Raw genomic sequence first — 143,071 nt, forward strand, 5'->3', positions numbered from 1 at the left:
TTGTTAACACTGTACATTGAATATTTTCATTAACCTAACTCTTATCAAGTATTTTGAAACCGACATACTCAGGGTAAGCAGGTTCTGGGTTAATCAACCCATAGTTCAGGGTTTAGCAGAAGGTTAATCAACCCTGCTTTCTGGAACACACCCCTGGTGCCTTTCTGTGTGGAGTTTGCACGTTCTCTCCGACCTTCTCCCACAGTCCAAAGACGTGCATTAGGTTGATTGGCCTCTCTCCATTGCCCGTACTGTAGGTGTGAGTGTGAGTGTGTGTGTGTGAATGGTTGTCTGTCTCTGTGTTGCCCTGCGATGGACTGGCGACCCTGGTGACTGGACCCTGGACCCTAGACTGGTGTACCCTGCCTCTCGCCCATAGCCAGTTGGGTTAGGCTCCAGCACCCCCGCATATGGGAATAAGCGGCTTGGAAAATGGATGGATGGATGTTTGCATCAATATAAGAAGTTAAATATTTCTGACAGAGTTCACACAGAAGATGAGATGAAGATGACAAAGATGTGGGAGCAACAGGACAGGTCTATGAAAAACCATGGTCTCTTGCTGTGCTCTGCATATCTAATGACAACAACTGCAGCATGTGAAGCACAGGCACAGAGTTTAAGATGGTGAAATTTTTCTTCACAAACTCTGTTTAGGTTACTGTGAATATCTGCTCTGTAGCATAAACAAGAAGTGCACCATTGTGTGGATTGTTGTCAAACTCAGCGGCAACGTGTAACAAATTGGTTGAAGGCTGAAATGCCAAATGAAGCCGCTAATATTTACTTGCATTCAATTATTATAAATTATAATAATAATAATTATAAATATTCAATAATTTTTTGTCCCTTCAGCTATTGCTTAACAAGCTGGTCTCAAGCTGGTGTGACTGCAAAGAAAAACACTGGACGTTTTGTTTTTGACAGAATGTGTTAGTCAAAGAAAAAGCTCTTGAGTGTGCTACTCAAGACTCTGTCACAGGTGTATTCCTGTTATGACTATCAGAATACCAACTGTGAATAAACAAGGCCAGAGACCAGAGTCGGAAGAGTACGAACACATGGGACGATGACAAAGACACACTGACGACTTGGATAGGCTCCAGCTGCCATTTAAAAGGCCATTTAAGAACTTCCTGGCAGTTGCAGAAACAGGAAGCAGAGTGCTCAGAGCACCCCCCCCCCCCCCCCCCCCCACCCCCCTTCGTGGTTGGGAGGAGACTCACAACAATTCCTTTGTATAGGAGCACATTTACTAAGTCGGCCTGGTCAGTGAGGAGCGCTAGTGATTGGAATTCAATACCTGATCCATTATATCCTGAACCATAGGTAATTTGGGTTCTGTGTTCCTGTTAAGTCTGTTATGTGTTACATGTGTGATCAGTTGTTCAATTATGTCTTTCTTTTTGTATTTATAGCCTTTGCACATCATGGCCAGAGGACCACAGATGTAAAATTTCTTTTTGGCTAACTCTGTCTTTTTTTACCATGTGTAATTATGTGTTTTATGAAAATGCACTGTCCCTTGTCATTAGTCTCATTATTTAGTCTCCAGTACTCACCTTGCTCCCTTGCCATATTGTTGCGCATGTCACTACTACTAGCCTGCGTAAACTGGTTGGTACCTCTGCCTGTGTTTTTAGATCATCTGGGGTTTTTTTGCCTAACGTACTGGACCAGTCAAAATTAAAGACTCATTTACTCATTTACTGAAGTCCTGTCTCTAGAGCTGTGCATTTGAATCCTTCACTTCTGCTCACTGTAGCTGGTCGTGACAACTAGGTAGGTGTGTGAGTTACCTAAAAATGTACATGTGTGAGAGGAAGAAGGCTGTAAGTGATTAAGATCCACTTGTGCATGAGAAAACTAAGATGGCGACGGCAAGCGATTACATGTAGTTACACTAAGCTCAGCGTCTGCATGCATGTCTGTGTATGCATGTGCTTTAAATAAAGTGTGCTTTTTAATGCTAAAAAAGTTCATATATTAAAAGCCTCACATCTGACTTCGTCCCAACTTAAGCCATGACACTGAAAGTCTGGATGTGTTAAATTAATCTGAACATTTGAACTGAGACCATCTGAAACAGCTGATTTAATTAATGTCTCATTTACTTTGATAAAGCTGATTTCACAAGTGAAGAAGGAACAAACAGTTGTGTTGGTTATAAACACGGGTAAACTAAAAGCCTGTTTTATCATCATTGATAAAACCTGCCATCAGCTCATGAGTTTTTACACTTTTCATTGTTTACATGATTTTAATGTAAGTCAGAGTTTCGTGCTATCTGATGTGGAACAAAATATGTTGTGGATTCAAAATTAATAGTACGTGTCAGTTTGCTAACAAACATTCAATTCTATTTGATTTTGTTATATTTATATAGTGCCAAATCACATAACAAAGTTATCTCAAGGCACTTTACAAGGTATTGTTTGAGACCTTACACAACTAAACCCAACAAATCCCACATACAGCAAGCCTTTAATTGTAATTAATCACAATTTGACAGCAACAGTGGAGATAAAAAAAACTCCCTCTCTAACGAGGAAGAAACCTCCAGCAGAACCAAGCTGGATGTCGGCGGCCATCTGCCTTGTCCAGTTGGGGTGAGGGGATAGAGAGGGAAATAAGCACAGCAACAACAGAGCACAGGCATGATGGCTGAACCAGAGACTGGACACAGGCAGAATGGTTAAATTCGCGACTGCCCATCACAGTCCAATGATACCTGTAGGTGAGGACAGGGGGGCACAACTACTGGAGAAGAAGAGATAAGGTTAGTTAAACAAGTTTGAATTTTGACTAGTTGATTTGTTCCATTTGATTCCAAAAACAGATATAGCTGAGTATCATCTGTGTCACGATCTGGTTTCTTGTCTCTTGTTTCTGATGCCTGTTCCGCTTTTATGTTGAAAGGACTTCCTGCTAACGTCACATGATCAGCTGTTCCCTGTCTGTACCGGTTAGCATTATCCACACCTGCACCTCATCTGCTATCAGTCCGCCTCATATTTAAGCTCCACCTCTCACCCTTGTAATTCGCCAGATTGTTGAGTCATAGCACCACTATCCAACGTTCTAGTCTTGTTGTTTCATGTTGTTGATCTTGCCTGCTCTTGACCGTCGATTCCTGCCTGATCCTCCTCTGTACTTTCGCCTGGATTGTGACATATGCCCGACCGTCTGACCAGTGAGTTTGTCTAGTCCTTATCTGTACCGTTGCTGAGTCTGTCCGTGTACCAAACCACTGCTGCCTCCTGGACCTGATTTCGCCTACTCCTCATCTGTACCTTACACTGAGATATCCTGTGTATGACCCGGACTGTTTGACTACGTTGACGCAATAAACCCTGCTCAAATTCACCCAGTCCGAGAGTGCGCTGTGCATTTGGGTCCTCAGCCGTGTGTTCCTGACAATCTGCACAGCAAAGAAAATTTATAGAATGCTTCCTAATAATTACCTAGAGGAGACATGTTTAGACTGAATAGTTTTGGACCAAGCACAGAACCCTGCGGTATTCCAAATCTAATCCTTGTGCAAATGACGGATTTGTCATTAACATGAACAAATAGAATGTAAACCATCCCAGTACCTTCAATTCCGATGCTATGTTCTAGTGCAGGCGTGGGCAAACTTGGTCCTTCCAACAAGGTTGAAAAACCAGCAGGACCTCGACAGCCCTCGACTTGGTTGACTTAGTCGACTTGGTCCTCGAGGGCTGCTGTCCTGCTGGTTTTCCAACAAAGTTGAAAAACAAAGCAGGACCAAGTCTGGTTTTTCAACTTTGTTATGACTCATTACCAGATGAAAAGGCCGCAGCTCCTCCACATAGTGTTAGTCTTAGGCTTAGGTTTTCTGACCTGTGGGAAGAGGCCCTGGTAAAGACTCAGGACAGGACAAACTATGTCTGGACTGCTCCTTGGAACGCCCTGGGATTTCAGTGTCTACCGTGGATTCAGGTTTCTAGCATCCATAATCTCACAGGACCCAAGTGGTCCCCTCACATAGACACTGTCCCCAAAACAGCCCAGCAGAAGTTGTACTTCCTGAGACAGCTCAGGAAGTTCAACCTGCCCCAACCTGCACCTCCACCACTGTGTGGTTTGGGTTTTAGGTTTGGGTTAGCCTTCAAGCAGGACAGACACCAGTGACGTGTGGTCAGGGTAGGCAGGGGAGGCGGGGCCTCACCTCACCTGACAAAATAACATAATATATATGCATAATAACATAAAATAGAAATCAACGTCTGTCCACTGATCTGTGTTTAAAAAAAAATTCTTTTTCCACAAGTAAAATCGCGGAATATGCGCATTTACGGCCCTAATATGGGGAGAAACGCGACAAGAGGCATCACTGAGCCGAGCATCAGCCCAGGGCTCCAGCTCCCATTCTCGAGCTGTCATTACATGGGTTTATATGTGGAGCGATTGCATCCTGTTTCACAACTTGTCACCAACAAAATACAGACTTTTCTTTACCGTCACTTTCTACAAGCTCATTAATGCGTTTATCGATGTGTGTTTGACATAATTACTTCCTCGGTCGCGCAAAAACGGGGAAAGAAAACTCGAAATGATGCAAGACAGGAAACAGCCTCTACGGAAACCGACAGGTGCTTGGCTGCTACTGTCAGGCAATTCTCTTTTGTTTGTTTTTTGTTTTTTTTTAATTACAAGCTTTATTCGTAGCAGGAAGTATACAATTTGTATAGAAATATACAAGAGACATTTGTGCCAGGGGGTACATCAATAAATAAGAAAGAATTACATACATTCAAATAATTTTTTTTTTCTTTTTTATTATTGATCCCATTGAAATGAAGTTTTTTCTTTACTATATCTACATTTGTTTAGATAGAATTTTGTCAATATAAGTAGTAGATTAATAATTTAAAAAATTATTTTGTCTTCTAAAAAATCAAAAAAGAACATTTTCCCATTTCAAAGCAAATTCCTTGTAAAGACCTTTAACAATAAAGAGGTGCTGGATGGTTTCTGGGTGATTTCCACAGAACGAACAGTTCATGTCAATGTCTCGTTTAAACTTTATGTAGTGATTTGCAGGATAATATTTATGGATAAGTTTAAATGATACTTCATTTACTTTGTTAGTTATAAAGAACTTATTTGGAATTGTCCATACTTTTTTCCAGTTGATAACAAGAGTTCCAATAATAGGTCACACGTGGGATGGATATTGATTCTTTCTGAAATAAAGCTTGAAATTTCCTATTACTATTTTTAGACTGTGTTAAACAGATCTTTCCTATTTCTGCATTTATAGGGTTGGGAAGAGAAACAGATGGTAAATGCTGTGCAACTCTAAAAAAACATTATTGATCCTGTAGGTATAGCATCTAATAAAATGGCGTATTCTTTAGGTGAAACTAGAAAATTATATGTGTCTAAAAACTCTGGATAAGACATCAGCTCCCCGTGTGTCTGTCGGGGGTGGGGGGGTATTGGAGTTACTGGGAGCTGTGGTCCACCACATGTTACCAATGTGTACAGACATATGAACAGCTCTTCTAGTTCTAAAACTGGCAGACCTTGTTCATACAGTACACATAGTTCTGCACATTACACTATACATTTATGTTTATATATGCACAGCTGTATCCATCTGATTAAGCTGGAAGACACAGAACAGGTGTAAACAGACTGTCACCAGGTCAGACCACAGGAGTCAAATGAAGAAGTACGGCCTCCTTGTGTGTAACCTGCACCCGACAAGAATCCTGCAGCAGGCTGCATACATGGGGCCTCCATGATGCCTAAATGAAAGTAAGAAAAGAAGTAGAAAAGTAAATACTGTACTAATCTGTACACAATATGATTGATTTCACTGAGGTCAATCTGCTTGGCTATTAACTGTAGAGAATCCCCCCATGAATAGATATTCAATATGTACACTACCGTTCAAAAGTTTGGGGTCACTTAGAAATGTCCTTATTTTTGACAAAAAGGCACTTTATTTGCAATAAACAATTCAGAAATACACCGTTTACATCAATAATGTGGTAAATGACTATTCTAGCTGCAAATGTCTGATTTTGGCTGCAATATTTACTTAGGTGTATAGAGGCCCATTTCCAGCAACTGTCACGGCAGTGTAGTAATGGTACAATGTGTCAGATTACCAGATTACCTCAACAAATTAACTTTCAGAATGCCAAAGGTCTGTAATGGTGTGATTGCTGTGAGTGGATAATTCTTCGACGAGAGCAAAGTTTGAGGATTAAAAAAATATTATTTTAAATACAAATCATTACTTTTAACTTATAAGACTATATTTCCCATTCATTTTACAACTCATGCTAGTAAATTAAAGTGTGACTTTTAATGGAAAACACCAAATTGTCTGGGTGACCCCAAACCTTTGAACTGTATGTTTTGGGGAAACAGTCTTAATTGCTACAGTATTGGTTTAATTATTTTTTCTTGTCAAAGCAGTGACATTTCTAATCAGGGAATCAAGGATCACATTGATAATTTGCTTGACGTCTTCCAAGGCTTGGAGGATTAAATAGGACACATTCAGAACTTTTTCAGATGCTTTCCAGGTCACGAGGGAAGCAAAGTCTGGGGAACTCAAAATGTTCACATGTTTAGTTTGTAAAGATATAATTAGTTTTTTTGCTGTTGTTTTACCATGAAAACTGATGCTTTGTGTTGTATGCATATAAATTTACAACTAATACAGTTAGTAACAAAAATTATTATTACCCACGAGTTTGAGCATATTGACCTCAGTGAGATCAGTCATATTGTTTTAAACCATCAAATGATATGGACCAGTTCCACCACACAGGTTAGTACAGTATTTATCTATTTCTTTTCTTACTTTCACTTAGGCTTCATTGACGGCTCCATGTGTGCTGTGCAGAAGCTGTGGCAGAATGGGTCAACGCTGTGCCTGAAATGGGTGGAGGAGCCTGTGTACACTGAGGTTTTGGGGTTGTGATTATGAAAAGATTGCCACTTTATTTATTGTGTAATTGCTCCTGTTTATTCAATTTGTAAGTTAGTGTTTTATTGTCATACAGTACCATCACCTGTTTTTCTTTTAATAAATGTTTTTGTATTCAGAAAAAAAAACAAAAAGGACGTTGTTTGGAACTGTGTATTTCATAACAGTGCTGGACAGCTAACACACTCACAGGACCCGTACTACCATCAGCCTCTCTCACAGTGCTCTACCCCAAGGTGTTGTTTTACTTGGACCAGGCCTCTACCAGACCACAGCAGCCACAGGACAACATTCCTATGAATGATTAATTAAGTACTTTATTTAACTGTTAAATGTTAAATGCTCTGCCTTTGCCCTGTTGACCTGATGAAGACTCCAGAGGCCAAGCCAAAGGTGGTATTGTTGGCCCTGCGGATCACTTCCTCCTCCGTGTCAAAAGACAGGATCAACATGACTGGGCCAAAAATCTCCTCCTTCACACAGGTCATTTCATCTGTGCAGTTATCTGTGAGGGGAAGAAGTGGTAATGTGAAGCATAGTGCAAATGGAGAACAAGGAGGAAAAAAAGTGCATCGCATGTACTGTTCTTTATCACATCAATCTATGACACAACTTAGCTCAGGAGTACAGAACATACCAAGTATACAAGGTGACATAAAGTAGCCTCCTTTTAATGTGGGCTCACTGGGGACATAGGCACACAAAGCACTCTGGAACCCTGGGAAAGCAAATATCAGCCAGATCATTACAACAATTAAAAAAACCTTCATAACTGCTCTGTGATAAAGTAAATCCTTAACGCAATATGACATTAATTATTAACAGTTGAGATAACATCACATAACCTGTTTACAACCCTTGATGAGCTAGAATTTAGTGAAGAAGAAGAAGAAAAAAGTATTCATCACAGGAGACCAACAGAATCTGAACTTCTAGTGTAATGGAAGTTCATATATATAATATATATATATATATATATATATATATATATATATATATATATATATATATAAAATTGAGCCACTCTTTAATTACAAGGTAATAAAAAAAACACTAAAGCTTTTACATGATAGAAAAGAATCTTTCATGCCACTATGCTGTGCAGCTCTATCTAACTGACTGATTGTGAAAACACGGACGTCTCTAGTTCTACCACACCTGCTTTTTGGCTTCTTTGACGTATCCCAGCACTTTCTCCAGCTGTGGCTTGCTGATCAGTGCTCCCATCCCTATCTATTTCTGTTCTTACTTTCACTTAGGCTTCATTGACGGCTCCATGTGTGCAGCAGGCTGCAGGAGTATTGTTGGGTGCAAAATGTGCACTGAGCTGTGGCAGAATGGGTCAACGCTGTGCCTGTTTGGAACTGTGTATTTCATAACAGCGCTGGACAGCTAACACACTCACAGGACCCGTACTACCATCAGCCTCTCTCACAGTGCTCTACCCCACTAAGGTGTTGTTTTACTTGGACCAGGCCTCTAACAGACCACAGCAGCCACAGGACAACATTCCTATGAATGATTAATTAAGTACTTTATTTAACTGTTAAATGTTAAATCTAAATGTTAAATGATCGAACTGAATATTTAAGTAGACTCCACCCCCTATAATCCTAGATCAGTGACGCCGACTCAAACACAGTACGCATAGCTCCGCCCACATCTGACTCTGGATGGCCGTCAGCTCCAACTCCCTCCCATTAGCGTAGATTGAACGGGCTGTAACGGCAGCTGAGGCTCCTCTTCAAACTGCTATTCTGTTGTAAACTTGATGTTTACAACAAGGGAGAAGGGAGTTAAATAGGGTTGAATAGAATATTTCTGTCGCGCCGGTGTAGAATTAGTTAGCTAACTTTACTAGGTAAACAAAAGTTTCCAAGTCAGATGTGGGCGGGGTTTGCGCGCACTGTTTGAGGTGTTTGAGTTCGCGTCTCTGATCTGAGACAAGCGCTGTTTGAGGGTAGGGGTGGAGTCTACTTGCACATTCATGAATATTCAGTCTTGTACTCAGCGATCATTTAACATTTACATTAAACATTTACATTTAGACTTTTGCACATTTAACTAATGTGAGAAAACATGTATAATTTAGTTAAATGTGAGAAACCTAGTTAGAGGTGCTCCTTTTACATTCGGCACCCCATAGACAAGCGGCCTAAGAAAGTGAGACTCTTATTTTGAAACAGAGTACAACGACGTTAGGAAGCCGGTGCTCAAGCACAAATTAAGTAACGGATTTATAGTTTCCTTTCCAGATGATATCGACTGAAATCAAGCTGTTTTCTGGCTAATTTTTTCCATTAGATGAAATACAAAACACATCCGTTTTCTCGTTTCTCTGGATATGAGAAAAAAACGGAATTTGATCACAGCACCGTGTTAGAAACGAATAAACGAGCTGAAAACTGTTTTAAAAACTAGACAAGGAATTGGATTTAAAGCAGTCGTTAAAGCAACGACTCATTTTCTTTTTTTCCCCAGCTTTTAGTCTGGATGGAGAAATCAAACTTTTAGAACGTTACACGGACCGCATAAACACAAGTTGCTCGATGTTCATTTTACATGAATAATGAATTCCACTTCATGCACAGACTGATTACAAAAGTATAAGTGAAAGTTATAATGTGTGCATTGTTAACTTTTTGAACAAAACCAATAAAAACCAGGAAATTTGTATCTAATGCGTTTTATTTTGATACAAAAAGAAACGTTTCAGAAAAGCAAATGGTACAAAAGTATGTTAATTCAGATTCTCAAACGCTTTCAAATGCAGTCTCAACTTAAGGCACTTAACTAAAGCACTTTGTCCCACATACACAACACATGTTCTTTTAATAAAATCTCAAATTTCAAAATGCAACCAAGAACTGCAAGATAGTAACAAGTGCAGCTGGTCCACTCTCTTTGAAACAGTTTGATAGAGATCCACCAACTTTTTTTAAGCATGCACGAAAAAATACAACAATAGTAAGTGCAAGCAAGATAATATTACATGTGACCGTTCAGATCTGCTGCATAGCACACAAGTGAAAGGAGTAGTTTCGCGTTCTAGTGAAGCGGTGTTAACCAGAGGGGAGTTTAGAAGACACTTTCAACATCTCCCATCTCCACAATCACAGTCTTGAGCTGGGAGAAGTACTCAAGTGTTACCTGGCCGTTCTCTCTGCCAAAGCCTGGTAAAGATTAGAATATGTGATCACACCTTAAATGATTAATTTACTGAATAACTATAGTGAAAGTTATTCCATTCAGCACTATGAATGTGACAATATATTAATTTTGACATACCTGACATCTTGTATCCTCCAAAAGGCACTTCTACAGGGCTAATGTTGTAGTTGTTAATAAAGCAGGTTCCTGCCTCCAGGTTCTCAGCCACCCGGTGGGCTCGAGTAATGTCTCTGCAGGCAGAAACAGGCCAGATAAATAAATAACAATGCGTAAAATAAACCCGGTTCAGCCTGACCAAGCAGTTAAAATACTGCTTCAACCAGACATTAATTTTGCAATAAACCCCTCCTAGTAGCTCAGTAACTTTTATAGGGTGCTTTGGAAGAACCTTGAACCTCAGCCAGTTAAATGCAATAAACTTCATTAAGCTAACCGTCAGGACCGTATCAGAAGTTCAAATGCTGAGTAATGAAGAACGTTGTGTGCTCTGCCTTTGCCCTGCTGACCTGGTAAAGACTCCAGAGGCCAAGCCAAAGGTGGTATTGTTGGCCCTGCGGATCACTTCCTCCTCTGTGTCAAAAGGCAGGATCGACATGACTGGGCCAAAAATCTCCTCCTTCACACAGGTCATGTCATCTGTGCAGTTATCTGTGAGGGGAAGAAGTGGTAATGTGAAGCATAGTGCAAATGGAGAACAAGGGGGGGAAAAAAAAGTGCATCGCATGTACTGTTCTTTATCACATTAATCTATGACACAACTTAGCTCAGGAGTACAGAACATACCAAGTATACAAGGTGACATAAAGTAGCCTCCTTTTAATGTGGGATCACTGGGGACATAGGGTTCACCACCACAAAGCACTCTGGCACCCTGGGAAAGCAAATATCAGCCAGATCATTACAACAATTAAAAAAACCTTCATAACTGCTCTGTGATAAAGTAAATCCTTAACGCAATATGACATTAATTATTAACAGTTGAGATAACATCACATAACCTGTTTACAACCCTTGATGAGCTAGAATTTAGTGAAGAAGTATATATATATATATATATATATATATATATATATATATATATATATATATATAAATTATATAAAATTGAGCCACTCTTTAATTACAAGGTAATAAAAAAACACTAAAGAAACACTAAAGCTTTTACATGATAGAAAAGAATCTTTCATGCCACTATGCTGTGCAGCTCTATCTAACTGACTGATTGTGAAAACACGGACGTCTCTAGTTCTACCACACCTGCTTTTTGGCTTCTTTGACGTATCCCAGCACTTTCTCCAGCTGTGGCTTGCTGATCAGTGCTCCCATCCGGGTGGTCTCCAGCAGGGGGTCACCGATCGGGATGGCCTTGGTCCTCCTCACCACCTCTTCAATGAACTGAGGCATGATGTCCCTTTGTACGAACACTCTGGTCCCATTGCAGCAAACCTGTTTTTAAGTGTATTGCATTAGATTGAAACGGTCTTCACACAAAACACAGCCCATATATAACCCAAAAGTCTCACCTGCCCTTGTGTGAGGAAGTTTGCCATAAGCGCTCCTTTCACAGCATTCTCAAATTCACAGTCTTTGAAAATGATTAGGGGAGATTTCCCTCCAAGCTCCAGAGTCACCTGCTTCACAGTCTTTGCAGACATCTCCATAACCTAAATGCGAGAAGGATAGTAATTATTGAAATCAATGACTTCTAGGAGCAAAGCATTTATCTGGTTCAGTGTAGCAGTGAAAATAAGAGGATGTCTCCTCTACCTTCTTTCCTGTTGGCACGCTGCCAGTGAAGGTTACTTTGGCCACCATTGGATGGTGGCAGAGCAAGCTGCCAGTTTCTGCTCCACCTTGCACCACATTGAAGAGCCCGTCGGGGACACCTGCTTCTTTGTAGATCTCAGCAAGTATCACAGCAGTCACAGGGGTCATTGGAGAAGGCTTAAAGACCAAGGCGTTACCTAACAGCATAACTCCAATTTAAAAGCTGCTTGATTGAGCTCATCATTGTGAAAAAATGTAAGACACATGATTGCTGACAACTTACCACAGGCCAGAGCAGGAGCTGACTTCCATGTTGCGATCTGGAAGGGGTAGTTCCAAGCACCAATCCCTGCACACACACCGAGGGGCTCTCTCCTGGTATAAGCAAATGCTCCACCAGGAAGCTGGATGTGCTGACCTGTACATAGGACATACATGCCATTCATGCTACTTGTAAAACATTTTCATGAAAGTTACTAAATGACAAAATGTGCACCTACCTGCAAGTGCACCCGCCAGGCCTGCATAGTATTCAATGGTCTGCCACGACACATCGATATCCACAAGTGCTTCAGAGATGGACTTGCCATTGTTTATGACTTCCAGTTTTGCAATATTCTCTCTTCTTTCCTGTTTTATTGAAAAAAGACAACATTTATAAAAAAAATTACTGCATTTACACCGTAATTTGGGAGATCTTCTCTTATGCAACTGTGGGTCCGCAGTGGAGGGAGGAAGGGAGGCTAGTCAGTGCTTTCAATGACTAACTTGAATGCTTGCATGCTTCAATTGTCCATTACTTAACACTGCACAAATTGCAAATGGAGATGCAGCAGCTCAACCGTCTCACCCTGATAATGCGGGCGGCCTCCAGCATCACTCGAGCCCTCTCCATGCCAGCCAGCTTGCTCCACTTCAGATAGGCAGAGTGGGCGCTCTTTATGGCCTCGTCCACTTCCTCGGCACCGCAGGGATACATCTGACACAAGACACGGCCTGAAAATAGAAGAAAACCAAAGCATGATCATCGACTGATCACATACTGCCTCAGATCCTACAATGGAGGCACTGTGCTGATTTATCAATCATTGCCATTCTTTTCCAATAATAATAATAATAATAATAATAATATTAATAATAATGCAGTAACATTCATGATTAGCTAAACCTGTTTTATTGATTACATTACTTTAAATCAGTGTAGAATTGAAAACTATCTACTAGATATTTAGTCTAGTCTATAAACAGCTAAAGTTGATATATCACCACAGTAGAGCTAGTGGGCGGTGCTCCAGTTGCATAACAGCGTGTGCACCGTGTGACCACGAACAGTAGACGTTATCAGCACCGACCCCAAAAATCCAGGGTTACGTCAGTTTAGCACATACGCCATTGTTCAGGCGGCGCCATATTATACAACGGTCTCACATTCAACGTGTCATTATCATCGAGTTACCAGTTGCAGGTTCAAACACAGGTTCCGCGTTCGCCTCTTGTCTGGGTTTGACCCGTTTTCCTCCCCAGAAATTCAGGTGATTTTTGACGACCAGGGTTCCGGTCGAGGCTTCGCGCATGCTGTTAAGAGTAGACTGGGCCATTTTCAGATGGAGAAAAGCTGCAAAAATGTCATTTTCCGTTTAGGCCGTTTCTCGCAATAAACAAATTTACCAACATGCAGGGAGACGTAACATGCAATCGACACATGCGGCAGAAACGCTCGAGCATCGGTCCCGAACCACAGATTTGAATGAGATCTTTTAGTAAATCAAATTTACAGATGGATCTTTGTCAAAGTGCCTGTTAAGGTTACCTCTCTTCGTGCTGCTGCCTCTATGTGTGCGCCCGTCTAGCGTGTGTGTGCCTATATATGACGCACCCGCTCCCGGTGGAGAGCGTCCAATCACATGCTTACTTCTAGCGACGCAGCGCCTAAAGAAAACTTTACCACAAGACAGAAACATGTCAGAAAGGAGCAAGGCGGTGCACAGACCTTACCGTGGGATCGGCGGAGGATGGCGGACTGGACGCGGTTACTTTACCGCAGATCACTTATAAAGACCTCTCGGAAAGGGCACGCCTCCTGCATGCTGTCTTTCGCCTTTTTGGAATTTGATATAAATTATTACAAAAACACTTCGCAACTGGTATCATGTACGACCAGTTTGAACTTGATCGTACATGACTTGTTTAAGTGTGTTTTATAGTATTTTCTAATGAAGCAAGAGGTATATGAACAGCTTGACATCAAGCTGATTTGGAACCAGTCTGATTAATCATAGGGCGCAAGAGTATCAAGGAAAACGGACTTTGGAACAGCCAAGAATGAACCAATTACACGCTGTATCCTTGACACAGCCTCCGTCTCCTCTCATGACTCATCTCATGACTCGTGAATTCACAACTTGTGATTTGTAATCGGCGACTGTTTAGTTGTCTCAGGTTTTGACATTTCATACTGAACAAACTGCTTTACTTTGCTGTGTGCATTGCACATGATGTTCAGTTCACCTCTAAACACAAGTAAATTTTATACTCTATAGTTTGTTCATAGTTTTCTTAATTTTTTTGACGTTGATCCTTGTCTGATCTGTCAGTATTTCCTAATTTGTAGTATTTTTTGATGGAATCTTGATAGCTAAATTCATCTGCCGTCTAAATTTTATTGTGTCCATTGTTTGCTCCCACCAGCTAGTCAAATGCACAATTTTCCAAAAGTGTTCATCAAAATAGGATGGACAAAGTGGATGTATGAGAGGTGATAACCATGTTTCCCTTTGGACACTAAACTCAAAAATTTCAAAAAAACACATGAGAGAGAGTACAAGCCTGTGGTGAGAGTGAAGGATTATCTCACTCCTGACCTCCAAGGCTAGTACTCAAGCTTTGAAAATTACTTCAACGAGGTGTAAAATTGCTAACACAAATCTTCCATGCTTCTGTAAGTCAAATGAATCCCAAAGGATTGTGGACATGTCATAGATATATCACATTTTCACAGTAGAGATAAGACTGAGAAATATGCAAGATAAGATCCTTAAAGATTAACACAACTACAGTACAAAGTAATCATAAAACTTCATTAATGTTAGAAATGAGGATAGAGACACTGACAATAATATTAACAAGTGTCTACAGATATCACTGTCTCAATTATTACTTAAAAAACAAACAAAGCAACAGTGCATGTGTTATATACTAGGTATAATAATAATATAATAAACAAATGAATAGACTATTCTAACAGAACAGAATACAACTGCAGTGCAGGAACAGCTCTCTGTGAAACAGCTGGAAGGTTAGGAGAATTTAGCTGCCTGAGGAGGAGGCCCTAGGAAGCCTCCGGCCTGTTTAGTTGCAGCTCTGGAGGGTGCGAGGCCAAGCATCTTCTGAATGTTCTGGGAAAAGAAAACAGCCTTTCAGAAAGATGGAAACCCGATCTGCTCTCTGGTCAAAGGTCATATCAAGACGATTAACAGGGCTCCAGTAGCTGAGACAGTGGGTTAAAACACTCAAATATATACTGTAGCATCTCTTTTGAAAACCAGACAGAACGTTCTCAGCAGTTTATATATCAATAATTAGAGCCTAATGGTAATATTTTAACACACAGTACTGTATGTTTAGCATGCTTGCAGTTTTTTGCAACCACACAGCCCTTTTTGCTCAGAAACTGTGAAAGTGTTTCTTCTCAATCACAGTATGACACCTGGAATCTACAATGGCCCAGAGCCAAACAGGAAAGACATGCTTTGACATTAGATCATCCCCGCTCAGGGCTTTAAATGAATTACAGAAGTTACCTGTCTTATGGACATAGTGCAGAGAATGTAGAGGAAGATGAACGAGCAGTCTGTGTAATCCTCTCCCAGAAGGTTGCGATGGGAAAGTCCCTGGATGTAGGACAGCGGCACAAAGGGGAGTTTGGCCACTACTCGCCCATCAAAGCTGAACACAAAAAATTTGATTTGGTGCTAAAACAGTAAAATAGAGAACTTACAGGAGACAGTATCTGTTATAAACATATATAAAATAAATATTTTTCAAGCCCTAATAAACATTCCTCAGCTCTCCCTGGCCAGTAAAGCGTGTGCTCAATCCATCCATCAACTTACCAGCTCGTCTGTTTGAGGAACTTTCAAAACTGTCTCTACACGTCTTTACCATCTGCTACATTATACATCATACGTTAATGTCCTATGTAATGGCCTAAGTACCTTATCTTGTCACACAGCCATTATAGGCACAAGTTAAAAAATGTATTTACTTAAAATTCTATAATAACAAATTAAATCTCCCAAAATTAACAGTGTATGAAAAATCACCAGAATGAGTGCACACACACTTACATGGAGTTGAACATGCCCATCAAAGCCGTAAAGCAGAAGCCAATTGCAAACATGGACTTCATGCGCACCTGCCAAGAAGTCACAAATGGAAATGTAAAATTGCATATTACATTATTATATTATCGATATTGTAATAGTGATGTGGGGGAAAGCCTGTAAATACTCCTAAATATTTATTTTTGCGCACACACATGATGATGATGAACAAGCTGATCAGATCTGATCATATGTGACAATATGCCATGGCTTAAAGTAGTGTTCTTATGGCCTGAACAGCTGCAATACTGGAGTGTCTTTACTTAAATTTAACCTCTGTATGTTTACTGTAAAGTTAAGAGTCTCACCATAGAAAGGTCTCTGTTGTTGTTCTTCAGCTTTTCTTCTTGTCTTTCTGTAAAACATTACAATATTGACACTTGATTGTCACAGAACATGTTATTATTTAATTTATCCATTTTCTTATCACAACAGATTAAACCTTCTTACCAATCTTCTTCTTCTGTTGACGTCCTGCCGATTCTGTGATTGTTTCCTTTTTCTTCTCAACTGCCATTAAACAAACACCAACACGAAAAACTTAAATCAAATATTTAATGCAATATTGGCTGAACTATCAGGCCTATGAAAAAGTTCCTCACGTTTTTTGCTTTGTTTTTCTACTTCAGCCTTTAGTCTTTTATATTTTTCAGTACGATACACTAAAACCCAAGTGATCCCTGAAAAAAAGGAAAAAAGTAATAACAACAATACTATTACACTATCATGCATTACATGCTCGGGAAATATATATATACACACAGTATATACACTTGCTATAGAATTAGTTATAAAAGGTAGGTATAAAAGGTTTTTACTGACAAGAGACGAACCGCACAGCAAGATAGAAGTCTATTATTATGAAACGTGCAACTGAAGTCTTATTCCTAGCTCTGTCTACATCGGAATGTCAACCATTATCTTGCCAACAAGATTTACTAGCTAGCTATAAAACGCTCACCCCTTGAAAAGATAACGATTAAACATAAAACAATATGCGTAATGTCGACGTTTCTCTACGTTAGTAAGTAAAGCTGGTGCGTCAATGTGTTTCTCGTTTAAACAGCTTGTCGACTGAAGTCCACTCACCTTCGGCTAACAGCGCTGTACAAACAGAAATAAACACGATCAGAATAGTGTCTGCAAACATGGTAGTCATGACGGATGTATATCTTTTATCCGATCGTAAAGAGAACTGTACTTATGTCTACTATAAATTGAAACCTGAGCACATTCCACTGATCCGAGGGACAGCTACATGGATAGAGCTACATCAGCACTGTAACTGAGGTCACACGTCTTAAAAATACTTCCGGTTCACGGATCTGATCTGGAAAAAAACAGTTCTAGAATAACTACATTTTAAACATACCAATGTTTTTCTTTAACTTTTAAAACCACGTTTTGCGTTAAAATGAATATATATTTAGATATGTAAGATAATGTGAGAAAATATCAATATCTTTTCAGACGCATGACATAAGCAATACTTTGCAAAATAAAAACAATAAAAAGCTTTAAAGTATTTTATAGCAACAGCACAAATCCGTTGAATAAGCTACAGAGTAATTTGAAATAATAAAGGATAATGAAACAGTAGGTTACAATTAACGATAAATTTAATGTATAACTTTTTAATAAAGCAATAACTAACGTTACAATAAGCACAAAATCGTCATCATCATCAGAGCATCCGGCGCCCAATCACGTCGTCATCATTCTCATCATCAAATGGGGAGGAGCTAAGATAGATGTGTTTCAGGGACGCGCATCTCGCTGCAGATGAGGCATGGCAGGCGACAACGAGACAAAGCCAGGTGACCAAGCCGAACATGAGAGCAATAATCAGCAACCTCCATTGTAAATGCATTCCGTTAATGTTTACCTTTATGTATACAAGTTTCATATGATTCAGGTGTTGTGTGTGCTTAAGTTAAAAAATGTATATATAAAAAAACCACATCTTGTTTAAATCTCGTGTTTTTCTTACGTGTGCTGTTTAAATAACATTTGTCTTTAAAAATAAAAAAGATAACAACACTCAGGGGCATTAATACCATTTAGGACCATATCATTTTCAGAAAAAATGACAGTTTACACATAGTGACAATTTTATTAGCTTTTTACACTGTAGACATTTGTGACTTTTCATCAGTTGGATAAGTAAAAGAAACTGTTGACACATAGTGTTTCATTGCTTACATGCGCTAAATACTAATTTGAGTGTTGTTACTCAAGATGCACTATACTACAGGCCTGATCTCAGCCCTTTTTATCGGTACAGCTTGTAAGTACCAAATGTTTACAAATAATGCAGCCCAATTTTCAGCAGATTTCAGTCTGTAAGTTGTTGTGGTATGCTAAAATGAACAAATAGAAATCTTTTTTCAACGACTTTCAGTGATGCACAATTTTGTCACATACTTGCATAAAGATAAATGGAGCTAGCCTCAGCTGAATATGTTATAGATAAAACTGCAACAAAAAAATACAACCTACATTATAAAAGATACAACATACATCCCATAACAGCATAGTGAAAATAGTTAAGTTGTTTGGAATTGGAATGCAACATTTTCAATACGTATTATGTATATATCTAATTTTAAGCCACAAATTGGCATCCTAAGGAAGGCATTGCTTTGTTTTTTTCCTGATGATGTTGTTTATTGTCACTCTCTGAGTGCAGAGGTATGACCAAAGAGGCCACGGTACAGTTCATTGCGAGCCTCGTCACTCATAGAGCTGTGGTCCATGGGGGCCATAAAGTTGACCAGCTTGCTGTGGATGTGGTATCTGGTTTTGCGTCCCTTGCTGGCTTTGGTATCTACCTTCTTCTTAATCTTTCTGCGCAGTTTCTGGATGGCCAGCCACTGTCTGCCCATGGCCACCTGACTGTTGGGATCAACTGCGTTTGTTTTGCGCTCAATTAACTCTCTTAGTAGCTGGTGGTAGAAATCATCGTCATCAAAAATATCCTCATCCAGGTCTTTGAGATGTGAGTTTGCTTTCATCTGCTGCTCTGCCACCTCTCCCTCAGGGGTGATGAGGTCGGATGTTAGATCAAAGGACTCCTTTTTCCCCAGAACTCTGTATTCTGAGCGACGAGTCTGGGTGCGCCTCAACAGCCTCTCTTTGTCCATCATCACCTGCTCCACTTGTGTCAGTATATTCCTGTCAAATGCCCCAAACCCCTTGGTGTTCTTGCTGATACACAGCCTGGTTTTGTCATGCCACTTCTGCAGTGTGGTGTTGCAGTATGGCTGGAAAGCTGCAAAACGTTTGGCCATAAAGGTGGGGTACTCCGCCATCTCCAGTTTATGCTTGGGCACTCTGTTCTCCTGCACTGAAGACTCTTCCACGCTCTTTATCTGCTCATCTTGACTCTGAGCTCCTAAGCTTCCCAGTGCGATCGGCCTTGTGTCTGTGTTTTGGCAGAGCAGATGATCGTGCAGCTCCAGCACGGACCTTTGAAGAGCTTTTAAAGCTTTGTGACTGTTTTTCAATGCACCTACAAACTCAACCCCCCCATTTCTCTTAAACTCTGGGAATGTCAGTGGTTGTGGAAGCTGGTTAGCTGTCACAAGAGCTTTTTGGATTTTGATTCTGCCCTCGAGCAGCAGGTCCCATAGGGCCAGCTGATTCTTTACTGCCTTCCCTTTCTCAACCTCTTCGTCTAATTCTGCTTGAGAAAATGTGTGCAAAGTCTTCTCATCTCCATCCCCCTCCTCCTCACCATCTGAGCTTTCATCTTCTTCCATGCCTTCATTCTCCTCACCATCATCTTCTTCACCTTCACCTGTTACCAGGTTGTCCATTCCCTCCGTTAACTTGTGGAAGTCCACTCCCTGAGGGAAGGTGACATCAGTTCCTCTTGTCTTAGATGACAGTATAGCCTGTAGTTGTAAATCACTTCCCACAACCCCCCCCTCTTCATCATCATCATCATCATCTAAATTATTATTATCACCATAATCATCATTCTGTTCATTCTCAATAAAATCCTCCTCATCATCATCTTCTTCTATGCCGTACTGATCTTCATCCTCTTCCTCATCCGATTCCTCAATATCCATTATCAGTTGTTTACGAGAGACTGTCTTCCCCACATACCGTCCATCTGTGTCTGACAGTAAGGATCTGTTACTTTTCCGCAAGACACTCAGTCCGACCCCATCATCCTCGTCGTCCTCATTGAACTCTTCAATGACCTTGGCTTTGGTCGCATCGTCATCATCATCCTCTGGGTCCGCGAATTTAGGCAAAGGATTCAACAAATCCTCAAGCTCCTGAGAAAACGAGCCAGCCATAGCTAGCAATTTTTCACAACCGCACGTGTACTGTAGTACAACTCGTTAGTCGGTGGCGACAAGTGATGACGTTACTGACATGCGACAACAATATAACGGAGGAGCATTATTTCTCGTGTAGCGTCTGATAAAATATAATGAGTAGCCTTTTAAAATTTACATTTGGAACACTTAAACCAGATAATAAAACATATTAAACTCTATAAGAAAGATTTATCTATAAAATATGCAGTGGTTAATTGTGTATTATTTTACAGTACTATGGAGAACTTCCTGAAAGACAAAAAAGAGGGTTAATCCCGTCACAGATTTACAACCCTACACGCATGCGCCTAGGTAGCGAGGCTTGAACTGTTCTTGTTAGAGTAGTGTTGTCTCGGAAAGCGTACGGAAAGTATTACTTTCTAGAGAGTAAATATGTCAACAAGTGACTTCTATTTGAGATATTATGTTGGACACAAGGGAAAGTTTGGACACGAGTTCCTCGAGTTTGAATTCAGACCTGACGGTAAGTTGAAGAGGCGGTAAAAGCTGCCTGCGTCTAAGCTAACGTTGTTAGCTGCTAAGTGTTGAGTAGGCCGCAGCGGAGTCAAATGAGTCCCAGCGCCAAATTGTCTTGTCGGTTTCGGTCGAATTATTATTAATGTTCATATTTACTTTGAATAAATTACTTTTAAATGTAATTTATATGACCCTAGTAACGCATTAAGCAACATTGAATGCTCATGAGGTCGATGTGGCCTATAGGACTTTTAAGTGACGCATTGTTTCTACTTTTTGTTTCTCTACTGTCTTAAATTAAATATATTTGCAGGTAAACTGAGGTATGCAAACAACAGCAACTACAAGAATGACGTCATGATCAGAAAAGAGGTACAAATAATTTTGATTTTTACAACGCTCTTCCTGTCTTGTTACTTTAACTAAAGGCTTAAGCGCTCCACGTTTTTTAGGGGTTGGGGGCGATTATTTGTCTACACGCACATGTAGTAGTGTGATAAAAGAACACTGCGTGGAATTGCACGTTTAATGTCAGGTTAATTTTTCTGTTCCTATTTAGGCGTACGTTCACAAAAGTGTGATGGAGGAGCTAAAGAGGATCATTGATGACAGTGAAATCACTAAAGAAGATGATGCGCTGTGGCCGCCTCCTGACAGAGTTGGCAGACAGGTTTGCGAATTCACACAGTAATGGTGACCTTCAACAGGCTTACTCAACTATATTGTTCTTGTTCTTTGAAAATATTTATCACCAGAACTGCTACTCCCATTCTAACCTAAATAGATTTTGAATCTTTTTTTTATTTTTTTTATTAAACAACTTTTTTCCTGTTTTTTCACAGGAACTGGAAATCGTCATTGGAGATGAGCACATATCATTCACAACTTCCAAAATTGGCTCCTTGATTGATGTCAACCAGTCAAAGTAGGTACTAGATCCTGAGTTAGGAGAACAGACCATGTTATTTGAAATAAGACATGACATTAAAATCTGTGTTTCAGGGATCCTGAAGGTCTTCGTGTGTTCTACTACTTGGTGCAGGATCTGAAATGTCTTGTATTCAGTCTCATTGGTCTACACTTCAAGATCAAGCCCATCTAAACTGGGAGTTATGCTAATTTTAAACGCTTTAGCTAATGTGTCTGTTTTGAGCTACCACATTTGTACATTTGCTTTTGATGGATTTTTTTGTATTTTAAATAAAGGGTAGGATACCAGTACCATACTGCATCTTCTGGGTCTTTCGAGTTTATAAATCTGTTGTTGGTGTCAACTCTAAAATTCTGATTTTCTGAAGAATTTTATTGGCATCTTGTTACAAAAAACAGCAGAATAATCAAATACATATGGGGTTATTTAACCTGTAGTCCGCTTTACTTAAAAAAGGCGCAATTGACTGAACTATCAGCAAAAATAGTAAAGTTATGCAGTAGTTCAACCCTTGTAATCTTAAATGCAGATGTGATGAACACAAAATATATGGTATATGATCTGACCTACAGTCCTGAGATTCTGATTTTACTTTGCTTTAAACAGCTTTTCAAATAAATAAGCAAATAATAAATTACATTTTATTTTAAGACACATTTAAGCACATTAATAAGGTTGTAAATGACAAACAGTAATTAAAATCCCATGTATACTACAGAGACAGTAGGGTCTATACAGTGTATTTATGAAGGAGTTCTACAGTATTTCCACAAAATCTAAACTGCATGTATTTTATGGTATTCTCAATTATAGCTCTTATGGTTTTATTTTTATTTTGCAAAGAGAAACAGCCAATGTTTCATGTTGGGCTATTCAATTCAATTCAATTCAATTTTATTTATATAGCGCCAAATCACAACAAAGTTATTTCAAGGCACTTTACAAAGTAAGGTTTAAAACCTCACACAACTAAACCCAACAAATCCCACATACAGCAAGCATTTAATTTGACAGCAACAGTGGAGAGAAAAAACTCCCTCTCTAACGATGAAGAAACCTCCAGCAGAACCAGACTGGATGTGGGCGGCCATCTGCCTCGACCGGTTGGGGTGAGAGGATAGAGAGATAGAAAAGCACAGCAACAAGCAACAACAAGCTACCACTCACTGTTTAATCTAAATATATAGCAGCTAAAATCTAAACCTGACTGATGACGATGAGGTCATAACTTTGGAAATAATAATTACCAGTAGTTTACAGCAACCATTTGTGTGAGGTTTGATGTGGTTTTCATTATGGTACGTGTATGCCGCATTATGAGGTCAAGATTGAAGTTTCTGCTTCATTTCACATTTACGATTTAAAGGAAAGATGACTAAATATATTTAAATATTCAAACCCCTTTAAACCCCCTCAATCTCCTTGTGTTCCTTTATTTATTTCCTGAAGGATATAGATACCAAGCTCTGTGACTTTTATTCTCATTGCATGAAATATATTATTAACCTTATTCTCCTCCTTCAAAGATATTAACCAACTAACCAAAGCTGAGTGATGACTTTTTTTTCTTTAATCATGGTAATGCCTATTTTACTATCTGAGTGGCTTCCCCTCTACAACAGTAAAAATGTCCTCTAGAGACTTATGGACACACTGCAGGAATTCGTGGACGTTGCGAGAAGGGTAGCTTGATACATTGCAGCCAATCCAGTCATCATGGACGCCATACCCAACACCAAATCCGTCAGGCACCACGGGAGCGAAGCCACCAAGGCTGACAGCTGGACTGGTGAGGGTACTCGTGGAGAGAATGTTGTGGTTAATGGCGGTGTAAGCTGGGTCCGTGTACAGACTGTGCAGAGGCTGGCCCTTTATGTTGGCCAGGAATCGCATGGCAAACAGGTGACGGTCAAAGCCCTGGCCTGGTAAGATAAGTAAGGTTAGTGATTAGTGCAGCAAAAACCCACAAACCTTTCAATGTGTACTCAGTTTGAGTGGGCTGGCCTAGTCCACATAATGTGTGTAATTTTGGCAAATGTACAGCTAAAATGAATATACTGATTTTTTTGATGAGATTTTTTTTGAGGTTCCGACTGTTATTTTGGCATGTACAATATACAGGTTGTAGCTTGGACTCTAAACCACAAGTTTACCCTTAAACCTGAACTTGCCAATGAATAAAAACTCATTGATTTGCAGAAAAACATACAATGAATATGATTATGATACATTTAATGTAAAAAGAAAAAATAGTTTTCAGTACATTTTGATAACTAGGCCACTAATAACCTATAGAACAAACATATTTTAGATAATTGTAAGTACAATAAAAAAAAACAAATACAATTATCTTGCACTGTACTTACCCATAGCTGCATCTTTTGTCAGCTGCCCGTGATATTTAGAGCATTCGTTGAGCATGGCCCTTAACTGCTCTATGCTCTGTTTACCACGCTGGAAAACAAAGGCATAGGAACATTGCTTGGTGTGTATGGAAGCTGGTCGGATGGTCTCTGTGCGGCCATGTTTGAATGCTGCGGTGCTACAGGACTCATATGTGGCTACCGTTTGTCCATACTGCCTCAGGAAGCCCATCTGAAAAGCCAGCTGGGCGATAGCATCTGGACTCAGCTTACTCTTCTTTAACTGTTCCTTCCCACCCTTCTTAAACTCCATTGCATCAATGGTAAGTTTTGACACAGCTTCATCAAAGTTCACCTTGGCTTGTTTGATGCCATTCTCCAGCTCACTGTCAAGCTTGAACTGCAGTCTGCGAACAGCAGAGCCAGAATCCACAGCAAGAGTGGGTGTAGAGCCTGGGTGTACAAGTGGCTTTTCTGTTGTGTCTTTAAAGATTTCATTTTGAAAGCGGAGGACAGCCACCCCATCTCCCCATGAGTGCTCAAAATTGATGGCTGCCTGTCCATCTTTGGCGATAATGATGGTAAAAGACTTGTCATACCATCTGTTGCAACCGTTGCCATGCAGCATGTTGTGGGAGACCTGAATATGATCCTTCATATTCTCATCATCAAGGGAGAGACAGAAAAGGGCACTGTCCACAACTGCTAAATTCTCTGCATTTCCAGCTGCTATCAGTTTGTCTCTCAGCCCAGCCCACACATCTCTGTTCTCACTGGTCAGCACCCCAAGGGGGAAGGAAGGAGCTTGTGTCAGGTCAGATAAAATGTACTTCAAGTGGGACTGGATCTCTGCAGGTTTAACCATATTCCCATCCCTGTCTACAATGTCAAAGACGTACATGTTGCCTTTTCTCATTACTAGGACATGTCTACCTTTCTCGTCAGTGAATAGCTCGTCTCGTCGGCCAAGTTTGGGAATCCTAGTGGAGTTGAAAAGGCGAAAATACTGAGACATGTCCAAGGGGTAAGCATTCACCATGTAAGCTCCATACCACGACAGTGAGGATGGGACCCAACGGATGAAATTTTTGAAGCCATCAGTGTCGCTCTTTGCTGGGTTTAGGTGGAAAACCTCTGGTTCTAGTAAGCCTGCTCTCAAGGTTTTCATGAAGCGGACAGCTGAACACACCATGTTGGATGCGCGTACAAGCTGGTCATTGTACTCTGCCTTTGGGTCCGGATTGAAGGACATGAAAGGGTTGAAGTTCAGCACCACAGAGTCGCGTGCAGAGAGGTACATGTCAAACCATGGTCCTGAAAGAAACCTAGCTCATTAGTTTTGGTTTGCATTTGAGATGCTAATTTATATCCTATTAAATCAGCAGAAGGGTACATTCACCTGAGATATAACTTGTGTGCTTATTTCTTTTATCGTGAGCTACCAGTTCCTCGTGCAGCTGCTTTCCCACACCACTCTGAAAATCCTGGGCAATTTTCTCTGTTGCTCTGAAGGACACAACATTTTTAGTAAGATTTTAAATCATATAATGGTCACTACACCTCACATAATAACAGAAATGATTGCTTGGCCTGTTGAGACAAACCTGAACTGGTCATCGTCCAACAGAGGCCTCTGAGCTGCTAAATATCTCCTGATACTGTCTTCCAGTTTTGGTACCGGCAATCTGGAAAATGTATTTTAAAAATGCAGTTAAAGAATAATTTCAATGTGTTTCCAAATAATCAGATGTTCTCTAAACATCCAAACAGTTTTCTGTAATCCTTCCTTATGCTGTGGCACATTCAATGCAAGTAATGATGTGAATAAAGCGTTTACATAAAAATAAGCATCAGTTACAGATGCTGCTACTGTTGAACAGGAGTGTCTCCTACATGTTAGATATGATATATCATATGCGTCATCCTACTATGGTTATCTGCTGGTGGCTCAAACGTTCCGTACTCATGGCCTTTTTTGTTTTGGGGTGGCTGCAGGATCGAATCCTATTAAAGATTTAGTTTGTTTATTTCACGTGTTCAAGTGTTAGATAATATATTTATAAATGATGCTTATTAAATCCAATCACGGCTCCAAAGACAAAACGCAGTGGTTTGACATTGCATACTTTGTTTAAAGCAGAGCATACCAATTCATGAGCAGAGTCACTCAGTCCTCATTCTCTTTTAACTACTCATGTTATTACAACACGAGCAACGTTCAAACTGCGTCAGTACTGCACCTGTACCGGGAGGCAGCAAGCATCACTGCTGACCCCACACACCCTGCACGTAAACTGTTCAAACTCCTACCCTCTAGTAGGCGTCACAGAACTATAGCCACCAGAACCACCAGACAGAGCTAGCCTCTTCCACCCAAGATGAACTCCATCACATAGATAAAGGTCTCAGTAAAAACATGTGGGGTGCAATTTTAATTTATTTAATTCTATTTTTCCTTCCTTTATGCAAACAATGTTTGTATATAAGTGTAATTGATATGTACATAATTACAGTTCGGTATGACCGTGTGAAAGGAGTCAGACCGGATGCAATTCCTTGTTTGTCTGATATTGTTTGTTGTACAACTAAATTTACTTAGATCGTCTACAGATGACAGGATATTAACAAAACATTGACAAGGGATCGGCAAGGACTGCCCATTTCTTCATTTCGTTTCTGCTTTCTTCCTGCTTCAAACAGCTGCCGTAACTAAGAGCAATCAGTGCGGCATTCTGAAGTCGGTCGCTAGTTATCGTGGACGCAGGTTAATACTGACACCGGTCATATCGCTGCCCCCTAGTGATCATTGAGCTAAGTGCATAGTCAACTTTTACCTACATACTGTACATGTGTAGCTTTATGGGTCATCTTTACAACACATGGAATCATTAGTTCACTTGTTTAGTTATCATTTAAAGTTTCACATACGTAGGTAGGTACAGAGAAATTTGAATGAAATGGAGCTTGACAACCCCTCAATTCCTCCTACCTGGGTAAACTCTTCTGATAGTGCATAGTAGGGACTACACTTTGATGCAAGTATTCGCTTGAAGACGCAGTTTTGCTCCTGTACCTTCGTCTGTCGACCCCCAAATGAATTACACCTCCACATTTCCTCATAGAGGCGACGCACTGCACTGAAAGCAGACTGGCCATGGTGCTACCGGGGATCAGAGAAAACAATGTTATCTGACAGACTGTAATATCGACGTGAAGCAAGGGACGAATGTAGCTAGCAGACAAAAGGAAATACTCGGTACGGGCGCAGGTCGCAGCTGGCAACCTACTGCCCTGTTGTTACTAGGCTGCGGTACGTACGGTAGCAAGCGTTAGCCACTAGCATTAGCGTGTACGTAGTCCGTACAAACAACGTCGAGTTGAAATCTCGAGGTCGTTTAATCAAAGTGGTTTTGTGTGTCGTATAAAATGTATTCAACCTGATGCAAAAGAGTCCAACGGCACGTCAGAGCAAATAAAAATAACTAAATGAACTGATTTACCTGAACTGAGAACAGGAAGTTCAAGCGGCAGTTCGGCACGTGACAACGTCTTTGGTAGTGACGTCGGAGCGCACTGAGAGAGCGCGGCACTGAGGAGCGATGTTCTATGATGAAACAATGTTCTAAATTTAAAAGCGTTATTAATTGAACCGGGGGAAGGAGACGGGGTGGGGAGGGAAAGGGGGAAGGGGAAAGCACGGGGGAAAGGAGGGAGGGAGGGTAACGGGCGAGGGAGGGGGGGAGAGAGAGAGAGATGAGAGAGAGAGAGAGAGAGAGGAGAGAGAGAGAGAGGAGAGAGATAGAGGAGAGAGAGAGGAACAGACAGACAGACAGAACAGACAGACAGACAAGAGAGATAGAGAGAGGAGAGAGAGAGAATCGAGAGAGAGTGATGAGAGTAGAGAGAGAGAGAGAGAGAGAGAGAGAGGAGAGAGAGGATAGAGAGACAGACAGACAGAACAGATAGACAGAGACACAGAGACACAGAGACAGAAGAGAGACAGAGACACAGAGACACAGGAGACAGAGACAGGACAGAGACAGAAAGAGACAGAGACAGAGACACAGAGACAGATAGAAGAGAGAGAGAGATAGAGAGAGATAGAAGAGAGAGAGATGAGAGAGATATAGAGAGAGAGAGAATATATCTATACTCATCTCTCTATATATCTATTATATCTATATATATATATATATATATTTGAGGAGTTTTGAATATGAATGATTGGATGAATTGTTTTATGTTTTATCAACAGCAATAAAGGCATTGGTCAGGCTAATATTGTCAAAGAATATTAGATATTTATGACCTATGTTAGTAGCAAAAGTTAGCACTGTTTTATAGCATCTACTCTGAGAAGATGTGTAAGTTAAATAAATTAATTACACATATATGTACACATACACACTCAAGTTCCTTTTTAATAAACATATGTATATGCTATATTACATCTTCTATTCATGATTATATGACATCTGTGGTCATGAAGATGTTTGAGAGACTGGTGCTGAGACATCTGAAGGACACCACAGACCCCCTGCAGTTCGCTGACAGGCAAAACAGCTCAGCGGATGATGCAATAAACCTGGGACTCCACTATATCCCTTAGCACCTGAATGGAAGAAAGAAGCATCCCCCCCCTCACCATCCACAACAACACAGCATCTACTGTGGACTTATCCTAGGGTCCACAATCTCACAATCACAAGACCTGAAGTGGGCCCCCCACATAGACACTGTCCGCAAAAAGACCCAGCATAGGTTGTACTTTCTGAGACAGCTTAGCTAAGTTCAACCTGCCCCAGGAGCTGCTGACCATCTTCGATACTGCCATCATCCAGTGTGTCCTGTGCACCTCCATCACTGTGTGGTTTCGTTCAGCCACCAAATAGGACAGACACAGACTGCAGCAGGTGGTCTGGTCAATGGAGAAAATCATTGGAACTGAGCGTCCATCCATTGAGCTTCTGTACCGGGCCAGACTCAAAAAGCGGGCAGCAGGCATCACTGCTGACCCCACAAGCCCTGCACATAAACTGTTCAGACTCGTCACAGACCTATAGCCACCAGAACCACCAGACACAGAGTCAGCTTCTTCCCCCAGACTGTTTGTGAGCTGAACGTTACTGGTCACACAATACAATGACTCAATGATTCTTCACAGAAACAAACATAAATGTGCAGTAACCACTGTTGAATATGACACAGCAAGCTGCAGTTTAAATTCTTAATTTGTTCATTTTTGCAAATAACTATGGTTAAAATTGTAAATATTTTTTTGGCACAAGAGGGAACAAAGAGTCAGAGAGTCAGACCACATATAATTCCTTGGTTGTCATGTGCAAACTTGGCCATTAAATCTGATTCTGATATTACACTAATACATGCAGATGCATTGTATTGTGTTATTCAGATGTATAGTTAAGTTATATTATGCAGGTGTATAGTCCAAGGTGGGATGACCACTGATTTATTCCAATGGATGACCCTTACAGAGGGGGGAGGAATTGAACAGTTTAATGTCCACCGGTAGGAAGAATCTCTGGGGTGTTCTGTGGAGCATTTGATACAGATCAGTGTGTAAGGGGTGGGAGGTGTTGTCTAGGATATGGAGGAGTTTGACCAGCATCCTCCTTCCGGCAACACCATGTAGGAGGTCCAGTTCCACTCCAGAACAGAGCCAGCCCTGCTCTGCTGTGACTTAACTTAAATTTTTTTTGCATAGAGTACAACTGTCATTAGTAATTAATACATAATAATAATAATAGTTATAATAATAATAGAGAGGAATTTATGACAACTCTCAAAGTCACAAAGTCACATGTGTAATAACAGAAACCTAAAACACATGCCAAATCTATGTGCAGCAGGTGCAGAACTAACCTGTTATTGAAACAGATAGTGAGTGGACCCAGGACCACTGTTGTTGGCTGCTGCCACCAGTGCTGTCCGTGTCATTCAGATCTAAAACCTTATATAAGCCAGTCCAACAGCTGTCTGTGAAGGGAGACACAATAAGGAAAAGAAGATGAGAAGATAGAGGCACAGCTGGTTAGCTAGATTGGACCCGGGAAGAGGGAAGAGAGGGGTAAGGGAGAAGGGAAAGACTAATACACAGCCACTTCTAATAGCATTTTAACGTCCATGAATAATTTGTCCAGATCAATAGTCCAAAGGGTCAGAACTCAGGGCTTCATCGCCTCTTGTGGGTCCATGGGTTATCCGTAACATCTCCTCAAGCCTGTCAGACAAGGCTGTCACCATAGTGTTCAGTCTGTCTGCAGATGTTATTCGTCTATGTTTTCTCTTCCTCCGAATGGGCTGAGATCTTACTAGTCCAGCAGGACTGTTTCAGTCCTGAATGTCGCTGTGAATGTAGAAAATGCAAACCAATGTGAATATTTTAACATAAAATCATGCATCGATTATTTTTCTACTGTATAAGCAAAAGGACATAGTTGAAGAGAATTCTGTAATTAAAAAACAATTTAAATAAAATTTTAATAATATTGACATACTTTAAATATTGTAATTAAACATAAAGATTAGCCTCTTATGACAACGTGAAGAGTCTAATGCACTAACCTCCACTGATCAGCACAAAGAGCTGGAGTGAGGCTGATTTCCACCCCAGGTTAACAGGCTTGTAAAACCAAGACCATAAAGGTTATCACAAAAATAACTTAAATATATATAGTTTTAAGCTTGAGGAGTGAAAATTGTTGCCGCAGTTGCGATTTAAAAATGCCTGTCCCTCTGTGGACAGTAAAAAGTTAAAAAGAAGTTTGTGGGACTAGTTAGATGCCGTAAAACGTATGGAATAATAACAATAAAGATTACAACAACTAAAGAAATCTGAAGATAACAATAGTTATATAGCTGTTGTTTGTGAAACATACTGTTTATTTTGTTAAACAAAGACTTGAATATTGCAAGTGAGTTTAAGATATTAATTTTATTAAATGAAAACTTCAATGTTGCAACAATCCCAAAGGTGTTAAAGCTAAAACAAATGTGAATATTTTGATAGACAGAACCATGCATCAATCATTGCAATGGTCATTCCTTCTCACACCCACTTCTGTTACGGAATGCATTCGTTGTGATAAAGACTGAAGATAAGAATAGTGTGAGAGCTGTTGCCAGCTCTCACACTAATTAAGATTACAACAACTAAATAGTGAATGCCGGAAGCATTAACTGTGATAATAAAGACTGAATATACAGCTCTTCTACTAATATTAAAGAGCAAAAATCTCAATAGTGTGAGAGGGGTGTAAGGAGGTAAGATAGATTATAAACACAGAAACTTCTGTCCACACACGAACAAGCATTTAGGCAGTACAGGGGGTCCAGGTTTGTCTGGGCGAGGTCAAAGCCGATTTCGTGAGTGGGTGAGAGGTTAAAAGATTGCAGACGTACACAGTCTGGGAAATTTAAAACCAAGGGTTGGATAAACTCGCAAAATCTGACATAAGTAGGAAATGTACTTAACCTGAAAGAGGGAGTCATATACTGTAAATGTACCAGAATGTCCTAAAAGTGAATTTTGCATGTGCAGGGACCCTTAAACTTCCCTTGACAATTCTCCCCCTCAAAGCAGGAGCTGACCTGACCTACTGTTTGGACCACAGATGATTAGAAAGTTGATGAAAACGTCATTAACGATGCTTCTGATGCTTCTGCTAGGGTGGAATTGCTGACTGTGGAAGATTCAGTGGAACATCAACTTCTAACTGCTTGAATTTCCTAAGATTGGGAAACAAATCAACATTAAACAAAAAAATGACAACAGAGATGGAATCAACAGAAGAGCAACATCGGAAAATCCTCAAACAGAACAGGTTTAAGGAATCTTCTGTGAGTAGGGGAACCATGTTTCCCTCTATGAATGTGGATGAGCACCAACAGAACATGAAGGACTTAAAGGGGACTGAAAGAGAGACTGACACTAAATGGACAATAACTTAAAATGTTGACAATAATTTCCCTTGTTTGTATGTTTGACACTTAGTGTCAAAAAGGGAGGAATGTGGGAAATTTTGTGTTTGTCATGACATGCTGTGCCTCTGCCTGAGGGTTGTTCCTGGGAGGAAATGCTTCACGCTGCAAGAGTATAGAAATTGAAAGGGTCGTTCAAACTTGATTGGCCGGGGTTAAACTGTCCTAACCAATCAGAGCCCACTACTGCAACTTCAGCAAACAGACAGAATGGTGGAGGCAGCGTTGTAGCTTCCAAGTGCCGCTGAGGCTTTTCTGACGGACAGAATAGAAATAGTATTATTCCTCCACTCTCAGACAGGCCTGTATGCTGATAGGTCACCAGTACTGTGTCTGTCTGCCAGAAGTTTACTGCAGTTGTCTTGCCAAAAAGTGACTGTCTGCCAGAAATCGTTTGCCGTACAAGGGAGTGATTAATTCTATGACAGGACGCTAGTTCTAGGTAGCATTTGTACCATGGACCCTATTATAAAGAGTTAACTACATATGTCTGACTAAAAGCTTATTCATGGTTAAACGCACAGCTAACGCTAGGCTGATGTTCTTCTTCTTTGTGCTTAGCTTACTAAAGCAGTTTAACATACTGAGCATTGCGTGTGAAAACTATTTAGCTAACGTTACGTTTAATGTTAACTGGCTAATGTAATGTAGAGAATATAGCCCTGTAGCCTATGGGGTGCCAAATGTAAAAGGAGCACCAACATTTAACATTTAACATTTACATTTAACATTTACATTTAGACTTTTGCAAATTTAACTAAATGTGAGAAAACATGTTGTGTCATTTAGTTAAATGTGAGAAAACTAATTATAGTTGCTTCGTTTACATTCGGCACCCCATAGTAGCCTGTAGGTAATGGTAATGTCACTTTATTAAATGTTCACAACCCTGTCTGCACCAGTGAAAGAATAATTTGATCAGTAAAGCAAAATAAAGTGTAGTTGACAGCCTTGTTATCAATCTGGTCAAGTATAGTGGGCAGGTTAACCCAATATAACGTGTTTATGTATTAGGGTTTACTGAACATTGTACTTCGACATTGAGTAAACATATACGGCACCATGACTATTGCACACGTGGCTTTTTAGTTTTTCCTAGGTGCCAAGATGTTGTTTGTTGGAAACATACTGCATTTAATCATTAAACATTGTTGGAATTTATTTTGCTAATCTGCTGAAACCTCGTTAGCTGTGCAATGGCTTTGAAGTTTTCTCCCTTCTGCTCTGTAAGAAATAGAGAGTACCGGTGTGTAGCATCTTTATCTGATGTGCCAAACGCTTGCTTTGCGCAGAAAATATTTCCCACGTATTGTGTGACTATGCACCTCCAAGAATGCAAACATATTATAAGCTGAATCGTTGTCTTCACTTCAGTGAGAGGAAGTTGCCTTTGCTGTAAACTGCTCAGTCCTTGCAAGTATAATCCTAAAGAAGGTCTCAACCGAATGTGTCTGTTTTATTTAAAATTTACAAAGGGAACTAACGATTTCTCTAACATAATTGGGGGCTCGTCCGGGATCCCAAGATCCTCGCTTTGTCGGGACATCGAGTCGGCGACCTGTGCACAGCCAGTTTTGGAACCTGCAGAAAATCCTGGGAGGTGAATTTCTGCCCAGGTCAGACGTCGGCTGGTGGTCCGTCAAGGCAAGGTGACGGGATCCTGAACCAGAGCCAGGACACAAATCAGGCGAGGATGAAAATAGTAAATCCTAAAGTATCTTAAATTCCATGAGTGGCTCATGAGGTAAAAGAAGACTGGGTCTTCAGAAAAGTTTCGTGACAAGGTCACGAGGTAAAAGAAGACTGGGTCTTCAGAAAAGTTCTGTGAGTGGCTCACAAGGTAAAAGAAGACCGGGTCTTCAGAAAAGTTCTGTGACGAGGTCACGAGGTAAAAGAGAACCGGATCCTCGTAAAATAGATTAATGATAGTTTGTCTGATTGAAGCAGCAGGAGTGGAAACCTGACGGTGTTAACGTAAACTCTGTGATCAGTTGAAGTAAATCAGACTATATAAATATGTCAGGGACTCGGGCTGGCGGCGGACCCACATGCACAGCACGGAGGCGAGGTTATAATCAACAAAAGGTTTATTCCTCAAGGCACGGTCAGACGGTCCAGGTCAACACAAAAAGGCTCGGCAAAAGTACAGGCAGGGAACAGGCAAAAACTCACGGTAAGTAGATAATCCAGGGTCGGGCAGGATACACGATGCGAACAGGAACAAAACACGAGAAACACGAACACTCAGGGAACACAGGAAACTAGGGACGCTCAACTCCTTCTCAACTCAACAATCTGGCAAGTGACTACGGGAACAGGAGGTGACTAAATACACAGATGAGTAATTAACTGATACAGTGCAGGTGAGGATAACGATCAGGTGGAGCAGGGACAGCTGTGACAAGACAAAAACCGGAAGTAAAGCTAAAGCAGGAACAGAAACCAGGAGACTACCAAAATAAAACAGGAAGTAGTGTTACACAGGACATGGCTTGAAACATGATACAACTAGAAACAAAAACACAGATCATGACAGTACCCCCCCCCTATGGCGCCTTCCACGGCGCCCACGGAAGCCCCCCCCCCAAACCAGGGCGGGCGGAGGGTGGTCCCAGGCGGAGGGACCGAATCCCTACCCCTCAAGGTACATGAGCAGGGTGGGTGGAGGGAGGACCGGGGGAGGGCCAAAACAAGAGTCCACATACACTACAAAGGTCCATGACCAGGAAAACATGAAGTTCAGGGATTCCCTCACGGAGGGTGATGGCGTGGCGAGACCCTGCCCAGCAGCCGCTGAGCCAGGGTGGCACTCTTAGTGCCCTTGGGCTGGACCGATGTCCCCGGGGGCCACCCCGAATGGCAACGTCCTCCAGGCGGACGCTGATCCGATGGGCTGAGGAGTCGAGGCGGACGTCGCCGCAGGAGGCAGCGCCATCCGGGCAGCAGGAGGCGCCGAGGGCGAGGCCACCAGTCCGGCGGCCGAGACAAGGACGAGGCAGGAACCAGCGGCGTCCTCCTTGGACCACCGACGAGAGCCAGGAACCAGCGGCGTCCTCCTTGGACCACCGCGACGAGAGACAGGAACCAGCGGCGTCCTCCTTGGACCACCGCGACGAGAGACAGGAACCAGCGGCGTCCTCCTTGGACCACCGCGACGAGAGACAGGAACCAGCGGCGTCCTCCTTGGACCACCGCGACGAGAGACAGGAACCAGCGGCGTCCTCCTTGGACCACCGCGACGAGAGACAGGAACCAGCGGCGTCCTCCTTGGACCACCGCGACGAGAGACAGGACCCAGCGGCGTCCTCCTTGGACCACCGCGACGAGAGACAGGACCCAGCGGCGTCCTCCTTGGACCACCGCGACGAGAGACAGGAACCAGCGGCGTCCTCCTTGGACCACCGCGACGAGAGACAGGACCCGATGCAGGTGCGGCCGGAGCCGGACCGCCAGGACCCGATGCAGGTGCGGCCGGAGCCGGGCCGCCAGGAACCGATGCAGGTGCGGCCTGAGCCGGGCCGCCAGGAACCGATGCAGGTGCGGCCTGAGCCGGGCCGCCAGGAACCGATGCAGGTGCGGCCTGAGCCGGGACGGGAGCGACCCCCTCCTGGAGGTCGGCAGGAACTACGACGGGAGCGACCCCCTCCTGGAGGTCGACAGGAACTACGACGGGAGCGACCCCCTCCTGGAGGTCGGCAGGAACTACGACGGGAGCGACCCCCTCCTGGAGGTCGGCAGGAACTACGACGGGCGCGACCCCCTCCTGGAGGTCCGCCGGGACTGCGACGGGCGCGACCCCCTCCTGGAGGTCCGCCGGGACTGCGACGGGCGCGACCCCCTCCTGGAGGTCCGCCGGGACTGCGACGGGCGCGACCCCCTCCTGGAGGTCCGCCGGGACTGCGACGGGCGCGACCTCCTCCTGGAGGTCCGCCGGGACTGCGACGGGCGCGACCCCCTCCTGGAGGTCCGCCGGGACTGCGGCTGGCGCGACCCCCACCTGGAGGTGCGCAGGAACTGCGGCTGGCGCGACCTCCTCCTGGAGGTGCGCAGGAACTGCGGCTGGCGCGACCTCCTCCTGGAGGTGCGCAGAAACTGCAACTGGCGCGACCTCCTCCTGGAGGTGCGCAGGAACTGCGGCTGGCGCGACCTCCTCCTGGAGGTGCGCAGGAACTGCGGCTGGCGCGACCTCCTCCTGGAGGTGCGCAGGAACTGCGGCTGGCGCGACCTCCTCCTGGAGGTGCGCAGGAACTGCGGCTGGCGCGACCTCCTCCTGGAGGTGCGCAGGAACTGCAACTGGCGCGACCTCCTCCTGGAGGTGCGCAGGAACTGCAACTGGCGCGACCTCCTCCTGGAGGTGCGCAGGAACTGCAACTGGCGCGACCTCCTCCTGGAGGTGCGCAGGAACTGCAACTGGCGCGACCTCCTCCTGGAGGTGCGCAGGAACTGCAACTGGCGCGACCTCCTCCTGGAGGTGCGCAGGAACTGCGGCTAGCGCGACCTCCTCCTGGAGGTGCGCAGGAACTGCGGCTGGCGCGACCTCCTCCTGGAGGTGCGCAGGAACTGCGGCTAGCGCGACCTCCTCCTGGAGGTGCGCAGGAACTGCGGCTAGCGCGACCTCCTCCTGGAGGTGCGCAGGAACTGCGGCTGGCGCGACCTCCTCCTGGAGGTGCGCAGGAGCTGCGGCTCCAAGGATGACGGGGACTGGAACGACCGCTACAGGGCCGACAGGAACGGGGACTGGAACGACCGCTACAGGGCCGACAGGAACGGGGGCTGGAACGACCGCTACAGGGCCGACAGGAACGGGGGCTGGAACGACCGCTACAGGGCCGACAGGAACGGGGACTGGAACGACCGCTACAGGGCCGACGGGAACGGGATCAGAGACAGGGGTGACCTCTACTTGGCCTACGGGAACGCCCTCAACTTGGCCTACGGGAACGCCCTCAACTTGGCCTACGGGAACGCCCTCAACTTGGCCGACGGGAACGCCCTCAACTTGGCCGACAGGGACAGGAACTGGAACGACCTCAACTGGGCCGACAGGGACAGGAACGGGAACGACCTCAACTTGGCCGACAGGGACAGGAACTGGAACGACCTTAACTTGGTCGACAGGGACAGGAACTGGAACGACCTCAATTTGGTCGACAGGGACAGGAACTGGAACGACCTCAACTTGGCCGACAGGAACAGGAACTGGAACGACCTCAACATGGCCGACAGGGACAGGAACTGGAACGACCTCAACATGGCCGACAGGAACTGGAACGACCTCAACATGGCCGACAGGAACTGGAACGACCTCAACATGGCCGACAGGAACTGGAACGACCTCAACATGGCCGACAGGAACTGGAACGACCTCAACATGGCCGACAAGAACTGGAACGACCTCAACATGGCCGACAGGAACTGGAACGACCTCAACATGGCCGACAGGAACTGGAACGACCTCAACATGGCCGACAGGAACTGGAACGACCTCAACATGGCCGACAGGAACTAGAACGGCCGCAACATTGCCGACAGGGACTGGAACGGCGTCCTTACTGGAGCCGACGGGGACAGGAACGACCTTTAACGGATCGACAGGAGCTGGAACGGCCGCAACATGGCCGACAGGGACTGGAACGGCGTCCCCTCCGGAGCTGGCATGACAGCTTACAGCTGCCGAGCTCGACGGGGGAGACGTCGGGCCTGATTGGGTGGGGCTAACAGTCGTCAGACGGACGGTGCCCTCTGACGGGGAAGCGGAACTGGGGTCTGGGCAACACACGACTGAACTGGGGTCTGGGCAACACACGACTGATCTGGGGTCTGGGCGACACACGACTGATCTGGGGTCTGGGCGACACACACGATCTGGGTCTGGGCAACACACGGCTGATCTGGGGTCTGGGCAACACACGGCTGATCTGGGGTCTGGGCAACACACGGCCGATCTGGGGTCTGGACTAGGTTCGACTGGGCTGGGACCTGGAGGCGACAGGGCTGCACCAGGGCATGAGCATGGCGAGGCTGAACTGACTGAGAGGTGGGACATGAAGCGGCCGCTGGCTGCAGGCCCGGGAGTTGCAGGGCCTCACGCAGGACAGGCTCCCTCAGGACGAGAGCGGCTGCTTCCGTGAACAGTTGTTCTCTCGCGCCCTGGTCTGCTGCCGAATCGGCGGTGTTCATGAGGTGGGCGAAGAGAAACGCAACCGGAGGAGAGCAGAGGAGGTGGACCCGTCGGGCGACGCTGTCTGGGATGCCTGCTATCAGAGAGACACAGTCAGTCCGAGAATCAAGGGGCTCCTCTGTCGGAGAAGGAGACTGCTCGGTCCCCATGACCGAGACCGCGGGACCCGGAATCCTGGAACCGCGCCGCCGCCGGCGCCGTCCGGAGCAGCTGCGACTGTCCGTCGTTTGGGGCGCTGGGAGCGGTGTGGACCGGACCTCTGTACCGGGACCCGCATGGTGAAACGGGACCGCGGCGTCTGGAGCTTGGGCTGGAGACTGGGGAAAACACGACTGAACTGGAGGTTGAACAGCGCGCGGCTGAACTGGAGACTGAACAGCGCGCGGCTGAACTGGAGACTGAGCAGCGCGCGGCTGAACTGGAGACTGAGCAGCGCGCGGCTGAACTGGGGACTGAGCAGCGCGCGGCTGAACTGGGGACTGAGCAGCGCGCGGCTGAACTGGAGACTGAGGACCGCGTGAGAGCAGGAAATCCTCCCAGGGAAATAACCATGGAGCTGGGCAGGTTGGTGCAGGCACGACGATCCGACGAGGCGGAGAGGAGGAAACCGAAGCCATACTTCCGCGGGAGAGTTATATTTGCCGTAAAAAACAAAGGAAAAACAGTCACTGACCTGACCGGAGGCTAAGTGCTGGCTGGGTCCAAGTGTGGCCAGATTGTTCTGTCAGGGACTCGGGCTGGCGGCGGACCCACATGCACAGCACGGAGGCGAGGTTATAATCAACAAAAGGTTTATTCCTCAAGGCACGGTCAGACGGTCCAGGTCAACACAAAAAGGCTCGGCAAAAGTACAGGCAGGGAACAGGCAAAAACTCACGGTAAGTAGATAATCCAGGGTCGGGCAGGATACACGATGCGAACAGGAACAAAACACGAGAAACACGAACACTCAGGGAACACAGGAAACTAGGGACGCTCAACTCCTTCTCAACTCAACAATCTGGCAAGTGACTACGGGAACAGGAGGTGACTAAATACACAGATGAGTAATTAACTGATACAGTGCAGGTGAGGATAACGATCAGGTGGAGCAGGGACAGCTGTGACAAGACAAAAACCGGAAGTAAAGCTAAAGCAGGAACAGAAACCAGGAGACTACCAAAATAAAACAGGAAGTAGTGTTACACAGGACATGGCTTGAAACATGATACAACTAGAAACAAAAACACAGATCATGACAAAATAAGTGTCATTGTTTGTCGGTCTCTAAGAGAACTTCTTAGAGGAAGTCTCAGAGACTTTCTGTGTTGCTGCTTCCTGCTGATGGTATAATAATAATAATAATAATAATATTATACATTATTATAATATACATATTATAATATAATATAATAATATAATATTATATTATAATATATGAAGAGATTTCATTTTAGTCTTATAAGCTAAAACTTTATTGCTAAAACTTTACTACCAAACTATAGCCGTCCCAGCGGGGAATTTCAATTATACCTATACTGCGAATCCAGCTAAAGAAAACGGTTTGCACTGTTTTATGCAGTCTATCCTAGAAAGGATTGTGTGGCCTGCCAGACATGATGATGAAGAGGAGGAGGAGTGCTCTCTTGAGGACCAGTGCAGAGTCACAGGGTATCTTCATTGAAAATGGTAAGCCCCCTACAATTTTTTTATATAGTGGATGTACCTTTGCAAATACAACCAATTACATCTCTACTTAACTTATTAACATCAATTAGTTTTTTCTGTGTACATCAGTCTGCCACATTAGGTACAGGTGTACAATCTTATCCAATACATCAATCCTGCCATGAATAAACAACCATGCAAAACAGTGTATGTTTTGTAGTTTCATGTGAACAGCGCAAAGCCCTTCCCAAATTCTGGACTGGTTGGGAAATCCTGCCTACAGAAATGACCGTAGAGGTGGTCAATGGTAGTCTTCCACCGGCTTTGAGGTACTAGGTCTTCCTGCACACTATCAGAACTATGAGTCATTTTTGATGGACATGCAGGCATGTCTCAACTCCTCAGACTCAGGTTTTGGTCTAGTCTAAGATTGACTGAAGTTAGACCAAAAAGCTAAAGCTAGTTTTCTAAATGTAACTTGTTCATTCAGTCATTGTTTATGTTCCTTGCACTGCAGTACTGCTTCTGTTGAGCATTGATGTATTCAACAAAGTTCCAATTTGTATTAGTACTATACACAAATACAGTACAGTTGGGCATTTACATTTATTTCATATATGCACATTAAGTGATGTTATATCATCTCCAGAGTTCATCTGTAAAGATCGATAAAGAATGTACTGTCTAAGGTGTTTGTCATAAAATTGTGAAAAGATGTATTTAGAATGGTCATTTACTATTTCCTTTAGTGAAATTGGTAAATCCTCACAATACTGATGATACACATGAAATAAGTCAATTTTTATTTGATTCCAATTCAGATTTATTAATGTTTATTTAAAGAAGACCTGGGAATCAGGCTGTTCACAGAAAGCGAGTTTAGTTTTATGCGTATTAAATTTAAATTTTTGAACTGAAAAAAAAAATGACAGAATAAAGAAGAATAGTACATTTTGCACCATCTTTGTTTAGAGGGTGCTAACAAACATAAGTTTACGTGTGTGAACAGTTTCAAAGTAAACTTGCAAAGCTTGACTGAGTGGAACACTGGTGTTTGGTAATGCTGCAAGCTTTTGCTCATTCAGTCTGCGTGGAAGCTGGATTTCTGGAATGCAGATTTCAGTGGGACGGTGATTATGTGGTCCTGTCCAGTCTACACCGTAGTCCTTATCAACCTAAAAGCATTCACATGTCCAAAACATAATATTAGTTATTACATTAGTTTTGAACAATATGAAATTAGTTTAATTCATAAGCCTTCTGATTTGTAACAAGTGCATTTTAGAAACTTTTTTTAAAAGCATTGTACAAATTTGATTTAAATGTATTCTTTTTTTTTAGTTACCCCTACTGCTGGTTGTGCACACTTCTGCCTGTTATGTGAGAGTTCCTGTTCTCCCCCATTGTCTTAACCATGAAATGGGCAACCTTCACATTTTCACCCCCTTTGTCTGACCTGGGGGCAAAATGTCAGAGCGATGGCTTAATTTCTGCTGGAATCTATTGTTTGGAAAATCCCAGATAAAGAATTGCAGGCATGTTGTGTTTGTTTGTCACCTGAATTACCTACAGTAACTCATGAAAAACCCATCAAAAACAGTTGTGGCTTTGATGTTTGTGGCAGCACTGAGGTAGACAATTAACCTAGAAAAATCATCTATCCCACCATGGACAACAATTCTGCATCTACGGGAAAAAAGTAAAAGGACCTTTGTCATCTCACCATAATTAGATTCTGTTTTAATATACTATTACTTTAATGAACGCTATTACATTTCCTGGAGGACTTTGATGAGGGAAAGGTCACATTTATTGGCAGTGTGTTACAAAGGATATGTAGAATGTTTTATACTACTAAGGATCAAATAGTGTAGAATTTTTATGTATGAATGGCAATTTGATTCTGTACAGTGACAGATTTTTTAAATGTGCACTAGTCTGCACAATGTTACAGTCTAAGACATTACTAAAATTTGCTATGTAAACTGACTTCTGCTATAAAACATTAACAACTAGCTGGCACACAAATTAGCTATTCTTCTGGGATTCTTATTTATTGTAGTATGTTATTTGACTCGCATAACATACTACAATAAATAAGAAACATGCATTTGTAAAGTAATACTGACCGCATTAGCTCGTGCTTTCCGTCTATGTGCCAAAGGTGATTTGGTGCTGGCACATTGTACTGATGGCGCCTTATACTCTGAATGGATAACCGTTGCATCATGACCCCCTCTGGATTGACTCGTCTTATGGAATCTGCCAGCTCGCGATCCTGATAAGTTAAGAGTTTTAAATGTTTCTGAGAATGAACAATTTATTACTGACTGTTACTGCAGGAGAACAGAGACTGTCATAACCGTCCACATACTTGCCACCTCATTACTGTAGGTACACCTGTGATTTTTACTCTAATTCAGTTCAAATTTGGTGGCTATAACATTAAAACCACCTTTTAATAGAATTCCCTCCAGTACGATGATTGCATGTCTATTTCTTTGATGAGAGAATGTCTCCTACTTGTAGTTGTTACTTTAAAATATCACTTTATGTCTACACTGACAAACGCTATTTGGATTGCCAAACAGCATCATCTTACTTTGAATGTGTATCGATGGGTCCAATACTATAGCATCCAAATCTTCATCTTCCGTAGAAGAATGCCTATCTGATTTCCTGCATAAAAAAACAGCTCATCATATTGCAGCGAGCTCCAATGGGGCTTTAACAAAATATTCCGAAAGAACCTTGAAAGAAATATACAGTACACCTGTTTTCACATTGTGCATAGTATAGCACAGTGTATGTTCTGTATAGTACAAACATACACACTATACACTACTGCAATGTAGTGTATGTACTGTATAGTACAGTACATAGTTTTAGATTGTGTATATTGTATTCTGATATTCTTCTTTGCCGTACTTTGTGAATTCTCTGCTGCTTTAACATGAAAATGTTAGACTGCGATTAATAAAGATGTATTTTGTACTTGTGGATAAAACTCACGTTCAAAGTTTCACAGGTTTCCTCTGCTCCGAGTCAGAGTTTATAAATACAAATCAGTGTGTCACTATGCAGTGAGATGCAGACCGCTTTAGCTTTAGTTAACCACAATAAAGGACATAAGTGGGAATATTTTACAAAAAGTATTTACCCTTCTGACGTCTGACAAAGACCACTAAAAGAATAATGTATAGTGTGCATAATGTCACGGGTTTTCCATCATATAGGAGAGCAGAATGAGACTAAGACATGTTCACAGCTAACAGCAATGAAGAATGTTGCAACGCTTAGATTAAGAAATGATTTGACAATTTTTGTCAAATGTAGGACAAAAAGGACTGTAAAAACTACTTGTAGGCCATGTCAGAGACAATATTACACTAATACACTCAGACCTGATGCAAACAAGGAATAGCACCGGTCGTAGACTCCCTATTAAGAAATAGAATTTTAATACCATGTGACAACTCTCCTTGCAATACTCCCATATTACCAGTGAAGAAAGCTCCTCCTTCCACTGGCTAGAGGATGGTACAAGACCTTCAGGCTGTAAATAAAGCTGTACAACCAAGAGCAGTCGTGGTACTTGATCCCTACATTCTGATGAATAATTTAGACCCAGATAAGCAGATGTTCTCAGTTATAGATATTAGTAATACCTTTTTTAACATTCTAGTTCACCCAGATTCACAGGCCCACACAGTGACACTGGCAACATCTACAGCCACCAAAATTAAAGGCATTTCTAGGTGGATACACAACACACACTGCAAAAGACAACAGGTGCAGGCAATCGAGTAGTATTGTCTGTGAGAAAAAACCCAACTGAGGGAGGGGAAAAGTCTGCCTACAAAGGGGGCGAATTATAGATATGCGGAGAATTATAGATATCTGTAATTGCAATTTTGCCTAGGCAAAAAGCAAGTACGGATATCTAAAATGCAAATTGTGCCTAGGCAGAATGTAGTTATGGATATTTGGAATTCCCTTTCTACCTAAGTGAAACTGAATTGTGGATATCCAAAACTACTTTCCCATTCAAGTCAATGGGCAATTCTGCCTAGGCTAAATTGAATTACAGATATCCAAACCTCGAATTGTGCCTAATCAAGATTTGGTTGTGAATATCTTAAATTATAGTTTTGACCAGGTGGAAATACATTCCAGATATCTATAATTTGGATTCTGACTATCTAATACATGTTAAAACGGCTTGCCATAGTTGTGGATATCTGGAGTTATAATTCTGACTAGTCACAATGTAACAGCGACCCACAAAAGACATTAAAAAAAGTTAAGCATCTTGGTTAGCCTCAGTCATACATCTCTAAACAACACTTCACTATACTGATGCAGATAACCCCCCCCCACCCTCGGCCTAATGTGTCCATGAAAAAATCCCAGCAAGGTTCCACTTGTACTGTTATTGTGTGTCTTTGTTTTTATCACATTTTGCTTAATTTGCTTCAGGAATGTAAAGGTGACCTGGTGGATCATGGGGTTGAGTATTTGCTCCCAGCTGATCCCTCCAATCGTGGCCTTGAGCAAGTCACATCACACTAGCTTCACTAGTGCCTCATGTGTGGCTGCTCACTGCTAGTCCTTGTCAAATGCAGAGAAAATAATTTCCCTAGGGATCAATAAAGTATGTCTATGTATGTCAAACAAAACTTTTACTACAATGTCCAAGTACAAAGACAACAAACGCTAAATCAGTCAGTTTCTAAAAACATAAAAGTCACAATTTAAATAACCAAAAAGGATGCTGTGATAGAAAAACACAAAGCAACACTGGCACATTGACCAACAACACAACACACAGGATGACACAAAGCAACAAAGTTCTACATGTACCAACAGGATATCAAGCAAACTGACAAGGTGGATGTTGGAAAAATACTGCATTTAATAATTGAAACATATTTTGCTGAAGCCTCGTTAGCTGTGCTATATCTTTGTAGTTTTCTCCCTTCTGCTCTGCAAGAAATAGGAAGTACCGGTGTGTAGCATCCTTATCTGATGAGCCCAATGCTTGCTTTGTGTAGGAAATATTTCCCGTGTTCTGTGTGACTATGCACCTCCCAGAATGCAATACATATTATGAGCTGAATCCTTGTCTTCTCTTCAGTGAGAGGAAGTTGCCTTTGTTGTAAACTGCTCACTCCTTGCAAATAAAATCCTTAAGAAGGTCTCAACTGATTGTGTCTGCTTTATTTAAGATTTTCAAAGGGAACTAACGATTTCTCTAACATAATTGGGGGCTCGTCCGGGATCCCAAGATCCTCGCTTTGTCGGGACATCGAGTCGGCGACCTGTGCACAGCCAGTTTTGGAACCTGCAGAAAATCCTGGGAGGTGAATTTCTGCCCAGGTCAGACGTCGGCTGGTGGTCCGTCAAGGCAAGGTGACGGGATCCTGAACCAGAGCCAGGACACAAATCAGGCGAGGATGAAAAATTAGAAGCTGTCGGAGTCTTGTGCTGGCTCTGTGTACTCCAAGTCATGTCAAGGGTGTCAAGGGTGCTCTGACCGTAGACATCCTTCTACATGGGCAACAATACCTAGAACAAAGTCCACCTATACCTGAGTTGTGTTATGAACCTGAGACCTCTGGTAACATCTCAGTCGCAGGGATCTTCTTTCAGGCTGATCTCCCACATCAGCATTAAGCAGATCAAGATGGAAGCTGAATATGTCTGTCAGTTGATGTGGAAGCGCCTTGGAGAAGCTAAAGGACATGTGGGTGGAGTGCCCTGCAGGTGGATAGATGGTTGAAGATGATGCTTGTAAAGAAACTTTTTCATGCATACATACTAAGCTTTCCCTAAACATGTCATTCTGGTTATTTAATCACCTTTGCTTGTGTGTCATGTAAGTGCGTCGCTTTTATTTCTATGCACGTGAACATTTATTCTTCATGACATAATATTGTGTTAACAAAATAGGCGTCTAGTGTACATCGGTAGGCTGCGAGCCTTTATTGTGAAGAACCAACCGGATGAGATAACCGGAAAACTTGACTGAGGTATTATAGAAGGAGTGACTCTTTGACTGCGGCGACCGCAATTTCGGCAACATGGGAGACATTGTGGAATTTATTCTAAGCGGATTTTAAGCGCAATCGGGAAAATGGCAGAGAGGTGAGTTTAGCAGCGTGGTCGCGGCATTTCTGTGATTGGCGTTCGCTGATTTATTCGACAGCTCATCTCGCTGCAGAGGGAGGCAGCCCGCCCGGCGACGAGGCTAGCGGCTGCCTGGTTGCGGTGCGAACGCTGCTGACTCGTAGCTAGCTTTCCACGGCTTCGCCCCCACGATCTAACAATTTTCATAGAGAAACCCGATGTCGGTTTCCCATCGGCTCGCTTGGTCATTGTACGCTCACGTCACTAATGTGAGCGTGGACATTAGCCCTGAATACTGGTCAAAGTGGAGGGCGGAGGCTGGACAGCTGGATGCTGATGCTGGTGCACCTGTCTGTCCAAATTGGCGTCTGTTCGCCGGAATGCGGCTAACCTCATTCTCCGGTTCAGCGCTAACGGCGACGGACGGAAGCTTCAGCATAGGCGGATGGGAGCGGTACGTTCAGACGCAGCACATTTGGACTAGATGGAGACAGAATTCGTGTCTCAGAATTCCTGGATTTATCCTAGTCGGCTCTCATCCAGCTGACTAGTGAACGCAACATCCTTAAAGTACGTTAAGGATTTTCATGTTCATATCCCCTACCTGTCAAATTCACGCTGTGTCTCAGCACATGACACAACAGCCATCTTCTGATTTGGTTCCCCTTTAGATGCAAACAGCTTGTGGAAGCTCTGTCCATTTTCAGATGCTCCAGCTGGAGAAGGGAGGTGGCGACAAACTCACCGTTGGTACCTGCTCAGAAGATGTTGATTTGATCCTCCGAAACGTTACCCTTGACTTTGGAGACTTATGAAATAATCTGTGTAATATTATTTCACAGCATTTAGAATATTTATAAATCTGAATCAATAATTTTTCATAATACTGAGCTGAAACTTTGAAATGCGTTCAGTAGTGTCACATTTTACTGTCATGTTCTCTATGCAGACAGTTATAACTTATTGACTGGATATTTGACTTAATGACTGTCATCATCCAGCTGGGGTGTCTTAATGGTTTGTAATGTAAGTAAAACAGGAGGAGCCCGTTTCTGTAGCTGCTCAAGGTGGAATCATAGTGTGAGATGACTTTGGACGGAGTCCAGCTTTGCAGGTCAGAGGTAACTGATGTTGGGGTCATGACCTGTTATCTGGAGCACACCAGGCACTATGTGACAGTCCTGCAAGCAGAACTGAGGCCTAATTACTCAAGCCACTCGTTATTGATGAGGCCAGAAGTACCGGATGACTGATGACAGCAGCTCCTCAGTTGTAGATGTGGAAGCATGTTATTGTCGGAGCTCCTGCTTCCTTCCTCAGTTTTATTCAGAAAGATGTTTGGTTTTCAGCATTTTCTGATGTGATACATTTTTGTCTAAATAATAAGTAAAATGTCAGTTAGTAAAAGGTAAAGAAATCAGGCTTTGTCCACACACACTCTCACTGGAATTTGGATTGTAATAATTTTAAAGCAAGCAAGTGAGTGAGTTTTGGACTGGCTTCATTGTCACCACCATTACTTTCATTTTTAGCCCTAGCTGTTTCTCACGCTGAGCCAAGGGATTTACTGAATGAATAACTCACATAACCCTCTTAACATGGTAATAATAGCAGGACAGGTCTGATCTCCCAATGGTTTACCAGCGAGTGACTATTTTACAAACTGGTGAACATTAAACTGCGTCACAGAAGCTGCGTGGCCCAAAGGCACATTAAACACCTAAATGAAGACGGGTAGCTGCCATAGAATGTCTGCTTACACTGTTACATACAGAAGTGTTGTTTGAAATATAAGTCCACTTTTTCTACATACTGGTCTTTTTTTCTGATTCTAGGCCTCATCTAGACATGCATGTCCTCCTTTCTTCACATTAGGTCCTTTCCAAGAACTGTTGAATTGTTGAAACCAGCTGTTGAACTGACTTAAATCTGTTGTCCGTCAAAACTTGTCAAGGTGATGGGAAGAACTCTGTACAGATGAAGGACTTGGGACCCTGGATCTAGATACATGTCTAACTAGTTTTTAGTCATGTCATGTCCTGGACCAAGCCTTTGGTGGATTTTTCTGTTGGCCGTGCGTATAAATAGTGTGGGTGGTAGTTGGGTGGTGGCAGCTGCTGTTCAGACCTGAGTCTCGGCTTGTGTCTATGTAGCTCTGTTGGGTCACAGCGAGTGCACACCATGCACCTCTATTGTCCAGCCTAATAGTACAGTAGCTCTAAGGAGAAGATGTGTTTGCGTCCAGTGGCAAAAGAGAAAATAGATGAATAAATCAAATCTTCTACTGCCTCCGATTCCTTGTCTGACCCATGTTGAACGTGAGGCCATCCATACAGCCTCCATTCCCCACCACATGCTTCTGGCCAGCAGCCAGATTGACATCTGATCTCTAGCTACAGGGTGGGGCCCTAAACACGGCAGCACGTGGCTGTAATATTGATATTTATAATACTCATCTGTCACACACATTTTGGTCTGACATGGCTCTGGGTCACCATGGGCCTGAGGCCGGGAAGGCTTCTACTTAAACCTCCTGTTGTTCTTAACGGTGATGCCTGTGATGTAAACGCGTTACCTGCACATGTAAGGAAAACATTCTGCTGTCTGCTCAGGCTAATCACAGTCCTCTAGCACAGCATGTGTAACAGCAACAGGCTGTGATTGTCCACGTTCTGCTTTTGCTGTGAGTCATATGTGGCTTTGAGTGTGCATAGTGCAGCATATGGAGATGGATCCTGAAGAGCAGGCTGTTGGTGAGCTGTTACTACAAACAGGGGAGTTGTGTGTTGTATGTCAGCTAACAGCCACCCTACGGGAAAGCTCATTTCCGCCGCTTGTATCGGTGATCTTGCCCTTTCGGTCATGACCCAAAGCTCATGACCGATCATAGGTGAGGTGAAGAACGTAGGTCAACCGGTAAATTGAGAGCTTGGCCTTTTGGCTCAGCTCCCTCTTCACCACGATGGACCGGTACACCGGCCACATTACTGCAGCCACCGCACCAATCCGTCTGTCAATCTCACGCTCCCTGCTTCCCTCACTTGTGAACAAGACCCCAAGATACTTGAACTCCTCCACTTGGGGCAGGAACTCTCCTCCAACCTGGAGAGAGCAAGCCACCTTTTTCCGGTTGAGAACCATGGCCTCAGACTTGGGGGGAACTGATTCTCATCCCAGCCACTTCACACTAAGCTGCAAACTGCCCCAGCGCACGCTGGAGGTCCTGGCCTGATGAAGCCAACTGGACAACATCATCTGCAAAAAGCAGAGACGCAATTCTGTGGTCCCCAAACCAGACCCCTCCATAAAAAAAATGAACAGAACCGGTGACAAAGGGCAGCCCTGCCGATGTCCAACATGCACCGGGAACAGGTATGGCCAACTGCCGGCAATGCCGGAAAACCACATTGTTCCTCCTGTATTCGTGGTTTGACTATTGGCCGAATTCTCCTCTCCAGTACTCTAATGTAGACTTTCCTGGGGAGGCTAAGAAGTGTGATCCCCCTATAGTTGGAACACATTGTGAAGAGGGACAACCACCCCAGTTGTCCAGTCCACAGGAACTGTCCCCCTCGTCCACATGATGTTGCAGAGCTGTGTCACCCAAGACAGCCTCACAACATTCAGAGACGTGTGGTACTCGCGAGAGATCTCATCCGCCCCACTGCCCTGCCACCGAGGAGCTTACAAACTACCTCGGTGACCTCAGCCTGGGTGATAGGCAAGTCCACCTCTGAATCCCCTGCCTCTGCTTCCTCAGCAAAAGGCGTGTCGAGGGGGTTGGGGAAGCCTCAAAGTGGTCCTTCCACCGTCCGATAACATCCCCAGTCGACGTCAACAGCTCCCCACCTCCACTAAAAACAGAGTTGGTGAAAGACTGCTTCCCCCTCCTGAAGCGTAGAACGGTTTGCCAGAATCTCTTTGAGGCCGAACAATAGTCTTCCTCTGTGGCCTCCCCGAACTCCTCCCAGATAAAAAAAAATCTAAATAAGCAGACTGTAGTCAGTGCCTGTGTTTAGAGATAAACTCCCCAAATCGTTCACACATTTTGTCTATCTCCAGAATGTGCAACTCAACAAAGTTGCTGTGCAGACATACATGGCAGAAACTAATAAATGTCAAATCCGCGCAGCCGCTGTGCCTGTGACGTCATTTTGGATATATGAAATTCGAATTGTACCTAGGTAGAATGTAGTTGTGGATATCTGAAATTCTCTTTCTGCCTACGCGAAACTGAATTGTGGATATCCAAATCTCCCATACTATTTTGGATATCTAAAATACAACTAGAAAAAGCATTTCCATAAGAAAATGCACAGTGAATGCTTCCAAGCTGAAAATATTCCTGAAGAGTTGCTGAAAGTAACTGAAACATTCAAAACAGATGAAATAGCTCAATCATGTAAAGCATAGTTGAATGTATCTAAGGAGAAATAGGAATTGATTAAACAGTGCTGAATATTTGCAGAAGAAGCGGAAGTAGTTCAATTTCATATGGAGGAAACACAAAAAAGATTTGCTGAAATTAACAAACTGCTGAAAATCAATTAATTAATTTGTTGAAATATAGCCAAATATATCAAAATGGCTAAATATTGTAATTAAATAGTTTTAATTTCAAGAGCTGAATGAGTAGCTAAACGTTTTGGAAATATTGATTACGGCTTAAATTTGCTTCAGAACAAGTATTTGGATTTGAATTGATAAAAGTTGAAGCTTTGAAGGAAGTGTGTGCAGATAATTGCTGAACAGTAAAATAGTTTCATTAACTGGTTATAATTAACTAGTCAAATTCACAAAAGCGACATTTAGGCTAAATAATTAGATTGGTGCTTTTATTTTGAAAGTAATTTGAGGAAGTGTGTGTCCTAACTTGGTAAACTGGAAAAAGCGCTCATTAAGTTGTCCTAAATAACAAAAAAGCAGTCAAAAGCAGAAATCAAAAAGGTTTAGAGCTTAGTTAGTTGCACTAAAAGTTTAGTATTCTTATTTTGAAATGACTTACAGGAAGCTTGTGTGAGTAATTGTTAAATTGTTTCATTAACTAGTAATAATAAACCAGTAATTACTGGTATAGACTTATTGCTGAATTTGAATTGACCATTCAAAAGCAGAATTTATTCTATTAAAGCAAAAAAAAAAATGGTTTAATGCTTTTATTTTAAAACGATTTAGAGATGTGTGTGTTTATAGCTAAACTTTAAAATAGTCTTATGGTTTAGCTGGAACAGGCTTGTTCCAGCTAAACCATAATAGATATCACAAAAATTATTTCATTTTACGAGTCCCAAGTCTTCAATGAGCAAATGGTGTGAATTTTATGTTTGAGGACAAATGTTTGTAGCCGCAGTCGCAATTTCAAAATACTTCTCCTCTTGTTTTTCTCCCCAGACGTCTGCCGAAAATTATCATTAGAGTCTATGGGAGAATTTCGGGATCTCTCTGCGCTTTGAGGTTGATAGCGACTAAAGTATAGGTCTGAGAGTAAAGCCAGACACATCATTAGAAAGAAGACAAGTATGACTACGATTTAGTGAAATAATTACATTGATAGAGGGAAAATTGTGTCCGTAGTGACGAGTTAAAGACAGAAGTTCTATCTTAAAAAAACGTCCCCTTGCACTCTGGCTGTGACATCACGCACTCTAAATAACCCAATACACACTAATGGAAAAGATGAAAATTGACCAAAAACCACCCAATATTTAAACTGCTATAAATCAGAAACTATTAAAGATATTTTAACGATTTCTGGAAGATTAATAGTTGAATAGTAGAAGATTATTCTACTATCTACTTATTGAAGATTATTTTGTAGTTTAAATGGTGTCTGTAGCCTAAAGTATGCGGAAGTAGTTAAAGCTGAAATTACACAAAGCTGAAGAGAATTTGAAAAGTTGTTCCCATTCATTTCAATGGGAAAAAAAAGTTTAAAAAAAGCTTAATAACTTGAAAAATATGAAACATATGAATGAGAAAAGTAATAGCACACTTCTCCTTAAAAAGCTGAACATTTTGATATTGGAATCGTTTCTGTAGCTGAAAGTATGCGGGACTAGTTAGATGCAGAAAACGGGGGGAAGAAAAATAATAATAATAATAATAAAGCTTAGAAAAAACAATACAGTGAATGCTTTGCAGCATTCACTGTGATTACGGATAGTCGATTTAAGTGTTTTATTTTAAAACGGCGCATGTGAAAACCTTTGCCAGATATCTATATTGTCTTTGTTGATATCTGAAAAGGAATTTTACCTAGTCAAAACTTAAATTGTAGATATCTGGAACTACATTTTGCCTAGTCAAAAGTTTAATTACAGATATCTATAATAAAATTACAACTAGTAATAAGTTAGTTTGAGATATCCAAAATTGTATTTTAGATATCTGTAAAATGCGGTGAATTATAGATATCTGTAATTGCAATTGTGCCTAGGCAAAAAGGAATTACGGATATCCAAAATACTAATTGTGCTTAGGCAGAATGTAGTTGTGGATATCTCGAATTCCTTTACAGGCGTTCGCTGACTGCGAATATGTCTTCCAGGTTCAATGAGGCCTCCCGCACGCCTTCTAGGAGCGCTTCGTCTGATACTGGGGGAAAAAAGAGACAGACAGAGTTTATTACAATAGAACTGTCGGAATAAAAGACGATATAATTATGTTTCACAATATCCATACACTGTCGAGACTGTGATTGGTCCTTGGTGGCGGATGAATCGCCGTGTCTTTTTAGAAAAGATAAAAACGCTCTTATTTTCAACACATCGCAGGCTCAAATGTTGATCAACCTATATTATGTAATAACTGACCGAGGAATCTAAGGACCGATCCGCTCAGGAAGGGAATAGAACATGTTATAATAGAGTGAGACAAGTATACGATGGGAAGGGAAGGAATGGTTATAGGTATGAGGGCAGCGGGAATGAAAGATTTGTGTTTGAGAAGTGTGCTGGAAGTTGGAGGATTAGGGAGAGGGGTGGAAGCCTTGTTTGAGAAATTGACGGTTGGCGGTAGTGCAACAATAAGGATGCAAGCTGCCGTTAAACGCAACAGAAGAAGTAGAAGACAAAGTGAGCGCACAGGGATCACCTGCCATGGCTGCGGTTTTACAAAAACTTGGTAAGTGGATGAACTCACTTTGACTAAAGCTGCTTCGAGAGATAAAAATTCATTGTAGTTGTCATTCATTAGTTGTACTGATGTTTGTAGATGCTTTAAAAAGATACGTGGTGAGAATGTTGGTTCAACTAACTATCAGCTATCAGCACACGCAGGCTATCATAGACAACCAATTTAATTAGCTTAAAATTCAGTAGTTTTTGCGCAGAGGCAGGGTTTTCAAGTTGTTAATTTCAGTGATACATGTAAAAGAACAGAATGTTCGTGCCATCACATAAATAAGCAAACCCTTAATGTGAATCACAGTTAGAGATGTATGTATGGCGTCTATATATATATACACACACACTCTATTCTCACCCTCCGCGGGTGGTCTCATCCACTTTCCAAGGGTCCTCTACCAGAGGCCAGGGACCTTGAGGGTTCTCCGAGGTATCCTTGCTGTTCCTAGGACTGCACTTTTCTGGAATGAGATGTCGGATGTTTTTCCAGGGATCTGTTGTAGCCACTCCTCCAGTTTGGGGGTCACTGCCCCCAGTGCTCCGATCACCACAGGTACCACTGTGGCCTTCACTTTCCAAGCCTTCTCCAGTTCTTCTCGGAGCCCTTGGTATTTCTCTAGTTTCTCATGTTCCTTTTTCCTGATGTTGCCATTGCTTGGTATTGCCACATCCACCACTGCGGCTTTCCTCTGCTCTTTGTCCACCACCACAATGTCTGGTTGGTTCGCCATTACCATTCTGTCATTCTGGATCTGGAAGTCCCACAGGATCTTGGCTCGCTCGTTCTCTACCACTTTGGGAGGTGTTTCCCACTTTGACCTTGGGGTTTCCAGTCCATACTCTGCGCAGATGTTCCTGTATACTATGCCAGCCACTTGGTTATGGCGTTCCATGTATGCTTTCCCTGCCAGCATCTTACACCCTGCAGTTATGTGCTGGACCGTCTAAGGGGCCTCTTTGCACAGTCTACACCTTGGGTCTTGTCTGGTGTGGTAGATCTGGGCCTCTATGGCTCTGGTGTTCAGGGCCTGCTCCTGTGCAGCCAGGATGAGTGCCTCAGTGCTGTCCTTCAGCCCGGCCCTTTCAAGCCATTGGTAGGATTTGTTGAGATCAGCCACTTCCGTTATGTTCCGGTGGTATATCCCATGCAAGGGCTTGTCCTCCCATGATGGTCCCTCTTCCAGCATCTCATCCTCTGTTCTCCACTGCCTGAGACATTCACTCAGCACGTCATCTGTTAGGGCCTTATCCTTGATGTACTTATGGATCTTGGATGTTTCATCCTGCATAGTGGCTCTCACGCTCACTAGTCCTCGGCCTCCTTCCTTGCGGCTAGCGTACAGTCTCGGTGCTGGTTTTGGGGTGGAACCCTCCATGCATGGTGAGGAGCTTTCGTGTCTTAACATGTGTGGTCTGTATCTCTTCCTTTGGCCACCTTATTATTCCTGCAGGGTATCTGGTCACTGGCAAGGCATACCTGTTTATTGCCCGGGATATGTTCTTGCCATTGAGCTGGCTTCTTAGGCCTTACTCGTTTGAGGTATTTGGCTGTTGCCGCATTTAAGGTTGCCGTTCGCCTGTGGTATTCCAAGGTACTTGTAACTGTCCTCAATGTCTGCTATTGTTCCTTCGGGGAGTGAGACCCCTTCTGTGTGGATTACCTTGCCTCTCTTTGTCACCATCCTCCCACATTTCTCGAGTCCGAATGACATCCCAATGTCCGAGCTGTAGATCCTGGTGGTGTGGATCAGTGAGTCGATGTCTCGCTCGCTCTTGGCGTACAGCTTGATGTCATCCATGTAGAGGAGGTGACTTATGGTGGCCCCGTTCCGGAGTCGGTATCCATAGCCAGTCTTGTTTGGGGGTTCAGACCTATGCAAAACAGAAGTGGGGACAGTGCAAATTTTATGGATACTTGGGCAAGTGGCTTCCCACTGGCTTCAAGGGTGGTTCTCCATAACGTCATCGAGTTTGCAATGAAGGCTCTTAGAATTCCATTGATGTTGTACAGCTCCAAGCATTCAGTGATCCATGTGTGTGGCATTGAGTCATAGGCTTTCTTGTAGTCGATCCAGGCTGTCCACAGGTTGGTGTGTCGCACTCTGCAGTCTTGGGGCGACTGTTCTGTCTACCAGGAGTTGGTGTTTGGCTCCTCATTATCAGGATCGTTCGCCCTTCAGTTAGCCATTCAGGGTGGGTCCCATCCCTTAGCAGCTAGTTCATTTGGCGCTGTGATAATCACTGGATTCTGTTCAGGGAGGGTGCTGTGGTCTTCCCTCAGATCCACCAGCCACTGTGCATCACTGTTGTGTGACGCCTGTTTCTCCCATATGCCTTTCCAGTACTGTTCAGTTTCCAGCCTTGGTGGGTCTGCTCTGCTGTTATTACCCTGCCATTGAGAGTACTTTCGCAGGTTGTGTTGAGAACAGCCGGTTTATTCGTCTGGTTTCGTTGTCTCTGGTGTATCTCTTTAGGCGGCTGGCCAAGGCTTGTAGCCTTTGCTTGGCAGTTTCGAGTGCTTCAGGTATGGGCACCTGGCTGTACCTCTTGGGCATCGGTCTTTTCATTGCACCTCTCTGGTGCGCTCTTATAGCACTTCTAGGATCACTAATGCTGAAGCGTATAACAGCTCATTGGTTTCTGTAATTGTTGTGGTAGGGGTTGCTCTCAATGCTGCATTCACATCTTCCATGAGACTTCACTTAGCCGTTGTAGTTGGCCTCGGTGGGGTGGGGTGTGTGGCAGATATGGGTGTGTGGTGCATAATAGAGAGAGATGATGAGAGATATGAGAGAGAGATAGAGAGAGTAGAGAGAGTAGATAGAGAGAGAGATAGAGAGAGAGAGAGAGAGAGAGAGAGACACACACACAGACAGATAGAGACAGAGACACACACACACACACACACACACACACACACACACACACACCACACACACACACACATATATATATATATATATATTATATATATATATATATATATATATATATATATATATATATATATATATATATATATATATATATATATACTATAAATTGTTTTTTGTTTTCCTTTTTAAAAAATGTATGGTTATTTATGGTTATTCCTTTTTAAAAAATGTATGGTTATTTAAGTGGTAAATTTAAATCAGCTATTATTAGATTATAACTATTTAGATCAGCTTTGCTTTACAGCTGCTGCATGTGTGCCGGCTGTAATTCCAACCCCAGTTGCTGTACCATAGCCAGATAAGGGCCATCTTCTAAACCAGATGTCAGCTGTAAAACTGGTGGATCTGGGCCAGATCTGGTCAGGACTTGGTTTGCCATTTAGCTGCTGCCTGTGAGCCAGCTTCGGACCGTAATTACAAGCCAAATTTGGGCCGTATGAAAGTAGTTGCCATATTAAGGTTGAATGAAAACAGTGCTAGATGTGTGCTTAGTGTGGAGTAGATCCACATCGTGTCTCCATCCATTCAGACTGTGAGCAAAACACACAGACCCACTGCTGCATCCTCTGGTATGCAGCCGAGCTAGAGCTAGCTAGCTTGGGTGGAGAGGGGTCCAGTTGTCTTGTCCTAAGACAGAGGCCAACACAACCTAGTGGAAGCTCTGGTACTGCATGGACCGTGTTTATGTTTAGAATGGAGGATACGTACTCCCCTCCCCCTCCTTCCCCGGGCCCCATTGGCCCTTACAGGAGCACGGATAAGGCCATTAATTGAAACAAAGCATTGAGAGAAAGCAGAGGCCTGAGTCCTGCTGGGGCTCAGCCAAGAAGGAAGAATCACCCCAGTAGCATCAGGATAAGGAATAGAATTCATAGCCATTATGCTCGAGATGTGAATCTTCTTTGCTTGGGGAAAAATGTCTCACCATTAGCTCATGGTTGTTTTTTACAATAAATTCGTGAAGCAGGTTTTCCAGTTGTGGCCTGGTGAGAAGACATCTGTTCTTGCTCTGCTCAGATGACTGCGCTGCACAAGTAGTTGGTCACCTGTCCTTCAGTTTGTGAAATAAGTTTGACATCTCAGTAACAGGCAGAAAAGGCTTCTCCTCCACTCCTCACATTTGCTCTGTAAAAATGCAAGTTGCACACATGGCTTCAGATGCCTAAAACTAAAACATTATCAAATATAAATACATTTTCATGACTTTCAGGTGTTTTGTTTTAAATTGTATTCATTTAATAAAGCCCAGACAACGTTTAACAGTAAAAGTATATAAATTGGTGTTGTTGCCACTGTATTTAACACCCTTTTTGCAGATTGTACAGGTTGCCATTATTTAATTTTTTACTTGAAAATATAACCACGCTGCTACTCTTCCTTGCTTCCATCCTTCTTCGTCTGTGTCCTTGCCTGCTTTTTTTTGCTGGCCTGAGTTGCTGAGTCACGTAAGATCACAAAGCAAGAGGGAGGAAGGGTGGGGGTGTTGGTGTGTGTCTGCTTTGCTCTGGCATATGGCGCACAGGCACGCTACACACAGGCCCTTAGGGATGCAGACAGACAAGATAGTTAGGTTGCATCTTTGGTTGAATTTTTACTCCTCTGCACTGCTGCCATTTTTTTTCCAAAGTAATGATATTTTTGTCGGGGTATTGATCAATGTCAATACTAGCGTTGGTAGTAGGGCAACATGGGCTTTCTACATCTTTAATGATGACTGGCTGCCTCTGACCTCAGCATCACAAGGGACAAAAATCATGATCATTAGTGTTACACCAGCAGTTTGCTGTTTGTTGTGAGTGAGTGAGGCACAAGGTGATGGATGAGAACTTGAGGGTCATCCCGACCACCTCCTAGGTGGACAGACATGGTGAAGGTCACATGACCTGCACTCACACACAGACATAACAATAAGACAGAGGTGGACACACAGTCTTGCCACGGGGAGAATAAACCATCTTTAGTGTGTTGGTCCTTGGAACAGTGAATGTGGGTTCATACCAGGCAGCAGCATACACATACATTTATCATGTAATAGGACCTGCACATGGTCGTATTACACTAATGATGATATGCATGTTTAGTTGTTGACCTGGTTGTCTGTGAGTTGTAGCTTGGCTGTCTCCTCCTTTGTCTGGTGTGAAGTGATTATTATTTATTTATTTGTGTAGTCTTTAAGAGTTCTGCACCTACTGTATTGTCCTCAACTCATCAGCCTAGGTTTAGGCTGTGACGTTGGTATGTAAGACACATTTCTGTTGCTCTGCTGTCGGGGGAGAGTAGCAGGTAGGGAGGCCCGTAGGTCCTTTCATGCCTGGAGGGACAGTTTACTGAAGGTTTGCATAATTAGTGTATCCTAACATAAAAAGTACCTGCAGTTTGGTCTTTGATTGTTTAATTAAAAACAGCCAGAGCTTCTCTTTACTGCTGCTCTCCTCTTGCTTAATTTAATCAAATGTCTCTATTTTGAATTAGACATTGATGAGCCACATGCAATGCAGCACGGTGGTGCGGTGGGTAGCACTGTCACCTCACAGCTAGAAAGTCCTGGGTTCGATTTCGGGTGCATTTCTGTGTGGAGTTTGCATGTTCTCCCAGTGTTCGCGTGGGTTCTCTCTGGGTTCTCCGGCTTCCTCCCGCCGTCAAAAAAACATGTTGATTGGTCATGCTAAATTGTAGATGTGAGAGTGGGTGTGAATGGTTGTTTATATATGTGTGGCCCTGTGATGAACTGGCGACCTGTCCAGGCTGTACCCCGTCTCTCGCCCATAGCCAGCTGGGATAGGCTCCAGTGACCCCACGTACGGTATTAAGCAGAATAGAAGATGGATGGAAGAGCCACATGCTGTAGAACTGAAATGAGCATCAACAGAAGCTGCCTGTCCCTCCAGCAGCTTACTCAACATCCTGGTAAAGATTTCAGGTGTATTTGGGAAGAATAAGGAACCTGGCTTTAGGTTAAGACAGCGGTGCTTTAATTGCCACAGGCAGCTGCTGTAAAAATAACAAAAGTCGCATTCCAACTGATTCAAAAGTGTTTTTTGTGTCCAGCAGAGGGCAGTGGTAAACTTTAGTGTGGCCCTACAGAACTACAGTAGACCTATCCAGTAGTATCTTATTTACAGTTACAACATGGATGACACTGGCTAACAAAGCTACAGTATGCTGATCAGACAGCATGTCTTTCCAGCAGCTGCAGGGTTAGTCAGTATAGACATAATAATTAGCATAAGTTTATCCTTTCTTTTACATAAACAAAACATAGGTCACAATAGTTCCCTGGAGCAGATGAATAATGCTACAAAAAAGGGCAATGCATGACCTGTTTGCAGGGCGTGTGCTGTGGTCAGGGACACTTACATGGGTGTTTGTGGGTCGTTACATAGTCTGCGTTACATAGTCTGTCTTTTACAGTGTCAGATAAGATCCCAGTCAGTGGTGCAGTTAGAGATGAGAAGGGAATGACTTCAGTTGAGCCCATAGACAATCAGATTAACTGAAGGTCTGAGTTTGATAATCTGTAATGCCACTGAGGTCTAGTTTGAATGACAGTGCTGTTCAGTGCAGGATTGATATTTTTCCTGTTTTTCGCAGCATAATTTCAATCTGTGGAGCAGTTGTAGCAGTACCTGCTAAAAATTATTATGATTAATTTTCAATTTTGCTGTCTGATGGTGAAGACAGTCTGCCCCGACTTCCGGCTTCCTAATAATATTACCTAGAGGGGACATGTATAGACTGAACAGAATAGGACTAAGCACAGAACCCTGTGGTATTCCATAGGTAATTCTTGTGCATGTGGAGGATTTGGCATTAACATGAACAAACGGACAAAAAATGCATCGTGCCGGCAGTATCTTGGTAGAATAACCCGGCGCTGAACTGGTATTTTAAAGGGCCCATATCATGCAAAATCCACTTTTTAGACATTTTGGAGCATCCCTATGACTCTATGGGTCACATATACACACACTGAGCACGGTAGAAATGCATTTCCTGCTTTTTTCACATTTTGAAAACGTAAATTTTCTCATCCAATGAAAACAGCCACGACCTACTCTGAGGCCGTGTCCCAGTTGTCGTCACACTGGTTGAAAGTTCTCCTTGCAAATCCTGAACCACCACCCCCACAATGATCCCGAACCAAAACTGGACTTCCGCCATTTCCCCCCTCTCACTCACCGTGAACAGACCAGCACGGCAGCGCCCAAGTCCTCCCATAGAAATAGTTCGGTTCTTAGGTGTTCTAACCAACACCAAAGTCTCTTCACTTTACCAAGGGATCAACAAGTGAGGATTTGTGGGTCACTTTTATTATTTTTAACGGACCGGTGCCAGAAACACTGCCTCAGCATTTATACGTATGTGCATTTCAAACGAGGGTGCGTACAATGCTGGATTTGTTTCACGGCTCCTGTTGGAAAAAAAGGACCTATTCCTAAAGTCCGTCATCCACTCACTGCAGTAAGTACATGCTTGATATTTATAATGTTTTAAAATGTTAGTTTGTCCGTTTAAAATGTAGTAACCTATGTGTGGGGCAAGTTACTAGCTAGCTATGCTAACGGCTACAGCCAGTCGACCGAGCCTTTGTCCCCTTCAAATGTGCTCATGTGGGCTCCTGCAGCCACACACCTGTGTGGAGAAAAGCTAATGACTAACGGCATCGAGCGGCTACGGGCAGGGAGCGGTGGGGTCTAGCGTCTGTCCTTTTTCTGTAATCACATACACCTGCGGGGGAACAGCTGATCGTTATCGCCCTTCCAGCGGCGACAGACAGGAAGCGGTGGATCTAGCTCGCTGTAGTAAGTTTGTGCTTGATACTTGTGATATCTAAATATGTTAGTTGGGTCTGTTTAAAATGCAGTAACCCACATGTGAGACAAGCTAATCGCTAGCGTCGCTAACGGCTACAGTGAGTCAACTGAGCCTTTGTCCCTTTCAAATGTGCTACTCTGAGTTGGTGCAACCACACACCTGTGTGGGGAACAGCTAATAGCGATGGGCCTTCGATCGGCGACAGGCAGGAAGCGGTGGATCGAGCTTTTTGTCCTGTTGATGTGCTGCCGCTCCTGTTTGTGTTGCGTTAGCCGTTAGCATGCCTTTAGGCCTTTGCACTTTAGAGCTACAGCTGGTCGATCGCTACAAAAAGAACCTGCAGATGAACGCGGTTATGTTTATTACCCCGTCCTGTCCAGCCTAAATCAACTTGTGATTTGGGGTTATGTCATTGTTCTATCAAATTCTAACATGATTAGTTGGAATGATTACTGTGTTGTGTTTCAAGCTTAGTTGCTAATTAGTCACATCTCTACAATACCTGCTGCTTATCTGGTCAGTTACCGATAGCTTGTACCATAGCCATTATATTTGTAGGACCAATACAATTTACAGTAAATGTAACAGTCTTTTCTATACTGTAGGAGGGCAAATCCCAGTTACCTACATGCAAGGAGGCTGTCAAACAGAGAAATCACTGCAGACTGTTGGTACACAGACATCTGCTGCCCAGCTCAGGAGTGAAGGTATGTAAGTTTGTATGTACCAACAGTAAGATAGGTAATAGAAGATTTTAATTGGTATATACTGTTTAGATTTTATATTTGAATTGTAACAAGTGTTTATCTGTTGTTTTAGCACAGACAGGCCTGTCCTCTTGTTTGGTTTAATTTTTTGTCTGGTATTGTGTGTTCTTACATTAGAGAAGGTTTTGACCTACATAATAATGAACATTTCACTAATCTACAATTCTGATTGCAGTACCTTTTGTTTTGATGAGGTGATAATGAGGACAGCCACAGCTTCCATCTGGTAGAGGACTGCTTCCGCTCAGTCTTCCAAATAGTGATGAGAACAAGGATCACCACATCTCCCTGTTTACCCTACTTTCATGCATTTCGTCTGCAAGGCCCTGCAAAAGCTTCTCCTTCGTCCTCAAACCCCCAGACTTCTTAATTAACTCAGTAACCTATACATTGCACATTGGAGTGTGAAGGTAACAGTTTGTTCTAGCTTTGGAGTAGTGGTGTATTTTTTTGGTTTACAATAAAGTTGGCTTTTAACTATTATGTATTTCACTGAACTCTGTTTCTGAAGGGAAAACACTTTTATTTAGGAAATCATAGTATTGAAATTACATGTTTTTCTCTTTCTAATATGGTAAGCTATAAAGTTGAAGCGGCCATAAATAAAACGCATATAAATTATATATAAATAAAGTTAAAAAAATTCTTAATGAGTGTTGCACTCACAAAAAACACATTTTTACTCAAACGGTAAAGGAGTTATTCTACAGGTGGTCTACATCAATCATACTATGAGTGTTTTAGTGTTTTATCCATCAGGAAACTGCCTTCATCTACAACCCAAGCATGAAGAGATGGCAACTCAGATTCTTCACCCCAGGAATCCTCAGCACCAGCTCACTAGCCTCTGTAGACAAGATACCTGTAACAACTTCAGATACAGAGACATATTACTGTCAGATTTATCAAGAATGACAAAAAACATAATTAAAAGCAGTAAAAATATGTTAGGTCAATATATAATTTTAACCAATGCTTTTTGTTCCCAGGTAGGTCATGCAGTGATTGCTCTAAATATTAATGCACATTTTTTAAATAAAATTGTCAGAGCAGCAGCACAAGTAAGACAAAAACAGTGAAATGTGTAAATGTAAAATGTATTTATATTATTTCAGCTATGCTCTCAAACTTATTTATTTGTATAATGTAAGCTAAAGTAGTGTTTTCTATTAACGAGAGTTTTCCAGGTAAGTCGTGTTGTGAATATTGAAGCTGCACACGCCATTTAGCATTCGCATTAGCAACCGCTAGTCGCTTTGCAAATTACATAAATCAATTAAATTGAAGTAAATGCGACATTACCAATGAGACACATCTTGCATCAGCCGAAATGTGGTGACTTCAACAGCCTCCTCTTCAGCTTCAGGGTCAGATTCGGGATCGTAGACGTATGGTTCTACTACGCTACGAATCAGCTGACTAATGTCGTGCAGTTCTGTAGTGGGTCTTCTTCTTCTGTGGAGGATTGCGGTGGATTGCATTCTCAATGTCGCACTACTGCCACCTATTGTATCCTAACCGTGCGGTGGCTTGTATCCATGGAGCCAATTTAAAAAAAAAACAACAAAAAAGGTATGCGCTTCCGCACAGAGGTGTGGTGAGCAGCTTCGCTTGCGACACGCCCAGAAAACACAGCGTTTGCTGATGGGGAGTGAGAACCACATATTGACAGGGGCAGTGTGGACGATCTAAAGGGTTTTATGGGATGAAAATTTACAGAGACCTTACTGAGACATTAAAGTCTAATATTTTTTAGAATGAAAAGCATGATATGACTCCTTTAAGGTTTCTGGCGAGTAATTTAAGAGTCTCAAACAAAGCCCTGTATGGGTGGGTTGCGCTGGACTGTAAAATTGATTCCCACTTCAGCATCATTAGCCAAGTTTGTCCTGTCTGCATTGGTAATTTTCAGTCTTAAAAACAATAGTGTGTTATTCAGATCAATATATTTTTCACCATCAGCCGGCACATAAAATTCATGGGGACCTCTTTCTGTTATGGAGGAAATAGGCGAGATTTCAACATAGCAAGTGGTTTTCTCTTCTCATCTCTATGAACCGAGGATAGACATAGGCAGCGACTGAACTGCAACTGAACAGAGTTGATCTCTGATCTGACAAGTAGTAACAAAACATTAGCATGTCTAGTCGCCTCTACAAAGTAGGGGAAAGGGATGTGAAGTTTGCCTTTGCAACTTTGAACAAACATGAGACGCTGTGTTTACGGTGCAGATTGAGTTCCAAATCTATTGTGTGTTTTCACACAGATATTGTGATAAATGTCATTCCGGTGAAGTGTATTGTTGTGGTTTACTCCCAGATTAAAAGTTAAAATATCTCTTTAGGTACAATCACATTTTGGGGAACGGTGGAAGTATTAAATACTAAATAAATCATAGACCTTTGGAGGTCTTTTTTCGTTGTTAAACTGCTTGTTAATATTTCCATTACAAGTCTTCAGAGCATTTACACATGCATACATTTCCGTGTATTGCACTCACTCTGTCTGGACAAATGACTTCGAACGCGTTTTATTCAGTCAATGATTGCTCGCTTATGCAAACCTTAAGCCATTAAGGTCTGTGTAAGTTTTAAGAGTTTGATGTCTCCACCAAATTTAAAGCTTAGGTAACGAGAGAACTACGGTAGAATGGTAGTTTCAAACTTAAATAAGCTGCTGTAGTGGCAGATGCACTGCATTGGAGGCTTCTAAACAATGTTGCACCACCTGATGCTTAAAACAAGACTGGCATCCTGACTTTTTTCCGCCCGCTGCAGGATTAAAGATCCTTGGTCGGCGACGCACTCGTTGCGCCATGGTGTACTGCAGTGATACTGCAGTGAAAACTGTAGTCACTTTGAACTGCTACCACCGTAGCAACTGTGATCATAAAGACAAGTTGCCAGGTGTCTGTTTCTGGGCAATTAATTTATCCTTTTTAAAGGTTTGGATCTTAAAGCTAGTGTTTACTAGCTTGATATACGTCTATAACTCTCCCTGTGAAGTTTTACCAACATTGAGAGAGACTGCTGGGACACTGGGACAGAGCCTGTCTCTGAGGCTGCCAACCAAACTAGGTCATTTGGAAAACACACAACCAGTTATGGCCAATTAATCCCACAGTCTCCAATAGATCGCTGTTTTCAGCCTTTTCTGCTTCGTTTGACAAGCATTCAGTCCGACAACTCATGTACCAGTTGTTTGTCTCTTACACACAGCTAGTAGTTGTGCCTGCCTTGGGTAATGATTTGCATTGGCAGATACCGTGACCCTACACTGTAGGAAATATTTGTGAGAATGACAGAAAAACTGTCAAATAACATTATAACACTGTAATACTCATGTTATTACTGTGATGCACTAATTACTCCTGTTATAGTATGTAGGAAACACATAATCTCACTATTAACATAAAAAGTAAAAAAGCGGGTAAATAGTGTATTATTATTAAATATTAAATTATTCTTAGCGGTTTTTATTAGATATTATTATTATTTATATTCTTATTTATTTGTTAAAATTTATTATTTTAATAATATTAAATTTAGAATTTGACACCATAGTTCACTGTTTATACTGTTGTTAGTTGTCATTTCCATCACACTGTGTCGAGCTCAGATTATATTTAGGTTCTAGGTAATTGTTGCTAAGCACAAATCTTTTTCCAGTCGTTATCTGTTCACGTTCTAGATGCTAATGACATTGTGATGAATTTATAAAGTAGCTGTTTTGTTTGTTCTTTAAGAATATTTAATTGTTCAAAATACAATACTTTAGTACAGGTTAAAACCTGATTGAAGTTTTTCTTTTAATTGAAGTTGGTTTGGTTTGCGGTAAAACAATCTATTATATATATTTCTTTGCATTTTATCATGACTTATATTTCTTTGCATTTTATCATGACTTGACCAGCTTAATCAAAGCTCCCTGTTTTCCTGCAGGTTGGAGTGGGTGGAGATCATTGAGCCTCGCACACGGGAGCGAATGTATGCCAACCTGCTGACGGGCGAGTGTGTGTGGGACCCACCGCAGGGTGTTCGCATTAAGCGAACTGGTGACAACCAGTGGTGGGAACTCTTTGACCCCAACACCTCACGCTTCTACTACTACAACGCCTCCACCCAGCGCACAGTGTGGCACCGCCCTCAGGGCTGCGACATCATACCACTGGCAAAACTGCAGACCCTGAAGCAGCATACCGATGTCCCCAATCCCCGACCTGCAAGTGGAGGAGGAGAGAGGGTGTCAGCCGACAACAGCCCAGGGCGCAACAGTGGGGTCAGCCGAGATGGAAGCACATCTTCCTCACTTGACCAGGAGCTGTCTGAAAAGCAGGGCAGCAGAGAGGAGGCAGACAGGTAAAATGCTGTCTGATGAGTCTTTAGTCTAAATGTTTTAACAAAGCACTGTTGAAGAGAGCCATCAAATCAACCTAATCTTAGTTTTAAGTGTCCAACAGTGCAGAACAGGTTTTTAAGCTTTGAAGTTTAAAATTTAGGAAAATACGCTAAAAGAACAATATCATTACAATACAATATTATATATAGTATATAGTTTCATTGGTCACTCTAGATTTCCCGTGAGTGAGTGAGTGAGTGAGTGAGTGAGTGAGTGAGTGAGTGAGTGAGTGAGTGAGTGAGTTAGTTAGTTAGTTAGTTAGTTAGTTAGTTAGTTAGTTAGTTGCCCTGTGATGGACTGGCGACCTGTTCAGGGTGTACCCTGCCTTTTGCCCGTAGATTGGGGCTGGGCTGGGTTCGGCTCCGGCGACCCCGCGTAAGGAATTAGGGGTAGAAAATGGATGGATGGAAAACATTAACCGTGGGGAATGAGGAAGGCTTGAGGCCAGGAGATGATGGGGCCAGCACTAACCATTTTGGCACCCTAGCACCTAGGTCCTAAAAAACTTCCACAACAAAGCTTCAACGACATGAAGAATAATAATAAGGTGTACAAACAATACAAAACAGTGTAATATAATAGAGCTCTGCAACCTTTGTGTTCCGTTTTTATAAGTCAGTCCCACTGACTGCAAACACAGCTTTTTTTCTTGATAGATTACATTTAAAATTGCACACAACTGGCAAAGGTATCTATGGTATCATCAAATGATACCTGTCCAGCAACCTTATTAAAGCAAGTCATATTACACTACAGACAGAGAGACTGCATCATGCTATCTCTTTAGCTAAAGACTGTGCCTCAATTTTTATCATCAGATCTATGGTCTCTCACATCCAAAAGTGCATCTCTGAATTTTGCAGCCTAGTATCTATCTCAGCCTTTACGCTGTTGATTCGACTTTGCCACCTAGTATCTGACCAGGATTTCAGGTTTATGTCAAAATGTTTTTTCAAATGAACCATCTGAGTGGAGGCAGACAACAGTGTGAAAAGCTTCTGCAGGTAGTAGAGATGGGAAGTTTGATTCTTTTAACTGACTCGGATTTCTAACTCACGAACAGTAAAGTGAACTAATCATTTCGAGTCAATCGTTCATTTCGTTCATTTACAGCAGGAGTGCTGTGGAAGTTGTAAAAATGGTCACGGATTTCAAAAGCTATATACTGAAGTCAACATGATTTGTTTAGGCTGACAAATTATAGTCACAAAATGCCACAAGCAATTCAAACCATGTGAAAACCTAGCAAATATACACCACATTAAGGTGATTAACATTAACGTGTCCTGCATCTTCCCTGCCATTGTTGTCTAAGAGCGTAGTTCCATAAAATGCTTACATTTTTTTACATTTTTACATTTAACACACTTTACATTATATACACAATAACACTACACACATCTACAAGAATCAAAGAAAACTAATTAATTAAGATTCCATGAAAAAATAATGTATGTCCGGCAGGTGACAAATAAATGAACTTCAGATATCAGACATTCATCATTCATTTCCTTGTTTATCAGTCCACACAGCCCAATAGCTGATCTACAACTGTCACGTGACAAACGAATGAAAATGACTCCTTCCAAGTCATATAAAAGATGCGTTTATATTAAACGAATCGTTCACGAACGACACATCACTAACAGGTAGCCAAAGTATCCAGTGGCATCTGCAGAGCTTTTGCCGCATCAGCTACCATCAGATCTACTGTGTGCACCGCATGGCAAAAATAAAGCTCTTCAATTCATTTCAAGAAGTCTGGCTGTGACTCTCTTTCTATTCCCTTTCATATCTGCACCATTATCTCTATCTCTATTATGCCCTTTACAGTCCTGAAGTAGATTTGAGCTCTTTCAGTAACTGAATGATGGCCACAAACCTAGTTAGGACCAGTTCCTTCCATGATGTCATGTGCCTCCAATGTTCTGGACTGTTCTCATGACTTTTGAGTATTTCACTGCAATTCTTCCAGTCATTAACCATCATTATCCAGTCATCAATTTGAATGTTTTTAGGGGAGGAGAGCTAGCAACAGAAGTATAAACTGTTATTTTTTATGGAATACACCACCCAACTTGTGTTGATTTTCTCTTCATTTACTAATTGTCTGTGAAAGTGGTGATGATGGCAACTTCTCTGGTCTTCTCTTTTTGCTCCTTTTTGCTCGAAGCCAGATTATGCATGTGTATATATATATATATATATATCATAAACATATATATATATATATATATATATATATATATATATATATATATATATATATATATATATATATATATATATATATATATTTCCTTGTTTATCAGTCCACAGATATATATCAGTCCACAGATATATATGCTGATATAACCTTTGGCTAACCAAAGGGCGAACGATCCTGATAATGAAAGATCCCTCAAAGGGTACAGTCCCATCCAACTACCGGCCAATAACCTGTCTCTCCACAACATGGAAGCTCATGTCAGGCATTATCGCAGCTAAGATAACTGGGCACATGGGTCAAACCATGAGCGAAGCACAGAAGGGCATTGGTAAGGACACCAGAGGAGCCAAACTCCAACTCCTGGTTGACAGAACAGTCGCCCAAGACTGCAGAGTGCGACACACTAACCTGTGCACAGCCTGGATCGACTACAAGAAAGCCTATGACTCAATGCCACACACATGGATCACTGAATGCTTGGAGCTGTACAACATCAACAGAACTCTAAGGGCCTTCATTGCAAACTCGATGAGGTTGTGGAGAACCACCCTTGAAGCCAATGGAAAGCCACTTGCCCAAGTATCCATCAAATGTGGCATATACCAAGGAGATGCACTTTCCCCACTGCTGTTCTGCATAGGTCTCACCCCCCTCAGCCAAATAATAAACAAGACTGGCTATGGATACCGACTCCGGAACGGGGCCACCATAAGTCACCTCCTCTACATGGATGACATCAAGCTGTACGCTAAGAATGAGACATTATCGACTCGCTGATCCACACCACCAGGATCTACAGCTCAGACATCGGGATGTCATTCGGGCTCGAGAAATGTGGGAGGATGGTGACAAAGAGAGGCAAGGTAATCCACACAGAAGAGGTCTCACTCCCAGAAAGAACAATAGCAGACATTGAGGACAATTACAAGTACCTTGGAATACCACAGGCGAACGGCAACCTTGAACAGGCAACAAGGAATGCGGCAACAGCCAAATACCTCCAACGAGTAAGGCAAGTCCTAGGAAGCCAGCTCAATGGCAAGAACAAATCCCGGGCAATAAACAGCTACGCTCTGCCAGTGATCAGATACCCTGCAGGAATAATAAGGTGGCCAAAGGAAGAGATACAGACCACAGATGTTAAGACACGAAAGCTCCTCACCATGCATGGAGGGTTCCACCCCAAATCCAGCACCCTGAGACTGTACGCTAGCCGCAAGGAAGGAGGCCGAGGACTAGTGAGCGTGAGAGCCACTATCCGGGATGAAACATGCAAGATCCATAAGTACATCAAGGATAAGGCCCCGACAGATAACGTGCTGAGTGAATGTCTCAGGCAGTGGAGAACAGAGGATGAGATGCTGGAAGAGGGACCATCATGGGAGGACAAGCCCTTGCACGGGATGTACCACCGGAACATAACTGAAGTGGCTGATCTCAACAAATCCTACCAATGGCTTGAAAGGGCTGGGCTGAAGGACAGCACAGAGGCACTCATCCTGGCTGCACAGGAGCAGGCCCTGAGCACCAGAGCCATAGAGGCCCAGATCTACCACACCAGACAAGACCCAAGGTGTAGACTGTGCAAAGAGGCCCCTGAGACAGTCCAGCACATAACTGCAGGGTGTAAGATGCTGGCAGGGAAAGCATACATGGAACGCCATAACCAAGTGGCTGGCATAGTATACAGGAACATCTGCGCAGAGTATGGACTGGAAACCCCAAGGTCAAAGTGGGAAACACCTCCCAAAGTGGTAGAGAACGAGCGAGCCAAGATCCTGTGGGACTTCCAGATCCAGACTGACAGAATGGTAATGGCGAACCAACCAGACATTGTGGTGGTGGATAAAGAGCAGAGGAAAGCCGTAGTGGTGGATGTGGCAATACCAAGCGATGGCAACATCAGGAAAAAGGAACATGAGAAACTAGAGAAATACCAAGGGCTCAGAGAAGAACTGGAGAAGGCTTGGAAGGTGAAGGCCACAGTGGTACCTGTGGTGATTGGAGCACTGGGGGCTGTGACCCCCAAACTGGAGGAGTGGCTACAACAGATCCCTGGAAAAACATCCGAAATCTCAGTCCAGAAAAGTGCAGTCCTAGGAACAGCAAGGATACTACGCAGAACCCTCAAGCTCCCTGGCCTCTGGTAGAGGACCCGAGCTTGGAAAGTGGATGAGACCACTGGTGAGAATACAGTGGTATAGATATATATAGATGAAATGCTTTATCTAAGAAGAGAACAACACTGAACAGGCACCAGAAAATGTAACATTGGTAAGGTACAACACTGCCAGATTCTCATAAAACAATGTAAAAATGCAATTATCACAAGTTGCAGCTTACAAAAGTGGACTTGCAAAAACATCAAAACTTGGAAGGGTCATTGGAAGGGGTCACTCGTTTTCACACAGGCTAGGCCAGGTTAGGCTGCCACAATTGTTCACAGTTTAATAACCATAATGCATTGCAATCTAATTTGCATACAATACTGAATGCTTGACTTTATTTCTCAAGAAACAACAATTTAACAATTTGAAGAATAGCTGAAAGGGGTTGATACAAAAGGGAACACTTGGATATATCTATATGAGTAAAAGGGCGAGAGTTAAGAGGCTTTTTTGGATTAGTAAGTAATTTATGTACTTTTTTTATAGTATTAACATAATCAATAGTGGCAACTAAACTAAAAGCTGAATGTTGCAACACCTGAAACCTACAGCTCTGATGTAAATGTTGTAAAAAAGCTTGTAAGACAAAATCATATATCAATCCTTACAAGGATAACTCATTCACACACTGTCAGGGTGCATTACCCATAAGACATTGCACATTTCTCCACTCATTTCAATAGGGCAAAAAAAGTTGGAAAAAGCTTAACTTGAAAATTATGAAACAAATGAATGAGAAAAATAATAGCCCACATCTCCTTAAACTATGTTTTAATATTTGAATGGTTTCTATAGTATGCAGGACTAGTTAGATGCAGACAGAACAGTGAAGGTTTTTGGCTCAGGTTTAGTCTTTCGTCCTTCTTCATCATCCAGTAGCTTCATTAGTCTGGGAGTAGGTGAATGATCAGTGAGTGGAAGTGAAAGTAACACCTGCTGTAACAGAAACTGGAGGGGGAACCATGTAAAGGCAGTGGTGCAGGGTTTGGTTCAGGTGAGAAGGCCCAGCTTTTGACAAGGGGAAGAAAAGTGGGTTAGAGCTGAAAGCACGAAGCAAGAGGAGACAGATGCCAGCACAGAACAACCTGCTTCATCTCTCGCTACCACACACACATATGCATGTCATTACCCACACATACTTTCACACTGCCACTATTGAGCAGCAGTCCTGAGCATCAGTGTGTGGAAACATTTGGAAGCAATCGATTTCACACTTCTCGTCTCCTAGCTCGGTTCTTGTTGTTTAGCACAGGCCTCTTCTTTCTGGAGACTGCCAAACAAAGAGGGAGGGGGGCCTGGTGGAGTAAAGGGCTGCGTTGCTTTGTCCAGCAAACATTGTCCCTGATTTTAATTTGAGAAAATGTAAACGATTGATTAATATTTTGTTATTATTGTGCTAGCATTGTGGCAGCGGCTGCCACATTTCCTCCTCAAAACGTTAACCCAGCTGCGTCTGTCTCATTTCACCTTGGACACACTGTCTTTGTTAATCTGATAATTCAATTCAATTCGATTCAATTGTGTTTATATGAGGTTTATATAAGATTCCTTACAGTAGAATCTGAAGATAATGTTATGTCTTCCAAAGTAACTATCTGACTCAGCAGTGTCTCTCTCTGATTTTTAGAGCCAATAATAAGAACCTCGGTTTTATCTGAATTTAGTTGAAGGAAGTTTTGGGACATCCAGGATTTGATGTCTTTTAAACAACTTTGAATTTTGACTAGTTGATTTGTTTCATTTGGCTTCAAAGACAGAGACAGCTGAGTATCATCTGCATAACAATGACAATTTATAGAATGCTTTCTAATAATATCACATAGAGGAGACATGTATAGACTGAACAGAATTGGACCAAGCACAGAACCCTGCGGTACTCCATAACTAATCCTTGTGCATGTGGAGGATTTGTCATTAACATGAAAAAACTGGATTTTTTCAAGAATATAGTTGGCTAGTTCTCCAGGGTCCAGAGAAGGTTTTTCAATAAAGGTTTGATCACAGCCACCTTGCCACAGTAGCCTGTGGTACATAGCCTATAAGAGATTGGTTGATTTTATTTAATATAGACGAGCTGATTAAAGCCAAAACTTTAACCTTAACTCTTTAAGTAATCTAGTTAGGATTGGGTCTAAAAGACATGTGAACTTGGGGGAGTTGATTATTGAGGTTAACTTCACATGAGTTATGAGGAAGAAGCTGTCTAGGTAAGACAGAGGCCTTGGTAAATTTAAGGATGATGAATCTGGAGGGTGATTTCTGTCATTTGGAGGAAGGCTAATGTTTCCTCTAATGGTAATAATTTTATTAGTGAAGCAGTTTGTAAAGTTATTGCTGCTGAGATTAAGGGGAATAGTACAGTACAGAGGCAGCCGGTAAAAGTGTCTACCCCCACCGTGTTTGGGATTCAAAACTGCCGCGTCAGTGCCGGGTTTGTACTGCGGGAAGAGTGTGTTACGTCCTTCTGGCCTGTAGGTGGCGATTGACTCCCACTTTTGGTCCTAAAACACCGTAGTTGCTTACGTCATATAGGCTCTTGTAGAACAACCAATGATCAGGTCTTTGGTAGCCTAGTGGTTAACATGCATGGCAATAAAACTTTTTGTCCGGGGTTCGAGTCTGAGTGGAAGCAGTTTTTTTATTTTAATTATTGGAAAAACAGCGTCTCATCATCATCATGTGATCACGAGATGACAACGTTGTATTACTTAGTGCATGTATCGCCAAGACCATGAACCGCTGGTCGCGTTATAGTATGAAGTTATGAACGTAAGTAAATTATGGCAAATTATGGCAGTTTAAAACCGAAAATAAAAAGCTGAACGGTGCGCCCTCCCGCGTGCAGCGTTCGATTTGTGGCAGACAAGCTACTGTAACCCTGATTTCTCGCTGTTGGTACGGGCTACAATTTTCTTTACGTGGAATGCTTCTTTAATGCACCACACGGCAAGACAGTACGGCGCATGTACACTTTTTTCTTTACGCCGCTCTCACCCAACGTGCATCACCTTTTTCCTGTCCCCCGTCAACAAGGACAGGTAGGAACTAATGTTGATGACAAATAAAATCACAGTAGCTGAAATGTCACGTTTCCCAAACATAAAATAAAAAAATAAAAAGGAATACTAACTAAGGTTACAGTACTACAATTTAAAAAAATGAATAAGGATGATCTAGACCAGAGGTCTGCCACCGGTAACACCCACGTTTTCAATGAAAAAAAACAAACACTGGGAGCCGCGGAGGGCGGCAATATTATATTATTTGAGAACATTCAACATTTGTTTTTTAATCCAAAGAAGACATAAAAGTCAGGGCTCAGAGATCTAACCGATGATAAAACATTGTCAAGGCATCGACAAGGACAGCTAACTCGCTTTTCCCTGCTTCAAACAGCTGCTGTAACTGAGAGCAACCCGTGCGGCATCACCGGTCAATCTGGAAACGTATTCATTGGTTCGGACGTTGTTCTGCCCGCTTTCATGTAGACACAAAACTCGTCAAAGCAAAGGAGCTCAGTGCAGCATTTACAAATCACATGTAAACGTTTTAATTTTTTTTGTAAATAAAAATAATGTTTGCCTTTCATTCACCAGACGGACATTAAAGAGGAAATAACGAAATAAACAGCTGGTTAACTTCGTAGGAACACGGCTGTAGCTCTGCAATGTCTTTATGTGGTACAGGTGAAATGATTAATAACGAAATAAACAGCTGGTTAACTTCGTAGGCACACCTTGTAGTAGGAACTGGTATATTTAGAAAACCCAGTAAAGGTGTGTGAACTGGGGAGGAGACGGCAGCAGCGACTGAAGAGCGACTGAATAGAGTTGATGTCTTCCCCGCTGACAGGCGCATTCATTTGATAATGCACGACCTTGGCTGACAGTTCAGTTGAAAAACACACTGAATCTTTACAAACCGTCCCTCAATAACATCTATGAACTGCAGTTTTTTCCTTGATTATCCGTGATTATTATGAAAGAAGCGCAAATCTTCGCCAGTCCAAATTGTGCAATTAATACTGTGTTTACAAAAAAGGTAATAAATAATAATAATAGTATTTTCATTTTTAAATGCACTGCATATTTTAAACGAATGTCGAAGTGCTACAAATAACTTAGATCAGAAAGCTACGATAAATACATACGTTTATTTTTGCAGAGTAAACATATGTAAAACAAACTACTTGCTGCATTAATGAGTCCTAGACCTGCAGCTGATCGCGCCGCCCGATGCTGCCCTGTCTCCCACGGAGCTTTGTCCTGGAGCTGAAGTATTTCTCACCTGCTGATCGAGTAGTAGCAACACATTAGCATGTCTATGCGCCTCTACGGGGGAGGGGAGGGATGAGAAGTTTGCCTTTGCGACTGTGAGCAAACATGAGACAAACAAAAGCTTGGTCGAACTCAGATCCAAGTCATCTGAGTATGAAACACATCACATTTCATTCGATCTCGTGTTTCATTGAGCGGCAGTCGGGAGCTCTCTGCTAAGACTGCTGCCCCATGACCCATCCACGGATGAGCTTCCATTAAAAATTAAAAGCAGAGGTTTTTTGTTTTTCGTTTTTCTCTAAACGAAAAAAACAGCTTTAAATTCAAGTCCGTGTGTTTTGTTAAAAAATATTTTTGTTCGGTTTATTGGTTTGTAATGCGGTGCTTTTATTCAGGATAGATAGACGGATGGGAAATCAAAGTTTTGAAACGTACACGGGCCGAATAAGTCACATCAGCCACTCATTCAGTTACAATGACACGCACAGTCAAAACAAATTCTCGCTACATCTCGTGCACCACTCCCTGTTTCTCTCGTAGCCCGCATTTGCACATCCATACATTTGTGTATTGGTCACTCTCTGTCTGGACACATGACTCCGAAACACGTCACGTGTTTGTGTAAGAGATTGATGTCTCCACCAAATTATAAGCAGAGGTAACGAGAGAACGACTTTTTGTTTTCCGTTTGTCTCTAAACAATAAAACATATTAACTCCAATTCCATGTCTTTTTGTAAAAAACAAATATTTTTGCCTGTTTTATTGGTGTGTAAGGCGGTGCTTTGATTAAAATCCGTTTGCCGCTCATCGAAAGAGAAACGAAAACGCCGTGAAAGTGGCTGGATGGACGGATGGGAAATGAAAATGTTGAAACGTACACGGGTCGAATAAGTGATCTCAGCCTCAGTTACAATGACACGCACAGTCAAAACAAGTCAAACTGCAGTTCTGCAGACACAGAGTAAACGCGTAGGAACAAACATGTTGCTGTAATGCGTCGCTGTAGATCTGCTGATTTCTGGCGTCCTGTCAAAATTACTATCGACAACTGCTGTAAAACAAATTCCTATGATTATTACGGTTATTTACGTAAAATCTACGACAATTGGAAAACCTTAATTAACAAGTTGTGGAAGTTTAAAACCTAAATAAGCGGCTGTAGTCGCAGATGGACTGCGCTCTACGTCTTTACTTGCGCATTCAAATTATATTAATTAAACCGCGACGCATCACGGAATTATGTGAAGCCAATATGTTGTATCAGACGTTAGAGCGGTGGGTGTGCACATATTTTTAAGAGACGCCATCTATTTAAAGACACGAAAAAGCTGAGGAGAATAAAAACAAGAACGTGTTGCTGCTGTGGCGCTGCCTGTTTTAAACCACACAGAACAATTATAACTTTGCAGTGAACAGAAAATAACTAAGCCATCAACAAGTTGTTGCCCTTCACACTCCCCATGTTTTAGCACACAACAGACACTTAATAGTAAAATAGGTCTGGTGTAATATATGTGTGTTACATGTAGAAATGAACAGTCGGACCTCAGTTACGCTGTAGTGCTTTGGAGGCTTCTAATCAACGCTGCGCCACCTGGTGGTTAAAACGAGACTAGCGTCCTGATTTTTTTCAGCCGGCTGCAGGATTAAAAATCTTTAGTCAGCGACGCACTCGCTGCACCGTGGCGACGCGGCAGTACTGCAGTAAAAACCCTAGTCACTTTGAACCGCTGCCACTGTAGGCTCAACACAGCTACTGTATGACTCTTAGTCAGCCTGGTTACAGTGCTGAAAAGAAACCTGGGGTTGTTTTTGTTTTCCTCAATTAATTAAGAATAATATGTTTTTCTAGCATCACAAAGTGCTTTTCTATATTTTATTAGACTGTCCCTCCTTGCTATGCAGTTTACATTTATTTTGTTGGAACGCCACTGCCTTTCTAGTTGTCGGGTCCTGTGCTTTAGGCTGCGAATCGCTGAGTTATACCATGGAGCTAACCTCCTCTGATTCACTGCCTTCTTCTTCAGAGGAGCCACTGTGTCTAAAATTGAACGCAGAGAAGATGTAGCATCATCTACGAGCCAATCTACCTGTTCATAATTAATAAGGTGACTGTTCTCCTCTGTGTAGCTACATGACAGCGAGGCAAAAGATGATGGAAACATCTGCTTGAGTCTGGCAACAGCATCATCTGATAAACATCTTCTATAGCAAAATTTCTATCCAGTTGCTGCTGCAAGGTCTTTTATGGTAAATTCAAAATTTAATAGGAAATGGTCAGATAACAGAGTTTTTGGAAAGGGCGAATAAATGATCAATTTCAACCCCATACAGTATGTCAGGACAAGATTGAGGGTATGGTTAAAACGATGAGTGAGTTCATTTACCTGCTGAGTAAAACCAATAGTGTCCAATAATAAGTTAAAAGCAGTGCTGAGACAGTTGCTGTCAACATCCACATGAATGTTAAAGTCTCCCACTATAATAACTTTATCTGTGCTCAGAACTAAGTCAGATAATAATTCAGAGAATTCAGTTAAGAACTCTTAATATGGAGCAGGAGGACGGTAAACAATGCAAAACACAACTGGCTTCTGGGTTCTGAGAGTTCTGAGCCTGATTGAGAAAGGCTCAGAGTGAGACTCTCAAATGAGTTATAACTATGTTTAGGTTAAGGTTTAGGTTAGGTTGTTGCTACTCCTCCACCTCTACCTGTACGTCTAGGAACATGATAGTTTATGTGACTCATTGGAGTCGACTCATTTAAACTATTCAATTCAATTTTATTTATATAGTGCCAGATCACAACAAAGTTATCTCAAGACACTTTACAAGGTAAGGTTTAAGACCTTACACAACTAAACCCAACAAATCTCACATACCGCAAGCCTTTAACTATAAGAATTACAATTTAACAGCATCCGTGGAGAGGAAAAACTCTCACTGTAATGAGGAAGAAACCTCCAGCAGAACCAGGCTGAATGTGGGTGGCCAACTGCCTCGACCAGTTGTGGTGGGGGGATAGACAGAGAGAGAAAGGCACAGCAACAACAAACAACAATAGAGCACAGACAGGATGGTTGGACCAGGGACTGGATATAGGCAGGATGGTTGGATCCTCAGCTGCCCATCAAAGACACAAAACTCTAAGTCTGATGATACTGTACCTGTAGGTGAGGACAAAGTGGGAGAAAGGGGGTCACAACTACTGGAAAGAAAGAGACAAGGTTAGTTAAACATGGAATAATGATAAACAGAGGAGCTCAGTGTATAAATTAAGTCCCCCACCAGTCTATGTCTATTGTAGCTTAACTGAGATGATTCCTGTGACTAACAATCATTGCCAGTTACCTGAACCATCTCTAACTATAAGCTTTAAAGGTCTATGCACATGCAAAATTCACTTTTTGGACATCCTGGTACATTTATGTGACTCCCTGGGTCACATTAAGACACTCCTGGTGTGTTAGAAGTACGCCCCCTACTTATTTCACATTTTTGAGAGTTTATCCAATCTGGTCCAAGAACCATCGTTTCAAACTTGGCGGACTGGATACTTCTGCATTCGCTTTGACCAATCACAGAACCAGCTTGCCCCCCCCCCAAACAAACCTGGACCCCTAAATGTACCTGAAACATTTTGTTTCAGTCACTCCAGTCACATACAAAAGAAGAAGAAGTCACTCACTGCGCAGTCTACCATAGGAGGTGGCGCTAATGCACCTTTCAGGTGTTTGCCACCCGCCATTTAAAAGACAAAAAGTCACTCAGGTTGAAGAAGCGCCCACTTGCTGCTTACCCAAACGTAAGTACATGCTTGATACTTATTTGATGTATGTACTCCAGAAGTTGCACTGTTTATAATGTAGCTTCCATCCTGTGTAAGGAATGCTAATTGCTAGAACCGTTGAATACACAATTTGTATGAGTCCAAGCCTCTCCAACATTTGTCCGGTTCAAATCGTGTGATATATGGTACTGAGGTAATTCACTCAGCTCACATTGTAGCTGCTAGCGCGATGGTAGCGCAGCGTTAGCGGCTAGCGCTAGTAAGTTGTGAGAGTCAGCTGTGTTTCTAATTACTACCGAGCCTGTCGTGTGTATGTTGTAGCCCGAGTAGACCCGTGACTTTGGGTTATTGCAAGTTCTATCTAAGTCTAACGTGTGTTGTTGCTTATCTAGTCAGCTACTTTAGCTGTAAACGTGACATGTTTTTTTTATACAGGCTGACGCATGCCAGCTACCGAAACGCGAGGAAGTTGCTTCTCAAACTGACACGCGGCTACCTTGTAGAAGAGTAGAAGAGTGCTCACCTTAGGAGCAAAGGTATGTACATTTAACAGCAGTATAATCATTTGTTGGCCAATATGCAGTTTTATTTGACAGAGATTTTTCATTTCACATTTCAGTAGTTGTGGTATTCATAATCTGAGCTATATTATTGTCTATGTATTTACTCTGCATGCAGTTGGTCAACTTATTTTGATATTTTAGTCTGTTGATGGTTAATTTGTAACTCTAGTGTTATGGTGCAGATTATGTGGAAAATGTGATGGAGACCATCTTCAATAAAGTCCTGCTGGACTCAGGTTGTTCTATGGAGGACCTTGTAAACATCCCTGTCCCACCGGCCCTCTGAGCAGAATTTGAGCAACCTGACAGAAAGGAGCTCATTAATGTCATGCTAAGATTTAACAAACCAGCACTATAAAATAAGTTGATAATGTATTTGCTCCACAAACCATTAAAACTGATCTGAACTGAACTGAACTACCTTTATTTATTGTTTAGATCTGTAAAGGTTGTGAGATACATAGGAAATACTGGTCATTTCATTAATCTGCTATTCTATTCTTTATACCTTCTAGAGTGGTGTCAAGGAAAACAGCTGCATCCTCCATCTGTACAGCAGCTGCACTGCTTCCGATGCCTTCCAACACGTGAAGACAAAAAAGATCCTCACATCTCCCCAGCCAACTGCCCATGACTATACCTGTTCCACTCCAGAAACTATGCTTTCAACATAACTATGAATACTACCCGTTCATTTTGGGGTCTGCAAATTGAACTGTGACGGTAACTTATCCAGCATTATAGTGCTGAGGCTTTGGTTAAAAATAAAGTTGGCTTTGACTATTGCTGTTTCACTGAACTATTTTTGTATGTATATACCTAATGAGGGAAAACAGACAAATGTTTTATAATATTTCAGCTTTTATTGAGGTATTGCCAAAAAAACAATAATTTAGGTATTTCACAGGCTGTCTAAGTCCAACATAGGTGCCTTGTCCCTCAGGAAACACGCACCAGCTGACAGGACTTCTGGGCTAGATACCTGCAACAACTTGAGATACACACAGACATAGTACTGAAAAAAACAATAACAACATTTCTATTAGTTATATATTAGCACTTGATATATCATACACCTTACTAAAAGCAATTTAAAAAATATTAGGTCAATATATATTTAAAAACAAAACTATGTTTGTAAACCAGAGTTCCCAGGTACATTATGATTAATCTGTAAATAGTAAAATGTTCTAAATTTTTCTATGAATTTCTGAGATACTGATTTATTCAATGCATAAATCTGATACACTGTATATTAAATGTGTTCTGTAATGAATACACATTCAGTCATACTGGCTCCAGTCCTGGATCATCAACCATACATGAGAGTAGGTTTGGCAACTAGTTCAGGCGTCTTGAGGTAAGATTTATCAAAATTTTAATTTATTAATAAAAGTAATAAACACATGCAATATCTTTAAAGCAATAGTTGCTGTCACACCATGCCTCTGTAGGCATTCACTGTTCCTACATTGGCACTTAATTACAGACAAATACGGCAAAATATAAGCTTCAGCTGAAGATCCCATTATAGAAAAATTATTTTCACACAGCAGCAGAACGAGAAATAAAAAACATGTAAAAATGAGTTTATATTAGTTTATCAAGCTATGCTCCCAAACAAGCTGTAGTCGTGTTATGAATATTCTGTTGTATTAATTCAGGCTGCTAATTTGCAACCATTAGTATTAGCGTTAGCAGCTAATCAAGTTGCGTATTATATAAATCAATAAATCAAATTAAACGTGAATCTGCCAGTTAGACGTACCTTGCGCCAGTCGAAGTGTAACCACTTCAACAGCCTCCCATTCGACTTCAGAGTCAGATTTTGGATCAAACATATGGTTGAACTCCACTACGAGGACGAGTTAGCTAGTTTCGCTGTTGGATTCAGGGACCGTGACGTTTGATTCCCGCGGCGGATCACGGCTATGCGCTTCCTCAAAGGGGTGTGGCGATCAGTTTAGCTTCCGACACACTCCGATTCTTTAGCAATGTGGAGCATGAAAAAAGCGTGTGCATGGACCTTTAACAGACATATTCATCCTGCTGGTTTCAGGTCCAGGTTTCAGTGAAACAGAACAGATCTATTTGATGGTCACTTATCAAGTCATTTATTAACAAGGATTTAGATGAGAGATATCTGATATTTAATAAACCACACTTTATTAGCTTACTGTTACTTTGTTTTGTAAGAGGAATCGTTTTAATGTTTATTAAATTCTGGTAAGTCACTCCTCTTTGATTTGTTTGTGATTTGTATAGTTTAGGTCAGGGGTGGGCAATCCTGGTCCTTGAGGGCCAGATCCCTGTTGGTTTTCCAACTCTCCCGGCTGATCACCTCCATCAGGTGTGTCAGTTCGCTTTTTCACCTGCTGATTGACTGAACACACCTGATCCAGGTAATCAGCCGTAACTGGTGCAGGGAGAATTGGAAAACCAGCAGGACAGCGGCCCTCGAGGACCAGGTTTGCCCACCCCTGGTTTAGGTGGTCGGTGAGCAGACACAGTCTCTTGGGGTGACCGCTGTAGAGAACATACAAAGAGGCGTGTAAGACTGTGACTCTGTGTTCTGGACTCCACTCTGAGTTGGCACAGCGTGAGGAGACTAAGCAACATGGCCATGTTACTAGAGAGCAGAGAGGCTCCGTCCAACGTGGGATGGATGGCACAATCACCGTCCAGAGAAAACTAAGTCCGACATTGTTTTGGCAAACAAACACACCAACCCAATGTTAGCTTTAGTAACTTCCTATTAGCGGAACTTATTACGATCTTGTCAAAGGATAAGCGTAAGTATGCCAGAATATAAGACTCAATGTCGACTGGCAAACACTTACATGTAACTAGGATTGCTGGATACGCCACGTTTCGGACTATGGAGTCACCAATGGGTTTCTCAGCGGGTGTGTGGGGAAAATGTGAACGTGAAGCGTCGGTGGTCGTAACCGACTAATGATCCAGCCACCTGAGGCCTGCCGAGGAACTGGTAGCAGCTAAGCTAGAAGGCTCCGCACCGGCTAAAGGGCCTGGCTAGCTGGCCTGTTTTCTTATGTGCGAAGCAGAGACTCTAACAACCTCATCTCCAAACCTACAACTAGCGTACACTTATTACAGATACCATTACCATCCCTAAAAGCATAGGATAAGAAACACTGAGCACCGAACAGAGCGAGAGGGAGAGGAACAGGGGGAAGCCACAGCAGGAAAATAAGCTAGGTGCTACGCTAGGAGATAAAACACTAGATAAATGTGAAGATTATCAGTATGTTTAATGAAAAGAAAAGGTGCTTGAGTATTACAAGCTTGTTTTGCGAGTCTTAGCAGTTGCTACCAGATATATATAATATTTATATATAATATAATATATAAATATATATTTATATAATATTTAGAAGAGGACAGAGAGTAACGCCGTACACACGTAGCAGCACCAGAAGTGAAGCGGCACGCTTACCGTCAGTCAGCCAATCCCAAACCAAAGGCTAAACAATCAATTCTGATGTGGAAAAATCTCCACACTGTTAGTTCCTTAGTTCCAGTGGTTTTCTTATGGTGTTGTCTTTCTGCAGTAATTACTGTAATTTCTCTGTTAGTCTGCGCATACGTACATACTTTCGTTGGTTTTCTATGCTGTTACCTTATCTGTTTGTGATTAATGAATGAATTAGACACAGGCGGGCACTGCTGGGTTGTTTTGGTGCTGAATACTCTGGTAATTTGGTCTCCCCCTCTCTCTTCCAGAGTTTCTCCTTTCAGGTGGAACACTGGTACCAAGGAGCGGATGCTGATCAAAGTGACCGACAGAGAGCCTAGCTTCCTGGCCCACCAAGGCAACGGTTACTCTCCCTGTGATCCCCCTACACCTGATGCACTGTCTGGAGGCGGCACCATCTCGCGAAATCGGCGTTCCTCTGGAGGAAACCCGTCCTTAGAGCCTGAAGGCTCCCCTGTTCCCTATGCCGATCGGCGCCAGTCTCCCTTCCTTAAGCGAGCTGAGCTAGGTGGAAGTGGCACGCATCGGCGCTCATCAGCCGACTCACAGCCTCCCTCGCCACGCTACGCCTATGAACCCCCACTGTATGAGGAGCCACCCTCAGAGTACCAGCCCCCCCCCATCTATGAGGAACCTCCCACTGACATGCAGCTTTCGGATTCACCATCTTTCTATGGCACTGGAAAGTCCCCTGCACGCAAGTCATCAGCCCCCCTCTATCAGTCCCCTAAACAGGGTCAGTCTCCTTATGGCCAGCTGGTTCTGACCAAACAGAAATGTCCAGAAAAAGCCCAGAGTCTGGAGTATAGTCCTGTTGGCAAAGAATACGTCAAACAGTTGGTTTATGTGGAGCAGTCGTCTTCCAGCCCTCGCTTCAAAACGACCGATCGTCTGTTCCGCTATGGCACGACAGGGGGCTATGGTGGATCGTATGGGGGGTCGTACACTTTGCAGCACAGCCAGTCCCTGATCAGGGACCCTCGCCTACTGTTGGACTACAGTGGGGAGGGTGGAGAGGGAGGCCAGCAATTACTTTACGAGGACTCGATATCCTGGACATCCAGCCAGACCCACTCCCTGTCCTCTGCCTCCACAGGTGGTCCGGGGGTCTTCTCTCCTGGAGGGAACCGCAAACGTAAGAGCCGTAAAACCGTCCCTCCCCCAGGAGCTTGCTCGCTGTGGGGGCCCAGAGGTGGAGCTGTCTGGCACAGCATCTGAGGCAATGCTGGCCCAGGCCAGGCTGGCCTGGGAGGCTCAGCAGGTCATGAAGCAGAGGAGCAGTTGGGACTCAGGGCAGGGTGGCGGGGCAACCCAGGGCAGTGGCTCCAAGGATGGCTATGAGAGTGATGGGGCAGTGCCTCTGCCGCTACCAGGTCCCGTAGTGAGGGCGTTCAGTGAGGACGAGGCGCTGGCGCAGAGCGACGGCCACCTGTGGAAACGCAGCACATTTGATCGCCTTGGCTTCCCCCAAGCCCTGCTAGAGAAGAGCCTCTCTGTCCAGACCAACCTAGCCTCCCCAGGGCCCTACCTGCACCCGTCACAGGTACAGTATGGGCATGTACTGAAGCCACTGATGCATCAGAAGGTTTGTGCTGACCATCGTCCACCCAAAATGTTGCCTCTATAATAAACCTAAAGTTGATGTCTGCTGCATGTATTCAAGGTTTGACCACGCCTTCCTTCCTAGGAGGCTTCTCTTGACCAGGTAACATTCTTTTAAAACAAATGAAATCATTCTGTGATCAGAAGAATTAAAGGGTCATTCATGATGAACAGTATCTGCTTGTGCATCTGACATCATGCAAGCATTGATGTTAGGCCAAGCAGGCAAACCGCCCTTCTTAGCACTTTTCTGTCTCCTACTCCGGGACAGTGCAAGGAATCGTAGCACTGAGTGATGGCTGGACCCAGTGATGGGAAACACTTGCCTCTTCCCTGATTCATGATCAGATGGGTTAAGGACCAAAACATTTTTAGTTCTGTTTAATTATAATTAATTACTGTATAAAGTTGGGGTTTTGACTTCAAAGTCACATTTTATTCTCAGGAGTTTTGAAGTGACCGGTTCCCTTCAGATCTGTAAATGATGTCTACCTGTTTCTATCCTGGCAGACTAAATGTCACATATGTAGTTTAACTTGAACTGACATTCTGAGTTCATGTCAATTTCTGGTGTATATGTGTATGTATATGTTGAATGTCTGAGCAATCAATAGCATAGAATTCTCGTGTAAGCCAATGAATGACGTGTCCTTGTGTTTTCACCTGCTAGTCAGAGGACCTCGGCGCCTGTGTGCACTTTGAGGCCAGTCGAAATGCCAGGAATCTGATGCCGAGTGCCAGCTGCGGCATTTTCCCAGAATTCACCCTTAGAAAGCCATCGTCAGAGACAGACATAGAGAACTGGGCATCCAAGCACTTCAACAAACACACACAGGTCAGAAGTGTGTCTGGATGTGGCCAGCGTGTTTGCTTTGGTGGCGTTAGTCTCACATGTTAAATAACAATAAGGCACATCTGAAGACTGTTGTGAGACATTGACTCATTCTACTCACACTGACAAATTTTAGTAACTCGTGAAAGTTTTGGCTACAGAGTATTGGATTTTTATTTGACAGCGTGTCAGTGTGAAGACAGATTAATAGCTTTGTGCCCCAGGTTCTTTTCCTCCATAAACCCTCTCTGTGTCTCTCCCAGGGTCTGTTTAGAAGAAAGGTATCTATTGCAAACATGCTGGCCTGGAGCAGTGAGCCCATCAAGAAGCCCATGATTGTGACCTCAGACCGCACCGTGAAGAAGGAGGCAGTGGACATCTTCAAGCTCATCCAGACCTACATGGGAGACCGTCGGTCAAAGGCTGACCCCCTCTCTGTGGCCCTGGAGGTGAACAGCTCTGGTCCAGTTAAGCTAGATACATAGTACAGACAAACTAAAACAGGACTACTTACATCTCCTCTGTGCAGTACTGCTAAAGGGTACAAGAGGTCACAGTTTCACACCCTGACATATCATAGCTTTAAAACACGCATACAACCCAAATGTGTCAGAGTCATAGAAGCCTGGACACAAAAGACTAAAAACTTTAAATGTGCACATGCACATTTCCTTTAGGAAGCAATGTGCATAGGTTGATGTCAAAGTCTGCTTTAGACAATCCAACACCCACTCTTTACTGAACTTAAATTTTGAAGGCCATAAAAGCTAAAATGTAAATGGCTTTATAGTGGAACCCGAATCAGCTGTGGACCATCACACATCAAATACAACAACTCAGAAAAGCGTTACTGTGTACTGCAACACAAGTCAGTACACCACCATACCATAGTATGTAGTCCTCTGACTTCCACCTGTATGGATGTAGACAAAAGACATAAAATACAGCTGATTTTTTTTCACTGGTGTTGATGATGTTTCTGTCACATACCTGGCAGGTGGTTGTCCGTGGCTGGAGCAACCAGGGTCTTCGTGATGAGCTCTACATTCAGCTGTGTCGTCAAACCACAGAGAACTTCCGCTATGATAGCCTAGAGCGAGGCTGGGAGCTTATGGCCATTTGTCTGGCGTTCTTTCCCCCAACGCCTCGATTCCACACCTATCTGGAGGGCTACATCTGCCGACACATGGACCCCCTCAATGACACAAAGGGTAAGATAACACACACACATCACTCTTAATGATGTCTTCATAGCCAGTGTCCGTTTCCCCATGAGTGACACACTACCACACATCACATCAGTACTAATCACCTGAAGGAGCCTTCGTAGACACCCGCCCTACTAAAGGTTTAAGCATAACTCTGACCCTGACCTCACTGGGATAATAAACCAAAGCAAGATTCATAAGACCAGCATTTCCCAACAATGACAGATTTAGATTTCAGTCCATGTCCAACTCCAACCAGATTTTGCAGTTTGAAAATGTTTAGAATTGAAAAGAATAGCCTAGATTTTGTTTGGCAATATTAACTTGAAATGTATGTTGGAACCTAAAAGTAGTAAATGAAGTCTAATTACTTCAAGTGAATAAGTGAATTACGCATTCACTTACTAAAATCAATTACCAGTACACTCAGATATCATGGGGACATCCAGCTTTGACATAGCACCCATGTTTTTTCAGACCAGTGTTGCTGTCTCTGCTACAGTAGAAATACAATTGTCCAGTCCTTCCCTTTGCAGGTGCACAGTCAGTTACAGACTGGGCTCAAAGATAATGTGGAACAAATGTTTTTCAAGTTGTCCTGATCACTGTTGGAACAGAGCGAGTGGGAATGAGAGAAACTGTGGTTTCGCTTTCCAGTACACAAGTGTTTGTGTTTTAATGAGCTTTGGTTCAGTTCTACAGAAAACTGCATGATGTTAGTGTTACACTGCATGAATGTGATATGTCGTTCAAAATGATCAGATGTGCTGTAATAGTACTTAATGCCTTCATATGTGTTACTGCAGGAGTGGCCATTAGCAGCTATGCCAAGTACTGCTACAGGAAGCTGATAAAGGCAGCTCTGACCGGAGCCAAAAAGGTAACATGTCTGCGTCCAAATAATTTCTACAATTTGTGTGAACAAACACTTTTTATTTCCTTTTGATTAAGGCTTTAGAAACATTTATAGAAAGATATTTAATAGCTAGTCTTAGGTTTATGATGCCCTGAAAGAAAAAGCAGAAACCCATAACTTAACAACTCAACAAGGAGACAACACTGGAGGTGATGTCACAGGTTAACTCAAAACTGGAGACAAAATACAACAAGTTTGACAATGTTAAACTGCAGAGAAGAATGTGAATATGACTAACTTGTCTTAGAGGAATTTAAGGATTTAACCAGTTGGTGTGAAAACAAAAGGCAGGGATGGGCTGGAGACTGTAACAGAGGGTGTAGGGCTCCTTGACTCATGACCAACTTGTGAGGGGCGTTGAGAGTCTGGCCATGTGTCAGTGGCCTCCGAGGAGGTTGGTTCCAACTAAGTTGCCGCAGAGCGTAGAGCGGGTCCATTCTTGCTAGATTGTACTGTTGCGGCCTGCCTCAAAATGGCAGACCGTGCTGAAAAAAGGTTGAGGACCAAAGGACAGGCAGACTGGCAAAATGTTTAATAAGAACGAAACAACCAAAAACACTCCCGTATACATAAACTAAAACACAGGGGACTGGGAGGACAAAGCACTACTGGCAAGGAACCCTGGCTCACAAGACAGGATAATAGTGATGCGTAGATGAGGCGTCATAAAGCGTTTCGACACATTGCAAAACTGTATTGATACTCTGCCGATATTGTGTCACTGAATACTGACACCTTAATATATACAATAATATAATTTAAGCCATTGTATTTTATATAGTATTATTTCATATCTTCATTTAAATTTAAAATTGATATTTTTAGATACAGTCGATAAAGTGGACATGTATCATAACGTCTGCCTGCCCACTGCAATGAGGAGAGCTTGCCAAAGGTTATCTAGAAACAACAAATTGGCATTTTAGTACATGTTTTCCAGACAATAGGAAACAAATAATGCTGAATAACATGCCTGAAGTGGGTGTAGACAGCTGCTGTTCTGACTGCAGTCTACTGATGGCCTTTGAAGGAACTGCGGAAAACAAGTGATTTGAATCTGGGGTCTAGAAGTGTTGCTGGGATCAACACACTGTGAGGTGGTTTTGTTTAAATAGGAAAGTTCTGTCAAAAAAATGCGACATTTAACCTGCATAAAATAATGAGTCTCTTAATTCGAATTCAGATAGATCAAGTGAAAACCTTTTAAAATTAATTAATTATTTTAATCACTTTCATTTGATTATAAAATTAAATTAAAGGACACCTTATTTTCCGATATAAGATGAATTATAGATGAATTTGATGATGAACGGCAAACACTCAGGGATTCTTTTGGCAGATGCAGCCCGACACATGCGCTTCCTTATGAAGACAGTTTGGCACGTCAGACAGTGACTGATACAGGAACTGTATCGGTCATGTGACTTTCCCAACACGATATGCGCACCGATACAGTGTTTCGATCTATGAGCTCGACTCATGCGCCAACGCATTGGTGTTGGGTCCGGACCCATCACTACTGGATAACCTAAACAGAACTAAATAGCGCAGGATCAATGAGAGGAGAACTGATCCACAGGAGGGCCGTGTGACATGGCCTGGCAACATTGACAATCTAGCAGGGGACAAATGCATGAGGCGGCGTATTTAAGCAGAGAGGAGGGAAAGGCACAGGTGAGTGGGATGAGTCAATCAGTCCAGGTTGCAGGTGGCAGAAGGGAAGATTAGGGAGGGGGTGTGGCCAGAGTCAAGGGCAAGAACAGAGGGAAACAAAAGGCAGGGATGGGCTTAGGACTGTAACAGTTGGTGAATTAGAGTCTGCAGCTGATGTAGAAAAGTGGAGTCATGGGTGGTGTGCTGTGGTGTCATGGCTTGGATGGTCAATTCCCTACTGAGATTTAACCAAGCTAATATAAACTACAAATACAAAAAGGCTTTTACCGACAAATCATCCTGATCACATGGCAAAGACCTGTAAAGTCCCTGTAGGAGTAAAAGCATGTTCGTGATCTAAATATTACATATCAATATAGTTGGTCTCCTCATACTAGGCAGAAGTCATCTTGAGCACAACAGGCCCAAACACGGTCAGACTTATTTTGAGGCTATTAGACACTGTCCAGGAAACAGGCCAAGACAATGATAAGCAGGAAACCTACAACTACATGTACATGTAGATGATTCAAGCTGCTGAGGGGTGGAACGGAAACCTGACAACAAACCTGTCATGGCCACACGTGGATCTGGAGGAGTCAGTGTTCTGTGCTCCCCATCAGACCTGTGACTTAGCAGTCAGGCTTCTGTTACTGTGGAAGTTACAGCCTGGTGTTGTAGGAGTAAAGATGTTAGTCTCTGTAAGAAACAGTTTTGATAAGATGAGATTTAGGCGTTAATGCATCAGTGGGCACTGCTTTTTCATTTCTTCATGTTTCATAAATCTATGGAGAGAGAGAGAGAGAGAGAGAGAGAGAGAGAGAGAGAGAGTCTACACCACTAAACCCAACAAATTCCACATACAGTACAGCAAGCCTTTAATTGTAATTAATACAATTTGACAACAACAGTGGAGGGGAAAACCTCCCTCTTGAGGAAGAAACCTCCAGCAGAACCAGGCTTTATCTTAATGATGTTTATCTTCATCTCTAACTATAAGCTTTATCAAAAAGGAAGATTTAAAGTCTAATCTTAAAAGTGGAGAGTGTGTCAGTTTTCTTAAACCTGAACAGGGAGCAGGTTCCACAGGAGAGGGGCTTGGTAGCTAAAGACTCTGCCTCCCATTCTACATTTAAAGTACACCAACACTCTCTAAAGTGTTCTGTTGGGAACATAATGAGCTATGTCTCTAAGATAAGAAGGAGCTTTTGTATGTGAAACAGGAGAATTTAAAAGTATGTCCTACATTTTACAGGCAGCCAGTGCAGAAAAGCTCTGAGAGTGTGTGTCTGTCTCTGTATAGGGCTTGCAGAAGCCCTGTCTGGAGGAAATTCAGCATGCCAGAAATGCCATTTTCAGTCCCTCTATGTTTGGCTCTTCCCTGGAAGAGGTGATGGCACTCCAGAAGGAGCGGTATCCAGACCGCCAGCTGCCTTGGGTGCAGACCCGACTCTCTGAGGAGGTTCTGGGCCTCAATGGAGACCAGACAGAAGGCATTTTCAGGTCAGTGAAAGTAGAACAGGGGTCCTCAATGGAAGCAGGTCATCAACAGATTTACACACATTGTTATTACAACAGACATGAATGAGAGAAGAAACAATTATGCAAGAGTATAGATAATAGTCTGTTAAACATTAAGGTTTGGGTCAGAAACTAAGAAGTGCATGAAGGCATGAGTCACCGTTAGACTGATCATAGGAACTAGGTGGCGGTAGAATTACAACAACACTCTGACATCTGACCTCCAGGGTTCCAGGGGACATTGATGAAGTCAATGCCCTCAAGCTGCAAGTGGACCAGTGGAAAATCCCGACGGGTTTAGAAGACCCACACATCCCAGGTAGGAACCACACCCCACAAACATTTTGATTAACCAGCAGACCCTCCTCACACTCACACTGAGGCCCTGGGTGTCTCCACAGCCTCCCTGCTCAAGCTCTGGTACCGGGAGCTGGAGGAGCCTCTTATCCCGCATGAGTTTTATGAGGAGTGTGTCAGTAACTATGACAACCCAGAGGCAGCTGTCAATGTGGTGCTGGGCCTACCACACATCAACAAACTGGTGCTCTGCTACCTCATCCGCTTCCTGCAGGTACCACACACTCAAACAACAGCAGATACGGAAGGAAGGAAGGAAGGAAGGAAGGAAGGAAGGAAGGAAGGAAGGAAGGAAGGAAGGAAGGAAGGAAGGAAGGAAGGAAGAGGAGGGATTAAGTTAATGATTTATTGAGGTGGTAGTAAATTCAATAGTTATTCCCTTTCCTTGCCTCTCCTTTATCCTTCCTTCCTTCCTTCCTTCCTGGAAGGAAATCATATCTAGATGTAAATTTGTTGAAAGAAAGAGGAACCCAGAACATTATCTTGTCATAAGGTGTTCGGCCAGCCTGCCAACGTGGCCATCACTAAGATGGATGTCAACAACCTGGCCATGGTCATGGCTCCCAACTGCCTGCGCTGCCAGTCTGACGACCCCAGGGTCATCTTTGAGAACACACGCAAAGAGATGTCCTTCATCCGGGTGCTCATCCAGCGGCTGGACACCAGCTTCATGGATGGAATCCTATAGCCCCACTGCCACACACCATCCATTCCCACCCCCCCATGACAGGCTTCGATCCCCCCCCAAAGGATCATCATGTGTCCAGGTGAAAACCATCTGTGTCCAAACTGTTTACTGTGGAACTAACACACATAGCCTTGACACTTTACATGCCTTCACGTGCGTTTATTCAGTCTGAGGACAATGGCAGGGTTTGTTTCAGAGGTCACTGCATTCACACACCTCAGCTTTTACTGTAGTCTACCTTAATTGACCTGAACTGACTACCCACACAGTGTCACACAGACGCTGTCACTCACCGATTCCTTAATTACTATTTCCTGCCGACGACATGGAGAAATTGTTGTATTGGACAGAAGTAAGGTCAGATGTGTCCAGTAAGCTGACATGTTGTACATGTAGTGAAAGGTTTAGAGACAGCAGCGTGGCTCTTTGTAAGTGTTTCTGCTCAGCTGCCGTCCCAATGGGAACCACTTATTTGTTTTTCCTGAGCAGCTAATGTGTCACTTTAACAGCTTTAAGCTGGGATATGGTACAAAGGTTTGTTGTCAAGGTTGAAACTCTTTGTTCTGATATTTAACTCACACTCCAGGAGATCATCTGAGCTCTGGGAAGTTTAGAAGCATTTACTTAATTTCATAGTAAAACAAATGAATGTGTCTTCAAAAGGACGTCATGCAGTGAAACACGCCGGCCTCCACACAGAGTTTGAATCATCATGTGAGCTAGTAGCAGTGTGGAGCTGGTACAGTGATGTCAGGCCATAATAACTGCTGGTTGTGTCAACGACGTGTAATGACACGTGCACAGAGCGTGAACAGGGTGCTGACCATGTTTAGTTAAAGCTCTGTGTCAAGAAATCAATTACTACTGTTCAAAAACCTCAAAGAATTTATTAAATAAACTATAAGAAATTATATGAAGAACAAACCATTAGCAACCAATCCTAACCTCACAGGCTGCACAGGGAGATATTCCTGCATACAACCCTTTCCCACTTTGTCCAGTACTCTGCTTGGTTCTGCCCTATGTGAGCAGACCCAGCGGCCGATAACAGAAGCTAAGAGTCACTACGTGTATGCAATAGTGTATGAAATCAATACACCGTGTCATGACTCCAAACCTTTGAACAGTAAATTCCACATGTTCCTGTACCTGCTGTAGAATTTAATTTAAGTAAACCCCAAAGACTTTGTGGGGCAATGCTGAGGGTACGTTCACTGACTGTACCTGCATTTACAGATGAGATGAGCAGACATGAGTAATGATCTAGTGTGGAGCACAGGACCAGTAGTAACAACGCTGGAGCCTCATCTTCTGCTCGTTTCTGCCATGATGGAACAAAACCTGTTGAACTGATGGAGAGGAGGATGGAAAAGAGGATGAAGGAGGCAGGGTGGAGGAGAGAAGAATGGAGGAGTACAGAATGGAGGACAGGAAGGTGAAGGAGGCCGTGTGATTTGTTCAGGAGTCTCCCTTTCTTGTTTAGAAAATTTCTCTGCGTTAGAGCAGGTTCTGCTGTTTATGGAATTTATTTAGAGATTTTTGTCATATTCAGTTTTCTCTGTTTGTAACCCACTGATTTTATACAATTTAATTTATTGATATTTATTTAAGGAAATTTGCTTGATGCCTTCCAGATACAATGTTGTTGGATTGTGTGTGTCTGTTGTGTGGATGTGTGACATCCGTGGGGTCGTGTAGAACATGTAATTATGCTGTTTTTGGAGACAACAGTGACATGTGGCTCACTCACTGACCTCCACAGATCCTTTGTACATCATCACTGTAGACTATGTAAGATAAGTACATACGCAAACATAGCATATACAGTGAGGAGATGTGACAGAGTGGAGGGTCATTTGTCTGTTCATTGTAAATTTCTATGGCCTACGTTTCTACCCATCATACAGAACAGTACCATGATGTGTCCATAGAACTCCTGTATCGGTACCTGAGTACATCTGTCTGAAGGAACGACTTTCAGGAACAACACAGACTGAAGGACCAAGCAGACAAGAGACATTTTGTTTTTTGTAACCTTTGAAACGCTGGAAGCGGGAAAGCACAGAGATGCAAGATGGGCTAAATTCTCAGCTCCTAAGTCAAGTACGTGTGATGTACTTGTTTCCTGACAGATGTTTTGTGTATGTGTTAAACAAAATAGGTTTGAACTGTAGAGAACTAGTCACTTAAAAACAGGATGAAAACCTCCATCTTCATATAGACGAGTAAAACAGAATCCTACTAAAAAACGGTGCAGGGTGTTGGTCATTTGAGTGAGCAGCTCTGTGCAGTTTCCCACAATGCACCAGTTTACAGTGATGGCCTAGAACCTGGACTTGTTTTCATCTAGCACCTTTGAAGCTGTCATTGTTTCATTGTAGGTTCCTTAACCTACTTTGTCCAGAATATTCTTCAGAGCAGGGGTGTCAAACCGATGCCCGCAAGGGCCGCTTGCATTGCTTGTTTTTCAACTCTCCCTGCCACAGCTACTACGGATTATCTTGACCAGGTGTGACAAAATTGCTTATTACCTGATACCTGTAACCAACAGAGAAAGTTGGAAAACCAGCTGAGACAGCGGCTCTCCCGGACTGGAGCTTGACACTGCTTTAGAGGTTCAGGTATTTTCATAGTCTCAATATTTGTTCTAACATTGGTTTTACATTTCCTTTTTGAAAGGAAAAAATATCTATTAAAAGAAACAGTCGACGTCTTAGTGGAGGTATGAATATAGAGAAATTATATTGTTTAGACATGTTGTCTGTAGATGAACCCAGCAGATCAAGGTTCACTCTGACTTACTGAACAAGGAAACAAACTGAATGTACACAACCACGAAAGACAACAAAACTGTTTTTACTCTTTTTTTTTTTCACTTGGTTTTGACTAAGGATGAACTGGGAGTCAAAGGTGAGAGACAGCTGCTGTGAAACTATCAACTTGACTTGTCAGTTGTGTTGTAATGTCCACTGTTTGAAAGAAGACTCTGGAAGTGTGATGGATGTTGGTTTAATAAAATATTCAAATGTCAAAAAACTGTAGACTTTACTAATATAAATGAATTCAATGTGACTTAAAAGCTGTCCATCCAAATATGTGGAGATGTGTCTCAGTGTAGCAGTGTGGAAGCACAAATTGTGTTGAGACAATAACAATGAAGATGTGTCACAGTAGATGATTTTTACGCCTACGGGATTTTAATGATTGGGTCACATGTTACTGACGTGATCAACCATAGAGTCCGTGGACTTCCATCCTCCAACCAGCACAACACAGAACAGGTGGAGCTTCCTAAGTGCAGTGTTCCATGTGTCTGGATCCCGGTCTCCTGGATTCATCCTGAGATCGAGAGTTAATCGGTGTGGGGGACGATGCGTCTGCAATCTCTTGGCAAACTTCAGCAGGTCAGCTGGCTTAATAAAGTTGGAGCTGTTTAGGAACAACAATGAAACAGGACAGATTTACTGACAGAGTCAAGCAGCAGCCCGACTCTAAATACACCTAAAGATGCTTTTTTTCAACTTTTTGTACTGTGTAATTTTTGAACTAAGACAGGACCACTTCTACACTACAACATAATCTGTTCTCTGTTGAAATAAAGCACTTACTGTGCAAAGAAATGACGCACATCAGCTTTATCTCATCAATGCTGTGACACGACTATGCAGTTAATTCAATTTGTGTTAATTGCAACAAACTGACATTACTATAAAATATTTTTTCACCACTGAACCACGTTCACCAGCTTCACACCTCTAATAGTTATATAATAGTAATTGTGCTTTATGTCTCCATCACTCCTGACCCGTTGACAGCAGTGAAGCATAACCTGTATCCCTGCACAGTATTGTGCTCCAGACTCCACTGCTGCACTGCCACACTCACTGACTGACTGGGTCAGTGTACAACGATCCTACACTCGCCATCTAGTGTGTGCACAGTTATGAAAGTCAAGCAGCTCCTACCTGATGTCAAGGAGCTTCACAGAGCTGGGAGACGATCCTGAGAACAGCTCTGCCAACACATGTGCATTCTTGGCTATTGAAAATTCATCAAAAATATTATCAGCATCATAGACATAGAGAAAAATGCAAGGCATTAACAATAAGTCCCACATAACCAGAGTATTCCATCCATAAAGGCAGCATTTGCAATGTGCTTCACTGTAGCAGTAGTGGAAGTGATGCATGAATGCGCAAGCTCACCGAGCCGATTCTGAGCCAGGCTGAGCGTTTGGAGTGAAGGTAGATTCTTCAGAGCAACCACCAGCTGTTTGAGACCGTCCTCCTTCTCAGTCCCCTTCTCAAAAAGGCGACAGTCACTGAACCGCACCTCTGATGCAAACACAGGTTTATCACATAAAAGAAATTCATAGTCACCTAGATGCCACCAAAGATGTTATATCTGCTTCTTGTCTACAAAAAGGGTCCATGTGCTGTTCTCGGACTTCAGGTCTACATGCTCCTTTTCTCACCTTCCAGCTTGGGGTTGCTCAGCAGAGTTAAGATTGCAGGGAGACAGTCACACAGCTTCATGTCTTCCAAGCTGAGACTCGTTAAGCAGAGATTTACCTCTGAAAGTTCATCACAGGACAAGAGTGAGAGCTAGAAATCAAACCAGCCCGATAAGGTCACTTTATCAGCAAAACTGACATTTAGTGTAGATAGAGAATATTATCAATTGCAGCAGAGGCCTGACGAAAGGTTCTATTATTTTATAGCTTCTCATAACCAATATAGCCTAAGCTTGTAGATGTAAGACAGTTGTAGACAACGGTCCAGTAACCTCTCAACATATCTGATACACATTAAGAGTTTAATCCAAAACCACACACACCACACACACACACACACACACACACACACACACACACACACACACACACACACACACACACACACACACACACACACACACACACACACACACAAGATCATTACCTGACAGAGTGGTCAACAGCTGACCAAGAGAAAATCCACCTGGTGGCCTCATCCCAGCTACATGGAACGAGGTGAGGTGTGGGCAGCGTTTGAGCACAGATATAACGACTTGCAGATCTGTTTGGATCTCTGCTAATTTCACTGTTAACTTCTCCAGTGGCATCGCTGTGAGAGAGTGATTGAAACAGCTTAATTCCAAAACAGTTTTCTTTCTACAGCACCAATTCAAAGTTTTACGCCTAACAACTAAAACCCAGCGAATCCCAGATGAAACAAGCAATACATAGGTAGGGAAGGAAGGATGGATAGATATTGTAAAACCTGAATATTGCGTTCAATTCCTGTCACCCACAGTAACAATCTGACTCAATATTGTGTCTACAAGTATAACTTCAGTTCTATGTGATGTAATTGAAGGAAGTTACAGGACATCCAGGATTTTAATCTTTGTTGAGGCAGTAGAGGTGATGCTAAACCATCCTTACTACAGAGTACAACTGATTATTTGTCAAATGATTTGGTTTATATAAATAAGCTGAATCTAATGTAAGTCTGTCTGATTGATTGCTTCTAATTTTTGACTCATTTCACTTTAAGCAAAACCAAAAGTGCATTTAATGTACAGTAACCTGTGGTTCGGGGTCTTTCAGATTATTACATTTATTATGTTACTCACTTTAAGGGTTGTCTTACTTGACCTGATCTCACCTGGCAACTCTGACTCAGCAGACCTGAAAAGCTTTTGTGGTAACTGTCCACATGTCAACGTCTGGATCTCAACATGTAGTGACATCACTTTGGGGTTTGCATTAAGCAGGATCTCCAAAAAACTGGTGTATGGCAGGATTCCGATGCTCAGATCCCTGAGGCTGCTCAGCGAGCTTTCAGACAGCTGCTTCAGGGCTCTGGCAAAGTCCAACACATCAGTGTCTTTGAAGTTTGCTAAATAAACAGACAAGAAAACTGTCACAATAAAGAAATATGTCCCATGTCTTAACACCTATGTCCAAGGTGGAGTAAGCCCACAGTACAGAGTACATCTGTCCACTAACAACAAACTATGGTGCTACCTATTAGCAGTGCATGTTATGTTTGTAAGGATTCATCCTAATCCATTTAATGTCTTAAAAAGGCTTGATGTACATATTTATGATTTTATGACAAATAAAATCAATTAATCAAATAAGGGCACATTAAACGCTTAGCAAGAAATTATACATTTCAAAGTGTAGCAATCACCGGTTGTATGGAACACTGATTAGATGGAATGAACAACAAACTTACAAAAGCTGTGGAGTGTTAATGAGTGCAGGCAGAAAAACGTGGGCAGGGCAGCACTAAGCAGCCTGAGGGAGTCAGAGCTACACCGACTGATCTTCAGACGTCGAATTTGTCCCCAAGGACAGATCTTTGTGGAGGGAACATCATATGCAGCAAAGGTTTGACAAAGAGCTTGTGGATCCACAGTAAGCTTGCCTTTGTCAGCCTCTGTAAGCACAGAACCAATATTTGAGCGTTTACGTGGGATGACATCATGTTCTTCTGAACAGCTGGTGTAAGTGCTGGCTGAAGTGGCTTGGGAAATACAGCTCAACATGTTTCTGTCCAGTTCAGGCATTACATATTGAGATCCCCTCCTGTGTAGGAGCCAGGCTAGAACCATGGGACACTGCACATGTACAGCAACTTCTTCAGCCCTCCCGTGGTCCAGCAGGCGATGGAGAACATACAGGGAAATTTGTGACATCCTGTTTGACATGTCAATGGACTGGGATATGCCAACACTTTGGATACGTTTCTCTAGGAGCTCCAGCAGAGGACGCTGCCCAGCAGCTAAACGTTGAAGGGGCTTATGGCACTTTGCCATCAGCACAAACTCTTTGATACATGCAGCTGCCATCCACAGGAAGGATGGTGTGTCTGAATGTAGCGTGCTTCCTGTGAAATCATCGATGAAGCCGTAAAATCTGGATGTGAAAATGATTCTCATAGCCTCGTGTTTGGCCTCCTCCTCTGTGTACAGGACTATTGACTGGAATTGAACACATACACAGATATCATAAGGCCTAAAGACATGTTCAAATATGTACAGTCTATTTATGATTGGTGGAAATGGTTCCACCTACTTGTTGAGGTCCATTTATGTCCTGCAGTACCCGAACCCACCCAGAGAGAGTTGAAATCCCTGAGGAGACAAACAAAAGTCACAATGCATGCAAAGCCCCAAACCACTGCTACTGCACCGTAACCACGGTTCTCACCTCTGTGGTTCAAAGCAGGCTGGAGTTTATTCAGCTGCCAAACAGTCAGGTGTGGAACAAGATCCTCCAGGAGAACTACTGGAAGGTCTAAATGAGACGGACAGCTTTTGAAATTCACAGTGAGAGCCACCACAACTATGGTTTAAGCATGTCTAGCGATCCTCTTCGTCAGAGCGGAAATCTATGCGTTAACGAGAGGCTAACGTCAAGCTAATGGTTTCATGCTTGCAGTCAAAGCGCAAACAGGACTATGCTGCACTTACCCAATAAAGCCTTAGTGTCCAGAGTAGCGATATGTTCCCTGACGGCGTGGAAACAGAGCTGCTTCAGGCAAAGCTCATGCTGGGTCCTCTGCTTTGGTTTCCAGGTTGCGTTGTGCATCGTTATCTAATATGGAATTATGTCCTAACGTTTTTGTGATGTTAGCACTGCAGAACATACTAGCATGTCGATGTGAGCACACCGGTGGACGCGTATTAACGTTCGTTGGCAACAAGCGACACAGCGCGCAACCACCACAACAATGACGTCCCAGGAGCTTCTTCTTTCATTTTAATATCGGGCTACACGAGGTAGACACCGCCACTTACCGGCACCGGCCTGTACTGCAACGCAGAGCTTTAATTCCTTCCTTGCTCTAATCATCCTCAATTCTTTCCTTCTTACCACTGTCATCTGCATCAAGGTCGCAACTCATACGTTTTAAATTTTTATTCAAGCAACTGCACTTCTCAACAGCAAAAGCAACTGCAACAGCAATTCTCTCTAACACAAAATAAATACCAATATGTACAGTACTGTCTTCTATAAAACACCCCTCTGATCCTTATGGGAGCACTGGTGGAACACAAAGGAGACAGCAGCATCCCAGGAGGCTTTCAACACTTGGTCTCTGAGGCCCTTCTTGTCAAAGCAGTGGTTCCACTGAGAAAGATCACTCGTACAGTCTGCGTCGTCCGGTGGAGGCCAAACCTCTCTGTTGTTCACGCACCGGCGACAGCGAAACCTAGCAGAGGCAAAAGAAGAGGGAAGAGAGGCTGATTTAACCAAACCAGATGCATAATGGTTGTATGCCATTTTGATACAATAAATGTATGGACACTTGGTACACAAAGCCTGTGTTTAACTAGACAAATGCTGCTCATGGTGAGAAGGTTTCTTAACTTGTCATGTGTATCACTAGTGGTGTCCTCATTTAGAGTGAAGAGCTCTCGGAGTTCCCCCAGTGAGAAATGACGCTCCACATCCTGCTCCTCATCCACAACACAGCTGCTCAGGGCTTTTTTATGAGCCTGCCTCTGCAAGATCTTCTCCTCTATGGTCCCTGTCTGTCAAACATGGAGACATACAGCAACAGTATGTGGATGTGACATAGTTCACACGTCCTTTATGTTTACAGGAAGCTATTACTGTTCAGTAGAGTGTTGTATCTGTGTCCGAGCATTGCTGAACTCACAGAGAGCAGCCTGTAAATGTAGCAGGTCTTCTTCTGGCCATCTCTCCACACCCTTGCCATAGCCTGTTCGTCATTGGCTGGATTCCAGTCAGGATCAAACATCACCAGGCGATTCGCTCCAATCAGATTGAGGCCACATCCCCCAGCCTTGCTGCTCAGCATGAAGATGAACTCTGGGTTCTGAGAAACACATGGTTTCAGATTTTGATCTTCTGGCTATCGAAGCCCACAGTGCTACTACAAACGTTTAACTCACAGAGGGGTTGTTAAATGTCTCCACGATTTTTGCCCTCTTCTTAATGGACATTGTGCCATCCAGACGAACATAGAGGTATCTATAATAGAGAGTTTCTCATCTTAACACATTATACAATACATAAACATGAAGAAGGCTAATCCATCCCCCCGAATCACCTTCTAGATGTGCAAAGCTTTTCAAAAAGGTCCAGTGTCTGCGTATAGTTGGAGACTAGCACCACCTTGTCGCTACTTGTAGTCTTGGTTATTGCCAGGATAAAATCAAGAACGAGCATTTTTCCTTGAACAAAGAGAAAAGAGAAAACTGGTGACTTCTTTCCAAATAATGAGATATCCATTCTCTCTCAGCTGAAATCCCTCAGTCACTTCTTCTTTTGCCTCTAGCCACTTCTTTTATTAGGGCACTACTGGTTATATGCTCAGCTCACACTTACAGCCCTAATGACGCATGTACCAAGGATGTCCCTGAGTTAAGATGAAAAAAATGGAATATTACCAATGTGGATTTGGGTCAGATTTTCCATTTGTATTTATTAAATTCTATCTTGTCATTGGGGTTTAATGGTATTATATTATTATATTGCTAAAATAATATAGTGCTAAACACCTGTTTACCCAGGTGTGCTGCACTTGGTCCAGAGACACCGACAGGTTTGTAAATGCTGGGCTCAGACATCGATTAGAGCGCTGTCCGCATTACTACAGTAACAAAGGGTATCATGGAAACTCTCCTGTGCTGCAGCAATTGCACAAAGATCATACCATGGTGTAAACCTTGAGTTGTTTACAGTGTGAATTATATATCTGTACATGTATGACAGAATTTGCGACCTACTTAAGTTGTTTACAGTGTGAATTATATATCTGTACATGTATGACAGAATTTGCGACCTACTTACAAATGACCAGATTTCACTTTGAGCTTTTGTAAACTACCCATCACTTAAATGAGACGTTATGGCCATTTACAACTATGGTATCAAATAAATCTATTGGATTGCCTGTATAACCACAGATAAGAACAGAGAGCTCCAGCTAGACCACTTCACACACAGACAAGTTATAAAATACATTAACAATCCAACTACCCCCACAGGTCTGTTGTGCAGCACACTTCTAAGCCACCAGGGTCAGAATAAGCTCACACCACCTGCACTTCTGACAATTCACGGATTACATGTATTAGTTCATACCTGAGAGCTGCGGCTCAACAGCTTTAGTAGAGTAGCCAAGTGGAAAGAAATTAAGCGCTCCCTCAAAGCCCTCCTCACCCACCACACACTTGTCATAGATGAGAGCTGGGTCTGGGATACAAAAAAGGTGGTCAGTGATTTTACATGATCTATCTTGAGTTAATGAATTCTGTTAGAGTTAGTCTGTAAGATTTACTGACTGATTTATGATTTTCTTATTATGATGTGCAAGTAAAACAAAATTGTCGGCTTGTTGTGCTTTGTTCTTCTCATCTCTTTGCATGTGGAAAGTGTTGTGGCTACTTTAGACCAAACAAATACTACAGCATTTAACCAGTCTAACCACTTACGATTGCAGAGCTTCTTAAGTGACATGATGGAGGACAGAGAGGATACACTTATTTTGCCTTTGTGGAGCTCCTCAATGGGTTTGGCCTGGCTCAGAAAGCACCTATAGAGCTCTCTCTGCAGAGCAGTTAGTCTGCAGCAAAAGAGTCAGCTTCTCAGGATTTGTACTACATTATTGCTGTTCTGATTATATGCCTCAAGAAGTAAATCAACATACCTGCAACATACAACCTGCTCAATTTTTACAGGGAGGTACTTAGACAAGATGTCTGATGTTCTCCTTATCAAACACCTGTTGGCGTATAACATAATCAGCATTACATTACATACATAATGTGTAATACTGCACAAGGTTTTATATAGTATAGTTACTGGTGGGTGGTTAACGGAACAGGAAAGTTTAAGTTTACTACAAGCTACAAGAGGAAAAGGCAAAGAGCTGTGTGATAAGGTTGTTGAAGTTGGTGTTCTGGTTTGGTTAAATTAGTTCTGCGTTGAGCCAGGTGGTAGCTGCAGATCAACAACTGATTCTAATCACTTGTGCTGTTGCCATGGAGATAAACATAGCTTCTGACTGATAAATAGGCTTAGTTTGTAATATTAAATGAACTATGTCAGAGAAAGTTTCATGCGGCATTTTGAGAAGATCGTGTTGGTAGAGTGAACATTGCATCAAACCATCACTTTTTAAATAGTTGTCCTCCTGCCCCCCCAAACATTTTCCAAAGAACAACTGTCTTGACATTTGGACTGTTTTGTTTAAGGATTGACAGGTAGGCAATGAGACCACAGTCTATGGAGTTTGATGCAGCAGGTGATGTGTCAGGACAACAGGAAACGAATGGCACAGACAAGATCCAAATAGAAGCCTCGCTGCTTTGTAATTGTTTAGCGTCATTAGAAAACTGTTACCGTGGCTATGTTTATGAAACTTCATGTAAAACGTCTGACCTGTATGCAATAATTGCAAAACAAACTTATAAAATATGAGCCCACCTGTTGACAATGATGATAAGCTCCTTGAGTTTCTCCTCTCCGGCCTGCCTGTCTTTATCACTTGCATCTGCATCGCGACCCTTGAGGATGGGAAGCTCAAATCGCTTTTTAAACTCCTGTGCTGTACCTGTCAGGTGGGACATTTTGGAATGAAGGGGAGTACCACAGACTGCAGAAACAACAAATATGAATCAGCAGGTGCCTACCAAGGATTCCAGCATTAACAAAATGGACCAAGCTGAAGTACTCCAGTAGGTCATTTTGGATAGGAGTGCCCGAAATTAGCACTCTTCTCTGGGCGCGCATTGAATTTAAGGCCTGGTACGTCTGGTTGTCAGAATTCTTCAGCCGATGGCCCTGCAGCACATCCAATATTTAATGTTGCATAATCAAGCGAACAGGGTTCAACAGCACTAAAATGTAAACCCCAAAATCAAATACCTCATCACAGATGACAAGTCCAATTTTGCACTTGTGCAACACCTCTGAATGCAGACGAAACGTCTCGTAGGAAATGATAAGGATTGGTGCCGGAACCCTCACACCATGCTGAGAAGTGAAGTTGACTAGGAAGCAAAGAAAACAAATCATTACAAAACGAATAGTAATACTAATACAACTACAATGTACTAATAAAAATGACTGATTTCCATGTTGGGAGAAGGTCCATCTGAATAGGCCTTCATTTTCAAAATCTCTTTGTTGTTGTCCCTCAAACCACATCCATGTCATTGCTGCATGCTATCAACCCCACAGTATAGTAATGCAATTAACCCCATAGTACATTAATGCTTTTAACCATTTAAAGCCCAACACAATCAAACACAACATCCTTTTATTGATGGAGCTTAGTACACATTTTCTAAAAACACTTTTAATACCACTGTAGGTTTTATTCATATTGTAAAGCTGGAGAGCATCTGATCTTTGCCAGCTGCCATGTTCAGCTCTCAGACATGTACAGAAGAACCTTGACTAAACATTGACCTGAGTATGGGGATGCAGAGTTACCTAGCTGTCTGTTGATGTTGTCTTTGGAACCCCCATCAATAGCCACTGCTGTGACTCGCCCTCCCAGCCACTTTCCTACTTCATTGTACCAGTTGCGAACCAGGCTGGAAGGTGAAACCACAATGGCCTTGTCTATTTCTGGCTTCACATCAGGGCTTTGGCGAAGCAAGGTCCACATTAGAGTAATACACTGCAAAGTTTTGCCCAAGCCCATTTCGTCAGCCATGATGCAACCGTATGATCCTGGTATGCGTCGGCCCGTAACACACTCCCACAGGAACTTTACCCCCTTAACAAATGAGAAATCAAGTCAATTACACATCTGACCCACTTTTTCTACGCTATTAACTCCGCCTTATATATTATACATAACAGATTCTACTGTCAGTAGACCTCAGTCGTCCGCTAACGTTTACTTCCTTAAAATAAATGAAGCTCTGCTTCCTGAATAAAAGTGAAAATATCTGCATTGTAGCTTTATTTATATGAAGCAGCAGAACAAAAAAAAACAGGGATGTAAAATGTTAGCGACCATGGAAAGACCCTTACCTCTCTCTGGTGCGGTCTCAGCACTTTCCCTAACACTGGATCAACAACCACATGGACTGGAAGTTTTTCTCTGAACAAACAAAAGATCTTGTGATACATTCTTAATTGTAACATCTCTGCACTAATGTACAGTAGGACAGCCACTGCAGGCTGTGTGCGCGTGTGTATATATATTTTATTGTCAGCTCATCCAAGCATAGGTTTAACATGTGGTCTGTATCAGAGGATACCATTAAAGTTGGGGTTACTAATTACTGACTTTGTAGAACACAAGTATCATACATTTTGTCTGAACAAAGCCTTTAGCAGGTCTCTTACTATATGATGCCATTACTCTCTCAAATTTTTAAAAAGCCAAACACTAGAAGTGAGGCCTTAAAATAAAATACAAAGTCTTCATCTGAAGACAAAGTCCACTCAGGATAAACCAATAACTTTTTACAAATCTGTCTTTAAACAACATCAAAGTATGTTCTGTAACAAATGTGGGACAGAAGGCACAATGCCATGTGTGTGATGTGCAGCAGCAGCACAAGAAAGTGTTTGATAATAAAAAAAAGGCAAGCTCACAGGTCCCTCACACCTTTTCCATTTACATCACATGGAGGAGGTCCTGAGATAAACTTACTTGTCAGCTTTAATCAAGTCATGTGCGCTCAGAGATTGAGGCTCATAAAGAACCAGAGCATCGTCTGCAAACGGATCATGAAGAGCTCTCCTTACTCCCGCTCTCTTTAGCCCCAGCGCCCTGATTCCTAGTGTGCCTGGAGGCAAAGCATCAAGGGATCAGCTACAGGAATTTTCTACCAACTATGTTACAAGAGGTATGAAGAGTAAACATACCAGTGTAATTTGGAATGGGAATTTTAAATGGTTTGGAGAGGATGCTTCGAATAAATACCTCCTGTTGGAAGACGTTTGAGCCATGACATTTGTCAATGTTTTCCGTTCCTGTTCACATTCAGCACGACTAGATTGTAGTAATAATCACTGCTTACATGTATGTCACCGTCCACACACGCAGGTCTGTTCAGCTGCGTCAGAGGTTTCCTGAACGGACACGCGTGACTCCTCGTCTCTCCCTCACTCCTCCTCCGTTTCTCCTGGGAAAAGACTTGCAAACTTAAGTTTGTCCTTCATTGCATTTCACATGAGACACTGGTGATTTCAATCTTCCATATTTACATGTAGATAACTAGAGAATAAAGTCTCTTTCTTCAGTGACTTACGATTCTACGTGTCCGGTCCACGTCGTCACATGAATCCCCGGTTTGCTTCCGTTTGGCAACTTGACTGGGAGCACGACTCTTTCTCTGGGATCGTGAAGTTACAGAGACAGTTCGTCAACAAGCGAACACGAGTTAACATGATGTTAATACGGAGAAGAAGAACCACTGCTGGCTCACCATCCTGTCTGAGCCCCTTGACGAAGACTCGCCCCGGCCTGTGTTGTTAACTCTAGCCAATAACACATACGCAGCTGGGTTCGCTGGAGCCCGTGGCTGGATCGTGCCCCCTCCGCTTCCTGCCCTACTCGTTTCTGTGAGCTGCTCGCTTAACAGGTATGATGTGTTTAAAGAGCCCACGAAGCTGGTGTTCCATCCACGGAAGATGAAGAAGCGCAGTTTTGGTCTATTTCAGTCTGTCTCCAAGTTCGCGCTAAATGTTTGGGTAACACTACGGCAAGCGAGAGGAGTCAAAGCGACGAGCGAACGCTGCTCCCCACAGCTAAGACCCTCGTCTTACCCTCCTCAGTGTTCGTTCGTGGTGGGAGAGCATCCTTCTTTTTCCACCTCTTTTTAAGTTAAATGCTGTGGTGGACCTTTCTAGCGTTCCAAAGATCAAATCCCGTTAATCTTTTGCTAATTTCACAATATTTGAGAACAAGACTGAAAAGACAGGACAAGGTTTAATATTTTATATTTTATTGACAGAAGATCGTCGCAATTAACAGCAGACTTATTCAGTCCTCATTCTCTCTTCTGTAAAGAAGAACTGTAAAGACTGTTCAGATTGCATACAGACGACAAAACATTGTCAAGGCATTGAAGAAGACAGCTTTTTCACACTTTTCGCTGCTTCAAACAGCTGCCATAACTAAGTGCAACCAGTGTGGCATTTGGAAGTCGATCACCAATCAATCTGGAAACACATCATCATTCATCTTTAACACCGGCAGCCATGAGGACACGTTAGGCATGTGAGATGCGATGTGATTTTGAGCTAAAAAAAATTTTTATTTTAAATAAATAAATGTTTGAACCCTCAGGGAACTGTCATGTCCCTCATAAGCACATACACGTACTATAATTTCTTACAGGTGTCTGGAGGTAGGGACCAGCTACTGGCCCCTCACATTCAAGCTGGGCTAAGCAGACCTGGGCTGCCTGTTCTGGTCTCTCCTGTTCCTCCCTATGTGGGACGGGGTAGAGATGGCGAAATCGAAGCCTCATGAATCACTGAGCAACTATGACACAGTTGGTCTGAAATCGACACATTGCTCGACACCATTTGACACAGTCAGAACAACGACATCTGCTGGTTGTGTGTGAGAACTGCATCAGAGCAGACTGACCATCAAACCCTCGCTAATACGTGGTTGTTCAGGATCACAGTCCATGTTTTATTGTCAAATAAAAGTTATTTAATCAAAGGTGTGTAATTGTTTTTCTCTGTGGATAATAATAAAAGAGTAGCCTTGATATGGTGAATACTTTTGATAGTCCGATGTTATTAGAGCTGCATTTGGTGCTTCTGCAACTCTGTTTATTACTACAGTGAGGAGACATGTTTGTCATTTAGTTAAACAAAAGACTTTTATTTTATTTTATTTTTCCACAGAACATTACTTTAATCACATTCTCGCCACCTCTCCAGCTTTGGAGAAGAGCCGTTTGCACGGCACTGATGTCTGACTAATAAAGATATTTTTATTGGAATTGCGACTTGTCAAAATGTAGTTTTAGTCTTTAATTACATTTTGAACTTGTCATAAATATATTACAGATATCCGTAATGTAAAAATTGTCTATCTTAAAGATTGTCTATCATCTTATAGATCATCTCTGGTCCGCTTGCCATGTTTATAAAGCTCTGACATATTCAAACAACCAGTCCGTTCAAACTGCAGATAAGCCGTTCGGCAGTCACGTGACGTATTGACGTCTCTTGCTCTCATTGGTAACGTGATTCAGAACGCGCTCGAGATTCTGCTTGACGACACTTCCGCTTCAAGAGATCGATTCTGAGTTGAGTGGGAGGTCTCGAGTTGGACATCTCTAGGACAGGGAGGCTATGGCTTTGGAGAAGCTGCGGGGCCTGCCTGGGGCTGCACGGGCTGTGGGTCAGAGCTACAGTACTGGGTTTCTTCTTATCACTTGTTGGACTGGGTGTAGCAGCCGGAGTCCTCTCATCAGCCTGGTTTTATGACTTTTGTTGAAAAGTGTTATTTAGTTTAAACCACGGCAATTGCAACTGTGCCTTTAGGATGTACTGAGCTGTTTACAGTATCCTGGAATCAGAACATGACCATTATAAGCTGTAATGTTACAAAGCAATGCAGAAACACTAAAACAATGTTTTGGAGCTTTTCAGGCCATAAGAACACTAGTTTAAACCACGGCAATTGCAACTATGTCTTTAGGATGTATTGAGCTGTTTACAGTATCCTGGCATCAGAACATGACCATTAGAAGCTGTTCTGATGGAAACCAATGCAGAAACACCAAAACATCGTTTTGGAGCTTTTTAGGCCATAAGAAGACAAGTTTAAACCATGGCAATTGCAACTGTGATTTAGGGTTCATTGAGCTGTTTTAAAGCAGCCTGGCATCAGAACATGACCATTATAAGCTGTAATATTAGAAACCAATGCAGAAACAATAAAACATCGTTTTGGAGTTTTTCAGGCCTTAAAAACACAAGTTTAAACAATGACAATTGCAACCTTGCTTTAAGGGTGTACTGAGCTGTTTTAAAGTAGCCTGGCATCAGAATATGACCATTATAAGCTATAATGTTAGAAACCAATACAGAAACACTAAAACATTGTTTTGAAACCTTTTAGGCCATAAGAACACTAGTTTAAACCACGGCAATTGCAACTGTGCTTGTCGGGTGTATTGAGCTGTTTTAAAGTAGCATGGCATCAGAACATGACCATTAGAGGCTGTTCTGATGGAAACCAATGCAGAAACACTAAAACATCGTTTTGGAGCTTTTCAGGCTATGAAGACACTAGTTTAAACTACCACAATTTCAACTGTGCTTTCAGGGTGTAATGAGCTGTTTTAAAGTAACCTGGCATCAGAACATGACCATTATAAGCTGTAATGTTACAAACCAATGCAGAAACACAAAAAATATGTTTTGGAGCTTTTCAGGCCATAAGAACAGTAGTTTAAACCATGGCAATTGCAACTGTGTCTTTAGGATGATTTGAGCTGTTTACAGTATCCTGGCATCAGAACATGACTATTATAAGCTGTAATGTTAGAAACCAATGCAGAAACACTAAAACGTCGTTTTGGAGCTTTACATGTGTCACAGTCTAGGTCATTTAGTCACTGTAATTACTCACCACTTCCTGTCGCAGTCATTGTTAGTTTCAGTCAGCCTTGCTTCCGGTTCTAATCTACTCACCTGTCTGTCATTTAGTCATCACCACTTAGTATTTAAGCACCACCTCTAAGCCCAGCACCTTGCCAGATTGTCTTCGTGTGTTATTGCGAGCAATCCAGTGTTACTTCATCCCTTGTTTTGTTACCGATCCTGTTTTTTCCTGACCTTGCCATCCGCCTCACCTGTGATACCGCCTTGCCGTAAGTCCGACCTAAGCCTGTCTTTTGACCACCGATTGCCAGATCCTTGCCTGTACTGAAACCGCTGTCTTTGTGTACCGACCCTTGCCTGCCTGACCACGAGCTCAAATAAACCCTTGTTGTTCACTGAGCCTTGTCTCCGCTGTGCGTGTGGGTCCGCTACCTAGAGCGCCGTGACGACATGCCGTAAGAACACTGGTTTAAACCACAGCACGTGCAACTGTGCATTTAGGGTGTATTGAGCTGTCTCACAGTAGCTTGGCAACAGAACATTACTATTATAAGCTGTAATGTTAGAAACCAATGCAGAACCACTGAAACCTCGTTTTGGAGCTTTTAAGGCCACAAGAACAGTTTAAACCACGGCACTTGCAGATATGCTTTGAGGGTGTATTGAGCTCTCTTACAGTAGCTTGGCATCAGAACATTACTCTTATAAGCTGTAATGTTAGAAACCAATGCAGAAACACTAAAATATCATTTTGGAGCTTCTAAGGCCATAAAAATACTAGTTTAAACCACGGCACGACCATTATAAGCTGTAATGTTAGAAACCAATGCAGAAACACTGAAACATTGTTTTGGAGCTTTTCAGGCCGTAAGAAAATTAGTTTAAACCACGGCACGTGCAACTGTCCTTTTAGGGTGTATTAAGCTGTCTTAAACTAGTTTGTCATCAGATCATGACTATTATAAGCTGAAAATTTAGAAACCAATGCAGAAACAATAAAATAGTGTTTTGGAGCTTTTCAGGCCATAAGAACACTAGTTTAAACCACGACACTTGCAACTATGCTTGCAGGGTGTATTTAGCCGTCTTATAGTAGCTTGGCATCAGAACATGACTATTATAAGCTGTAATGTTAGAAACCAATAAAGACACACTAGAATATCGTTTTTTACCAATGCATAAACACTTAAGCACCATTTTGGAGCTTTTAAGGCATAAGAACACTAGTTTAAACCACGGCATGTGCAACTGTGCTTTTAGGGTGTATTGAGCTGTCTTACAGTAGGCTGGCATCAGAACATAACCGATATGAACTGTAATGTTAGAAACCAATGCAGAAACACTAAAACATGATTTTGAAGCTTTCTTAGGATATAAGGAAACTAGTTTAAACCACGGCTCATGAAACTGTGCTTTTAGGGTGTATTGAGCTCTCTTACAGTAGCTTGGCATCAGAACATAACCATTATAAGCTGTAATGTTAGAAACCAATGCAGAAACACTAAAACGTCGTTTTGGAGCTCTTCAGGCCTTAAGAAAACTAGTTTAAACAACGGCACGTGCAACTGTGCGTTTAAGGTGTATTGAGTTCTCTTAGAGTACCTTGGCATCAGAACATACCATTATAAGATGTAATGTTAGAAACCAAAGCAGAAACACTAAATTATCGTTTTGGAGCTTTTCAGGCCATAAGAACACTAGTTTAAACCACGGCACTTGCAACTATGCTTGTAGGGTGTATTGATCTGTCTTACAGTAGCTTGGCATCAGAACATGACCATTATAAGCTTTGATGTTGGAAACCAATGCAGAAACACTAAATTATTGTTTTGGAGCTTTACAGGCCATAAGAACACTAGTTTAAACCACGGCACTTGCCACTATGCTTGTAGGGTGTATTGAGCTGTCTTACAGTAGCTTGGCATCAGAACATGACCATTATAAGCTGTGATGTTAGAAACCAATGCAGAAACACTAAAATATCGTTTTGGAGCTTTTCAGGCCATAGGAACACTAGTTTGAACCATGGCACTTGCAACTTTGCTTGTAGGGTGTATTGAGCTGTCGTACAGTAGCTTGGCATCAGAACATTATTATTTTAACCTGCAATGTTAGAAACCAATGCAGAAACACTAAATCATCGTTTCTGAGCTTTTCAGGCCATAAGAACACTAGTTTAAACCACGGCACTTGCAACTATGCTTGTAGGGTGTATTGAGCTGTCTTACAGTAGCTTGGCATCAGATCATGACCATTATAAACTGTAATGTTAGAAACTAATGCAGAAACACTAAAACGTTGTTTTGGAGCTTTACAGGCCATAAGAACACTACTTTAAACCACGGCACGTGCAACTGTGCTTTTAGGGTGCATTGAGCTGTCTCACATTAGTTTGTCATCAGAACATGACTATTATAAGCTGTAATGTTAGAAACCAATGCAGAACCACTGAAACCTTGTTTTGGAGCTTTTCAGGCCATAAGAACACTATTTTATTCCACGGCACTTGCAACTACAGTATGCTTGTAGGGTGTATTGAGCTGTCGTACAATAGCTTGGCATCAGAACATTACTATTATAAGCTGTAATGTTAGAAACCAATGCAGACACACTAAAATATGATTTTGGAGCTTTTCAGACCATAAGAACACTAGGTTAAACCACGGCACGACTATTATGAGCTGTTATGTTAGAAACCAATGCATGAACACTTCAGCACCATTTTGGAGCTTTTAAGGCATGATAACACTAGTTTAAACCTCGGCACGTGCAACTGTGCTTTTAGGGTGTATTGAGCTCTCTTACAGTAGCTTGGCATCAGAACATAACCATTATAAGCTGTAATGTTAGAAACCAATGCAGAAACACTCAAACGTTGTTTTGGAGGTCTTCAGGCCTTAAGAAAACTAGTTTAAACAATGGCACGTGCAACTGTGCGTTTAGGGTGTATTGAGTTCTATTACAGTACCTTGGCATCAGAATATAACCATTATAAGATGTAATGTTAGAAACCAATGCAGAAACATTAAATTATCGTTTTGGAGCTTTTCAGGCCACAAGAGCACTAGTTTAAACCACGGCACTTGCAACTATGCTTGTAGGGTGTATTGAGCTGTCTTACAGTAGCTTGGCATCAGAACATGACCATTATAAGCTTTGATGTTGGAAACCAATGCAGAAACACCAAATCATTGTTTTGGAGCTTTACAGGCCATAAGAACACTAGTTTAAACCACGGCACTTGCCACTATGCTTGTAGGGTGTATTGAGCTCTCTTACAGTAGCTTGGCATTAGAACATAACCATTATAAGCTGTAATGTTAGAAACCAATGCAGAAACACTAAAACGTCGTTTTGGAGCTCTTCAGGCCTTAAGAAAACTAGTTTAAACAACGGCACGTGCAACTGTGCGTTTAAGGTGTATTGAGTTCTCTTAGAGTACCTTGGCATCAGAACATACCATTATAAGATGTAATGTTAGAAACCAATGCAGAAACACTAAATTATCGTTTTGGAGCTTTTCAGGCCATAAGAACATTAGTTTAAACCACGGCACTTGCCACTATGCTTGTAGGGTGTATTGAGCTGTCTTACAGTAGCTTGGCATCAGAACATGACCATTATAAGCTGTGATGTTAGAAACCAATGCAGAACACTAAAATATCGTTTTGGAGCTTTTCAGGCCATAGGAACACTAGTTTGAACCATGGCACTTGCAACTTTGCTTGTAGGGTGTATTGAGCTGTCGTACAGTAGCTTGGCATCAGAACATTATTATTTTAACCTGCAATGTTAGAAACCAATGCAGAAACACTAAATCATCGTTTCTGAGCTTTTCAGGCCATAAGAACACTAGTTTAAAGCACCGCACTTGCAACTATGCTTGTAGGGTGTATTGAGCTGTCTTACAGTAGCTTGGCATCAGATCATGACCATTATAAACTGTAATGTTAGAAACTAATGCAGAAACACTAAAACGTTGTTTTGGAGCTTTACAGGCCATAAGAACACTACTTTAAACCACGGCACGTGCAACTGTGCTTTTAGGGTGCATTGAGCTGTCTCACATTAGTTTGTCATCAAAACATGACTATTATAAGCTGTAATGTTAGAAACCAATGCAGAACCACTGAAACCTTGTTTTGGAGCTTTTCAGGCCATAAGAACACTATTTTATTCCACGGCACTTGCAACTACAGTATGCTTGTAGGGTGTATTGAGCTGTCGTACAATAGCTTGGCATCAGAACATTACTATTATAAGCTGTAATGTTAGAAACCAATGCAGACACACTAAAATATGATTTTGGAGCTTTTCAGACCATAAGAACACTAGGTTAAACCACGGCACGACTATTATTGTCAGGACTCGGGCAGGCGGCGGACCCACATGCACAGCACGGAGGCGGGATTATAATCAAACTGAGGTTTATTTTTCACGGCAGGGTCAGACGGTCCAGGTCATACACAAAAGGTTACGGCAAAAATACAGGCAGGGATCAGGCAAACTCACGGTCAGTAGCAGTCCAGGGTCAGGCAGGATACACGAGGCAAAACAGGAACACGAAACACGGGGAAGTCGGAGACACAAAAACACGAACGAAACTCCGAACTTTCAAGAAAACAACGCTTAAGAAACAAGCGACACTGATGAAACGAATACACTGGAGAAACACGGAACGCTCAGGAAACACACACAATGAACTTCGAATACAACAATCTGGCAACTGGGGTCTGTGAGTGGTGAGGCTATATACCGGTACTGATGACTGATTGGTAACAGGTGTGGATACTGGAACCCGGAAGGTGACGACTGGGTAAACAGGAAGTTAACAAAAAACCAGGATGTGGCGTGACAACAAGACATGGCGTGACAACAAGAAAAACTAGAACAAAACCACAGATCATGACAGTACCCCCCCCCCTATGGCGCCTTCCACGGCGCCCACGGAAGCCCCCCCCCCAAACCAGGGCGGGCGGAGGGTGGTCCCAGAGGAGGGACCGAATCCCAACCCCTCAAGGCAAACAGCAGGGTGGGTGGAGGGAGGACCGGAGGAGGGCCAAAACAAGAGTCCACATGACAAAGTCCACGAACAGGGAAGACACGAAGATCAGGGATTCCTTCACGGAGGGTGAAGGCGCGGCGAGATCCTGCCCAGCCGCCGCTGAGGCAGAGGGGCACCCCCAGTGCCCCTGGGCTGGGCCAGCGTCCACGGGGATCCCCCCCAACGGCGATGTCCTCCTGGCGGACGCTGATCCAGGAGGCTGAGAAGTCGAGGCGGACGGCGCCGCAGGAGGCAGCGCCATCCCAACAGCAGGATGCGCCGAGGGCGAGGCCACCAGTCCGGCAGCCGAGCCAAGGACGAGGCAGGAACCAGCGGCGTCCTCCCTGGACCACCGCGACGAGAGACAGGAACCAGCGGCGTCCTCCTAGGACCACCGCGACGAGAGACAGGCACCAGCGGCGTCCTCCTTGGACCACCGCGACGAAGGACAGGAACCAGCGGCGTCCTCCTTGGACCACCGCGACGAAAGACAGGCACCAGCGGCGTCCTCCTTGGACCACCGCGACGAAGGACAGGAACCAGCGGCGTCCTCCTTGGACCACCGCGACGAAAGGCAGGAACCAGCGGCGTCCTCCTTGGACCACCGCGACGAGAGACAGGAACCAGCGGCGTCCTCCCTGGACCACCGCGACGAGAGACGGGTGTAGGTGCGGCCGGAGCCGGGCCGCCGGGAACCGATGCAGGTGCGGCCGGAGCCGGGCCGCCGGGAACCGATGCGGGCGCGGCCGGAGCCGGACCGCCGGGAACCGATGCAGGCGCGACCAGGGCCGAGCCGCCAGGAACCGATGCAGGTGCGGCCGGAGCCGGGCCGCCCGGAACCGATGCCGGTGCAGCGGGAGCTGCGACGGGAGCGACCCCCTCCTGGAGGTCGGCAGGAACTATGACGAGCGCGACCCCCTCCTGGAGGTCCGCCGGGACTGCGACGGGCGCGACCCCCTCCTGGAGGTCCGCCGGGACTGCGACGGGCGCGACCCCCTCCTGGAGGTCCGCCGGGACTGCGACGGGCGCGACCCCCTCCTGGAGGTCCGCCGGAACTGCGGTTGGCGCGACCCCCTCCTGGAGGTCCGCCGGAACTGCGGCTGGCACGACCCCCTCCTGGAGGAGCGCAGGAACTGCAGCTGGCGCGACCTCCTCCTGGAGGTGCGCAGGAACTGCAGCAGGCGCTGCCTCCTCCTGGAGGCCGGCGGGCGCTGCGGCTCCGAGGGTGACAGGGACTGGAACGACCGCTACAGGGCCGACGGGAACGGGACCAGAGACAGGGGCGACCTCTACTTGGTCGACGGGAGCGCCCTCACCTTGGCCGACGGGAACGCCCTCAACTTGGCCGACGGGAACGCCCTCAACTTGGCCGACGGGAACGCCCTCAACTTGGCCTACGGGAACGCCCTCAACTTGGCCTACGGGAACGCCCTCAACTTGGCCTACGGGAACGCCCTCAACTTGGCCTACGGGAACGCCCTCAACTTGGCCTACGGGAACGCCCTCAACTTGGCCTACGGGAACGCCCTCAACTTGGCCTACGGGAACGCCCTCAACTTGGCCTACGGGAACGCCCTCAACTTGGCCGACAGGGACAGGAACTGGAACGACCTCAACTTGGCCGACAGGGACAGGAACTGGAACGACCTCAACTTGGCCGACAGGGACAGGAACTGGAACGACCTCAACTTGGCCGACAGGGACAGGAACTGGAACGACCTCAACTTGGCCGACAGGGACAGGAACTGGAACGACCTCAACTTGGCCGACAGGGACAGGAACTGGAACGACCTCAACTTGGCCGACAGGGACAGGAACTGGAACGACCTCAACATGGCCGACAGGAACAGGAACGGCATCTACTTGGCCGACAGGAACAGGAACGGCATCTACTTGGCCGACAGGAACAGGAACGGCAACTACTTGGCCGACAGGAACTGGAACGGCCGCAACATGGCCGACAGGAACTGGAACGGCCGCAACATGGCCGACAGGGACTGGAACGGCCGCAACATGGCCGACAGGGACTGGAACGGCCGCAACATGGCCGACAGGGACTGGAACGGCCGCAACATGGCGACAGACTGGAACGTGGCACTGGAACGGCCGCAACATGGCCGACAGGAACTGGAACGGCGTCCCCTCCGGAGCTGGCATGACAGCTTACAGCTGCCGAGCTCGACGGGGGAGACGTCGGGCCTGATTGGGTGGGGCTAACAGTCGTCAGACGGACGGTGCCCTCTGACGGGGACAAGGACTGAGCGTGACTGGACTGGACTGGGACGTGACTCGACTGGACTGGAACATGAGCTAGACTCGGCTGGACCAGAGCGTGACTCGACTGGACTGGGCTCGACTGGACTGGGCTCGACTGGACTGGGCTCGACTGGACTGGGCTCGACTGGACCGAAACCTGGACTGGGCTCGACTGGACCGAAACCTGGACTGGGCTCGACTGGACTGGGCTCGACTGGACTGGGCTCGACTGGACTGGACTGAAACCTGGACTGGGCTCGACTGGAGCGGGGCTCGGCTGAACTGGGCTCGACTGGACCGAGACCTGGGCTGGGCTCGACTGGGCTGAAACCGGGACTGGGCTCGACTGGACTGAGACCTGGGCTGGGCTCGACTGGACTGAGACCTGGGCTGGGCTCGACGGGACTGAAACCTGGGCTGGGCTCGACTGGACTGAAACCTGGGCTGGGCTCGGCTGAACTGGAAACTGAACAGGGCTCGGCTGAACTGGAGACTGAACAGGGTTCGGCTGGGCTGGAGACTGGACCGGGCTCGGCTGGACTGGAGACTGAACCGGGCTCGGCTGGACTGGGACTGAACCGGGCTGCTGGCTGGACTGGGACTGGGCAGCACGCGGCTGAACTGGGGACTGGGCAGCACGCGGCTGAACTGAGGACTGGGCAGCACGCGGCTGAACTGGGGACTGGGCAGCACGCGGCTGAACTGGGGACTGGGCAGCACGCGGCTGAACTGGGGACTGGGCAGCACGCGGCTGAACTGGGGACTGGGCAGCACGCGGCTGAACTGGGGACTGGGCACACACGGCTGAACTGGGGACTGGGCACACGGCTGAACTGGGGACTGGGCAACACGGCTGAGCTGGGGACTGGGCAAACACGGCTGAGCTGGGGACTGGGCAACACGGCTGAGCTGGGACTGGGCAAACACGACTGAGCTGGAGACTGGGCAAAACACGACTGAGCTGGAGACTGGGCTAAACACGACTGAGCTGGAGACTGGGCTAAACACGACTGAGCTGGAGACGGGCTAAACACGACTGAGCTGGAGACTGAGCAGCGCGCGGCTGGACTGGAGACTGAGCAGCGCGCGGCTGGACTGGAGACTGAGCAGCGCGCGCCTGACTGGAGAATGAACACGCGCCTGGACTGGAGACTGAGGACCGCGTGAGAGCAGGAAATCCTCCCAGGGAAACAACCATGGAGCTGGGCAGGTTGGTGCAGGCACGACGATCCGACGGGGCGGGAAGGAGGAAACCGGCGGTGCGACCGGCGCTGGCATGGTGCAGAGCGCGTCGCTTAACTCGTCAAACTTCGCGCACAGTCGCTTATAGAGGCGATGAACACCTGGGGTGATACTAACGCGGTGTCATCGTCCTCCAGCGTCACTATTGCCACCTCCACGGCGCTGCGCTGATCCTCCGGGTACTAGCCCGGCGGTAATCCTCCGCGAGGATCTTGAAATAACCATGTAGGTCGTTGGGTAGCTCGGCGCAGGTGAAGTCCATGCTTCCGCGGGAGGGTAATATTCGCCGTAAACAACAAGGGAAAAAAAACAGTCACTGAGCTGACCGGGGGCTAAGTGCTGGCTGGGTCCAAGTTTGGCCAGATTGTTCTGTCAGGACTCGGGCAGGCGGCGGACCCACATGCACAGCACGGAGGCGGGATTATAATCAAACTGAGGTTTATTTTTCACGGCAGGGTCAGACGGTCCAGGTCATACACAAAAGGTTACGGCAAAAATACAGGCAGGGATCAGGCAAACTCACGGTCAGTAGCAGTCCAGGGTCAGGCAGGATACACGAGGCAAAACAGGAACACGAAACACGGGGAAGTCGGAGACACAAAAACACGAACGAAACTCCGAACTTTCAAGAAACACGAACGCTTAAGAAACAAGCGACACTGATGAAAAACGAATACACTGGAGAAACACGGAACGCTCAGGAAACACGGAACACAAATGAACTTCGAATACAACAATCTGGCAACTGGGGTCTGTGAGTGGTGAGGCTATATACCGGTACTGATGACTGATTGGTAACAGGTGTGGATACTGGAACCCGGAAGGTGACGACTGGGTAAACAGGAAGTTAACAAAATAAACCAGGATGTGGCGTGACAACAAGACATGGCATGACAACAAGAAACAACTAGAACAAAACCACAGATCATGACAATTATGAGCTGTTATGTTAGAAACCAATGCATGAACACTTAAGCACCATTTTGGAGCTTTTAAGGCATGAGAACACTAGTTTAAACCTCGGCACGTGCAACTGTGCTTTTAGGGTGTATTGAGCTCTCTTACAGTAGCTTGGCATCAGACCATAACCATTATAAGCTGTAATGTTAGAAACCAATGCAGAAACACTCAAACGTTGTTTTGGAGGTCTTCAGGCCTTAAGAAAACTAGTTTAAACAATGGCACGTGCAACTGTGCTTTAGGGTGTATTGAGTTCTTACAGTAGCTTGGCATCAGATAACAACCATTATAAGATGTAATGTTAGAAACCAATGCAGAAACAATAAATTATCGTTTTGGAGCTTTTCAGGCCACAAGAGCACTAGTTTAAACCACGGCACTTGCAACTATGCTTGTAGGGTGTATTGAGCTCTCTTACAGTAGCTTGGCATCAGAACATAACCATTATAAGCTGTAATGTTAGAAACCAATGCAGAAACACTCAAACGTCGTTTTGGAGCTCTTCAGGCCTTAAGAAAACTAGTTTAAACAATGGCACGTGCAACTGTGCGCTTAGGGTGTATTGAGTTCTCTTACAGTACCTTGGCATCAGAACATAACCATTATAAGTTGTAATGTAAGAAACCAATGCAGAAACACTAAATTATCGTTTTGGAGCTTTTCAGGCCACAAGAGCACTAGTTTAAACCACGGCACTTGCAACTATGCTTGTAGGGTGTATTGATCTGTCTTATAGTAGCTTGGCATCAGAACATGACCATTATAAGCTTTGATGTTGGAAACCAATGCAGAAACACTAAATTATTGTTTTGGAGCTTTACAGGCCATAAGAACACTAGTTTAAACCATGGCACGTGCAACTGTGCTTATTGCTCCTAAATCTGGGATAACTAAGCTTTCCTCTTTTCATCACGCTCAAAGTTCCATCACACCATAACACAATAAAAATATAATGATCACTTTGACACTCAAATAAGCAGAGAAGTCAGAATGGTTAAACAGTAAAATTAAATGCATAGAATATTAAAGTCTTATATGTGGTTCCTTACAACGCTGTAACAAATGTAATGTTATTCATCATGACTGGTCTTGTCTTATGTAACACCCAGTAAACACTAAAACTGGCTTCTACTTCCACCTCTCGAGGAGTGCAAACGTGTTTTCTCTCTGCTCCCACTCTGCTTTTGCTTGCAGTGTCCCTGTCTTGTCTTTTTCTGAGCACCCTGATCTGCTATTCTGGAATAACATTTTTGAATATGGAGCTAATAAACTGGTCACTCAGCGCATTGGACAAAATGTTTTCACAAAGGAAAGAATCTCCGGGAGAACCACTCTGCCCCTTGGGGACTTTTGCCTCCGGCTACGTGCGGGACACGTGGGATTCCTGGTGCCCCGTGTGTCTGGAGCCTCTGTCCATCGAGGATGCAGAGGATCTATTCATATTTTGAACTTTGATAACAGAGCTACTCATGATTGGCTTTGGTGGTGCCCTGCTTTATCGGAAGATTGGAAAGATTGGAAAATCTGCGGCCGGCTCATTGGCGTGTCCACCGGCCGTGGAGCTGCAAACGCTGACGGGGGCCATGGTTACTCGGCTGACGGAATTACACCAGAGGATTTCCCCGATTGAAGAACTGATCTGTAACATCTCAGCCCGTTCGGATGCCCGGATAACAGGACTGACTAATAAGATCTCAGCCCGTTCGGAGGAAGACAATAGACTGAGGGATAACATCTGCAGACAGACTGAACACTTGGTTACTATGGTGACAGCCTTGTCTGACAGGCTTTAGGAGATGTCACGTTTAAACCAAGGAATATGCAACTGTATCTTTATTATGCATTGAGCTGTTTTACAGTAGCCTGGCATGACAACATGACCATTACAAACTGTATAGTTAAAAACCAATGCAGAAACACTAAAACATTGTTTTGGAGCTTTTTAGGTCATAAGAACACACTAGTTTAAACCACGGCATATGCAACTGTACATTTAGAATGCATTGAGCTGTTTGACAGTATTCTGGCATCAGAACATGACCATTTTTAATGGAAAAATTTTGCCTTTGTGCTATTTCTTATCCAACACAGTCGTCATGTGCTGGTTAGGTACAATACTGAACATTCTCACACAAACAACTAATCTCCTTTGCTGTCGTACATCAAGTCTAAACATCTGGTGTTCCATTTGACTGACTAATAATTTATGATATATGTTTGTCTTATACACCCAGACTCTGGCTCCATCCTATCTGACTCCCCACCAGACCCAAGGCTGTTAAAGCGAATGCATCTTGTCTTGGAAGCTTGGTGTTCCTTCGTTTGGATAACAAGACATGATGATGAGAAAGCAAACATTCTCACTTACAGCGAGATAAAGTGGCACAAACAATTCCATTGCTTTAGAGAGACATTCCACCAGAGCCAGAGAAAGGGGTTTAAAAGGCTGAGACAACTTGAGGATCGTGGGCTCTTTGCATCACACCTTCGTGGTGTGTGCACTGATCTCCCCAGCTGGTTTTTGGTTTGTTGATGTGCACGATCAACATCCATGCTTTTTATTTGCTTTCCCCATTATTTTTATTTTATCCTTTCTTTATTATTTTAATAAATCGCACAAAAGGACAACTCTCTCATCTACTTCTTTATGGAAAATTTCCACCACAGAAATTGGCGTCTACGAACAGGATCCCGCGGCAGGTCGTCTGGACGGTGTGACCAGGGACGATAGTCCTGAGGACTAGGGTCGCTCAGCCTCCAAACCTCTACAGCTGTTCTGAGTGGGAGGACTGCTCACCCGTCTGGATCGCCTCTGACGAGATCCAACGAACTCAAAATCCAACGAACACAAAATCCAACCTCTACTCGGCCCGGTGAGAGAGATTCCGTTTTGTTGCGACTTGTTGAAGAAAAAAAAAAAAAAAAGAAACGGGTTTGAAATTGGTTTCAGTTATTTGGGGTTTACTTGGCTCTGATCATTTGGTTTAGGGAAAGTAAGGCAAATACAGTAACAATTGATTCTAAAACATCCCCAACTAGACTAAAACAAACAATGACAAAAGAAAAAGGACTAAAGATAATAATATTTCTAAAACAACTATTTGGCTGAAAACATCCAAAAATATTATATATTTTTTTTAATTTTAAATTTAATATTCGGGTAAAATTAATTAGGTCAAAGTCTTCCCTGGTGGCCGAGACACTGGTTGCTAAGGGTTGGCTCGTGGAACCGAGCTTCTTTTGTCTTTACTGAGGATACAGACCAGTGTGCAGAAAATTAGATACAAAAGATTTGAAAAAGCAAAACTATCAAAACTAAACCCCTAAAAGAAACAAACGAGAGATGAGAGTAACAGAAAGAAAGGAGATAACAACTCTGGGGAAGAATTGTTTGCACTCTGCCACACACGCACACCACACACACACATATCATGTCAAGAGCAAATGCTCCCTTTCTTTCTGCTCTTTGTCCTAATGCAGAACTGAGCGTGATGAGGGTAAATCCGGATCTGGACTCCTTTCCCACCATCAGCAGAAGAACCAAAGGAGAAGAAGCCCCTGACCAACAACCAGAACAGGGTGGAAGCTCTTATACCACAGCAGGAAACACGCTTACAGCTGATACACACTCAAATTCATGTTCATGCTTATCTGCTCGCAATGAAGAATCGCTTTTTGCTCAAAAAATCCCACAGAGTGATTTTAAAATGATGACAAACAGCTAAATGACAACTGCTGCATGACTTTGCAGTCTGATGGGTTTAAACTATTTCAATTTGCAACAAATTCAGTAATAAAATCTTCCATGTTTCTAAAAAGATTTGTGCACACTATAGGTTTGTCTGGCCAGACTGTAGAAAACAAAAAACAAAACAAAACCAGACTATAGGAAGACTGAAACTGACTGAAACAGACTATTAATGACTATTAAAGGGAAGACGACTATTAGAGAGAAGTAATAATAATGACTGTACGTACCAGACTATTAAAGAATAACTTACTGTTTCACTATCTTGTGCAACATCTGACAGCAAGACACCTTAAAATTCATTTTTGCTTTCAAACTTATGCCCAGTTAAATTCTTAGGAAGAGATCTCATGTGTAGTTTAGGTATTTGATTGATTTCCACTCCAGACAGAGTGCAGGTTACATCTACAGACATTCTAAATGATCCCTCTTTTGTTGGTGTTAACTTCAGCTCAGCTGTGCTCTTATCATTAGCTGCTGAGGGGGGGCTGTAACTGAGGCCCTCACACAGGCTGTATCACAGCTTGTTTCCCATGTGATCCGACCTCCAGAGATGCATCTTACCTGTCCTGTACAGCACATGTGTCTTCTGGTCCTGATGAAAGGTTTGAAGAGTTATGATTTCACACACACACACAAACAGACCTCAACTTCCTTCTTTTGGGATGAACACACGTCTGCGCTTGCGATTTCTTTTACTACTGAACAAAAAGATTTTTGATTTTTATTCTACAGTTCCACACGTCCCTCTGTGAAAACATAATGGAGACAGATGCAGGACGTGGGTCCTTTCGTGAACAGATGTCAACGGGGTGGAGACTGGTGAACGACTTCCGACCCCATGTGACGTATTTACCTACTTTGCAAACTTTATAATTTTTTTTTATTCTGCCCGTTATGTACAGCAAACAGTGAACTTGGTACCTCTGCATTCTAATGACACACACTACATATTTTTATTTTTATTTTTCAGAGGACGCTCTGACCCAACACTCAGCCTTACAGGAAGCTCCTGCTTTCCTGTGGCTCACACACAGACATGATGTAGGTTTGATCAGAGGATGTGAACCAGTGGTCATCACACCTAAATCTGACCACAGACCATGTAAACAACAACAGCCTCTTGAAGGAAGCCATAGACGGCGTTACTGCAGACACCACTAAGCTACTGAAACATTGGATGCTACAGGCCACAAAAGAGAGCCTGTCTAAATTACAGTTTGTTCAGACAAAATTTATTTTTCTGGGTCATTGTAATTACAGCTGATGGCAAATCCATCTCACCCAACAGAGTTAAAGCAATTTGAAACCTGCCTAAACCGTGCACGTGTAAACCGCTGATGTCTTTTCTAGGTCTTTGTTCTTATTGTAGGACCTTTAGTCCTAACTTTAATATCTTTGAGGCCCCACTCAGGGTTCTGATGCAGACGTCTTCATCGTCCACTTCTTGTCTCACGTGGACGTCTGAGGCTGAACAACGTTCACTGACCCCATGCTTGCCCTTCAGTCGGCTCCTACTTTGGGTCTTCCTGATCTGACCCTTTGCAACCTTTCACTCAAACAGTGGATGAGAAATCAGGTTGTACAACTTCTGTTCTTTTGTCCTCATACTGTGTCTTTGATTCTTTTGAAAAACATCACATCTTTCTACACCCAGATGGCTTAGATGCAACACTACCTTGCTCAACATGCTGAACGTTACTATAAAGAGGCCGTCTTGAAGTCTGGCGCTTTGCTAAGACACTACTCTGCTCAGGCTGCAGAGTTTATCGCGTTGACTGAAGCTGGTTAACTAAAAGTCTATTACCATCTACACAGACTCCACAGATGCTTGTCACACTTTGGTGCTCTGTGAAAGCATAGGAAGCTTTTGAAGTCTGATTGCAAACTATCTTACATCATGATAAGGTTCTGCTTTGCTGGACGTAATTCTGCTACCTACAGCTATTGCTGTTTTTAACCGTCCCACTCACACCCTCAGTGACAACTTTGTTTGTGCCGACATGCAGCTGCAGATGCTGGTGCAAAGGTCGCTGCCCGACAATCCCTCCCTCTCCTGATCCTTGTTCTCTCTCCAACTCTCTCTACCCTCTCCTTCCTCATCTCCCTGTGCTTTAAACATTTTTTACCTCACAGGAACACTCCTCCCTGAACCGCCGCCTTACCGTGGTGGAGGAGTTTGTGTGCCCGAATGACCCCGGGAGCTATGTTGTCGGGGGCTAAATGCCCCTGGTAGGGTCTCCCAAGGCAAACAGGTCCTGGGCGACGGGCCAGACTAAGAGCGGTTCACAACCCCCCTATGAAAGACAAACCACCAAGGCCAGAGACGTCGCCCGGTATGGCGCAGCCGGGGCCCCACCCTGGAGCCAGGCCCGGGGTTGGGGCTCGTATGCGAGCGCCTGGTGGCCGGGCCTATTCCCACGGGGCCCGGCCGGGCACAGCCCGAAAGAGCGACGTGGGGCCGTCCTCAAGTGGACCCACCATCTGCGGGAGGAACCGTAGGGGGCCGGTGCAGAGTGGATTGGGCGGCAGTCGAAGGCGGGAGCCTGGGCGCCCCAATCCCTGGATAACCAATCTGGTTATTGGGACATGGAATGTCACATCACTGGGGGGAAAGGAGCCTGAGCTTGTGCAGGAGGTCGAGCGGTACCGGCTAGAAATAGTCGGGCTCACCTCCACACACAGCCTGGGCTCTGGAACCCAACTCCTTGAGAGGGGCTGGACCCTTTTCTACTCTGGAGTTGCCTGCGGTGAGAGGCGGCGGGCTGGTGTGGGCTTGCTCCTAGCTCCCCAGCTTAGTCGCCATGTGTTGGAGTTTTCCCCCGGTGGACGAGAGGGGTCGCTTCCCTGCGCCTTCGGGTGGGGGATAGGTCACTCACCGTCATTTGTGCTTACGGGCCGAATGGCAGTGTGGAGTACCCCCGGCCTTCTTGGGGTCCCTGGAGGGAGTGTTGGAAAGCGCTCCAACTGGGGACCCCATCGTTCTTCTGGGAGATTTCAATGCCCACGTAGGTACGACAGTGATACCTGGAGAGGCGTGATTGGGAGGAACGGCCTCCCTGATCTGAACCCGAATGGTGTTATGTTATTGGACTTCTGTGCTAGGCACAGTTTGGCCATAACTAACACCATGTTCGAACATAAGGGTGTCCATCGGTGCACGTGGCACCAGGACACCCTAGGCCAGAGGTCGATGATAGACTTTGTAGTCGTTTCACCTGACCTTCGGCCATATGTTTTGGACACTCGGGTGAAGAGAGGGGCTGAGCTGTCAACTGATCACCACCTGGTGGTGAGTAGGATGCGCTGGCAGAGAAGGAGGCTGGAACGACTTGGCAGGCCCAAACGTATTGTGAGGGTCTGTTGGGAACGCCTGGCTGAACCCTCTGTCAGACGGACCTTTAACTCACACCTCCGGGAGAGCTTCGACCAGATTCCGAGGGAGGTGGGAGACATAAAGTCCGAGTGGACCATGTTCTCCGTCTCCATTGTCAACGCGGCCGTTCGGAGCTGTGGACGCAGGGTCTCCGGTGCCTGTCGTGGTGGTAATCCCCGGTGGTGGACGCCGGAGGTAAGGGACGCCATCAAGCTGAAGAAGGAGTCCTACCAGGTATGGTTGACCTGTAGGACTCCTGAGGCAGCTGATGGGTACCGGCAGGCCAAGCGTGCTGCAGCCCGTGCCGTTGCGGAGGCAAAAACTCGGGCTTGGGAGGAGTTCGGGGAGGCCATGGAGGAGGACTATCGCTCGGCCTCAAAGAGATTCTGGCAAACCGTCCGGCGCCTAAGGAGGGGGAAGCAGTTCTTTACCAACTCTGTTTTCAGTGGAGGTGGGGAGCTGTTGACCTCAACTGGGGATGTTATCGGACGGTGGAAGGAGTACTTTGAGGATCTCCTCAACCCCTCCGACATGCCTTCTGCTGAGGAAGCAGAGGCAGGGGACTCAGAGGCGGACTCGCCCATCACCCAGGCTGAGGTCACCGAGGTAGTTAGTAAGCTCCTCGGTGGCAGAGCAGCGGGGGTGGATGAGATCCGTCCTGAGTACCTCAAGTCTCTGGATGTTGTGGGGCTGTCTTGGGTGACACGCCTCTGCAGCATCGCGTGGAGGAGGGGGACAGTTCCTCTGGACTGGACAACCGGGGTGGTTGTCCCTCTTTACAAAAAGGGGGACAGGAGAGTGTGTTCCAACTATAGGGGGATCACACTTCTCAGCCTCCCTGGGAAAGTCTATGCCAGGGTACTGGAGAGGAGAATTCGGCCGATGGTCGAACCTCGGATACAGGAGGAACAATGTGGTTTTCGGCCTGGTCGTGGAACGCTGGACCAGCTTTATACCCTCAGCAGGGTGCTTGAGGGTTTGTGGGAGTTTGCCCAACCAGTCTACATGTGCTTTGTGGATCTGGAGAAGGCATTCGACCGCGTCCCTCGTGACATCCTGTGGGGGGTGCTCCGGGAGTATGGAGTCCAGGGCCCTTTGCTAAGGGCTGTTCGGTCTCTGTACAACCGGAGCAGGAGCTTGGTTCGCATTGCCAGCAATAAGTCAGACCTGTTCCCGGTGCATGTTGGACTTCGGCAGGGCTGCCCTTTGTCACCGGTTCTGTTCATTATTTTTATGGACAGAATTTCTAGGCGCAGCCAGGGGCCGGAGGGGGTCTGGTTTGGGGACCACAGGATTGCATCTCTGCTTTTTGCAGATGATGTTGTCCTGTTGGCTTCATCAGGCCAGGACCTCCAGCGTGCGCTGGTGCGGTTTGCAGCTGAGATAAGGTCTCCCTTAGAGATAAGGTGAGGAGCTCTGTCACCCGGGAGGAGCTCGGAGTAGAGTCGCTGCTCCTCCACATCGAGAGGAGCCAGCTGAGGTGGCTCGGGCATCTAGTTCGGATGCCTCCTGGACGCCTCCCTGGGGAGGTGTTCCGGGCATGTCCCACCGGTAGGAGGCCCCGAGGAAGACCTAGGACTCGCTGGAGAGACTACGTCTCTCGGCTGGCCTGGGAACGTCTTGGGGTCCCACCGGAAGAGCTGGAGGAAGTGTCCGGGGAGAGGGAAGTCTGGAACTCTCTGCTTAGACTGCTGCCCCCGCGACCCGGCCCCGGATAAGCGGATGAAAATGGATGGATGGATGGAGGAACGCGACTCTGGCAAACGAATGGTTCCACCTGTGGCCATGGAGTCTGGTTTGACCTGATGGCAGCCCAAACACTTTTTCTCCACAATTCAGATTTCCCAACAGGTGAAAACAGTCGACAGGACCATTACACACCATCCAACCAGGGGACTGGGCGATCGTTAAGGAGTTCAGGAGATAGCACTGGGACTCCAAACAGTGGCGAGGCCCCTTCCAGGTCCTTCTGACGACCCACACGGCTGTAAAGATCGCAGAAAGAGTGACTTGGATCCACTCCATCCAGGAAGGTTCCGGATCCGACAGACGACCCTCCATCCACATCCCACATGGAGAAAACCACCACTAACGAAAAGAACTGAGAAGGACGACCCTCGCTGTGCTCACACACGCACTGAGGCGAGGCTGCGTTGACCGTTCAGCAAAAGGTGTGAGCCAAGCGCCGCCTGAAGCTGCGCCGATGAATCACACTGTCAGACCATACATCTACACACATGCTCCTGAGAAAACACACACACGAGCAGCCTTGAGTTGCCGACGCTGGACGACGTATAGACTCTTCACATCACGGGAGTGACAGTGACTCAGACGTTGGGAGGAAACCTGGAAACAAATCCCTAGTGTCTCTGTGATCAGCTGATCACAACCTGAAGAACCTCAACGAACTGTGAATACATCAACACACAGGTTGGAAACAATCTAACGTTACTGTTTAACAGGAAGAAGCAGATTGTTACAGACATCGATTGTAACCTTGTTTTGTTAAACTTCATTTTATGTTGGATTATCTTGGATTATTGACTTGATCATATGATGTTTCCATGTAACTTTACACACTATTTTTGAATGAGAAAATTAGCACTGTCTGGTAGCACTGTCGCCTCACAGCAAGAAGGTTCTGGGTTCGATTCCCGGAGGCGGCCCTGGTGCCTTTCTGTGTGGAGTTTGCACGTTCTCCCCGTGTTTGCGTGGGTTCTCTCCGGGTTCTCCGGGTTCCTCCCACAGTCCAAAGACGTGCATTAGGTTGATTGGCTTCTCTCCATTGCCCGTAGGTGTGGGTGAATGGTTGTCTGTCTATGTGTTGCCCTGCGATGGACTGGCGACCTGTCCAGGGTGTACCCTGCCTCTTGCCCGTGGCCAGCTGGGATAGGCTCCAGCACCCCCCGTGAGTAAGCGGTTAAGAAAATGGATGGATGGAGTTTAAATATCCTGAAGTTGACTTGGTGTTTAACACAATCACTTTATTCACTGCTACAATTAGTCTTTATCCTTCATCTACAGATGACAGACAACACAAGCAACAATATGCATCATCATTATGGTTAAATCCCTGATTCTCTTATTCATTCTAGACCCAAAATGTACAATTAAAGATCCAAAAGTTATCCCACTGGTTAGAGGTCTCATCATGCGTGCGACCCGAGCAACACTCTTGTATCAAATGACACAATGCACTATGTTCAGAAACCCCGTCTTTAATTCACTTAATGACTTTGACGATGGTCTCAGGCCGAGTACAAAATATAATCTGATACAAATATGATTATTGGCTTATTTTCTTCACATGCCTATACAGAGGTTATTCTTGTATAACTACCTACCAAAACAGCTCCCAACCTTTTGTCCCTAAGTTACTTGCATTTTATGTGAAGGTGTATTTTTGAATCTTGATTAGTTAATACACTCAATGTTTCATTTGTGAGGGCTGTTGCCAACAAAAAATGCAATGTTTGAAATTTTTTTTTATTTTAGTGTTTGATTAATGTGTAATCAAAAGGGGGGAATGTAATGGAAAAATTTTGCCTTTGTGCTATTTCTTATCCAACACAGTCGTCATGTGCTGGTTAGGTGCAATACTGAACATTCTCACACAAATAACTAATCTCCTGTGCTGTCGTACATCAAGTCTAAACATCTGATGTTCCATTTGACTGAATAATAATTTATGATATATGTTTGTCTTTTACACCCGGACTCAGGCTCCATCCTATCTGACTCCCCACCAGACCCAAGGCTGTTAAAGCGAATGCATCTTGTCTTAGAAGCTCGGTGTTCCTTCGTTTGGATAACAAGACATGATGATGCAGAAGTGAGAAAGTAAACATTCTCACTTACAGCGAGATGAAGTGGCACAAACAATTCCATTGCTTTAGAGAGACATTCCACCAGAGCCAGAGAAAGGGGTTAAAAGGCAGAGACAACTTGAGGATCGTGGGCTCTTTGCATCACACCTTCGTGGTGTGTGCACTGATTTCCCCAGCTGGTTTTTGGTTTGTTGATGTGCACGATCAACATCCATGCTTTTTATTTGCTTTCCCCATTATTTTTTATTTCTTTATTATTTCAATAAATCGCACCGAAAGAACAACTCTCTCATCTGCTTCTTTATGGAAAATTTCCACCATACCATTGGAGGCTGGAATGCAGAAACACTAAAACATGGTTTTCGAGCTCTTTAGGCCAAGAGAAAACTAGTTTAAACCACGGCAACTGCAACTGTGCTTTTAAGGTTGTATTTAGCTGTTTTAAAGTAGGCTGGCATCATAACATGACCATTATAAACTGTAATGTTAGAAACCAATGCAGAAACACTAAAACATCGTTTTTGAGCTTTTCAGGTCATAAGAACACTAGTTTAAACCAAGACATATGCAGCTGTACATTTAGGAAGCATTGAGCTGTTTGACAGTATTCTGGCATCAGAATATGACCATTAGAGGCTGTTCTGGTGGAAACCAATGCAGAAACACTAAAACATCGTTTTTGAGCGTTTCAGGACAAAAGAAAACTAGTTTAAACCATGGCATATGCAACTGTGCTTTTAGGGTGTATTAAGCTGTTTTAATGTAGCCTGGCCTGAAAACAAGACCAGTAGAGACTGTAATGTTGGACACCAGTGCAGAAACACTAAAACATCCTGTTTGAGCTTTTTTAGGTCATAAGAACAATGGTTTAAACCACGGGATTTGCAACTGTGCTTTTAGGGTGTAATGAGCTGTATTAGAGGTTGCTCTGATGGAAACCAATGCAGAAACACTAAAACATCGTTTTTGAGCTTTTCGGGCTGTAGAAACACTAGTTTAAACCACGGCATATGCAACTGTACATTTAGGATGCATTGAGCTGTTTGACAATATTCTGGCATCATCAATGACCATTAGAGGCTGTTCAGGTGGAAACCAATGCAGAAACACTAAAACATCGTTGTTGAGCTTTTCAGGCCATAAGAAAACTAGTTTAAACCTCGACATTTGCAACTGTGCTTTTATGGTGTACTGAGCTGTTTTAAAGTAGCCTGGCATCAACACATGACCATTGGAGGCTGTTCTGATGGAAGTCAATGCAGAAACACTAAAACATTGTTTTTGAGCTTTTCAGGCCATAAGAAAACTAGTTTAAACCACGGCATATGCAACTATGCTTTTAGGGTGTATTGACCTGTTTGACAGTATCCTGGCATCAGAACATGACCATTAGAGGCTGTTCTGATGGAAACCAATGCATAAACACTAAAACATCGTTTTTGAGCCTTTCAGGTCATAAGAACACTAGTTGAAACCACGGCAACTGCAACTGTGCTTTTAAGGTTGTATTTAGCTGTTTTAAAGTAGGCTGGCATCATAACATGACCATTATAAGCTGTAATGTTAGAAACCAATGCAGAAACACTAAAACATCGTTTTGTAGCTTTTCAGGTCATAAGAACACACTAGTTTAAACCACGGCATATGCAACTGTACATTTAGGATGCATTGAGCTGTTTGACAGTAGCCTGGTATTAAACCATGACCATTAGAGGCTGATCAGGTGGAAACCAATACAGAAACACTAAAACATTGTTGTTGAGCTTTTCAGGCCATAAGAACACTAGTTTAAACCACAGCAACTGCAACTGTACTTTTAGGTTGTATTTAGCTGTTTTAAAGTAGGCTGGCATCATAACATGACCATTATAAGCTGTAATGTTAAAACCAATGCAGAAACACTAAAACATCGTTTTTTGAGCTCTTTAGGTCATAAGAACACTAGTTTAAACCAAGGCATATGCAACTATGCTTTTATGGTGTATTGAGCTGTTTTAAAGTTGCCTGGCATCAGAACATGACCATCTTAAGTTGTAATGTTAGAAACCAATGCACAAACACTAAAACATCGTTTTTGAGCTTTTCAGGTCATAAGAACACTAGTTTAAACCAAGACATATGCAGCTGTACATTTAGGAAGCATTGAGCTGTTTGACAGTATTCTGGCATCCGAACATTACCATTAGAGGCTGTTCTGGTGGAAACTAATGCAGAAACACTAAAACATCGTTTCTGAGCTTTTCAGGCCATAAGAAAACTAGTTTAAACCACTGTGGTGGAAATTTTCCATAAAGAAGCAGATGAGAGAGTTGTCCTTTTTGTGCGATTTATTGAAATAATAAAGAAAATAAAAATAATGGGGAAAGCAAATAAAAAACCAGCTGGGGAGATCAGTGCACACACCACAAAGGCGTGATGCAAAGAGCCCATGATGCTCAAGTTGCTTCTGCCTTTTAACCTTTCTCCCTGGACCTGGTGGAATCTCCTTATCACACTGTGGGTGAAGATGTTCACATTACACAGGGAATACACAAGGTTACAACCTTGGGTCTGGTGAGGCATCAGACAGAAAGGAGCCAGAGCCCAGGGGTAAAAGGCAGACTCAGGCCATGAACAATCGGTCACCTTGAGAGGGAGATAGATTGTCTGTCTGAGAATGTTCAGTTCTGGGTCTAATCAACAAGTACAGAATGCATGGTCACTATACAGAGTCAGAAATGAACACAAAAAGCATTTAAGTACAATTTTTCCATTACATTTCCCCCCTTTTGATTACACATTAATCAAACATTAAAAGAATAAAAATTTTCAATCGTGTCATTCATTCTATAGTAATAAAGGATTCTTTAAAAATGATTTGTTAAATGTATTGCTTATAAAAATGTAAATGGCGTAGGGATAAAAGATTGTGAGCTGTTTTTGTGGGTAGTTATACAAGAATAACCCTTGTGGATGAGCTTTTTGGAAAGACAGGGACATAAGCCTATATCATGTTCAGTCAAGCAAAAATGGGAAGATATGTTGATTTAAACTATTGTGGAGTCAGCCTCTGTGTCACTACCATCATCATCGGAGTCATCTTTGTGGTCATCGTTATCAACGTCAACATCATCCTCTACAGAGTCAGCATCAGAACCAATGAGTGAATCGGTGTCCGGATTCCTGAATGTAGTGCATTGTGTCATTTGGTACGAAAGCGCCGCTGATGTCTCGCGCATGATGAGACCCCTAATCAGAGGAATAACACAACAACCAAGCAACATGATCACGGCCATGAAGATGATAAGCGAGACTATTGCCGACATAAAAACTGATTTCCATTTTCCAAAAGTTTGGTCTAGCCAGCGCCAAGGGGACGGATCTACGCCGGAGTTTCTAGCCCATTCGTCTCTAAGACTCTCAAGGCCCTCGATAGCCTTTGTCACATAGCCATTAGAATCAGTGTTGTTGGGGATAAAAGTACAGCACGCTTCTCCAAACATAACGCAGACACCTCCTTTCTCCGCTAGCAACATGTCCAGGGCCATTCTATTCTGCCAAGTCATCTTAGACGTAGGAGCCAGCTGCCCGGACATGCCTCTCATACCACCCGCAGTTTTGTTGATGAAACGCTGTTGATTGTAATAAAGATAGCTGATCCAGGCTGAATTCTTGTTAACCTCTATTATGGGGCCCATAAAGGGAATAGCACTCGTCCACCCCGCCGCATGCTCGTTGCAAGCCTTAAACTCTTCCGGCACTCCTCGTGGTACGCCTATTGCATCTATGTAAAGGTCAGGATCCAAGGAACCTCCTGGAGCCCTGCGCCTGGTGCGTGAGTGTTTCTGTGGAGCTGAGGGCAAAAGGTGTATTCCCCCTGTGAGGAACACTACCTGAGTACAGGTGCCGGTCCAATTGGTTGGTAAGGTGGCCCCGCAGAGCCACCACATGTCGGACAAGGGCTTCCTTTGATGGACTAAGTCAGTGGAGGATGGGGCAATTGTTCCATCATGGTCATCAGGTCTCTAACGGCATAAACTAAGCATGATCGATTTGTGGGTGACTCCGGTGTGCGGTGGATAAGAGTGTCTTCGGTTGATGCGAATGTCAGAGTGACTATGCATGTTGCTGTCATCGTCGATATGACAATCATTTTTATCTTGTTCCGTCTGGTGGATGTCATTTTGTGTCAGTGGAAGATAAAAATTTGTGTGAATCAAGTGGAAGCATAAAATGTTTTGTTTAAAAATAGTGGATAAAATCACAAAGGTATACATGTAAATCAACCACACAATTTAGAGCAAATATTAAAGTAACATACAATGAAGATCAAAAACAACAGGGTCACAATCAATGTCTTCTTCTTCCTGTTGAACAGTGGTGTTAGATTGTTTCCAACCTGTTTGTTGACACCTTGACAGTTCGTTGGGGTGCTTCAGGTTGTGATCAGCTGATCACAGAGACACCTGGGATTCGTTATCACATCCAGGTTTCCTTCCAATGTCGTCTGAGTCACTGTCACTCCCATGACGTGAAGAGTCTACACGTCGTCCAGCGTCAGCAACTCAAGGCTGCTCGTGTGTGTGTTTTCTCAGGAGCGTGTGTGTAGATGTATGGTCTGATAGTGTGATTCACCGGCGCAGCTTCAGACGGCGCTTGGCTCGCACCTTCAGCTGAACGGTCAACGCAGCCTCGCCTCAGTGTGTGTGTGTGAGCACAGCAAGGGTCGTCCTTCTCAATTCTTTTCGACAGTGGTGGTTTTCTCGTGTGGTGTAGATGGAGATGGAGGGTCGTCTGTCGGATCCGGGACCTTCTTGCAGTGGCTGGAGTGGATCCAAGTCGCTCTTTCTGCGATCTTCACAGCCGTGTTGGTTGTCAGAAGGACTTGGAAGGGACCTTGCCACCGCTTTGAGTTCCAGTGCTTCCTGCGAAGCTCCTTAATGATCACCCAGTCTCCTGGTTGAATGATGTGCAGTGGTTCTGTCGCCTGTTTGGGCAGAGCCGCTTTCACCTGTTTAGAGATTTGGGACAGAACAGAGGATAAGTTCTTACAGTACTGTAGCATTGCGTCTTCGCACATTTCAGTAGGTGGTAAAATCCTAGTCTCGGTCTCAGGGTGGAGTCCCATCATAGGAGGTCTACCAAATAGGATCTCATACGGGCTGAGGTTTGTTCTCATCCTTCTCCTCATTCTCATGTATCAGAGCACAATGGGAAGAGCCTGAGTCCACTTGAGACCAGTCTCTGAGCAGCATTTAGCCAGTTTGTTTTTCAAAGTGCCATTCTCTCTCTCTACCGCCCCTCCGCTTTGAGGGTGGTAAGAGCAGTGTTTTCTGATGTCGATGTTCAGAAACTTTTCCACTTCCTCGAGGGCTTGGTTTGCAAAGTGTGAGGCGTTGTCACTGCTGATTTTAGATGGAATCCCCCATCTGGGAATTATTTCTGTCAGCAAGGCTTTGGTAACTGCATGGCTGTTAGCATGTTTAGCTGGGAAGGCCTCCACCCATTTTGACCACATATCAACAATCACTAAACAATACTTTTTACCTTCTGCTGGCGTTAGTTCGATGAAGTCCAGCATTAAATGGTCAAACGCCTGTTCCGGTGGTGGGTGAGCTGCCAGTGGTTTGGCAGTTGTCTTACCTGGGTTGTGTTGGGCGCATGTCATACATGCTTCACAGTATTTTTGCGCATAAATTAAAAAACCCTTAGTGTACCAATGTTTTGTAAGAGCATCTAACATTCCCCCCTTTGATACATGGTCTAATCCATGTGTCAACTTCGCGAAATGAGGGAAAAAGTGTTTAGGTAGGCAAGGTTTGCCGTCGGGCCCATACCAAACGCCATGGCTACTGGTGGCGCCATTCGTCAGCCAGAGCTTGTGTTCCTGTGGGGTAGAGAACGTCTGAAGATCCGGGAGAGCAGAGGGAGGAGAGGGAGGTTGGGTAGAGGTGGAGGATAAGAGGCAGGGAGCAAAGGGAAGGGGAAGTCGGGCAGCTGCCTTCGCAGCAGCATCAGCGCATGCGTTTCCAGAAGAGATGGGATCAGTGCCCCCAGTGTGTGCAGGGCACTTACATACAGCAATTGCAGCTGGTAACAGAATTGCGTCGAGCAGATCAGCAACCTTATCATGATGCAAGATAGGTTTGCCATCAGATTTCAAAAACTTTCTGTGTTTCCACAGAGCACCAAAGTCATGTGTGACGCCAAAAGCGTATCTGGAGTCTGTGTAGATAGTAACAGACTTCCCTTCAGCCAATTTACAGGCTTCGGTCAGTGCAATCAACTCCGCAGCCTGAGCAGAGTAATGTCCTGGCAAAGCGCCAGACTGTAAAACAGTATGAGAGGTGCAGACTGCATATCCAACCTGACAGTGGCCCGAAGCAGGGTCTCTAGAGGCGGAGCCATCAACAAAGAGAACGAGGTCACAGTTAGGAATTGACACCTCCGACAGATCTGGGCGCAGAGTGCAGACCTGGTTCAAGACCGAAACACAGTTGTGAGGCCCGCCATCGTCAGGGCCTGGAAACAAAGTGGCTGGGTTAAGCACATTGCACCTTTTGACACTAATGTTTGGCATTTCCAGTAAGATGGTGTTGTATCTAAGCCATCGGGCTGTAGAAAGATGCAATGTTTTTTGTTCCAAAAGGATCAAAGACACGGCATGAGGAACCAGCAGGGTGACATCAGAATAGCCAACAATGTCACGTGATGCCAGCACGGCTTTCTCTGCCGCAGCCACTGCTCGGAGGCATGGTGGGAGTCCCGCAGCGACTGGGTCAAGCTTAGCAGAGAAATAGGCTACAGGGCGTGGACGCCCTCCGTGATCCTGTAGAAGGACAGAGGTCATACAACCTGATTTCTCATCCACTGTTTGGGTGAAAGGTCGCGTAGGGTCAGGCAGACCCAAAGTAGGAGCCGACTGAAGAGCAAGTTTGAGGTCGGTGAACGCCTGTTCAGCCTCAGATGTCCACGTGAGGCGGGTCGTGGATGCAGAAGACGTCTGCATCAGAGCTCTAAGCGGAGCCTCCAAGACGGCGCAGTTAGGAATGAAATTCCTGCAATAAGAGCACATGCCTAAAAAGGACATAAGCTGTTTGTATGTGCACGGTTTAGGCAGGTTCTGAATAGCTTCAGCTCTTTTAGGTGAAATGGATTTTCCTTCCGCGGTAGGTAATGATGTGACCTAGGAAGGTAACTTCCGTCTGCACAAACTGTAATTTAGACAGACTTGCTCTGTGTCCAGCAGCATGCAGGTGTTTCAGCAGCTTGATCGTGTCTGCTGCGCAAGTTTCCTGATCCTCAGTGCAGATCATCAAGTCGTCAACGTACTTGTGGTGGAAATTTTCCATAAAGAAGTAGATGAGAGAGAGTTGTCCTTTTGTGCGATTTATTGAAATAGTAAAGAAAATAAAAATAATGGGGAAAGCAAATAAAAAGCATGGATGTTGATCGTGCACATCAACAAACCAAAAACCAGCTGGGGAGATCAGTGCACACACCACGAAGGTGTGATGCAAAGAGCCCACGATCCTCAAGTTGCTTCTGCCTTTTAACCCCTTTCTCTGGCTCTGGTGGAATGTCTCTCTGCAGCAATGGAATTGTTTGCGCCACCTTATCTCGCTGTGAGTGAGAATGTTTGCTTTCTCACTTCTGCATCGTCATGTCTTGTTATTCAAAGGAAGGAACACCGAGCTTCCAAGACAAGATGCATTTGCTTTAACAGCCTTGGGTCTGGTGGGGAGTCAGATAGGATGGAGCCAGAGTCCGGGTGTAAAAGACAAACATATATCAGAAATTATTAGTCAGTCAAATGGAGCATCAGATGTTTAGACTTGATGTACGTCAGGGCACAAGAGATTATTTGTTTGTGTAAGAATGTTCAGTATTGCACCTAACCAGCACATGACGAGTGTGTTGGATAAGAAACAGCACAAGGCAAAATTTTTCCATTACATTCCCCCCTTTTGATTACACATTAATCAAACACTAAAATAATAAATTTTTTCAAACATTGCATTTTGTAGTAACAACCCTTACAAATGAAACAGTAAGTGTATTAAGTCAAAATTCAAAAATACACCTTCACATAAAAATGCAAGTAACTTAGGGATAAAAGGTTGGGAGCTGTTTTGGTGGGTAGTTAAACAAGAATAACCTCTGTATGAGCATGTGAAGAAAATAAGTCCATAATCATATTTGTACCAGATTATATTTTGTGATCAGATAGCCATCGTCAAAGTCATTACGTGAATTAGAGTTGGGGTTTTTGAACATAGTTCATTGTGTCATTTGATACGAGAGTGTTGCTGAGGTCGCACGCATGATGAGACCTTTAACCAGTGGGATAACGCAAAAACCAAACAAGAGAATCACAGCCATCTCAATTATAAAGGAAACAGCTGTGGACATGAGGACAGATTTCCATTTTCCAGACATTTCGTCTAGCCAATTTCCAAGGGAAAGAACCTATACCAGAGTTAGCTGAGATTCTGAAGGCCGTGTAGCGCCTTCGCCACAATACCATTAGAATCAGTGTTATTCAGGATGTAAGTACAACATGCCTCTCCAAACATAACACAAACGTCTCTTTCCTCTGCTAACAACGTGTCTACGGCCATTCAATTGTAATGTAATAAAGACAATTAATGTATGATAGCCATAGGTTTCCGGTGGGGTTCTGTATCATATAATCTTCAGATAGATTTCATGCTTTCGGATCTTTAATTGTACATTTGGGCCTAGAGCGAATACGAGATTCAGGGATTTAACCAGAATGATGATGCATATTTCCGCTCGTGTTGTCTTTCATCTGTAGATGAAGGATAAAACATTTTTGCAGCAGTGAATAAAGTCATTGTGAGCAAATTAAACACCAAGTCAACTTCAGGATATTTAAACTCAGTGTCGTTGTGAATTATGTGAAATTTTCTCATTCAAAAGTATTGTGTAAAGTTATATAGAAACATCATATGATCAAGGCAATAATCCGAGTAACATAAAATGTCTAACGCAACGAGGTTACAATTGATGTCTTGTAACAATCTGCTTCGTCCTGTTGAACAGTAGCGTTAGATTGTTTCCAACCTGTGTGTTGAAGTATTGATTGTTCGTTGGGGTTCTTCAGGTTGTGATCAGCTGATCACAGAGACACTTGGGATTCGTTATCACCGCCAGGTTTCCTCCCAATGTCGTCTGAGTCACTGTCACTCCCGTGATGTGAAGAGTCTACACGTCGTCCAGCGTCGGCAACTCAAGGCTGCTCGTGTGTGTGTTTTCTCAGGAACGTGTGTGTAGATGTATGGTCTGATAGTGTGATTCATCGGCGCAGCTTCAGGCGGCGCTTGGCTCACACCTTTAGCTGAACGGTCAACGCAGCCTCGCCTCAGTGCGTGTGTGAGCACAGCGAGGGTCGTTCTTCTCAATTCTTTTCGTCAGTGGTGGTTTTCTTGTGTGGTGTAGATGTAGATGGAGGGTCGTCTGTTGGATCCGGGACCTTCTTGCAGTGGAGTGGATCCAAGTCGCTCTCTCTGCGATCTTTACAGCCGTGTGGGTCGTCAGAAGGACCTGGAAGTGGCCTTGCCACCGTTTGGAGTCCCAGTGCTTCCTCCTGAACTCCTTAACGATCGCCCAGTCTCCTGGTTGGATGGTGTAGTGGTCCTGTCGACTGATTTCACCTGTTGGGAAATCTGAATTGGGGGGAAAAAGGTGTTTGGGCGGCACTGCTGCCATCAGGCCCAAACCAGACTCCATGGCTACAGGTGGAACCATTCGTCAGCCAGAGTCTGCGTTCCTGCGAGGTAGAAAATGTTTAAAGCACAGGGAGAGAGGAAGAAAGGAAGGAAAGGATAGAGAGAGTTGGAGAGAGGGAACAAGGATGGGGAGAGGAAACGAGGATCAGGAGAGGGAGGGGTTGTTGGGCAGCGACCTTCGCAGCAGCGTCTGCAGCTGCATGTCGGCAGAAACAAAGTCGTCACTGATGATGTAAAAACAGCATTAGCTGTAGGCAGCAGGACAGCGTCCAGCAAAGCAGAACCTAATCATGAAGTGAGATAGGTTTGCAATCAGACTTCAAAAGCTTCCTATGCTTCCACAGAGCGTCTGTGAGTCTGTGTAGATGGTAACAGACTCTCCTTCTGCTAGTTTACTAGCTTCAGTCAACGCGATCAACTCTGCAGCCTGAGCAGAGTAGTGTCTTAGCAAAAAGCCAGACTTCAAGACGGACTCTTGATAGTAATGTTCAGCATGTTGAGCAAGGTGGTGTTGTATCTAAGCCATCTGGCTGTAGAAAGATGTGATCTATTCCAAAAGAATCAAAGACAGTATGAGGACAAAAGAACAGAAGTCGTACAACCTGATTTCTCATCCACTGTTTGAGTGAAAGGTCGCGTAGGGTCAGATCAGGAAGACCCAAAGTAGGAGCCAACTGAAGAGCAAGCATGAGGTCAGTGAACGTTGTTCAGCCTCAGACGTCCACGTGAGACAAGAAGTGGACGATGAAGATGTCTGCATCAGAACCCTGAGTGGGGCCTCAAAGACAGTAAAGTTAGGACTGAAGGTCCTACAATAAGAACAAAGACCTAGAAAAGATATCAGCTGTTTTTACGTGCACGGTTTAGGCAGGTCTCAAATTGCTTTAACTCTGTTGGGTGAGATGGATTTGCCATCAGCTGTAATTACAATGACCCAGAAAATAACCTTTGTCTGAACAAAGTGTAATTTAGACAGGCTCTTTGTGGCCTGTAGCATCCAATGTTTCAGTATCTTAGCGGTGTCTGCAGTAACGCCATCTATGGCTTCCTTTAAGAGGGTGTTGTTGTTCATATGGTCTGTGGTCAGATTTAGGTGTGATGACCACTGGTTCACATCCTCTGATCGAACCTACATCATGTCTGTGTGTGAGCCACAGGGAAGCAGGGCTTCCTGTAAGGCTGAGTGTTGGGTCAGAGCGTCCTCTGAAAAATCAAAATAAAAACAAAAGCATGTAGTGTGTCATTAGAATGTGGAGGTACCAAGTTCACTGTTTGCTGCACATAACAGGCAGAATAAAAATAAGTTTTCTAAAACTATGCAAAGTAGGTGAATACGTCACATGGGGTCAGAAGTCGTTCACCAGTCTCCACCCCGTTGACATCTGTTCACGAAAGGACCCACGTCCTGCGTCTGTCTCCATCATGTTTTCACAGAGGGACGTGTGGAACTGTAGAATAAACATCAAAAATCTTTTTTGTTCGTTAGTAAAAGAAATCGCAAGCGCAGACCTGTGTTCATCCCAAAAGAGGGAAGTTGAGGCCAGTTTGTCAGTGTGTGTGTGTGAAATCATAAACAAGCTGTGATGCAGCCTGTGTGAGGGCCTCAGTTACAGCCCCCCCTCAGCAGCCAATGATAAGAGCACAGCTGAGCTGAAGTTAACACCAACAAAAGAGGGATTATTTAGAATGTCTGTAGATGTAACCTGCACTCCGTCTGGAGTGGAAATCAATCAAATACCTAAACTACAGATGAGATCTCTTCCTAAAAATTTAACTGGGCATAAGTTTGAAAGCAACAATAAATCTCAAGGTGTCTCGCTGTCAGATGTTGCATAAGACAGTGAAAGAATAAGTTTTTCTTTAATAGTCTGGTACGTACAGTAATTATTATTACTTCTCTCTAATAGTCGTCTTCCCTTTAATAGTCATTAATAGTCTGTTTCAGTCGGTTTCAGTCTTCCTATGGTCCGGTTTTGTTTTTTCTACAGTCTGTTTTGTTTTCCTATAGTCTGGCCAGACAAACCTATATTGTGCACAAGTATTTTTAGAAACATGAAGGATTTTATTACTGAATTTGTTGCAAGTTAAAATAGTTTAAACCCATCAGACTGTAAAGTCATGCAGCAGTTGTCATTTAGCTGTTTGTCATATTTTTAAAATCACTCTGTGGGATTTTTTTTTGAGCAAAAAGCGATTCTTCATTGCGAGCAGATAAGCATGAACATGAATTTGAGCGTGTATCAGCTGTAAGCGTGTTTCTTCATTGCGTGTGTGGAAATGTGTGTGTGTGCTTGCGGTACCGTCTTCTACGTCACGTGAAAAGGAACCGTCACCTTCCTCCTTCCCCAACCATCAGTCTGATGTGAGCGCCAGCGGGTGAAGCCTTTCGATGGGACAGTTGTTCCTCGATGACAGACCTTTCCTGGATCCTCAGATGCAGCTCTATTTGGCCGATCACGTCTGAAGCCTCTCCTGTTGTTTCAACCAGTGTCTGTGTCAGAGCACGTCTTCTCTGCTGTTGCTCTGTGCTTGTTTTCCTTTGCTGATTGTCATAAGCAGGTGTCTGTGTCAGACACACACGCTTGTAGTAGCTGGTTCATCTGATGAGCCCAGAACGTGATGGCTGCAGACGTTGTGAGAGTCGCTGAGGCGTCCATGCTGTGGTGTCCTCCAGCTGCTGTGGTGTCAGAGCTTCCACCCTGTTCTGGTTGTTGGTCGGCGCTTCTTCTCCTTCGGTTCTTCTGCTGATGGTGGGAAAGGAGTCCAGATCCGGATTTACCCTCATCGCGCTCAGTTCTGCATTAGAATAGAGAGCAGAAACAATGGGAGCATTTGATCTTGACATGATATGTGTGTGTGTGGTGTGTGTGTGTGGTGTGTGTGTGTGGCAGAGTGGAAACAATTCTTCCCCAGAGTTGTTATCTCCTTTTTTCCTGTTACTCTCATCTCTCTTTTGTTTCTTTTAGGGCTTTAGTGTTGATAGTTTTGCTTTTTCAGATCCTTTCTTTTGTATCCAATTTTTCTTTTAAGGTGCATATGTCTTTTACACTAAGCGATTCTCCTTTTGAACCCATAACCAGTTTCCCACTCATGGAAACATGAAACGCACTAATAACCATATTTACTTTTTACTTTTATAATTACTTTTAATTTTGTAATGCTGCAGTCTGGTGGTGGAGACTTAGATCGCCCCGAACCCATCTTTCAGAGTCCCGGCGGTTTTCTACCTTAGATTTTTATGTGTTCCGGCCGGAACCTTTTTTCGAAATTTCTCTTCCACGGACGTCTCCGTAGAAAGGGAACCGCTCAGATCAGCGACAGGGTTCTCGGAAGTGGTCCCTCACCGTCAGGCCCCTCTAAGACCCGGGTCCCTCGTATCTCAAAACCACTTCCCCCTGCAAACGCGCTCCGTATTTCAGAAGCCGTCTTTTATTTCCTTGTCCACACCCTTTGGACTGCGCTCAGATCTGCACACTGGTCTGTATCCTCAGTACAGACAAAACAAGCTCGGTCCCACGAGCCAACCCTTAGCAACCACCGTCTCGACCACCAGGGCAGACTTTGACCTAATTCATTTTACCCGAATATTAATTTTTTTAATTAAAAAAAATTGTTTGGTCCTAATTATTATATTTTAGATGTTTTT

General features: G+C 43.7%; 9 protein-coding genes and 2 long non-coding RNA genes across 18 annotated transcripts in view; 3 read left to right on the forward strand and 8 right to left on the reverse strand.

Moving 5' to 3' along the window:
• Positions 1-9,643: 9,643 nt before the first annotated feature.
• aldh9a1a.1 (aldehyde dehydrogenase 9 family, member A1a, tandem duplicate 1) lies at positions 9,644-14,063 on the reverse strand. Of its 3 annotated transcripts, none has more exons than XM_029146644.3 (12): positions 13,907-14,063; positions 13,368-13,526; positions 12,762-12,907; positions 12,412-12,541; positions 12,195-12,329; positions 11,912-12,108; positions 11,668-11,808; positions 11,402-11,590; positions 10,928-11,015; positions 10,651-10,792; positions 10,262-10,374; positions 9,644-10,146 (listed from the first exon to the last, which is right to left on the reverse strand). In XM_029146644.3, the coding sequence occupies exons 2-12, from the start codon at positions 13,507-13,509 to the stop codon at positions 10,052-10,054; spliced, it is 1,518 nt and encodes a 505-aa protein (XP_029002477.1). In that variant the 5' UTR covers positions 13,510-13,526; positions 13,907-14,063; the 3' UTR covers positions 9,644-10,051. The 3 variants fall into 3 exon arrangements, with proteins under 3 accessions (XP_029002477.1, XP_029002478.1, XP_029002476.1); XM_029146645.3 differs by having other exon boundaries at positions 13,902-14,043; XM_029146643.3 differs by lacking the exon at positions 13,907-14,063 and adding an exon at positions 13,722-13,889.
• A 488-nt stretch (positions 14,064-14,551) lies between these two features.
• Positions 14,552-17,603, reverse strand: tmco1 (transmembrane and coiled-coil domains 1). Its single transcript, XM_029146648.3, has 7 exons — positions 17,383-17,603; positions 16,896-16,973; positions 16,744-16,803; positions 16,602-16,648; positions 16,258-16,325; positions 15,712-15,856; positions 14,552-15,306 (listed from the first exon to the last, which is right to left on the reverse strand). Exons 1-7 carry the CDS (start codon positions 17,450-17,452, stop codon positions 15,208-15,210), a joined length of 567 nt encoding a protein of 188 aa, XP_029002481.1. The 5' UTR covers positions 17,453-17,603; the 3' UTR covers positions 14,552-15,207.
• Positions 17,604-17,806: 203 nt separating this feature from the next.
• On the reverse strand, positions 17,807-20,690 carry aatf (apoptosis antagonizing transcription factor). The gene has a single exon (XM_029146647.3). The coding sequence runs from the start codon at positions 20,601-20,603 to the stop codon at positions 18,966-18,968; it is 1,638 nt and encodes a 545-aa protein (XP_029002480.1). The 5' UTR covers positions 20,604-20,690; the 3' UTR covers positions 17,807-18,965.
• Positions 20,691-20,909: 219 nt separating this feature from the next.
• Positions 20,910-22,325, forward strand: magoh (mago homolog, exon junction complex subunit). The gene is made up of 5 exons (XM_029146649.3): positions 20,910-21,111; positions 21,418-21,476; positions 21,664-21,774; positions 21,947-22,029; positions 22,107-22,325. Exons 1-5 carry the CDS (start codon positions 21,021-21,023, stop codon positions 22,204-22,206), a joined length of 444 nt encoding a protein of 147 aa, XP_029002482.1. The 5' UTR covers positions 20,910-21,020; the 3' UTR covers positions 22,207-22,325.
• Positions 22,326-22,662: 337 nt separating this feature from the next.
• cpt2 (carnitine palmitoyltransferase 2) lies at positions 22,663-28,003 on the reverse strand. Of its 4 annotated transcripts, none has more exons than XM_055507874.1 (6): positions 27,899-28,003; positions 27,472-27,558; positions 26,003-26,083; positions 25,798-25,904; positions 24,402-25,712; positions 22,663-23,957 (listed from the first exon to the last, which is right to left on the reverse strand). In XM_055507874.1, exons 2-6 carry the CDS (start codon positions 27,552-27,554, stop codon positions 23,629-23,631), a joined length of 1,911 nt encoding a protein of 636 aa, XP_055363849.1. In that variant the 5' UTR covers positions 27,555-27,558; positions 27,899-28,003; the 3' UTR covers positions 22,663-23,628. The 4 variants fall into 4 exon arrangements, with proteins under 4 accessions (XP_055363849.1, XP_029001802.1, XP_029001806.1 ...); XM_029145969.3 differs by having other exon boundaries at positions 27,388-27,558; positions 27,899-28,002; XM_029145973.3 differs by lacking the exon at positions 27,899-28,003 and adding an exon at positions 27,836-27,870 and having other exon boundaries at positions 27,388-27,558.
• An 18,234-nt stretch (positions 28,004-46,237) lies between these two features.
• On the forward strand, positions 46,238-94,714 carry arhgap39 (Rho GTPase activating protein 39). Its single transcript, XM_029145974.3, is given in 12 exon segments — positions 46,238-46,374; positions 65,940-66,356; positions 83,150-84,047; positions 84,049-84,444; positions 85,174-85,338; positions 85,599-85,784; positions 86,333-86,546; positions 87,350-87,423; positions 90,416-90,615; positions 90,861-90,952; positions 91,035-91,204; positions 91,484-94,714. Coding segments are annotated over 12 exon segments (3,018 nt in total). The 5' UTR covers positions 46,238-46,363; the 3' UTR covers positions 91,679-94,714.
• LOC129603966 (uncharacterized) lies at positions 60,333-62,449 on the forward strand. The gene is made up of 3 exons (XR_008694421.1): positions 60,333-60,877; positions 61,837-61,938; positions 62,174-62,449. It is a non-coding gene; the product is annotated as an uncharacterized LOC129603966 (long non-coding RNA).
• LOC129603965 (uncharacterized) lies at positions 62,501-63,934 on the reverse strand. Its single transcript, XR_008694420.1, has 2 exons — positions 63,301-63,934; positions 62,501-62,869 (listed from the first exon to the last, which is right to left on the reverse strand). It is a non-coding gene; the product is annotated as an uncharacterized LOC129603965 (long non-coding RNA).
• Positions 94,715-94,853: 139 nt separating the features above from the next.
• Positions 94,854-99,421, reverse strand: lrrc41 (leucine rich repeat containing 41). Of its 2 annotated transcripts, none has more exons than XM_029145978.3 (10): positions 99,143-99,421; positions 98,880-98,966; positions 98,745-98,803; positions 97,903-98,650; positions 97,327-97,560; positions 96,619-96,783; positions 96,153-96,251; positions 95,884-96,012; positions 95,644-95,692; positions 94,854-95,107 (listed from the first exon to the last, which is right to left on the reverse strand). In XM_029145978.3, the coding sequence occupies exons 1-10, from the start codon at positions 99,258-99,260 to the stop codon at positions 94,888-94,890; spliced, it is 1,908 nt and encodes a 635-aa protein (XP_029001811.1). In that variant the 5' UTR covers positions 99,261-99,421; the 3' UTR covers positions 94,854-94,887. The 2 variants fall into 2 exon arrangements, with proteins under 2 accessions (XP_029001811.1, XP_029001810.1); XM_029145977.3 differs by having other exon boundaries at positions 95,644-95,716.
• A 154-nt stretch (positions 99,422-99,575) lies between these two features.
• Positions 99,576-106,359, reverse strand: rad54l (RAD54 like). Of its 2 annotated transcripts, none has more exons than XM_029145975.3 (18): positions 106,097-106,359; positions 105,920-106,003; positions 105,689-105,793; positions 105,534-105,594; positions 105,319-105,454; positions 104,691-104,760; positions 104,142-104,430; positions 103,572-103,696; positions 103,337-103,487; positions 103,131-103,257; positions 102,352-102,426; positions 102,137-102,267; positions 101,787-101,897; positions 100,750-100,873; positions 100,592-100,670; positions 100,336-100,515; positions 100,044-100,207; positions 99,576-99,885 (listed from the first exon to the last, which is right to left on the reverse strand). In XM_029145975.3, the coding sequence occupies exons 1-18, from the start codon at positions 106,097-106,099 to the stop codon at positions 99,684-99,686; spliced, it is 2,217 nt and encodes a 738-aa protein (XP_029001808.1). In that variant the 5' UTR covers positions 106,100-106,359; the 3' UTR covers positions 99,576-99,683. The 2 variants fall into 2 exon arrangements, with proteins under 2 accessions (XP_029001808.1, XP_029001809.1); XM_029145976.3 differs by having other exon boundaries at positions 105,689-105,790; positions 106,097-106,354.
• A 28,184-nt stretch (positions 106,360-134,543) lies between these two features.
• LOC129604009 (uncharacterized) overlaps positions 134,544-143,071 on the reverse strand; it is a 12,411-nt gene continuing 3,883 nt past the window's right edge. Inside the window, exon 2 of the mRNA XM_055508310.1 lies at positions 134,544-134,684. The gene's annotated coding sequence lies outside the window, so the exon portion shown is untranslated. The remainder of the gene's footprint in view (positions 134,685-143,071) is intronic.

The sequence above is a fragment of the Betta splendens genome, chromosome 4, assembly GCF_900634795.4.
Source record: "Betta splendens chromosome 4, fBetSpl5.4, whole genome shotgun sequence".
NCBI lineage: Eukaryota > Metazoa > Chordata > Actinopteri > Anabantiformes > Osphronemidae > Betta > Betta splendens.

Coding starts and splice junctions, on each gene's coding strand:
- rad54l (XM_029145975.3), bottom strand. Junction 105,455..105,533: donor TCCCATTCCAAATTACACTG/GTATGTTTACTC, acceptor CTTTGCCTCCAG/GCACACTAGGAATCAGGGCG. Junction 102,268..102,351: donor GAGCAGGTTGTATGTTGCAG/GTATGTTGATTT, acceptor CTTTTGCTGCAG/ACTAACTGCTCTGCAGAGAG.
- tmco1 (XM_029146648.3), bottom strand. CDS start 17,452: ATGACTACCATGTTTGCAGACACTATTCTGATCGTGTTTATTTCTGTT. Junction 16,804..16,895: donor AGAAAAACAAAGCAAAAAAC/GTGAGGAACTTT, acceptor GTTTAATGGCAG/TTGAGAAGAAAAAGGAAACA. Junction 15,307..15,711: donor GCACTATGTCCATAAGACAG/GTAACTTCTGTA, acceptor TTCTTTTCCCAG/AACATTCAGAAGATGCTTGG.
- aatf (XM_029146647.3), bottom strand. CDS start 20,603: ATGGCTGGCTCGTTTTCTCAGGAGCTTGAGGATTTGTTGAATCCTTTG.
- magoh (XM_029146649.3), top strand. CDS start 21,021: ATGTCAACAAGTGACTTCTATTTGAGATATTATGTTGGACACAAGGGA. Junction 21,112..21,417: donor GTTTGAATTCAGACCTGACG/GTAAGTTGAAGA, acceptor ATATATTTGCAG/GTAAACTGAGGTATGCAAAC. Junction 21,477..21,663: donor ACGTCATGATCAGAAAAGAG/GTACAAATAATT, acceptor GTTCCTATTTAG/GCGTACGTTCACAAAAGTGT.
- lrrc41 (XM_029145977.3), bottom strand. CDS start 99,260: ATGCACAACGCAACCTGGAAACCAAAGCAGAGGACCCAGCATGAGCTT. Junction 97,561..97,902: donor ATTAACACTCCACAGCTTTT/GTAAGTTTGTTG, acceptor CTGTTTATTTAG/CAAACTTCAAAGACACTGAT. Junction 96,013..96,152: donor GAGCAACCCCAAGCTGGAAG/GTGAGAAAAGGA, acceptor TGTTTGCATCAG/AGGTGCGGTTCAGTGACTGT.
- aldh9a1a.1 (XM_029146643.3), bottom strand. CDS start 13,872: ATGTTTCTGTCTTGTGGTAAAGTTTTCTTTAGGCGCTGCGTCGCTAGA. Junction 12,542..12,761: donor AGGCCGCCCGCATTATCAGG/GTGAGACGGTTG, acceptor TCAATAAAACAG/GAAAGAAGAGAGAATATTGC. Junction 10,793..10,927: donor TATGTCACCTTGTATACTTG/GTATGTTCTGTA, acceptor TTCCCCTCACAG/ATAACTGCACAGATGACATG.
- cpt2 (XM_029145969.3), bottom strand. CDS start 27,554: ATGGCCAGTCTGCTTTCAGTGCAGTGCGTCGCCTCTATGAGGAAATGT. Junction 26,084..27,387: donor TATCAGAAGAGTTTACCCAG/GTAGGAGGAATT, acceptor TACATTTTCCAG/ATTGCCGGTACCAAAACTGG. Junction 25,713..25,797: donor GCACACAAGTTATATCTCAG/GTGAATGTACCC, acceptor GGTTTCTTTCAG/GACCATGGTTTGACATGTAC.